The sequence below is a fragment of the Apus apus genome, chromosome 10 (genome assembly GCF_020740795.1).
Source record: "Apus apus isolate bApuApu2 chromosome 10, bApuApu2.pri.cur, whole genome shotgun sequence".
Classification (NCBI taxonomy): domain Eukaryota; kingdom Metazoa; phylum Chordata; class Aves; order Apodiformes; family Apodidae; genus Apus; species Apus apus.
The window spans coordinates 11,146,710-11,278,081 of NC_067291.1; the positions used below are offsets into that span (position 1 = coordinate 11,146,710).

A 131,372-nucleotide genomic window follows, 5' to 3' on the forward strand; every position below is an offset into this window, starting at 1 on the left:
AAACAAGAAAAAAGGAAGTTTTTAATAATTGTATCAGAGGTTGAAATGTGCTCATGCTTTGCAGAAGGGTTACCAGAATATATCAACTTCTGTAGTGTACATGCTTGTGAGTAACAATGGAGAAAAGAGCATACACATGCCAATTTGTACCTTTTTCTTTAAGAAAGGAAACTGCAAGCCTCTGCAGGACCAAGTAAGACTTTTGTCAGGGTCACTGTCAAACAAAAATTGTAAATTGGAAAACGAAGACCAGTCCTGTATAGGCTCACCTATTTCACCTTTTGATTATGAGGTACCTATACCTGGATTTCAGAGCTCAGTAAGGATACCTGTGAACTTGTCTCTGATTTCTAAAATTCAGGAAGCAGTTGTTTTGACCTGCTGCCCTGTTCTTGCACAGCAATTCATTCAGACTCACACTGTACTGACTTTGCCTGCTGCTACTTCCCCCCCAGTGCAGTCATGTATGGAGATGATGCACCTCTGCTTCTTGCACGTGGAGCTTTACACAAGACCACCTCACTGGCTCTCCACCATACACCAGCTCAGCAGCTCTTCAGCTAAAACTCAAGAATTTGTGAGTCCAGAGGTTGCAGCAGGAATAATTCTTCCAGGGAAGCTTTAAAAATCCTGTAAGTTATGGAGGGAGACAGTTCAAAAGGAACAAAACTGACATAAAGGCACTTTAGTTATTTTTCAAAGGCAGGCACTGATAAAATCTTGGAAAGGGTCACCATTATGGTGTAAATATCTCCATACAGTTCCTGGCAGCTACTGATTTTACACATGTAAAGAGAGGCATGCAGAGGCACACCCTTGGAAGTTCTGTGCAAGACTTTGGCCTGTGTTGGTTAAGCTGTCAGACCCAGTTTTCTAAGCAGTAAATGATGTATCACGTTCCCAAATCCAGGATATGCTTATGCTATACGTTACATGATGGGTTGGGTCATGTATCTTTTTTTGTACATTAACAGAGTGTTGTTGAAGGAAAAATGTTGTTGAAGGAAAAGTGGTGCGTTCAGAACTACTGTGAGCGCTCAACTTAATTAGCTCATTAACTTGAATATCCTTTCCTATTATTATAGAATATCTTTAATGCAGATTTTTAAAACTGGAAACCCCACACTCTCTTTTTCCTAATTTGGATGTGACAAGCCATACCACAAAGCTGAACTTGAGCTACTGGTTTTGCACTCTGAGCTTGATGTGTTAGGTCATCAGGCCCTTTGCACTGCCATCAGAAAACCACTCTATAATCCTTTCCTTGTGTTGCTGGTAATTTGCCAGTCCAGAAAAACAGGGAAGCACTGAAAAACTGGGGAGCCTCACATAGCTTCCCCTGTGTCTGCATTGCAAAGTAAATGGCTGACTTTGTAAAATGCTTAGTCCTAAGTTAACACCTCAATGCAGTGAGAACACCCTCGTGCTTTTGTGATGGGTCTCAGGGTTAGAAGGGAGCTCAACTGCATTGCTGGCCTTTGGGGGATACCAAATCAGCTCTTATCTCTACAGGCATGCAACCTGCATGTTCCCTTTATAATTACTTCATACAGTAAGATGTCAATGCTATTTTGCCAATTTGAGTACATGAGCAGTTCTCTTAAATACATATATTGCTTGTGAGACTGAAGTTTAAATAAGTTACAGGGAATAATTAATTTTATTACTATTAAATATGCAGAATCAACTTTTTTTGTATATTTTCTCCAGATATATCTTGAATTTGCCCTAGATTGTGACCTATTTTTTGAAATGTTCAGCTAAGACACTTGTTTCCTTTGAGGCAATACATACCTTTTCAGCTGATAAAGCAAATGCATTGCTTAGACTACTTGCTGGTTTTGAAGAACTTGGTATAGTGCAAAAAGATGGCTATGCTTTTGGGGCCTCTTCAGACAATTATATGTGCCACATACCAACAAAGTAACCAGAACTTCTAAACAGTTTAAAAAATGCTTAACTTCATAATTTTTAGAGTTTTATTTTCCCTGGCTTCAATGGAAACAAACCATCTCCTTTTAGGATGTATTTTCTAAGAGTTGTGATTAACAGCAATGAGCTGTTTCTACTTCATCCCATTTTGAAACCGCATATTTTGAATTGTTGAAAAGTCACAGAATCATAGAATGATAGAATGCTAGATTGGAAGGAACCTCAAGGATCATCCAGTCCAACCTTTTTAGGCAATACTATAGTTTATCTGAGATGAAGTCACGTGTTTGTTATATTATTTGGTGTATTATCCAAGGGGTACTGGGCAAAATATTGTCACAGAAACTCTGCAACTCTAACACTAGAAAAGCCCTTCACAAATAACAGAGGGGATTTACAGCTCCCATTAACCTAAGCCATCCTACACCTTTTTTTTTTTTTTTTTGCATTACTTGACAAATTTTAAACTTTATTGTTGAAAAAATAAGTATCTTCAGTGTTCAGAGGTAGCAGTCAGAACATAAACTGATGAGATGCCACTTGAGCTACAGCTAGACAGCTGCTTTGCCTAGATACATCAGAAATGCACAGTCCTGAGGCAAAAATATAAAGGGTTTGGGAGAATTCACCCTTGGTAAAAGAATAAGAAAAGTTAATCAGTAGTATTTCTTTTCTCCCAAAGGTGACTTTCTAAGGTACAAAAATGGTTTCTATACAGAATCTGTTTGACCTTGAGTAGGAAATTAACTAGATCTCCTTATCAGTTGGCATTTGCATCTGATTTAACTATATGAACTCCACCTATTTTGAATGACTTTTGAAGAACAGCTATAGAATAACAGAGTGTATCTCTGGAAAAAATTATTTCAAACAAACCAAGTTAAAACCAGATTACTTGTATTTAATGGTAACTCTTTATCATAAAGAGGAATGCTGTATTTTATTTTTTTCTTCCTGTGCATGAGTCAGTATTTCATCTACGTGAAGGTAAGTGAGCAATCAAACAGCCTTGTCCTGGCTACTGGATATTGCAATATTGAGACAAGGACTTCCTTAAAGAGGTTTCTTAAAACCCTTTTGCACTTAGTGCAGTGAGATCAAGTTTCAGCTGGTTTAACGCAATGTAAAACCTATTAAGGTTGACATCAGAAATGCTACTAGTTCTGCTGATGATTACATAACAAATAATTACTGAGCATAAAGTGCCAGTGACAGACTGATGGTTTCCTTTGAGATATAAAAACGAGATACAGGAACCACATAGCAAAAGGAGTTTTGTTTATACCAGTTAGCCTCTGTTACCTCAATTGGAATATTGCTTCAGGTTAAAGGTCCTTGGATGCAATAAGGTATAAAACAATGCTTCATTATTTCCTTCTAATTCACAGCTGACAGGTATTGATTTGGAAAAAGATACCAGAGGAACTGTGAGTTGAGTATTGGTGTGGTTGGAAGGTAACACTTAAGGTGTCAAGTAGCAAATACTTTTCCTACTGCTTAGCCCCCTGACGTTGAGGTACAGTGATGAAAACAAGATGTCACATCTAAATGTGCAAGAATTCACTCTTTTTGGATGACTAGTGCCGCTAGCTTAGGGTCAAGTCACGTCATGTTCTGTATGGCTGATCAACGTAATAAAAGGATATAAGGTGACTTCCTTATGCCATGTGCCATCAGTCCCAGGTCACAGGGATGTATTTCACTGCGGTGCTATGTCCTGCTCTCCCATTCACAATGCTCTGAAGGCTGAGGCAGAGAGGATGTTGATGACTCATTTTCCCTTCATTTTCTTCACAAGCTGTTCCAGTGGAACAATGTGCTGTCTCTCCATCTGAGCTTATCACAGTTTAACTCTCTAATAGTTTGATGTCAGTCTCTTTACAGTTTCGCAGGATCAACAGGAAAAAAGGCATGGAAAATTCCTCACCTCAAGCATGTTCTCCTAAAACAATAGTTTGTACCAGAGAAGCCTCATGCCCAGGCTGGCCTCCAGCTACTTCTTTCCAATTCCCTTCCTCTTTCTACCTCTTGGCTTTACAAATGTTAAAGTCAGAAGCCAACATAGGATAACCATGAAAATCGAGTCATTATAGCCCAGCTACTGCTGTGAGATGAGATGGAGGATCTTGTAATGAAAGAACTTGATCATTAACTTCATGTGGGATGCGAGGAGGTTTAGATTAATTATGGAAAAAGAAAGGGAGGAAGCTGGAATGTGATAGTTTGTCAGAAACACTTGATGGTGTTACATGAAGAATTCAGAAATTCCCCCATTTTCTCTGCTTTCCTTTGGAAAGTTTTTGAACCATCTCCAGAAAATTTTACTGGGCTTCCACTGCTCCTTCTGTTCCTGCTCTCTAAGCCAAGAACTAGCACTGACACATGGTAATCCGGGTGGGAGCAAGTAGCTGTGGATCAGCAGTCTTGGAATTTCTCCTGCAGTAAGAGAATTAATTTAGCCTGTTAGTTGAGAGATCCTGCACTTAGGATTAATTTAAGTTATCCCTGGAAATGCCTAATTTTCCTATTCTATGGAAATCAGAGTTCTTGGAGCCTAATTTTCATACCTATGTAAGATAGCACAAATTCTTCTGAAGGTAACTAAAAACAAGCATTAGGAGCTCCCCTGCAGCTGAGAAACTCCCTGCAGCAACACCCTACTGTGGAGCTACGTGTCTGCAGTTGTGTGGGTCTTCTCAAATTTGCACCTATTGTTTGCAGCAAATGGGTTCTGCTACCAGTATTTACTACTGGATTTGCCCTTCTAAATGGCTGTTAATGTGAGAACATTTTGGTTCTTGGTATCTGAAGTTCAGTTGAAACTAGCAGCTGCCAATTCTGCTGCTTTTTTAAAAGATGTTTGATTTTTTTATCATCCCTTTCTAGTAATTGGAGTAGGTCTAGTAAGTTTAGGAGTGCATTGAGTGCAGGCAAATGATAAAGCCTGAGAATGAATATAAAAAGTTTTAAAATGAACATGTTTGGATTGAGTTTATACAAAATTACAGCTCTTGTATGGCTATGGTACCAGAAATGGTACCAGGACCAGATTTACTCAAAAAACAGATATAACTAATTTTTGAACCATCTTTTCCCTGCAAAGGAAACACTAAGCTCTCTTAACTCCCTAAGTCTTAAATAAAATAAATGGCATAACAGTAATGGGCATGTATTTAGAGATTTTTCAAGGAAATATTTTCTTATTTAGGGAACTCCCAATAATTTGAGACAAACTTAATCACTTTTTCTTCCCTTTGAAACGCAGCTCCTTCTAGCATAGCTTGTTGCCAAAGAAAAATACTGAAACATGTACCAGCAATTATTGTATGAGGCTTTTTATTAATGATACCGATTCTCAAGTTTCGCTGACAAACTAAGCCCAGGTTCCCGCCCTGGGCAGTTCCTGATGTGAACTGGGAGCAGAGCTGATTGAAGTGGAAGAACTGCATCCTCCCTTTTCCCTCCAAAACCAACTCCCCTCCAGTTTTGCTCAGCCCGACTTGCGGGATGTGTTTGCCGCGGCGCTAATGGCGGCACCTCACGCAGGAACAGCTCAAAGGCAGGAAGGCCGATCGGTGTTCCGCAGTTCAAGCGCTGCCAGGCCGGGCTGCTCCCTCGGGGCTCCCGGCGGGACTCGCGGGACGCGGCCGGAGGCGGCATCCGCTGGGCGGGAAGCGCAGCCCCAGGCCCGGGCACCCGCTGCCCCCGGCTCCGGGAAGGTGAAAGTCCCCGTGCCGCGGCCGATGTCCTGAGAGAGGGGCAAGGCTGCCGGGAGCACAGCCTCCCTCTTTGAACCACGCGTTTCCAGCCAGGCGGGGTTCGGTCCCGGGAAGCTGTTTTTAACGTCTCTTCGGCTTCCCCCTCACCAACAGCAGACAGGGGGCACGGCCGCCCGCCCTCTGGCACCCACTTACACCTTTCCGAGGGACTTCGGGACGCTGCTGGGGACACCCCCTGCCCCCCTCCCGTTAGAGAGGCCGAACCCGCCGCCTCCCCCGGCCCGGCCCTCCCGCCCCGGCCGTGCGGGGGCCCCGCCGCGCTGGGCGGGCCGCGCCGAGCCCCCCGGCCCTCCCCCCCGCTCCTCCCGGGGGCGGTGCGCGCTGACGCGGCAGCGCCGCGGCTCTTCGCCGGCTGAGTCGCACAATTATGAGAAAGAGCCGCCGGGCCGAGGCCGCCGCCAGCGCTGGGTCCCGGTGCGGAGCTGAGCCAGCGCCGTCCTCCTCGCCCCGCTCTCTCCTTCGCCCCCGGAGCGTTGTCCTCGCCCGGCTTCTCCCCACCCAGCCCTCCGCTGCTGCCGAGCTCAGCCCCGATAGATGGAGACAGGCCCCGCCACCACCGACGCCGAACCACGAGCAGGAGCTGCCCGGCGCGAGGAGAGCCAGAGTCGGCGCCGAGACCCAGCCCGGCCCTGAGGAGAATGGTGAGGGCGGCGGCGGGGGAGCCGGGGAGCTGGGAACCTGGGGAGCGGGGGAGCCGGGGAGCTGGGAACCCGGGAGGCGGGGGAGCGGGGAAGCTGGAACCCGGGAAGCGGGGGAGCCGGGGAGCTGCGCTGGCGGGGAGGGGGTAGGGACGGGGGCGCCGGCCGCCGGATCAGACCTGTCCCAGCCGGCTGCTCCGGGTCCCGGCTGCCGCGGCCGCCTTGATCCGCCCCGGCCCCACGGGCGCCCGAACTCGCCTCTCGCCGCCGAGGTCGTTCCCCCGTCCGGGGTGCCCCGGTGGCGGGGAGGAGGGACCCGGCCGGGCTGTCACCTCCGGGGCGGAAGGGGAGACGCGGGCTGGGGCGCCTCAGGCCCGTCCAGGCACGGTGCCCCGTCCCCGGGAGGCCGGCGGGGCGCCCCGGCCTTCCCCCCTCAGCGTCCGCCAGCCCCGGAGCCTGCTGGCCCGGCGGGCCCTGCCCTCCCGGGCTCCCCGCCGGGCTGACCGAGCCGCCGCCCGGCCTTTCCGGAGCCCGGTGCGCGGTGCCCGCGGGGCCGCCACCGCCGCCCTGTGCCCTGCGCGCCTCCGAGCAGCGCCCTGGGTCCTGGGGCTGGGGCTGCTCCGCCTGGGGACCTCGCCTTTGGGTTAGTGCTCTCCGAGTCTGCCGTCATCCTTCAGGAGGGTTTTGCCTCGTACCACAATTCACACGGGAGACTGTTGTTCTCTGGGATGCAGCTGGTTTTCTCTTATGATCTATCTGTTCCATGTCTACAGTTTCTACACCGTGTCATGTACAAAGGAGTTTATAATCTTCTACAAAGGAAACACAGTTTTAATTCCCTGGCCTTCTTCTGACCGCTAATTGGTTCTTCACGTCTATAAGTTAATTCTTTAATTAATGTTTACAGCATTTAGAGTGAGCTGTCGTATCAAGTGCTTTCAAATAATTTTGAAAATAAAATTAAATGTGAAGTGTAAAGGTAAATATCAACAGTCTGCTTGAACTGGTCAGATGCTTTATTTAATTTTGAGTGTGTCCTATTTCACAGTCTATTGCTCAAAACCACAGGCACTCATACCCATGAATCTTCCATGTCTGACTGTATCTGTGAACTGTGTAGGGATGTGGGCTTTTTCCAGACTCTGCAAATCCAGGACTCTTCTAGAAAGAAGCTGAAAGTAAAACCTTCCGTTCTGACTCGAACGAGTACTTGGCATCTCCCACTTGTGTGGCACTTGCTCTTCTCAACTGAAGTGGGGTTTTTTTTTAGTTTTGTGGTTTGGGGCTTTTTTGGCCGGTTGGATTTTTTTGTATTTCTTTTTTTCTGTTTTCTTTTTTTTTTTCCAAGTTTATTTATGGTATTTATTGGTCCTGACATAACCTAGAAATTTACATATTGTTTCTAACCACTATAGATTTTTAAACTGATCATTGCTCTGCAGGTTTTCTGTCAATGTAACATTTTTGCAATGTTTTATACTTACTATGTGTATATCGAATATTTTTAAACCCCTGTTTAACAGGTGTTTGGCTTGAGTTGAATAAAGGACACTATGCAAGTTCATTTTGCTAAAAACTTCCTCTCTGCTCCATGACTACTTAGCAATTTTGAAGAATTGCTGGGTAGTGTCCAACATTAAATCAGGAATTATTCTAAAGAGTAGTTAAGTGTGGCAATTTGGGGAGTTCAGTCTTTTTTTAAATGTGTCTGTGTGGGTGAGATAAGTGTCTGCTAGATACTCCTTCATACCTTCTGGTATGAGGCTGTTCTTGACTTTGCTATTTAAAGTGGGGGGAAAAAGCCTTTGTGCATGTGGAAATGTTTAGGCTGGCTTTGGACTATTTGTACCTTAGTTTCCTGATGTTTTACTTTGATTATTTTTTTTGTTTGCTTGAGCTCTGCTTGAGCAGAAGGGTAATTTTCACTTGTCATACAAAGGCACCTTGAAACATCACCTTACATTTAACAGTTATCTCCCACTAAAGATACTCTTATCAGATCATCTACCTTCCCCCCCCAACCCCCCCGGATTATCTTGGATAGAGGTACTCTACTGTGTTTTAAACTTTCACTTCTTTTCTTGTCCTGTGAGGCTCTGTGTTACTCTAGTCTTGCCGCTTTACCTTTTTGTCTTATCACGTCAGCCCTGCTTTCTCTGCTCTGCTGGTAGTAGATGGCAGCATCCAAACCCCTCTCTTTTTCTCATAGTTATCTTTGCCACTTGCTGTGCTTCCCTTTCCTGGAAGCTTTGCACCAACACCCAAACTTTTCCTGATTCTCTTTCATGTCCCTTCGTGAGGTGCGATTCTATTAACTGTTCCCTCCTTGTGGACAGTCATGACAGATTAATATTTTCTAAATAAGCCAATTTTGTTTTGCACTTAAATAATTGATGCAAACACAATAGGGTTTGGCCATATTGATTTGTCAATTTCATGTTAGTAATTCTGTAAATAAATCTCAAAGATTGTAAAAAAGTGTTTTTGAGATCAGGCAGGTGCTTTTATAGTCTGCAATTTGTGTGCTTGGCAGGAGTTTGCATAGCAAGTTTCATTTTCTTTCCCAGAAAGACCCTGATTAGCCTAATTAGGAGTATAATACATAGCTATACTAGCAGTGACACTTCTACTTAACTTCTGGTACTGTCAGCATATTGTCTGAAACAAGCTCAAATTTGAAGTTGCAGTCTTTAAAGGTTTGGGGTTGGATTTTAAAATTGTAGCTTATGCTTTGAAGAATCAAGACAATGAAAGATACTTCTCATGCCAGTATATTTAACCTGAAAAAATGTCTTTGTCTTTTTTTTTTTTTTTAACAGATTTTTATTTCTTTTGGAATCCTTCGTTTCCTTTAACCATGTCTACTTTGGCCACAATATCTGCGTGCCACGTTAATTTGCTGAAACAAGTAACATTAGTTCTGGGTTTTCATCCCACTTTGTTAAAGACAAACTGACAGTAAAATCAATGTTTTCCAGAACTGATGTTTGTCTTTGAGGTCGTGTTTCTTGTTTCTAATGTGAATAATCCTGTCTTGGTGCACTTTAGTTTCACTGGTTGAAACCCTGGCAGCTGGCTTTTCAGCAGAGAAAATAATGAATAATTTCACTCTGTGTGTGTATTTGAATAAGATACTTATATGATTATTAAAGGTAATGTCACTTCCTACCTCTGATACTGGCGAGTAGTGGTGGCCTCTGACAAGTAAGTCTAAATGCTTTATAATTTCTACAAAAAATAGTCAGTGATGCTGACTTGACCTGTTGTAAAAATTGAAGAAAGTTTGTTGTGCACTTTCTTAATTTCCTCTGGCCTGAAACCTTATTTTTCCTTTATTGTATTCTTTGAAGTCTTGTTGCTGTCCTTTATTTGATTTAATCCCATATTTTTTGATCACTACTAATTATTGATTTCTGTTATTTTTATTACTTTAAGCTTAGCTTTTATTTATTTTGTTGTTGTGTATGTTCTTGTTTGGTTTAATTTCAAGTAGTAGAAAGCTAATCTATTAGAAGAATAGGAAAAGTAACCTCCAAAACTTTAGGACTGGCAATCTTTGCTTCCTGATCTGGCTCAGGAAAGGATTAGCAGGGCACCAGGAGTGCTGTGCAGGAGGGAAGGAGTGTGACTGGTCTTTTTGGTGGCAGCCAGTCACAAATCCAGTGTTGCACGGCACCCCAAATAATTTCATCTAACTGGATGGGACCACAGCCCCAAGCAGCAGTGTTTGGGAGACCAGTCTCCACCACAGCCATTGCGCTGATGGAAAGAATGCTATTTTTTTGAGGAATGGTGAGTTTTTTTTCAGCCTTCTTTACCCCTAGGTTTTGGTTAGCATGTCAAGTGGATGTGAGCCGCCTTAAAGCAGGGGTGTAAGCCACTCTCTTAATCTACCAAGGTTGCTGGAACCACAGTGCAGCTCAAGTTTGTTTTTTTCCCCAGCCACTGTAGTTCTTGTACAGAAGGACAGTGCAGGTTGTCTAAATGCTGTTAGGTGAGCAGAGAAAATTTCTTATTCCTCTTATTTCCAAGAAGGAAAGGGCAGTAAACTTCTGATGGGATAGTGAAATTTAGAGAAACTGTCATAAATAGCGTTTTTATCCTCAGCTGTGTTGGTTTAATTCCTTCCCAAGAATTGGGCGAAAAGTGTTCTAGGTGTATGGGAAGTATAGGCAGAAAAATAACTGTGTTGCTGATTGTGGAGCTGAGTGTTCTGAAAAGCTGCTTTCTGAAAGGAACAATATCTAAATGTGGAAAATGGTTTGAGAACATATGGTATGAGGCTGTTGTAGGAATCACAGAATCATCGTGGTTGGAAAGAACGTTTAAGATCACAGAGTCCAACAAACCAACAACAAAACCCAACAAACAATAACAGTGCCACATCTAGATTTTCCTTGAAAACCACCTGAGATGGTGACTCGACCACCTCCCTGGGCAGGCTGTTGCAGTGCCTGGCCACTCTCAGTACAAAAATTCTTCCTGATAGTCTGTAAGTCTGAAGAGTCTGTAAGATAAATAGAAATGTGTTTGATTGCCAAGGAGGGTTTAAATTGTGGTAACAAACTGACAGTACATTAGGCTGGATTGAACTTTATTTATAATGAATGTATTTTTTCCCCTTAGTTAAAACAAAATTTGGATGTTACTGAGGTGTTAGGCTGGGATTTAACCTTAATACTGGGAATTTGTGTCTTTAAAAAAGTAATGTAAAAGTAACATTAAGGTTGTGGATTATTTAGTAATTATGTTATGAAGAGCAATATATTTTTTCTTAAAAGCTCTTAAAAACTCATTTTAACTCAGGCTATTTAATGCATTTTCTTTCATAGGATTTTCTGAAGTGGTTGAACTGTCTGTGTGCATGGCAAATCTGCAGTTGCTTTGTTAAGTGTATCCCAACTCATCTTTGTTTCATTTCTTATCAGCTGAAAGAGGATAGCATTTGATGTGTGTGCTAGCATAGCTATTTCTACAGCTGCAAAACTGGAATTTTACAGGCCAATTCAGTAATAAAGTTAGTACTTTAATGTGTGTAGTTTGACAACTGATATTTCTGTAAGATGATCCAGCTTCAGAAACAGCTATTGTAAACCCCCTGCAAAGCTTTATTGCTATTTAATCTTCAGCCTGTCCATGGAAATCACTAGTTGACATTCAGATACAGTCCAGTATAAAGTGCTTGTTTTGTTTAAATGCACATCATGACTTTTGCAAAGAGTGTGCAACTGGCTAATACACAGTTTCAAAGAGTATAGGTAGATGTGTGCATATAATGTCTGTCTGAAAATTATGCATGTGTGAATCTTATCAATGTCTAGACTTGCTGCTAGTAATTGTAATAGCACCCATTTGAGGAGGCCTCTTTGAGTGGAAGAGTGGCAGCTTTCAGGCTTCTTGCTTCCTAATCATGATTCCCAAAGCCTGGTCTGGATGACTCCCAGTGCTATTGGATTTTGCCTTTATTTGTTTACTACTAATCAAATGAGATTTATAAAAAAAATTCAGAGTTTCTGAGATTTATGTGTTAAGTTCTGGTTTGCTGATATTTTTTTATTATTTTAAATTTTTTACTGACAGCCTTTTGGGTTCTTACTGCAGTGTATTTTTGCTGTTGTAACTAGCAGGTTCCTGCTTGAGAATATTTTCTGTTGCAGCTCTAAATTAAGGTAGTCGAGGTGTTCAGTCTTTCACCACAATATAACTCCAATTTTCAAAGCCTGCGAAAGTGTCTGTTACAGCTCAGTCAGTCTAAACACAATGGTTATTGCAATTCAATACCAGCCTTTGTTCTGTGCATTGTTCCCACTTACTGTACCCAAAGAGATACTTATTTTCTTAATCTTATCTACTTGATTCCTGTCACCTTTGCTAAGAGAGTGAGAGAAGCGATGTTTTTACATTGTAGTCCCCTGACTTGTGCTGGGTGCAATTTTGCAAGATGTCCCTGGCTGACGATTCTTATCTTAATACCTGCTAAGGTTTTCTTCTAACACTGCAAAGTGATAATCAGTTTCTTGTGAATGGCAGACTTGACAAACTTGACTGCTAAAATTTAAAATTTAAATTTAATACATAAATACATTTATATTTATGCCTTCTGCAAATGAATTTCTAGTTGCTCTGTTAGGAATACTGTATTTCACAAGCATTTATTACCTAAACATTTCTAGACTTGGGGCACTTTTAGAACTAGTATTACTTAGCAATCCAGGTCTTCTCACTGTTACTCTCTATACTGACAATATAATTGGCAAGACTGACCTGGAGTGCTTGAGGGTTGATGTTCAAGTCCATAGCATCTTCACTGGCTGCTCCCAAATCTTCTCAAAGGTGTGATTGTGATGCAGTCTATACTCATCTAAGCCCTGACTGTCACCCTTCCACCCATCCCTTTATGCTTCCCTCTGTCCTCAGTTACTCTTTTGGGGATCTAAATTAAAATCTAATAACTTTTTATAGATATATAATTATTATTATTTATATATTTTTTAGGATTAATTAGTTTGTTGGTCATTTCCCTGAATTAGCTCTCCATGTGACTGCAGAAATGCTGGTGCTGGTGTGAGACAGGGTGGGATAATACACAGAGGCTTAGGAAAATGGGATTGTGGCACCCCAAACTTGACATCAGCTGGGAAGCTGATTTGGAAGCCTGCTCTGAGGTGCTTGAGAGTTGACTTGTGCCATCATATTAGTAAGTGTTTGGTTACAGTGTGTATCACCCACTCTACCCGAGTGTTTTCTAGGTCTTACAGCCCTGTGTAAGCCCTGCAGGCTTGGATGGAGCTGCACCATCACAAGCCAGGTTCTTGTAGCCTCTTCAGAATATAAACCAAATTGCATAGCAGGCCTTGTCTAATTGTACTGCAGGCATGTAGTAGCTATGCTTGGACACTCTTGTATCTAAATTCTTGTTTACCTTTTCTGAATGTGTGCTACCAGGTGTAACTTTTTTACCAAATATGTGGTACTGCAGTCTGTGAGCTGAGCTGCATCAAGATGAGTGTGGCCTCTCCCATCAAGTTATTTCTGTTGGCAAATGATCCACTGCTGGTAAATTGTCTGGCGTATCAAAATATTTCCAGATAATTTTTTCTTATATTCTTAACATTATGCTTCTTTGCTCTTCAGTGCTATTCCCATTTCTGTTAACTTTCTCAAGAAGCTGATCCTGTTTCTTTGGGGTAGGAAAGAGCAAAGCTGCATTTTGCTAATGTATGTGATAGAGCTCAGCACAGCAGCCATGTGGCCAGATTCAAAGATGGCCATGCTAATGTACAGCATAGTTAGAATAGAATGTGTATTGGCTTTGTGTTGTAGCTCGATGTGGTATGCTGGTTTGTGGTAGACCCGGTCTGAAAAAGCTCAGCTTCCTTTCAAAGCCTGTTCCTGTGGCTGCTGTGATCATGCAGGTATTTAGTCCATGCAGGTATTTAGTGGGGTATAACTTCAGTCACCTGAACAGATTAAATTATGCATGTGCTTAAGTGACACATGATTGGAGCCTAAGAATACCAGTTGTGTAATTATACAACTGTTAATTAACTTTCTCTTCAGTTATAAAAATCAGTTAATCTACAAGAGTAGGTGCAGTTAACGATGTTTTAAATGTCAGTCTTAACCATTTTTCTCCTGTGTTCCCTGGCTGCAGTATTGTCTAAACTGTAGTTTGCAGAATCCTGTTGAACAGCAAATTTAATAAAACTTCATCTGAAGGCGTTAGAATAGTACATGGCTGAGGGTGATCTTCTGGCCAAAAAGTCTGAGTGATTGATCTTGAAGGAATTCCTGCTGATGGTAATAATCTTGCACTAGGGACAGAGAATGAACGTAGCTGACAAATACTCTAGACAACTTTCTAGGAACTCAGCATCATCTGGTGTTGCAATGCCTCTGGATGCAGATCTAGTTGGAAGAGGTTCCTTCCTCATGGTTTCACAAGCTGTAGTTAACTGACCCCTTAATTGTGCTGCTGAAAATGTTAATGGGGTTATACTGCAGACTGCCCCACCTGGCAGCCCTGCAAGCACTTACCTTGGCCTGTGTGAGGGGCACTAAGCAAAGATGTGGAGGTTGGGATGGACATAACCTCTTAAACTGGCATTAACTGGCTTTGCAGCCAGAGGCATTGAAAAACAGAAATATCGCCTTAACTAACCTTTGTCCTTTTAATTTGTGCCAACTTCAGAAATGTTCTTGATGAGGATTTATGCCTCTGCCTCATTAAGCAATTGGTCTGCCTTATTATTGATTTCTTTGACAAAAATCTTGGGCAGAAAAATTCTTTATAAGGTTTCAGCTGTAGGAAAAACAGTATTTGGGTGCATGCAGTTTTCTGTATAAACCTGCCCTCCTTATGTAGAATTCAAGAGCTCATCACTGTTAAATTCTCTGTAATTGTTTCAAATGCATTATTGAAACAATGTGGTATTTTTATGTTGCTTAAATTGGGAAAGAGGGCTGAAAACACTCATCCTTGTCCTGGTTTGGGCTGCCAGCAAGCAGGTGAACGTTCTGCGGTGATGAAGACTGGTCATTGTTTGAGTGCAGCAGTCTGTTTGTGCTTGGTGTTCTGTAGCCCACCAGAGAAATACTTGGTACTAGTATAATCGTAGTACGATACAGTAGACTTTGGGCTGTGCTTTCTAGTATAGAAAACGTGCAACACTGAAGCATTTCTGTTTTCAGAAAAAGCCTGTTTTCAGGTTGTAGAAGAATGTTTTCAGGTCACGTGCATGTAGACAATCTGCAGAACACAGGTAGACTTTGCAGAGGGGGAGGATTATTCACAAAAGCTAATTAGGCAGTGAGTCCCTAGGCTTGCTTAGTGGAGACTGATGGGGACTCAAAGCAGCTCTTTTCTCTCTGTAGAGAGGATGTAGAAAAATTAGCAGTGCTAAGATAAGATTAGTCTTCTTGACTATCCTCTTGGGTGTCATTACTGGATTTTTCAGAGTTTTTCTGACAAGTGTAAAGATCTTGCATGTAGGACAAGAAAAATCTTTTGTAATTAATGCATTAGGAGTTAGTTGAGTTTTAATTAAACTATGTATTAGGAAAAAAACATCCTCAGTGGCAGATGAGAATGGATGCTATTCTCAAACCCACGGTATCTGCTCACCTAAAATACGACCTTAGGCAATATGTTCTTGCTTTATTGGCAGCTCTCTGAGGAGTACCACTGTCTTAGCTTCCTTCCTGAACATCAGGCTACAGGTTCTTAAAAAGAATACCTTTTTGTGTGACAGATCTTTAGTGTTTTCCTGGATGCCTACAGTTAAGTGAGTTTGGGGGGATTATTTTGATGTACGTTGACAGTATGGTTAGATCAGATGAGCTGTTTTGCTATCCCAGCATCCTACTGCTACCCAAGGGGATGTCCTGCTTCCCTTGTTCCCACCCTGATCATAGCCATGTGCTCCTTTACTGTGCCTTCGTTTTCTGCTCAGTTTGCATCTGAATCAGTTCCTTCTGACATCAGAGCCACCTCGTCTTTTTTTCTTGGAAATAATGTTGTCCTGGTTTAGGGAGCTCAGTCAGTTCACCAAAGGGCTAGTGCACAACTGCCGGTAGGAGGAGGGAAGTGACAGGAGAACAGGTAGAAGGGCAGAGCAGTAACTTACTTGTCTTTTCTGACTGCACCCTCACTGTATAATTTGAAGAATTGCGTCTGTTAAAGCAAATATTTCCCCTGTGTATCTGGGCTTTGCTGTTGCCAGGACCTCCACCTCCTCACTGTTGTCTTTTGTTTCTTCAGAATGATAGTCTGTCTTCACTCCTTTTCCCCAGTGGGCCAGAGAGGAGCCTGATGAATAAGTCCAGTACAGCTTAGGCAGGGCTTTGTGCCACATACCACTCAGCATTGGTGAGTTTTACTGGAAGTGAGTACACTGGAAGAAATGATAATAAACAGAAAAGATTTATGAAGTGCAAGTGGTGTTGTGATCTCTCAATATAATTTAATTAATTGTTCCCCATCCTGCAACAACAAAATTTACTTTATTTGTAAAAATAATGTATTTAATTTCTGAGTGATTGTTTAGGCAAGCTTGTGGTATTTAACATGGACGCGTTGCAGGTAGTTAAGTTTTTTGGGTAACCTGAAATTCTTTGTCAACATTTGGTGGGACAGCTGAAAAACTGTAGGTTCTTTGATTTGCTGAAGTAGAGGATACCTGTATCATTGTGCAAGAAACAAAATATTAAGAGATAAGATTGAGACAGTAAATTGTACATCCCAGGGAACTACCTGTGTTGCTTCCTTATGTTTTCAGTTAGTGAACAGTCATTTGGTATGAATCTCTTCTTTACATTTCAGATATTTTTCTTTGACTTGATCTTCCTTTTATTATCAAATATGTTTAATTTTCACTGTTGGAGCAAAAAGGGATTTTTTGTCCCTGCAGATTATTCTGCTTTTTCGTCGTTATTGTCCAACTTGATGAATCAGTATTTCAAGTCTATGCAAGTGTTTCCTAAGAGCTTTCTGCTTATGGTTTGAGATCTGTATACTCAGCTAGGGGACTCGAGCTTGCTGAGGCAACCCTGTAAAAGAAATGGCAGAAGACATTCTTCAGTTTCCCTCTGCATTATAGCTAGCCAGACCTAGGTTTAAATCAGTAGTTAGGAATTAGGATGTCTGTGCTTGTATCCTAATTAGAAATGCTGTGTGCATGTGAAGGACGGTGTGATAGAAAATTTTGTGGTGCTTTTGGTAAATGGTGCAGAAAAATGATACATTTTAGCAGGCTCTGTATTGACTTGGAGATAAAATGTATGGCTTTAGGCTCTCACAATACATCGTGTTCTGTAGGTGGTACAGCTCTGGCTATAATGTTTAAAAGAGACATTAATGATGAGAGATGTAGGAGCATAGTTGAGACTTTAAAAACTTGCTAATAATAAAATGGTTGAGTGCTAATGGGAAAATCAGTTTAAAAGAATATTTCAGCAGTACCAGATTGTGATGGATAGATCAATTTTTGTGCAAAACTAGCCTCATGAGAAATGAACAAAATAAGGCACAGTAACTCAAGCAACTTTTTGTTCCCCTCAAAAACAGAAGGTGGAAATTTTAAAAAGTTCCTGAATAAGCATTATATATTATTTCAGACAGTAATTAGCTGCTTTCCCATTTGCCTAAGTAAACTCAGTCAAGTTTCTTCTTTGCACTTTTCTAGAGTAAACAGAAACTACTTAAATAGTTTTAGTGGGGAACTTTTATCTTCTGATAACAGGAGTTTAGGTACATGGATGTCTCTAGAATGCTGTCAGGGTACTTATGCCCGGAGGTGAGGGCTGCAGTCAGCATGCACTCTTGAGCAACTGCAGACCTAGGTAGCTCTGTTAGGAAAGCTACTTCTCTGTCTTGACAGGCAGTGCAAGTGTAACTGAATCCAGTAGCTCTTTGTTAGTGGGCTGAATTAAAAAATGCTTAAGTCTTTGTAATTTTACAGTGGGTGAACTATACTACAGAAAATTTTTGGTTTGGCTCATTTGTTTTTCTCCCAGCTCATCCTCCTGTTTTACATCATATTCTAACCCCCCAGGAACTCTGGTCCCTGTAGACAGTTGGCCAAAATGTTAGGTTCCCCCACTGTAGCTAGCAAATACTGTCACACTGGTGTGCACATGTGTACAGGTGGGGAGCATATAGGGAACAGGATTTAAAGCAATGTACCCCATCACACCTCTGCAGTTCTGTCCATGAGTGATGCATGTATTTCCCTTATCAAAGAAGTGAAGGCAGTTCAAGGGTTGTATGACTAACTTCTGTCTCCCTTAGACATCAGTTCGAATGCTGATATTTTAATATTTGGAAACAGCCTAATATTAATTTGCTGATCTAAGATGACATACATAGCTTATACAAAGTGATTTTTTTGTGGTATTCACTGTTTAAGTGAAGAAAACTCCAAATTTGTTTCAGGTGGTCCTTTTTTGCATGTTGACAGGCCCCTTTCCTATTATTAGTAGTTTTGGTTATAAAAGTGAATTGGTATTCCTTGATACTTTGTATAAAGAGAAGTTAGGTGAAATTTTGTCATCCTTAGCAGTAGTCTGGTGCTGTCACCTATTTCATATGCCCCCTAGTATGCTCTCTTGCTTTTCTGTCTCACACATTCTATTCAGTGAAATGTTATTGATCTATAGTAATTTAAATGCAGGCATAAGGCTTCTTGTTTTTTTCACTGTATTTTTTGTGTTTGTTTTTTTTTTTTCTTAGATATTCAGAGGGTTGTCTGAGGCTAGCTATGTAAAAAATCCCTTAGTGATAACAAGTTTCCATTGCTCTAGCATGTTAATAATAGCTTACTTCAGTTAGCAGGTACCAAAATCTTTGCTGTGATGATACAGAAGTACCTTTCTACATATGACATGAAAAATTTTTAAGTCAGATCTGTAAATGAAATAGCCTAAGGAAGTGGTAGAGCAAGACAAACAACATCCAGCCTTCCAGCTTGCTTTGGTAGTTGTAAAGTACTTCAGCATGTAATACATTAATCATATGTTCATGCACCTTATGAACCAAAAAGGAAGGACCTTCTTTAAATCTGCAGCTCAAGTAAAGCCAAAATATATCCTTGGTCATAGGTGACCTCACAGCCCGTATGCTGTGTATGAGTAGCAACTGCCAGAGCTGAGCTTTTTTTCATGTGGGAACAAATCGGAAGCAAATCTAGGGTAGGATTAATTATTTGGCTGATGGCAGAGCCCTTTCCTACTGCTGTATTTCCAGAGGTGAGCATCACTAACTCCTTTCTCACATGTGTGGTTTGTATTCCCTATGTGATGGGGAAGGGACTCTTAAGTGTCTTGAGGAAGACAGTCGATGGATCCAGGCTGTGTGAATTGTTTAACCCCTGATAGTGTGCCCCAAGCCTTGTTACTTCCAAAAATAAACCTGGAGTTCATAGGATTGTCTGTTCATACACGCTGTGTGGCATGTGTGAGGTAAGCCCAGCTGTCGCCAGAAGTGTGGGATATGAACCAAACTAATTCTTTCCTGTGGAGTAAATCTGGTGAGCTGCGAAGGGCAGAGGTTTTAGCAGCCATGCAGTGCGCCCCTTCGGTCCCTGCGGAAAGGACCAAGCTGAGAGGCCATCCTTGATAGCTGCAGAAATTATTTGACCTGCTGAAAAAGGTGTTGCATGTTGGTGAGTAGCCATGCTGGCTCTGCCTTCCTGCTGGGCTTTTTTCAGAGGGTGTGTAGACTTGCAATAGGCATCCAGGGTAAAATTAGAATGACTACAGACTGCAGTGAAATCCTTGGTGTTGAGAGGCTGGAGAGGATGCAGACTAGACATCTGTGTTGCTGTAGGTAAGGAGGAGAAGTAGGATGTGTGCTTGAAGATGTAAGAGATTTGGCATTGGTTTGTATTGGTGACTCAATATAATTAAAAATGGGTTTTGAACGAGGGACCCTGGCAGAAAAAATATTCACACATTTGCCATGTATTTATTTTGAATCTCTCATTTGAACAAAGTGGGTATTAGAAATGTTGGCTGAAGAGCTATATCTGTATTTTCCTTGCGGTTACTGCTACATGCTTCCTTTCTATCTTTTTTTTTTATTATTATTCATCAACGGTTGTAAGTGTTAGAGGGTAAAGAATTATTTTCATCTCCTTTGAAAACTCAGTGGTCTAATTCCTGGTTTGTTTCTTCTAGATCACAGCTTTGGTATATGTTTTGAAATACTTCATGAAATGCATCAGAATTTGATTGGTCTGGGAACTTAGAGTAATTATAGACTCTTTAGAAGGGCTAAAAAATTTAAATTTGTATTTTACTAGTCAGAATGTAAACTAGGTTGAAATCAATTTACTTCAGTTTATATCAGTGGAAATGGTTTATTTTCTTCTGTTTCTTTTTCATACCAAAATTCCAAACTCTGTTCATGAAAGTTGGGAAATAAAAAAAATATTTTTTTTCCCCAGCATAGGATACTCAGCTTTTCTGAAGGCATGTTCAGGAACAGTGTGCCATCTGCTGTCTCTGGTTTTGGCAAGTCTATTTACTTAATCTGTTAACTGAACGTTTAACTCTGAAGGTGCTTCTTGTTACATCGGCTGAGAGAAAGTGATTTTGGAATTACACCAGGGTGCATGTCTTCTGAAGTCACCTGGTGGTCTGAGAAACTTCATACTGTAGAATCAGTTGCAAAGTATTTTCTAGGTATATTTTCATGTATTTTTAATGCCTTGTGAATGGTGTATGCATTTTAAGATTTAATGCTTTCTGAAAAGGAGGAGTAATTTTATGACTGGTCTAACTGCAGAAAAGCATGCAACTTCACATGAGTGTTAACCAGCAATTCTTTAAAATTTATTTTAAATATGTTTGGTTTGCTTTGAATTCTCCACTAAAAGACCTATTTTACAGTTAGAAGATAACTTTACCAATAATGTGGGCCAAGAGTCTTGAATTTGAATGTAATAAAAATGTCCCTAGACCATAAACCTGTGGGTTTTATTCTGGTGCATCAAGATTAAAAATAACTACTTTGGACTGTTAAATTCTGTATATGAATTAAATAAATGTAAAAGACATACCTCGGTGAGAATGTAATCTTATGCTTTGTGACTGTTTGATGAAAAAATTCCTACAGAAGCAGTGCATTCTCCAAATAGCACATTGAAATAATTTTTGTCAAGTTTGAGAGAGAGGAAAAAATCCCTTTTTGACAAATCCCAAGTATTCTCTGCATCCAAAACTGCACTGGATTTGGTTGAGTTCGGTGGTGACTGTGTTACGTCAGAAAAGAACTTAATGAAACAATAGCTACTCTGTTAAGAGACCTGGATTGCTGTGAAAACTGTTCAGAGCAAATCTCCTGAACTGTTTAATAAAGAATAGGGTTGTTAAAGGTTTGTTTTCGGCACTAAGGGAGCCATTGATACCAAGATTTTTATCTTTGCTCACTGGCTTGTTTGAGGTTTGCTTCTCAATACAGTGTGCAGGAGAATTGACAGAAGACTCTCTGACTGCCCTTTTTCCTTCCCTTCTTCCTCAACAGGTTTTATTTAAATAAAACAAATTTTTTATATATATATATTTTTATTTTTTTTTTGCTATTAAGCAGTATCTTTTCAGGACTCCAGCAATATTTTTCACTAGAGAAATCTCTCAACCCAGAAAAATAGAGCCAGGTGAACCGTTCTGCTCAGAACAGGATCTTCAACATAGCAGAGAGTCCTTTTCCTGCATGATGGGTCTGTCTGTCTGAGCTGGTCAGGTTTTGTGACAAGAGGTGCTCCAATGGGTTGAGAAAAAAGTATATGAAACAACTTTTGCTTGTAAATGAGACTGGCAGTTGTTTCAGAATAATAATGAAATAATCCTGATATGGACAGCAGGTGAAGTATCCTTGCAAAGGTTTTATTTTAAAGTGGATTGAAACAACAATTTAATGTAGATTCCTTCTCATTTAGAGCAACATACTTCACAGAGATATATTAAAGCACTCTATAAATATTATTTGGTATTGTGATAATATTTGGGCCTTTTTGTCTTTCTGGCATTGCACATATCCATACTTTCTGTGAAAGTTACATTAAAAGATGGTAAGGTTGACTGGTATTCCGGTTACTGATTCAGGAAGAAATTTTATTGGCTTTTTGTGTGTTGTATGTTCTCTGGACAAAAAGCACTTATATTCTTCAGCAGAGAGTCTCTTAAATATAGTTCATAATACTAGCTGGTCAATGCTTTATTTCCCCCCACTCCTTTAAAAAGCAAAAGAAAAAATCCCAAACAGTAATTACAGAGGTATGTAATTTTAAATTGCAAGGAGAGCAAGTAAATTAAATGTCTGGGGTTTGCTGGAGCCAAGAGTTTAAAACAAACTTTAGCAAATATATGGCATCAAACTGTCTACCTCTTTCTTTTTTCCTCCGGTCTGCTTATTTACTTCAGCTGAAATTCTGAAGACTTTCCTCAAATGAAATGTTTCCTTGAGAAACTGGGTTGTTCTCTTGCTAGCACTTCTAATACAAAAGTTTAGGTATTTTCTTTGGGAAATGTAGGCATAATTGTCTCAGATAACTCTCCACGCCTTATGCAGCAGCTTAGTTACTTAGCTTATCCTGTGATGCACATTTTCGATGTAATTGGGCTAATTTGTACTAAGAAGTCCAGGTACTTTGCCTGAAGCACTGTTCTTACTGCCCTAAAGTTTTGAAGTCCCTACTGGAAATCTTTGCAGTGAGAACTAGCATGATTTTATTTATGACATCTCTTCCTACAAGAAATTTTATCAATTCTAAAGTACTTGATATGCATTAAATTAATAGGATATCATATTAATCCCAGTTGTTTGTCTTTATTTTCTTTTATTTGGTGTACTAAGTATAAAAGCAATAAGATAAAGGTTTGTTTGGAATTTCTGCCTTTCAGCTATAGCTGCAGGAGTCTGGTGCTCAGTTAGGGGTTAGGTGGCTGGGCAGGGATCACAGTTCAGTCCCATGATACAGCACGTGTTTGGCTGTTAGAGTAGGTTTCTTAGATAAGAGATCCTCTTGTAAATCATGAAAAGAGTGTCTGCAGTATGTATAGTTATATAAGGAGCAGTAAATGGTCAGTGGACGACGTTTCCTTGAATAGACAAGCTAAAGGACCTTCTTAGTACAGAATGTCTCTTCAAATGTCTTGAAATCTGTCTTGTTGGCTGTGACCTAGACAGATAGGACTGCTCCACAGCAGTGCTAGCTTGAGTATTCCTGCTGCAGACACTTTCCACTGTATCTGCTTGTTTTCAGGCTTGCAGAAACTTTCCATGTGTATGTTGTTTTTTCTCCCCCCCAAATGGAAGCTTCAGCTTTTTGGAAAATTGGAGGTGGTGAGGAAAGCCTTTAGTCTATTTATTTAAAAAAAAAGGACAATATTTTCCTGTAAAAACCATTGCATCTATTGAACAGCTGTATGGTGTAAGCAAAGATTTGAAAGCTGGAATGTGAGATGTCATAGAAAGTGATATGACTTCTAAATTTGCAGCTGAGGTCTATGCAGTCGGTAATTGAAATCTCTATTATCAATCTTCCACAAAAGTCAGAGGTTGAAATATTATTTTTTTAAATCCAGATCAGTTTCCTAATTCAGCTGGTCAGCTTTGTAGAAAAATTGTCAGCAGAACTTCCAGGTTGGTATGCAGTGTTGCAGGTTTGAGGGAGGTACATTTAGGATAAGTTAAAAGTTTGGTTTTGAAATAAATATTCTGTAACTTAGAAGCCTCCAACAGTATATACAGTATCACAAATGAGGAGAAGGAATAAACTGGGATCCTTTTGTAACTGAACAAGTTCACGATTGTCAGCTGTTCATTATATTTATACCTGCCATATTTGTGTCATGCAGGTTATTTGGAGATCTTGCCAAATAGTAAAGCTTACTTTCTATACAGAAAATAATTAAGATCAAATTTGTTGGGTAAACTCAGAGAATTTCACAATTGTTTGATAAGTTGCTGCTCAACTGTTGTCCATCAATTACTGCCCTGCTAGAACTTGGCCATCTTACTATATTAGTATGTTGACATAAACACTTAGGTGAGTTGAAGAGAGAAAGTGGTAGGTGTTTGGGGTGTTTATCTGAGGCCTGATTTGTGCTATACTTTGGTGACTTCTTATTTATTTATTTATCTTGTAACTTGCTATATACAAAACATAAATTATAGTTAACCTTCTGTTAACAAGTTTTCATTCTACAAGGAGACTTGCTAGAAATATCAATTATAAATTTCAGTAAAGATAACATAAGGAATTGCTTGCATCTTGAGCAGGTATACTTAAATAATTTCTGTTATTAGTCCTTTGGAGTGCTAATGCTATTGCTGAATAAAAAAGCTAATATGAAAAAGGCTATGGTAAAACTTCCACCTGTTGTAAAGGACTGTGGGATTATTTTGGCATTTAGATACTTTCAGAAGTCAGAAATATTGTGATTGAGCATCTTCTCTTGAGTTTGGAGTTCAGCAAATACTTAAGTTTTGTTTCAAATTGCAATTATTTCAGCATTTGGTGGAACTGTTATGAAAGCACTTATTTATTTGAAATAGTTTAAAGTATTTCCTTTAATCATGATTCCAGGGTGAGTATATTTCTTCTAGCTTATTGAATCAAATCTGTGTGTTTTTTGTTTCTTGAAGTTCTTTCGGAAGTCTTGAAAGACACAGTGAACTTTGTCTGCTCAGAAATCAATACAACCAGAATGAAGTATTTTGCATAATGCTCTACAGCTTAAAGACTGAGCAAAAGCCCTGTTGGCCAATTTGGGACTAGGAGTTAGCAGTTACTGTAGTATACCTTCCAAAAAGTAAAACTTGAGGGTTTTATGTGTACAGACAAGATCCTTCCAATGTTAACTGATAGAGGTCTTAATATGGTGAAATTTTCACAGATAACTCACCTGTAGGAAAAAAATAGTGAAGGTAATTCTGCAGTAATATTGATTATATTAACATTTTTGCTGCAAGTCTTAAATTTTATGTAACTTGAGAGATTTGTAATGCACAGGAGAGAATCTGAAAAGCTGTTGTTTGTTTTTTCCTCAAGAATCAAATTTGAAATGAAGTAAATAGTTCGAAATTAGCTTATTACATGTTGATGCTACTTGTGCTGGTTACTAAAATCTGACTGTATAGTTTTTGGGGAGGTTCATAGTTCCTCTCCCCTCTTTTGTTTCCCTTTTCTCTAATAGCAGCACTGTAGAGCTCACTGTATTTAGAGCTCCTGACCCGTGTTGTCCGTAACCCTGGTGTAAGGTACGCCTGCTAAAAATACACCAGCAAAACAGATTGCTCCAATCAGCAGAAATTGCCCAGCTATTGGAAGCAGAGTTTAAGAGGTGTGGTTCTTTATGCTGTAGAGATGATTAAAAAGCTTTACTAAAAGGTAGTTTTTAAAAAAAGTCTGATAACTTGCATAATGATTTTTGACTGCTTACTTGATCACCTGTTTTAACTTAATCTTTAGCTGATAAGGAAGTATTTCTTAGAGGTAATTGCTGCCGCTAATGTATCTTTAACAGTGTCCTCACCTCATCTTCCTTTCTCTAGTTATCACAGGAATGTTATGTAATAGTAGTTAGTTCTTACAGGGAAGGCAACACTGTGTGTCAGTTCTTCATTTTTGATGTGATCTTTACCCATTTATGGGAAACATCTCTCACATAGTCTGTTCTCTTTTCGGTTTGCTTCCCACTCCACCCCCTTTTCACCTCTCCTCAACTGAAAACAAGATTCTCTAATTAGCAAGTTCCGTATAAAATCTCTTGCAATAAAGACTGATGCACATACAGGAGTGCTTCTGGAGAAGCACTAATTTTACCAAATAAAAATTTCCAAAAATGTTTTAATAACAGTGTAGAGCCTCCTCCACTTAAATAGCATAGGTGTACATATGCTCTGCTGAAAATACTTCAGCTACTGAAGAGTCGAAAGAAGTCCTTGATGAGTGGTTAAAACTGTACATTCTTTAAGGTAAAAATTGCCTTTTTTTTAATTTTTGGAACTGTTTATTGTGAAATGTGGTGTTGCACATTGTGAGCCAGTGTTCCTCGTCCCCAGCTTTGATCACCACTGAATAAAACAATATTGCATGGAGCAATTGACGCAATTACTTGTGGTTTAAATACTTCAGATTTCAATATCTAGCATGTTGTGCCTGTGATAGCTTGCTTCAAGGTGTGGTTTTAGCCATCTGACTAAAACATTAATTATTAAATTACTCTTATTTATCCTCTTATATTCTGGAGGCTCTGCAGAGTTTACATGGATGCTTAAAACTACTGCAATGTTGAAGTAATGATCTATGCAAGACCTCAGTTATAAGAAATGAAATACAAAAACACAAACCCCTTTGAACAGTGAGGACACTCAGCTAAACAGAAAGCAGCTTCCAGATCTGGGATTCATATCACAAAAACTAAGGGTTGATAGTGTAAAAAAATACTATGAGGGAGGATGGCCTACTATATGAGTAGTTTTGCATGTAATATTAATATACAGATATAAATGTACATGCTTTTGTTATCCAAGAACTGAGGAGAAAGCTACTGAAAGGTTAGAGATTAATTTTAAGGACAGCAGAGGAAGAGCTCTTTTGTAAGCCTGTTAGGAGTCAGTCACTTTGATGTTCTGCTCCAAAGGAGGGAGGGAGAGTATAAGCACCATACATACAATAGAATTTTTAATAACACCATGTTTGCATATTTTCCGTTGTTGAACCTTCTTTCTTTCTCTTCTGCAACAGCACTCTTCCCTAAGTATAGGGAAGGGAGATAGGGCGGTAGCAAATAATGGCTTTGTTTATTTATTACAGTGTTCAAAATTGTAACGTAAAGTATATTGTGTGAGTGCTCAGTCTGTTGTTTACAGCTCCTCTTCCCCCACCATGACCCTGTGGATTATGCACCTATCTTTCTCCTTCCTTCCCTTCTCTCTTGGGAAGTGCCAAGTGCTGCAACTTTCCATCCTCCTCCTCAGAGAAGGATGGCCCTCTTAATGCAGAGACAAACTGGAGCAGCAGTTTGTTGCCATCTTGACAGATTCACAGTCGAAGTTCCCTGAAACAAAATATTGGGAGGAGATCATGATGAATAATGTGGGAAAGATCTGCTGAGTCTGGGAAATGTTTTGAAAGAGAGTGGGCAGTTGAGCAGTTTTCCAGGGGACCTATTTGACACTAGCTGATAAATTCTTGTAGTTTATCTGCGTTATCTTAAACTGATCTTGAAATTGCAGTGAGTGAAAAACTGTCCAACTGTATTGAATCTTCTGTTCTACTGGATCTGAAAAAAAACCCCTTAATGTCTTCATAGTTTCCACAGACCTCTACTTAAATACCTGTGAATAGTACACATCAGTCTTTTTTCAATTTCATTGTAAAATAGAATAGGTATGAAATTTATTAATTTTTTCTAAAGATAAAATGTAAATGTAAAATACGCTGTTAGCAATGAAGAAATTTAACGTAATCTTAATAAGAATTTAAAATTGCATAAGGTACAAATTTGCATCCCAAGATACCTTTTCTTGTTTTTAATTACCAAAAATCATGTCTGAGTTCCTTTCCCAATATATTGCTGAAACATGATACAGACATTGGACGTTATGCGTATTGTTTATCGTGTAATCCTGAGATTATCCCATAAGATAATGTTACATGGTTGTTTAAAGCAACTGACATGAAGGCATGTCCAGCTATTAAAATACGTAAGCATTTGAAGTAGTAAACATTCTTAATATTTCGGAACATGTTTCAAGTTTGAGCTTAAAAAACAGTTTAGAGATTAATTAAATTCATTGAAATGAAAAGTGTCTTGATGAAGAGCAAAGGTTATGACCTAGTTAATTGCTGCGACAAAAGATTGCTGGTGTTGTTAGAAAACTTCCTTACAATTTCAAGATGAAAATTTTACTTTTTATTAATAAAGAAGTAAATAGATGAAATTACTGCTATCTCTCTCAGTGTAATGAAGTTAATTTTAAAAAAGAACTATTTTTTCCCTTACCAAGGCAAGTAAACAGTGTATTTTGAAAATGTTTGGGATTTTTTGGTACATATTCACATACTGCAAAATTTTGCTATTTAAATGTTGGCTTTGAAAAAAATATTACTTTGGATTTTAAGGGATCTGTGTATAACATAAGTTACATTCTGGTTATCTCAACTTCTGGGCAGCATGAGATTCTTTTATAGGGTCATATATGGTTTTGTTGTGTGGGTTTTTTTGTGTGATTTTTTCGGAGACAGAAAAGCATTAAATGATAGTTTAACTTCTGTATGTTTGACACTACTTGCTGTCATCTTTAAATTAAAAAGCCCCTCATGTTCTAATTCTTGTTTCCTTAAAAAGCATTTTTCATTGCCAAGTTGCATGATTTGTATTTCATAATACTACTTTTATTTTTTTTTTCTCTCAGTCCCAGAAATCCTGGATAGAAAATACTTTCACCAAGAGGGAGTGTGTGTATATTATACCAAGTTCAAAAGACCCCCACAGGTAAATGAATTATGAATTATGCAAGAACTCATTGCTGCTTATTGAAATTTTACAAAGTCAGTATTGTAAAGACAGTCTATAACAGAATTTTGGATGAAATATGTGTATAAAATAGTGCAGCTGCTTAACTTTTTCATGACTGGGCATTGTCACTCTGTCTAGCTTGGATTGTTGGGTTGTTTGTTTTTCCTTACTCTGAAGGAACTTTGATATTGTAGAAATCTCTTAATAAATGTTGCCCTTTTCTCTTTCCTGCTTCTTACCAGTCCTAGTGATGTCTATGGTGTGTCTACAGTGTGGGAGTTTCTGAGATTGGGATGTTTTTTTTTTGGTGACATAGTCCTGAAGTCAGGAAATCTCAGAGGTGTATACTCTTGGAATTTAAAGGGACAGCAGTGTGAGTGTAGGGTGATGTGTAAAAAAAAACCCAACAAAACAACAAACCTGACAGTGCCAGAAAAAGGAATGAATTCATAGGAGAATAAAGAAAAACAAGAATTACAGTGGGAGAAAATAATTCACAAAATAAAGGCTGAAGAAATGTTTGGTTCTGGGGAAGACTGATAAAATAAGAGCAGTTTGGTTATCAAAAGAGTTCATGTAATATCTAGTAATTGTTCATCCTTATGTTCTGTAAGGAAAAAATCAGGCTGAAAAGTGGGGAAATACTTTTCTACGGGGGAGGCTGAGGCTAATGAAAACAGTTTTTCATATTTCATGTGCTGTTTTTACCTTATGCTAAATTAGAGATGTGAAATCTAGCAAGTTAGTGATATCTCTAACATCTAATTTGTGGAGTTTACTTTCACTAAATGTTATAGGTATAACTGAAGGGTTCCTACAATGATTCAAGTTGATGTGCGTATTCATGACATCTGTGTCACAGCTTAAAGACAGTAAAATTGAAAATAGATTTAAAATTGGTATTTTAAGGTAAGCTTTGTCTCCCCGAAAAGTTTACTTGTTGCTGTGGATTTTAGATCAGCATTTTTCAAGTGTCGTATATTTTAAAGCAGCTGAGAAACTTTTTCTTCTGAACTTCAGAAAACTTCTATTTCATTATTTTCAGTGAAAAAAACCAAATACCTTTTTTGTTCGGCCAGGGTATTATTTTTCTTCTAAGAGCTTTGTTTTTAGGCAGAAAAAGAAAAAAGTAAAGGCTGTAGAATTCTTACTGCAATTCACCACATTCCTTGAAACCATGTGACACAAGAAGCTTTTAGAATTTATAGCCATGATTTTAGCACATGGAAAATTTGCAAATGCAAACAAAGTCATTAGGAAGCTGTTAAAGTTTCCAGGGCATTTCACAAAGAACAAAATGATCTTCAACACTTGCCCTTTTAGTTTAACCCATTTGTAATGTACAATGGACTTTACAACTTTCCCATGGGATTTTGTCCTTCAGTTTCTAAGAATCTCTTACTGTTGTTCCTGGATTATGTGTAAGCTAATCAAATGTAGACAGGATTGTTTGGTATTTTTTGTTGATCTATACCTCTATTACACTTTAACTGTTAGAGAAGATTTAAAGCTATATTTCAGTATTAAAAACTTAGATGAATTATAGTAGAATGTAACTTCTATAGAGGAAAAAAATTGAAGATTTTTTTATGTTCGAAGTCTGAGAACAGTTTCAGATTACTGTATAAAATTGTATTTGTATGTGTTTGTATACTAGCTCTTAACCATAATTAACAGCTTCTCATGAAAATTATGGAAAACAGTTGTATGAATTGATCTATTATGCTGATTTTAAATGTTTAGAAAGCTACTAGCAGGAAAACACAAATGGGTTAAGATGGAAGAGGCGGAAATGAGGAATTATTTTATATAATGTACCTTGTGTAAAGATGCTACTAAGTTTTGTTCAAATACATCTTTTTCTGTACATGCAACTCAAAAATGATCAAATTACCTTCTCACACAGGCAGTTCAACTTGCATATATATTAGGACAATGAATTTGCAGAATAGATGCAACAATGTATAGTTAGAATGAGTTCAAGAAAATGCTGGTCTGTAAGTAACCTCTCAGCATTTAGGAAAATGTTTCAGTTTGAGTATTGCAGATAATCCACTCTGAAATATTCTGGGCTTCAGGTTGGTGGTTCAGTGCCTGAAAACCTGCATGAAGTCTCAGGACTGAAGCTATTGCATGTTTATATGTTTTTACTTGTCAAGTGTGCTACAGATATGTAAAATAAAGACAGATAAGTTAACATGTTAAAAATGAGTCAACTTGGGCAGCAGTTTTGCCGTTTACTGGAGAACTCTTGTTTTTTCTGTAAGCACATGAAGTGGTGTGAGTAGGGTGTGTTGTTCCCCCTTCACACCCTTAGAATTGAAGCTGAGGTTTACTCACATATTTAAATATTTCTTACAGATGCCTTCCAGGATGTCAGATTTGTCAGCAACTTGTCAGGTGAGAGTTCTTTGTGATTACAATATTTATGAGTCTTTTTTTCCATTAAATAAGCACTTTCATAAACAGGGTTTTAAAAAGTTTTGATCAATATTGTAAATGACAAGTTGGTGAAAAGTTAGATATAAAACAAATAAAATTAATGAATAAAGAACTGTCTGCAATACATAGATCACAAATGTATCAATGCTATAGAAATCATTTGGCTTCAAAGAATCAGTTTTCTTCTGGCCTCCAGACTGCTATCTCAATGAGTTTCAATATTTTGCATAATAATTCTGTATTGTAATTAATTATTGCTATAAATATTTATAGGAACAAGACCTGCTCTGGAAAAGAGATTTATATAATATTTAGAATCTCTGCTTTCTAAATCCTGATGTATCTCTGTTACAGATAAAAAGTTATTCTCTCTTGTCTTCTAATAATAGTATATTCAAGTTTTCTAAATGATATGGTTGGGTGCAGGTGCTGCTGCGGCCGCTTAGTCAGACAACATGCTTGTTTTACTGCAAGTCTTGCTATGAAATACTCCGATGTGAAGCTGGGTGAAAACTATAATCAGGAAATAGAAGAATGGTCAGTGGAAAAACACACAGAACAGACCTCTACTGATGCTTATGGTGTCATCAACTTTCAAGGTGGCTCTCATTCTTACAGGGCTAAGGCATGTATATGAAGTTTTATTTTATTCATAATCCAAGTGTGTTCATTGAGACAGAGGATGTTTCATTTAACATTGGGAACTGACGGCTGGAAACGATTTCACCTGTATTGTGGCAAACCAGTTAGTTACTATATCAAGTTTTTAATTGTGGTTTGAATTCTTTATAATTTCCTTTTCTTAGTTTATTTTTCACAACAAAAATTGCTCAAATCTATCAGAATTAGCTGTATTCAGGTACAGGTTTACCTTTAAATTGCAAATGATCCTAAGAATTCATAATCACTTCAGCAGAAGATTACATTAAGAATTCAGTGTCACTGTTCCAAGCTTCATGAAAGTACAGCTTACTCATCTATGCTGCTTGCTTACTCACTACTGTTACATTTCTATAGGATCTGTAAAGTAACATCTGATATCTTAACCCTCTACTCATGATTTTAAAACTCTTAAAAATAAAAATTATGGAGAGTAGTGAAGCATGCTTTTTTGGTAGCGTTTTTGAAAATTACTGAAGCATAATTGTACTGATCAGAATAACTAAGTTTTTTGGGAGAGGAAACTAGTTAAAAACAAGCATACAGGATCTCTTAATTAACAAGTTTACATGCACTAGAGAGGCTAGAAAACTGGAAATTCTGACACATTGTCCACAACCATTTTCTAAAGGATTTCTAGTTGTGGTATGAATGATGTAATGCTTATACAGTTAGAAGAAGCAATAATTTCTGATAGTGTGGCTCCTGTGGCCAAACTGAAGTGCTTGAAGGAGGGAGCCGTGTTTATGGCAGGAGAGCTCTGTGCTTCAGGTCAGATCATCTCTGTGGAGAGAAGGGCTCTTATAGCTTAAAAGTGCTGCAAATCGTTTTCTAGGAGTACAGAAATAACAAACTGCCTAAACTTGTTTCTGTGCTTGTTTCCGCAGAGGGCCAGTGGGGTTACTAAAACCATTTTATTGTAATAGTTAAGTTTTTAGTTAGAGTACTCTAGTAGGGCTTAATTTCTGCATAATGTTTCTCTCTCTGTTGAATAGCTTGTATTAAAAATGCAGCAGTATTTTTAACTGATCATTTGTCTACTTAATCTTATGCTGTTAAACATAGCAAGTTAAAAAGCTGCTAGTTTTAAAGTTTTCTATTAAGGAACCGTGGCTTTCCTTCCCATCAGGAATAAGGAAAGAAAAGCAGGCAGCTGGCTCTCTGTAAAATATTTTGCAAGAGGAATGCAGTCCTCTCCCCAGTAGATGGCAGAACTTTTATAAATATTTCTGAGTTTTTTTAAATTTAGAGATCATACAGTAATTTCCTAAAGACTCATTTTACTTGGTCACTATGCCAGTATGAAGGAATAACATGATCTTTCTACAGTCATTCCCTTTTCTAAACTTGCTTTCAAAACTGGTAACTGTCCCTAAGGACATAAAGTAAGCTTGTTCATTTATTGCATCTGCCGTGTTTTGGGAAAGTGAATTACATTTTCCATAGCCAGGAATAGGGTGGTGTATCCTGAAATACTTAATGCTGCTTTTTCCTCAGTGATTCTGTGATGATTTCCCATAAGAACCCTTTAACTCTCTTCTTGTGCCTGCAGTATGTGCGATTGTCATATGACACTAAGCCTGAGGCTATTCTGCAACTTATGCTTAAAGAATGGCAGATGGAGTTGCCAAAGCTTGTTATATCTGTACATGGGGGCATGCAGAAATTTGAACTTCACCCACGCATCAAACAGTTGCTTGGCAAAGGTCTTATTAAAGCTGCAGTAACAACAGGAGCCTGGATTATAACTGGAGGAGTGAACACAGGTAAAGTACCACCAATGAATGTTCCCAGTTAACTGGTTTATGTTTTCCGTGACCCAAAAGATTTAATGGACATATAGCTTCATCTTAAAGCAAAGTAAATCTCAGTGATTTTGGTCAAGTGAAAGTCAAAGAATACATTTGGAACATGTATTGTTGGAAGTGGGTTGCTGTTGTGTCTTGCAAAGAGAAGCAACACAAATGTGGGGGTTCTCCATTTTTTTTGGGCTTTTTTAGTTTGCCTTGGTTTTTTTTTGTGTTTTTTTGTTTGTTTGTTTTTGAAACTGCAGGAGGAAAAACTTAATGTGATTAAAACAAGTACAGTAATGTCTTGGAAACTACTTAGTTCTTGCTAGGCTAATATTTCTTTTGTTGAATTACTGAAACATAGCACTTTGTTTCCTTCTAGTAGATGTAGTACGGTGCTTTTTCTTTGTTGTGAGTTCCCAGATCCTTAAAGGCCCAGATAACTAATAAAACAGTTGTATTTCTTAATCAGATGCAGCATTCGATAAATTGAAATATTTTTGTGTGCAAACAGGTGTTGCAAAACATGTTGGTGATGCTCTAAGAGAACATGCTTCCAGATCATCTCGAAAGATTTGCACTATTGGGATTGCTCCGTGGGGAGTCATTGAAAACAGAAACGACCTTGTAGGAAGAGATGTAAGCATAATTACCTAATTTATATAATAATTTACCTGACTTATTTTTTGGCAAATCTGCTCAAGTGTTTTTTCACTTGCTTTGCATTGTTGGAATACTTTGCTTTACTGTTAAGACACGTTGATGTCTGTGACTTCTACAAGATCATTAGTGTAAGCAAATTGCAAAATGCAAATGAGAACAAGCTCCTTCTCTAGCACAAGTTCTTAATCTTTTTTCCCCTCATTGATATTACTGAATCAAATAACAAAAATGCTAAAGTATTACAGAGAATTAACCTTTACAGAGAAGGGTAAGTTCAAAAATTTTGGTGTGTAGTCTTCAATGGTACTATTTGCCAGAGCAGTCGTCAGTTTTCCCCAAAGACACGTTTTCAGAGGATCATTTATCTTATCCTTCAGAACACAATTCTTTTGCGATACAGTTACCTGCTTCCTTCACAAAGTGAAGAGCTACAGCTGTTGGTGTATGCTGAGCCAAGAGATGCTTGTGTCAGTGTTTCTTGATGAGCAATCAGTTCTTGTGTCCAGACAAAAATATAAGTTTCACATAAACAACCATACACATAAACAAAAATTTTAAACCTTTACAAGTAAAAGATTTTTTCTCTGCTTATACTTAGGTGGTTGCTCCATATCAAACCTTGTTAAACCCATTAAGTAAACTAAATGTCCTAAATAACCTCCATTCCCATTTCATTCTGGTGGATGATGGAACAGTTGGAAAGTATGGAGCCGAAGTTAAATTGCGGAGAGAACTGGAAAAAACTATTAATTTGCAACGAATCCATGCAAGTAAGTAATTTGTGGTGCCTGAGGGCTGAGTGTTACTGTACTTGAATGGAAAAGGTACTTGCACCAAACATCCAAATGAGAAAATACAGAAATCAGTTTTTTGTTTGTTTCTTGTTTGAATTATTATTTTGCATATTTCAGCTGTTGCTTTGGACCCTAGATACCGCTGTCATTTTTAGGATTTTCTGGGACCAGAGAGCTTTCTTTTGAATAAAGTTGTAAGTTTTCCTTTGATAAAGCAAATGTTGAGGTCACTTGAGTTATTAGTGTGTTGTCAGACTTTAACGGTCTGATTGATTCCTGTTTGTGACACCAAATGGTTCAATTTCGCAATAGGGCAGTTGAGTTGCTAAAACATCATCTGTGTTTGTGCAAAGAAACCATGACTTCTTTTGATGTTTTCCCGGTTATGGAGCAACACATGTATATTTTTCCTCTTCTAGGAATGCTCTTGCAATACTCCCTGTCAGTAGATGGTTTCTGTATAACTGTGTTCAAAATGTATATGTGTTGTCATCTTTGGAAAATACTTGGGGGGAAGTCAGAAAGGGAGTTCCCTAAAGAAACAATGATCAGTTTTTTGCACTAGTTCAGGAATATATCTGTGAAGAATCTCTTCTGTTTTGTAGAGTGTTTTCCTTTGTATTTGTTTGCTTCTTTGCGGTGCTTTCCCCCAGTCCAGAGTACAAACAGTGCTTGTAACTGTGCAATAGCAACAGTTAAAATGCATGGCAGGCAGAATTTTAATTTTTATTAAATAGAAAGAGCACACTTGACTGATTTTCAACTAGTTAATAAATCTTGACATTCTCTGAACACTTACAACATTATCTGTTTTTTATTATTTATTTGCAACTTCATAGGAATTGGCCAAGGTGTGCCTGTGGTGGCACTTGTGTTTGAAGGTGGCCCCAACGTCATACTGACAGTTTTAGACTTCCTTCAAGAAAGTCCTCCCGTGCCGGTGGTGGTATGTGAAGGAACGGGTAGAGCTGCAGACATACTGGCCTATGTTCACAAGCAAACAGAGGAGGGAGGGTGAGTCCCAGCGCTGCTCCCAAGCTCTCAGTCCTACAGATGGGTTTTGAGACCATTTCTTGATTTCATGCAAGAGCTTTTAAAGACACAGGCTGAAAGTGGAGAGGGAAATCGTGCCTGTCATGCAGTTTTCCAGGTTGGCTTCAGGAATAGCTCTGGCTGAAGACCAAGACCTTTTTGTAGTTCTAAGTTCCTCCCACGCACCTTGTACCAGTTGCACCAAATTCTCTAGTGTATGCTTCTGTTAGCAATACCTACTAAAAGGACAGGAAAAGTGTACACACCTGTGTCCTAAATTACAGGAAACATCTTGTAACTTACTAAGTGCAGTAATTTTGTTACACCATTGTAACTAGAGGAGCCAACTCTGCTTAAAGCCCTGTCTGCCTCAACTTTGAATTTTAACTGAGCCACATAGCGTAAGTGATACATGTGACTGTTCTGAAGTGTGCACAACATAGTTTTGATAATCAGAAGTCAGAGCTGACCAGACCTTTCAGAGATGTGAGAATACATAGAGAATGGTACATTAGCACCAAACTGCTTGAAAATATCACTTGATTGCATTGAATGGAAATATTTTCACACAGTTAGTTGTTGCATAGTGTTACCTTTTCTGAAAAGGGATCAGATACACTGTTTCTTCTGAGTAGTCTTAAAGCTGAACTTTTTACACTCTTCTGTTTAGTGTAGGAAAGACTAGTCTGTACAAGTGTAGTTTCAAATAATAAAAAAGAAGGTTCTTGGGCTCCACAATACCTAAGTGATTTCCAGTTAGTTGTCAGACTTGCATAAAACCTTAAACATATGGGGTTCTTGTTGCAGGGACTGCCTCAGAACCAGGAGGCAGGGATCTAAGGTAGCAGTAAACCAATCAGCTTTGTCCATAGTGAGATCAGAAGCAGGTCTTATTCAGAGGGGTGAGTACTTAGTATTTTGTGTCAAAATCTTTCAGTTGAGATTATCTCAGAACTGGGTATGAGAAGGAAAGGAAGAGGAGCCGAGATGCTTTCAGGAGGCAGTAGTAAAACATTATGGATTAAGCAACCTGTACTTCTTCCTAAAGCTTACCTAGGTTTTGCCACTGTAATAGTAATAGGCTTATAGATAGCAGGACTTAGAATGGACATGTTGAAGCCAATTAAATATATTGATGTTCTTGCTGTTCATGTGTAACGAAGTGTTTTCCTGTTTGTTTGGTTCAATCTCAGGAATGTTCCTGAGGGTGCTGAGCCTGAAATAATTTCAACCATCAAAAAGACATTTAACTTTGGTCAAAGTGAAGCAGTTCATTTGTTTCAGACGCTGCTGGAATGCATGAAAAAAAAAGAACTTGTAAGTAGATCTTGTAATAAAAAAATTGAATGCAAGGTGCATGCATTTTGTGGAGATACTAAATTGTGATTCAGTGGTTGTATAGGATCAAAAGTAATGCAGAAATCTTTTCTGGATGTAGTGGATCTTCTTGTTGTAAAACATAATAAAATACAGCTTTTGGGTGACGGGATTCTGGTTTGTCTACAGAATGTATGTATTTGTACTTGGGTTACTGCCTTGACAACCTGGGGACTTTTTTTTTCATCATTTAATTAAGACTGTGCTAACAAAGGTTGGTATCACTGCATGCTTAAAGCAAAAGCACCTTGTAGAGCTTTATATTTAGTCTGAGTTCAGGTACTGGTGTCTCATTTAGACATCATATTGTGCTGTTCAAAGATTTTAAATTGTCATATTCAGCTAAACCTGTTTGCTGGCAAGTTAAACTCAATTCAGAATGAACTGAAGGGGTAGTCAGAAAATTGTGGTGTTTAGAGGCAACAGAGAATTCTAAACCTACTGGGAACACAAGTTCAGAATAATTAAAAAATGTGAAGGGTTTCTGCTTTGCTTTTTCTCATAAAAGATTGTCTTGTGTGCATCTGGTTGGGAAAACAATACAGGGTGCACACTAAAAATAAGTTTCAATTGAGCATAGGCTTAAGTTGCATTGAAGATAAGGTGACTTTTTAATATATTTCAATTCCTGACATAGAAGACCTGGACCTAATCACCTTGCCTGAAAATATCTTTAAAATGTTTTCCATGTTTTACCATTTTGGACAGATTACGGTTTTTCATATTGGGTCAGATGAACATCAGGACATTGATGTTGCAATACTCACAGCATTGTTAAAAGGTGAGACTTTTGATTTTTAGATCATGTGGAATCCCCAGCTTTTGCTGTTGAGTATTGATGTGATGCATTATTTATACAATACTATAATCTATAGGAATCCTTAGTTTTTATACAAATATATATTTTATACAAATAATTATCTACTGTGTTTTCTCATTGCATAATACTACAACTTGTCATAAATGATGAAATACACTCTGTGTTGGATTGCTTGAATTGGCCTTTTTAGGAAGAAAGAATGTTCATTATCTTATATTTTAATGAATATTAATTTTTTGTCATTGTTTTTGCTTCTTAAGGCACAAATGCATCGGCATTTGACCAGCTTGTTCTTACACTTGCGTGGGATAGAGTTGACATAGCCAAAAATCATGTTTTTGTTTATGGACAACAATGGCTGGTACGTATGAAGCAGAATGTTTTCTAAGAGAGAAACTCAACTTGCTGTAAAGGATGAATCTTTTGACTTTTGTTAGAGAGATCCTGTACAATATGGGCAGATTTATTTTGAGGACAGTAATTTTTACATACTGCGCAGTCTTACAGCTATCCTGTTACTGTGTAGTTGAAAGTGGTCCAAGAATTTTAGATACATGTGAAGTGTTCTTAATAACTAGAGGAGAAAAGTCATTGCAAAAGATGGAAGCTGAATTCGTTTTAATCAGGTGCTTTTTCTTTCTTACCATTGCATGGTCATAGAAAGTTCTTAAGAAGCATCTAGTAATATTAATGTCTGTTGGCAGCACGGCAGTGTCCTTTGAGGAGGAGGGCAAAATATCTGTTTCTTGTAGTCTGCAAATTAGTTGAAAACCATGTTGTGCATCTTGCCTTTTCCCCAGATTATTGTAAAGATAAAACACAGTCTTATGTAGGTGTGCAGTCAAAAGGGCATGCTGTAAGGCTTATTGATTGCAGTGATGGGCCTGAGTATTTGTCTCTAAAGCAAATTGTGCTTTAAACGTTTTATGTTTGTGCTTCACCAATATCAATCTACGAGAACAGTTTAACTAGGTTAAACCAAATGTCTACTTAGTCCTGTGTACTGTGACAGTAGGAGATATCTATGGAGGAGTGTAAGACTTGCTGATTAAGTCTTCAGAATATTCCCTAGTCCTGTAACTGTGTGAACTTCAGGGGGCTTTCTGAACCAAGAGTGACTTCTTTGTATTTGTAGGTGTATAAGGTTTCCCTGTCGCTGTAAATGGATGAGGTTGATATGTAATCTAAGCACTCTTGCTTTTGTGGTGCCCCAGTTCACTGTTTCTCTCCAAGCTTTACCTTGTTCCTTATTTGTTGTAGGTTGGCTCTCTGGAGCAGGCCATGTTAGATGCCCTTGTGATGGATAGAGTTGCATTTGTGAAACTTCTGATTGAAAATGGAGTAAGCATGCACAAATTTCTTACAATTCCCAGGCTGGAAGAACTTTATAACACAGTAAGTGAATGATTGTTTGATAAGCTACTTTTAGAACAGTTTTTCAGTTGGTACTGGGTCATGTGCACCAGGGTGGAGGTGGAGTTCTGTATGGGAGTTAGGATAACCATAGGCATAGAAGTGTAACAGTTCATGCACTCGCACGAAATCAGAGAAGAAAGAAAAATTCACCTTGGTAAAAATTTAAAAATTAAGTGAGCGTTTGCTCTGAATCCTGCAGTACTGTGAACATGAATATGAGTCTGTGTGTGTTCCTGTAAATTAAAGTGTTTATTCGTTAAAACTTGTCTCTGTAATATTATGTTTTTAATAATATAAAAACCCTATAATCTTGCTGTTTGCATTCTGGGTGGTTTTTTCTCCCCTTTTTGGACCTACTGTGGGTGTATTAATTATGTCCCAAATTAAAAGGAAGTAAAGAGAAACAAAAAAGGAAATACTCTACAACTTCTATGGTAGGTTGAACTATTTGCATTTATTTGATGGCTACTGCTAGTTTAAAAAGTAGGGATTTTTTTTTGAGACATGCAAAAATATTTGGCTTCTACTGTAATATTCTTACACTGTCATTGCACTCTGAATTTCTCAATCCAAATTTTTCCCCTCTTTTTTTTTTAAAAAAAAAGAAACAGGGGCCAACTAACCCAACACTCTTTCATCTTGTTCGGGATGTCAAACAGGTATGCTGTAAACATAAAAATCTGTTAAACTACTAGCAATTTTAGGTTTTTTAATGATTTCTTATGTTTGTTTCTTATGTTTGTCAATTTAAGCTTAGATTTATTAATTAGGTTTTACTGTAAATAGTAAGCTATATCTGAACTCATTCTGTTGTTTCTAATACTTGCTGTTTTATGCTTAGTGCTGTGCTGCCAGAAAGATGTTAAACCTGATGAGTGTTGTCTTCTTCATCTTACTTAGGACTGTTGTTGCATTTTGGGGGGGGAATGAAAGCTGATACTTCTAACTAGGAGTAATTTTAATATGAGGCAGTTAAAACAATGGAAAAAAACCCCAACAGTCCACAACCCCCCCAACAGAATGAACATCTACCCTGTTAGGGGATTTCATACAGAAAAGGAGCTATAACCTTGTCTTTTTTGAAACTGATAAATACTGAGCCATGTACTTAGGATTTTTTTAAGCATGAAAGGTTTAATTTGTTTATTTAAAGCTGTGATGTGACATACAGAAACACTTCAAGCAAGTTTAAGATTTTTATTTTGAAAACTTAAAAATGCCTTTGTATTTCTAGGGAAATCTTCCTCCAGGATATAAAATCAACTTGATTGATGTGGGGCTGGTTATTGAATACCTGATGGGAGGAACCTATAGATGCACCTATACAAGAAAACGCTTTAGAGCTATATACAATAGTCTCAGTGGAAGCAACAGGGTATGTGGCAGTTGGATAACAAGGCATGCTTGTTCTTGGGTTCTCAATTAAAAACAAAAAAAGAAGTATTTTGGGGAAAAGTTTGGTCCATGTTTTATTCTTTTTGTCAATGGACTGATTCCTTTAAAGGCAATAGCAAGGCCTGTGGGGGCAGTTGGTAGCTGTTTCAGGATTGAGAACAAATAAAAGGTTGTGTTCTCCTGCTCCATATTCTAGCACATCTAAATTCCTTCTCTGTTATTCCCCCTTTTCCTACTCACAGGAGAAAAATGGGCACTAAATGTGCAGATTCACCACAACCTGGGATGCAGAAATCTTAGCTTTTTCTAAAGCAGCAAGTGTAACTTGCCTATTTTGTGACTTCTTAAAACCAAAACAAAGACTTCTAAAATATCCAGTGGAAATTCTGTTTGTTGCTGTTATTTAAATTCATCACTGTTTCAGCAGCAAAGTAGCTGTTTAGGTGCTCAACTAAGTACCTAGCTATGAATATAATTTTATAATGTATAGTAGGTAAGAGCAAAGAAACCAAACCAAACCCCTTCCTCTTCTTCTGGTTACAGCGATCTGGGCGAAATCCTTCAAGTACTACTCCTCAGATGTGTAAAAGCCATGAGTCTTTTGGTAACAGAGCAGACAAGAAAGAAAAAATGCGTCATAATCACTTCATCAAAACAGCGCAGCCGTACAAACCAAAGGTACGGATGTGTGAGGGGAACATCATGGGCTTTATTTTAAGTAGTTGAGAGTGGACAACCTGGTTGAAATCTAAGTGCCACTGAAGTGTGAGTAGCAGCAGGTTTACTGACTTTGGTAAAGCTGGAATTTCAGCCTCTCATACTTGGTTATAAACTGTCTTGCATGCTTACAGGGTTGTGTAAAGAGTGTTTATGCACAATAGTCTGATAAGCTGTGATGTGCCAGGGAGCAAAAAGCTTATCTTTGACACTGTTCTGGCAATGGGGGGAATTCACATGGCTTTGTAGACAGCAAGGTTTGGCCATGTGTTACTCTAAGCAGTCCACGAGTTTCCTCATTTGTGTGTTGGTATATTACTGCTTTTCTTTTGATATGTAAATCAAAGTAATTCAGCCTCCCAGTTATTAAAATGAATTGGACTCAAATTAAGCTTTTGAAAAAAGTTCCAGCAGCTTTTCAAGTCCTCAGAATTTTTTTCCTTTTATAATTATATATAATTTGATACCAGATCACTCAGCATTTTACTTCATGTTTATGTAAGGACTAAGTTGAGAGATTTAGAATTTAACTTTCTGATTTTGTTTTAAAGATTGACACTGGTGCAGAAGAGGGAAAAAAGAAAAGAACCAAAGATGAAATAGTAGACATAGATGATCCTGAAACAAGACGTTTTGCTTATCCTCTCAACGAGCTGTTACTTTGGGCGGTGTTAATGAAGAGGCAGAAGATGGCCCTCTTCTTCTGGCAGCACGGGGAGGAGTCCATGGCAAAAGCTTTAGTTGCTTGCAAAGTGTATCGTTCAATGGCATATGAAGCAAAACAAAGTGACCTTGTTGATGATACATCCGAAGAACTGAAACAGTATTCCAAGTGAGTTACATTTATGTGGTTGAAGATACTTCCTTGACATTTATAATAAAAGTAGTGGGCAGTATATTACCAAAACCCAAACTGTTTGATTGGCATAATTGAAGACAATTCCTTTTTGGAAAAAGGATTAAGTAGCACTCTAGTAGAAGTTTAATATTAGATACTTCTCTCTCTTTTTCTCTCTCTTTTTCTCTCTCTTTTTCTCTCTCTTTTTCTCTCTCTTTTTCTCTCTCTTTTTCTCTCTCTTTTTCTCTCTCTTTTTCTCTCTCTTTTTCTCTCTCTTTTTCTCTCTCTTTTTCTCTCTCTTTTTCTCTCTCTTTTTCTCTCTCTTTTTCTCTCTCTTTTTCTCTCTCTTTTTCTCTCTCTTTTTCTCTCTCTTTTTCTCTCTTTTTCTCTCTCTTTTTCTCTCTCTTTTTCTCTCTCTTTTTCTCTCTCTTTTTCTCTCTCTCTTTCTCTCTCTCTTTCTCTCTCTCTTTCTCTCTCTCTTTCTCTCTCTCTTTCTCTCTCTCTTTCTCTCTCTCTTTCTCTCTCTCTTTCTCTCTCTCTTTCTCTCTCTCTTTCTCTCTCTCTTTCTCTCTCTCTTTCTCTCTCTCTTTCTCTCTCTCTTTCTCTCTCTCTTTCTCTCTCTCTTTCTCTCTCTCTTTCTCTCTCTCTTTCTCTCTCTCTTTCTCTCTCTCTTTCTCTCTCGGGCTGTTACAAGTGGTGACTTACATTAAAATTACACTGAATGTGCCACTTCTTCCATGCAATTTCCTTTCATGTTTTAACAGCTGTTTGTAGCCTGCCTATGTTTTTAATAGAAGTCACAGATTCACAGTTGTAGTTACAAATTACTGTACAGTATATCCATACAGAAGGGATGGGTAATAAGTAGTCCATTCAAATTGTGCTACTGGGAATTTGATTGTACAAGAAAATTTGACCTAAACTCAAGTGTTATTTTTATTTTGTTCTAGCGAGTTTGGTCAACTGGCAGTTGAACTGTTAGAACAGTCCTTCCGACAAGATGAAACAATGGCAATGAAACTACTAACCTATGAGCTTAAAAATTGGAGCAATTCAACTTGTCTGAAGCTAGCAGTGTCATCAAGGCTTCGTCCATTTGTAGCACATACTTGTACACAGATGTTGTTATCAGATATGTGGATGGGAAGGCTGAACATGAGGAAGAATTCATGGTACAAAGTAAGCATTGTTGCAGTCTGTTGTTTTAAAGTGGGTTAACAGAAATTATTTTTAAATGGAAGGAAAGCATGTGTTTAATTGCTATTAGTATAAAGCTTTCACAACTATAGCTTATGTTATTAAATCCTGGAAGTATTTATTGTTAACTCTTCTTTTGATACTCTATTATCTTTTCAAATAAGGTACAGAAATATAGAAGGCAAAAATCAGGCAAGTAGCCTTTAATCAGAGGCTTAAAGAGATCATGTGAATACTAATCCACTACTAAAAACATAGTGGTAAAACACATTAACAGATAGAAAACTCTCTAAGAATATAGTTTCATGCATTTTTGCTTTTTACAGGCAGCAGCACATAAGACTTGATGTAGACTTTGTGTATATCCTATTTTGGAGGAAGAAACTGAGCAAAAGCAGGGTCCAGAATGAAACTAGGGTAGGCAAATTGGGGGTAGGTTTTCCAGCTGTGCCCTTTGTGATAAAGCTCAATTGAAGCAAAATGGGAATTGCATATTCTTTGAGATGGTGTACCAAAACATAACTGTTGTCGGGAATGTGATGAAATACAACTTTCCTACAAAATATCTACAAGCATAATTTGTGACCTACTAAAATCCTCTTTGATAACTGATTAACCACTCTCTTGCTTGCTTTGCAACAGGCTAATGACAATAAATGGCTTTCACTTATTCTCTTCATCCATACCTTAGCTCATTTTTCTGCCATTAAGTTGAAAAAACCAACCCCCCAAAACAAAGTGCACCACCACCCCCATCCAAAAACTTCCAAAACCACAACCTCCAGTCATTTGTGGTTTTTAAATACATGTTGACACAGTTCACAGTTCCAGAGTTTCTGGGAGAGGATTAAAGAACAGAGTGTAAAGAAAACACCTCTGGATCTTCAGGCTTGGAGTACATTCTTTCTAGTGGCTTTTGGTGCTGAAACTTGTTGATTCTTCCCCTTTCCTGTATCTTCAAGTCAAGTAACACTCTGTATGTGACCCTAGCCTCTTAAGTGTGTACTTAAATAGTAACATCTAATTATTTTCTATTTCCCCACCCCCCAATAACAAGCAAGTGAAATTTGCATAATAAATTTTCAGAGGATATTCTGTGTGGTGTTGTATTCTGATACTTGCATGTGGCTGTGAACTATTTGCACTTAGTCTTAATCTTTTCCAGGTGATACTGAGTATTTTACTCCCTCCTGCTATACTGCTGTTGGAATATAAGACCAAGGCTGAAATGTCACATATTCCTCAATCTCAAGATGCACATCAAATGGCAATGGATGACAGTGAAAACAACTTCCAGAATGCAGCAGATGAAATACCAATGGTAATGTGGGGCAGAGGGACATATTATAAACAGTATTTCTAACTTAAAACAAATAATTACATTTTTACTTCAAAGCAAGAGTTAAAATGAGTCTCCAAAAGCCTATATATCTATCTGTATGTGAAGTTAACTGGCTTTTCATTTTAGGAGGTGTTTAAAGAAGTAAGGATCTTGGACAGTACTTTTGAAAAGCATGATATGGAGACTCCAGCAAAACCTAAAAGACTTCCAATAACACAGAAATTTTATGCATTTTATCATGCACCAATTGTGAAGTTTTGGTTTAATACGGTGAGTTTTCATTTGTGAAATACGTGTTTTATTTGGAAATCTAACACAGATTTGGGGTTTCTTTTCTCAGCATATAGTTATGTGTCCTGCATCAAAGTTTAAGAGTTTTTTTTTTTTTTAAAAAAAAAAAAAAAAAAAAAAAAAAAAAACAACCAAACAAAAAAAGCCCATACCTTGCTAAGCTAGAAATAAGAAGTACTTCATTTTGAAAAACTGTGTATGCAAATGCAGTGCTCCATGATTTGGTGTTGGTTTCTATTAAAGTTCACTATGTTGGCTTTGAAAATTACTTTCTTTAATCTGAGGGAGTAATTAGGAGGACCATTTTTGTGCTGGCCTCAGTAATTAATTTCATCAGCTGCTAGGAGGAATTCTGTAGTAATTTCTTAGGCTGAAGTGTTCATGCACAGTTTTGTTTAAATTACTGTAATAGAAACTCTAAAATTTTTATTAATGGGAAAATAGCTGTAATAAGAACAAAGCTTTGCTAAGAAGAAATAGCTTATTACAGCTGTTTTTCCTCTTCTAAGAAGAGAATGTTTGTATCACCATATAAATAATAACTTGTCTGCTCAAAGGGGTAAATATAGTACTGTAATCCTACTTGAAGTTTTTATTGTATACCACATCAAAAGATTCCATGCACATCTCTAAAGAACACTTCAGTAATTATATGTATAATTTTCATTGCTTTTTTTAGTTGGCATACTTAGGATTCCTTATGCTCTACACATTTGTGGTTCTTGTAAAAATGGAAGAATTGCCATCCGTCCAGGAGTGGATTGTTATTGCTTACATTTTCACATCAGCAATTGAGAAAATTCGTGAGGTATGCCTGGAACAATCTGGGATTTTAGTTTTCTGTATCAAATAAATAGTGTGTTTTAAAATGTGTTGGTAATCAAGAGAACCTAAGAAACTTCAAGCATCAGAGTACATGATTTAACACTGTGGGGGTTTGACCCTGGTTGGACAGCAGGTCCCCACCTCAGTTGGACAAGGGAGAGAAAACGCAACCAAAGTCTCCTGGGTCATGTTAAGGACAGGGAGAGATCACTCACCCATTGCCATCATCAACAAAACCGACTTGACTTGGGAAAAATGAACTCAATTTATTACCAATCAACTCAGAGCAGATTAATGAGAAATTAGAACTAATCCTTTAAAACACCTCCCCTCCACCTTCCTCCCTTCTTCCCAGGTTTAACTTTACTCTGGATTTTCTCTGCCTGCTACACTCCCAGGGGAGCAGAGAATGGAGTTTTTTGATCAGTTTATCGCATGTTGTTTCTGCAGCTCCTTCCACCATGAGAGGAGGACTCCTCACACTCTTCCCCTGATCCCAGGCAAAAAAAAAAAAAAACAACCCAAAATTCCTTCAGATCTTGTTCAGACAGAGGGAAACATACATCCTCTGTGTCCTTATTTTGAAGCTGACACATTTAAACACTGGTTTTGATTCCTCAGTGTAAAGTAGTTACCCATTTCAAAAGATATTTTATTTTTGCAAGTATAACAATGTTACTGATTCATGTATTTCAGTCCATGTGCAATAAATATGAGCAGACCCAACTTCTTCCTTTTTTTTTTATTGCAGATTTTTATGTCAGAGGCTGGGAAGATTAATCAGAAGATTAAAGTGTGGTTCAGCGATTACTTCAATATCAGTGACACAGTTGCCATTGTCACTTTCTTCATTGGGTTTGCGTTAAGATTTGGAGCAAAGGGGAATTTTGGTGAAAACACTTACAGAGAAAATTATGTCTTTGTTGCTGGAAGAATAACATACTGTCTCAATATAATTTTTTGGTATGTGCGATTACTGGATTTTCTAGCTGTAAATCAACAGGCTGGCCCTTATGTTATGATGATTGGGAAAATGGTAAGTAATACTTTTGGTACTCTTTTCCACCACCCCACCCCCCCCCTCCCCCCTCCACTGAAATGCATTCTTCTTGCTGCATTAGTTTACAGAATTTTTCAAAGTTTTCTTTAGAAAAAAGGTTACTTATCCTGGTTTAACATGCCAGGAATTCAGTCTGCAAAATTAGCTAGCTGCAATATAACTTAATATGTTTTGAAACAAGCACTGATTAGAAGGCTTCCTTTATTACGGAGCTTTCCCTGTCACATATCAATAAAAAGCTGGCAAATCATCCTTCCCTTTTAGTGTTGCTTCCCTTTTGGGTCTGAGATGTATTTATAGTCTTAGTTTTCTTACCTTTGTGCTCTCTAGTGCGAGATTTTAACTTACTTTGTATCCTAAAGCACCTTCTTCTTTGTACTTTGGAAAACTGGGTAGATGATGGTCAGTTCTTAATCTTGTCTCACACATTATTAAACAGTATTAGAATTGTTTACATTTAAAAATAAATAGCTTTACTGTCAGTGAGCTATTTTAAATGTTAAAGAAGATTTTAAGGCTTGAGCACCACATATACAAAGGTGGAAGGGATGTTTGTTTTCCTTCCCCCTGTAAATCACTTCTTACAAAGTTGAACCCTATTGTTCCTTCATAATGAAGGCATCTCACTTGGATTTCTTGCAAGAGCCAGAGGTTCTGTGTTTCAGCCCTTGGAAAGCTACCTCTACATTTAGTCAGCTATTGAGTGCATTTAGGAAGGGATGTTTCTCTTTATCAGCTGCTACTCATCCACATAATAGGTATTTGAGTTACAAAGGGAATAAATACTCTGTTGCCTTTGGTGAGGGTACTAAATATACTGTAAGAAAGGACAGGAAGAAATGAACTTGGTTTTTTATAGATTTTGTTACATAACAATTTTCTGGCTGGGATGTAAGTGTTCCAGACATTTATCTAATATATAGAATTTGTCCAGCTTACACTGTCACTGTAAAAGTGTTTAAGGTTGTGAAATCATAATTATGATCTTGCCAGGTAACTGACTCTTTTGTGTTAACAGGTGGCCAACATGTTTTACATTGTGGTGATTATGGCACTGGTACTGCTTAGTTTTGGTGTTCCCAGGAAGGCAATATTGTATCCTGACGAGGCACCCTCTTGGACTCTTGCTAGAGATATTGTGTTTCATCCATACTGGATGATTTTTGGTGAAGTGTATGCCTATGAAATTGATGGTAAGGCACGGCAATTTTGAAGCAAGGAAGGAGAAGACATAACTTTGATAAGACCTTCACAATGTCTTAGAAAATTCTAATTTTATGAAATGAAATGCCCATTTGATAGTGATTCCATTAGTTGGATTATCTGCTTTTTGTGGGTTGCAGCTGTATAGTTTCTTGATTTTTATTTTTTTTATTTTATTTTATTTTTCTCCTATGATCTGATCTGAAACTTGAATGGGTTAGGAAGAAAACTCTGTTTAATCACAGTTTATCACAGCTGTTATACCAACGTTTTAGCTGTGGTGTTGTATTATGCTTTTTAAAAATCTAATATGATTATACTGTGGTATTAACCAGAAACTTTGTGTCTCCTTTATTTTTCTACTATACTTGTAAATGCATGGAGACATTTTGAATTGTAGAACCAGTACCTGATACTTGGTTGTTGCAATATTTATAAGTGATCTTTATTTTCTCTTACCTATACCTGCTGGAAGTTCTAAAAGTTGTACATATTTTCTCTGTGTAATTTTTTCCCCAACACAGTATGTGCAAATAATTCTGATGAAAAAGTTGCTCATCTCTGTGGCCCAGGAACATGGTTGACCCCGTTTCTTCAAGCTGTCTACCTCTTTGTACAATACATAATTATGGTTAATCTCCTTATTGCATTTTTCAAGTAAGTGTAATTGTTAACTTTTTCTCATCTTTTCATAAGTTTCTATTTCACTGCAATAAGATGACCAGATAGGAAGAATTGATACCAGATCAAAGGAATCCCATTTGCTGGAAGTATTATAAGGTTCTTAGACTGGTCTTTTTCTCCTCCCCACTGCAAGCTTCTGATGAAGTAGGGAAGTTTGTGATATGTCTGGTATGTGTCACATCCATGAGGCCAGGGGAATCAGAAGTTGAAAGAGAATTTGAAAGCATTTTGTAACTTCTCTTTGTCAGAAAACAAAAGTGTTTCTGAATCTATAGATTGTTCCTAAATTCGATTAATGTCGTCTAGTTGATTGAGTTGATCTGTAGTAAGTTGTCTTTTACAGTTCTCTCCCAGTGTTTGTTTTATGGGAATATACAGCTCACTAGCACTGAAGAATTGCAGACTATAGAACTAACGTGGGCTAATGTGAAAATCTGGGGTTGGTTACAAATAATATTTTTTTGAAATTTAATCTCAGTAATTTATTTCTGAAGAAAGATACTGAGATGTAACTAGGTGAGAGAATTATTTGAGCCTCTCCTTGCTTTGAATCACGGTGTTTTCTTCAATATTTCCAACTTTCAGTAAAATAATATCACAGTAAATGACAAGTATGTGCTTTTGTCTCTTACTAGCTTAAAAATTCAAGTCAGTTAACAGTGTTAAAAAAAGAAACAAAACCGCCCCCCAAATACCCACACCCTCTTAGCACCCCAAAAAAGTACCTTGATGTGTTAATGCTTTTCTGTTCTCTTTCAGCAACGTGTATTTACAAGTCAAGGCAATTTCAAACATTGTGTGGAAGTATCAACGCTATCATTTCATTATGGCCTACCATGAAAAACCTGTTCTGCCTCCACCACTTATTATTCTGAGCCACATGGCTTCCCTGTTCTGTTGTATATGTAAAAGAAGAAAGACAGACAAGACTTCAGATGGGCCAAGTATGAACAGTTATCTAAAAAGTTGCAGTAGCTTTTTGGATAGGACTTAAGCAATCTGTCAGAAAAGTGTTGTCTTCTTGGTTGTAATGTATAGTCTCAAGAAAGTCAAAATATGTTGTAATTTTCCATGTTTTTAGTACTGAATAAGATTCTTAATTTTGTTCCAAGGGCCATTGTTTGTATTAAGGGTGTAATGTACAGCCCATAGAATTCTCCAGTTAAACTAACTTACCACAAAAATCAAATAAAACCCCAAGATTAGATTTTCTGTTAAGTGTTAATGGGGGAAGAATTTTTTTTCCCTCTAAAAAACTTCTTATTGAAAACACTTTGAAAATTTAGCAAAGGGAAAAAAGAAAAAGTTCCATAGATGATAAAATCCAGCTAAGGAATCTAACTTCTGCCTCAAAGGAAAAATCATTGGTGGGTAAAAGAATAAGGAATGATAATATTTTGTGTGGATTCTCTTGGAATCACATTTTTCACTTTTATTTTAGTGGAAATATTTGATCTTGGACTTTTTTCTAGCAAGGAGAGAGGGAGGAAGGGTCTTAGTGGGCACTGTGGTTTTTTTGTTGCTTGTGTTTTGTTCTTTACTTTCAACACCCTTTGCAGAGCTGGAGATATTAGCTTCCAGCACCTTCACTACATCTGCACCTTCTTGACTGTTCCATCTCTCTTTAGAACTCTTCCTGACAGAAGAAGATCAAAAGAAACTTCATGATTTTGAAGAGCTCTGTGTTGAGATGTATTTTAATGAAAAGGATGACAAATTTCATTCTGGAAGTGAGGAGAGGATTCGAGTCACATTTGAACGGTAGGATATTTACAAATAAGTTTCTGAAGAGAGACATAGAATTTTTGCAGGTTTTTAAAATATGCTCTAGGGAGGGCAAAGTGTAGCTCAAGAACACAAGTATTTATGCAGATTTTTAGATTCTTTCCATCGCTATGCTGAAAGTAATACTGTGATTGATGCTTCCTGATCTGTATCAACTCTCAGTAAGCTGAGGCAATTGTGTTATTTAGTTTTGCACGATGATTTAATAAGCTGATAACCTTGAAAAAGTGCTGTTTATGCCCTCTATTGATGTATATGCTAATTCTGTGATTCAGAAGAATGTACAAGTACTGTATTGCAAAGCAGCCCAACACTGTAGTGTATACACCAACTTGAAATTTCAGAGGTTTTTTGCTTCTTAAATGGGCAGAAAGGGTTGCAAAGATGTTTCTTCTGTATTTTGAGAAAAATGCCATCCATAGATACTTCATAATTCGTTTTTTCTTAGGGTGGAACAAATGTGCATTCAGATAAAGGAAGTTGGTGATCGTGTCAACTACATAAAGCGGTCGTTGCAGTCTTTAGATTCACAGATTGGCCACCTACAGGATCTCTCTGCTTTAACTGTGGATACTCTGAAAACACTGACTGCACAGAAAGCTTCAGAAGCTAGCAAGGTTCATAATGAAATCACACGAGAATTGAGCATTTCAAAACACTTGGCACAAAACCTCATTGAGGATGGCTCCCTAAGATCTTCTGTGTGGAAAAAGCACAGCATTGGAAATGTCTTTGGTTCTTTTTCACAAGGAGGCCTTGAAAGTAATAATCCTTTACTATGTAACATTTCTATACGAGATGAAAAAGAAGCCCAGCGTAAGACCATTGGTCAGGAGTTAGCTCCAGTTCCCCGAAGAGAAGAAACAAACTTTCAAGAGGCAGGTTCCTCAGGCAGTGCCTTATTTTCAAGTGCTGTTTCCCCTCCAGAACTCCGCCAACGAGTACAGGCTGCAGAGATCTCAAAATCCATTAGTAAAAGTAAAAAATTAGGCAATTCATCCAACAGCATGCCACATGTAACATCCCCAACAGCTAAATTTTTTGTTAGCACTCCATCTCGGCCCAGTTGCAAAGGTCAGCTGGATTCTTCAGCAAAGCATGAAGAGACTGTTTTCTCTAAGGCTACAGAAGGAGATAATAATGTAGAATTTGGTGCATTTGTGGGTAAGTATAAAAAAGTAGATTCTGAATGTCCTGAAGTCATTATTAGCTGCTCTTATCCTCTTGCTTCTGGCTCTGCTTGCCTTGCTTTCACCCAACCTTGTGTTGAAAATGGAGGATACATTAATTGTGGTTTTATTCATGATGAGAGTGACACTAATGATAACTGCAGCTGCAGAGTTGACAAATGTGATCACCAGTCCTCTGTCAACTTATGGAAGAACAACCCCCAAACGAAGTTCTGTTTGTCAACTGGCGACTTGACATCAACAGTCAACTGTGGTGGCTCACATGGAAAATTGAATATTAAAGATGAACTTTCCAAAAGTCAGCATGTCCATGCAATGGAACTACAAACCCAAGATTTATGTTCTAACATCCTTATGGGACTACTTCATAAACTGTGGACCAAATCTAAGCCACAAGGTTTGACTTATCAAGAATTGTATGGTATTTTGGGTGTATTCCGGTTGCAGGTGACTTTATTCTACCATTTTGCTCTGCTTTTTTTTGCTTTTAACATCTCTAATTTCCCTATGTTGCTTGTATTTTTTTAACTTCAATTACCATTTCTTTATAATTCTGTCACATAGACAATATTTTTCTGAAAAACATTAGCCAGTTGTTGAGTATAGCAGTTTTGCACAATTAGCAGCTCTGCAACTTGGTACGGGCATCGTAGACAATCTTTTTGTGGCTCATTATAAAGCTCCTACCTTCTCATGGCATATATTAAAAATATTGTCTATTTCTTGACGTAATCACAGAAGACTTCCTAGGCTGATGGAATCCTGGACAAAGATCTCTGTGGTATCTGTGTCAAGCTCGAGGGATTCTCCTATACTATATTCCTAAACACTGTTATGACTGGAATCTTCCACTGTTGCCTAGGCTAACATATATTTTGGCAGTCTTTTGGAAGCTTCCAAAGTCCTTCTATAATATACAGCAATATGCCTCCCCTGAAGTTTTGTTTAACAGTAAAAAGGTGCACGTTTTTGGTTAGAGTTGCTGACGTATTTGAATGGTAAAACAGTGGCAGATTCATTGCAAAACACAGGTGTGGGTTTACTAACTGATTTCTGTGAAGTAGATAATGATTTAAGTACCCTTTAGTGTGTAGCAGAAGATCACAATCTGTAATTGTCAGGCTGTCTGCAGAGGTGTTGTCTTGCCCCAGTTGTTCAGATATGTCTCAGTGTTTTCCAAAGGTTTGTTGAGGATGTAAAAATTTAAATCTTTAGACAAGAGTTTATTCTACTGCTGTGCAACTTGGAGTTCTAAGAAGTTACCTACATGCACTAGTGCTTTTAGATTTGTGTGTGCTTTACACGTTTTTACACTCATTAGCTATTTGTTCATAATTTCCTCATAGTTTAAAAAAAAGAAAACAGTTTTTAAACTCAGAAAGCAAGACTAAACAGGAATAATGGACAGTGATTGCTTAATTTTACCTAATCTGTAAGTGTGCTTCACAACTAATAACTTCGAATACTAACTATACTTATTTTACTAGAACCAAATTTTTAGTGTATCGTCCTCTGGCATCTCTAGCATTTAGAACATACTCTTCATTCTGACTGTCCACATTTTACAAAACTTCAGATACAGTGCAACTTTCCATTGTTAATCCAAGCAGGTTTTCATTCATTATAAAGCCACATGTTTGGTAACGTTCTGAAAAGTGTTTTTTGCAACTGGTAGGATGAAGGGTATATTGTAAAGGCTACCTCAAGAAAACTGTCTGCTTTTCCTTCACTTGTCATAGCTTCATAGAAATACTGTAATTTGGACTGCTCTGTTCCTTTCATCCGAGGAGCATATGCTGGAGTAAAAATTTAAAATGTTAGTTTTACTTTTTGAATTGTGGTAACCCACATCTGAATGCAGGAAAAGCAGTAGTTTCATATTAATATTACACTGATTTTTTACTGGAGTGTGTTTGGAAAGGCTTCCCTAGTGCAAGCTGGCTCACAGAACTTAGATGGTTTGTAACCCTTTGCTACGGTGTTGCAAATTATTGGCATGGTCAGAGCATTGGAGGATGCCTTTGATTTTTGAATATTCTCTTTCAATTCACTGTGTCGAAGGTCACAGAGACAGCATGGAGTTACAGCGGTTTAAAGAGGCAACAAGCAAAATTAAGGAAAGAAGTGCTGATATTGAGGTAGGCTTGGAAGCTTTTGTGTAACGTGTTAAAGGGGGTTGTTGTTTTCTTTTAAGCTGTGACTTCACAATCTGTTTTGAAAAAGCTATAATCAAAGAACTTGCAAAATTCAGCCTGGAAGGAATGTGTATCTGTTTTATGATTACAAGAGAAAAAAAAAAAAAAAAATCTAGTGAAAACTCATGCAGCCTTAACTGCACATCAAGTGCTGTGGCTTCGTAATATGATACTAATTAAATACTATACAAGATCTCAGGTTATGAAAGCTGAGGTGACTGCAACTGTGGAATAAGATAAAATTATGTATCCTGTAATTAGTGTCTAATGAAGCGTTTGACACAAATTTCAAGATCAGCATTTGGGAAGATTTCAGTGATTTACGTGGTATTTTGTAGAGCAAGATGATAGTGTATGAGTTTTAAAAGTGACAAAAATTGTTTATTATGCTTCCAAGAATAAAAGGCCTTTCTAATAAACCTGTAATAAACTTGTGTATAATTTCAATTTCCTTAGAAAGTAATAAAAATAACTAAATGGAAAGTGATTTATCATAAGAAACCTGTTCTCTGAGTGCTATAGTATATATAAAAAAACCAGTTTCCTCACTGTAGCTTGTAAGATAAGTTAGTAAATACAGGTTACCATTGGCAGTAACCCCTTATGCAGAGGTGAATCTGACTTGAGAATTGCGTCATGACCATTTGCAATGTCAGCATTTTGCTGAGTTGCTCCTTCTGGACATTCTGATAAATAGAATGTGTGACTGGAAAACTTCTGGTTAATGTGTATTTTTGCCATGGATTTTTTGGTAGTAATGTTTACAGTTTGCTTTGTTGTTGATTTTTTTTTTTTTTTTTAAATAGGAACAACAGGAAGACTTCAAAAAAGCTATATTGGAGGGTATAGAGACAACCAGACTTCAAGTAAGTAAAGACATAATTTCAATTTATTAGAGACATTTCCACCAGCTAACAAATGTGTTATTTACAATGAAGACCAGGAGCTCTTTTTTCCTGTTTCGTTATCTGCAAGGAAACTCTGGTTGTGATTTAAAAAAAGAAAAATAAGAAAGTTGTGGAGTTGAGCCTTTGCACAAATACAGTTTATCTCTCCTTGAAGAAGATCTTAACTGCTGTGATTCTTACGTGTCATGTCATTGATGGTAAGATGCCACAGACGGACACTGAAATGCGTACAGACCTAGTACATAAGGCACTTTCAGCTTTTGCTGTTGCGTTCTAATTAAGTATTTATGTTTAAGGATGTAAAAAAAAGGTCTTTCTCCTATTTCTGTGTACACGCTTATGCACACACACATGCTTATGACACACACATATTTTGGACACACACAGGCCTGTTTGGGGGTAGGGGGAGGTGTATATTCCTTAAGAGGGAAGGGTGAAAAAGGTTGGTAACAATTTCCTAAATGTTATAAATCTTGGAATCAAAAGCAGTGCATAGTATTCCAAGTTATAGTTTTTTATTTTTCAAAATACTGAGTTTTACAATTTATTCAGGTATCCATTGGAATTAATAGGCTCATTGTGAGATATTCAGAAAGTATGTAGTTATTGCTAAGGAATAATAATAGATCCATGAGGAGATTGCATTCATAAACTGTAGGTTTTTTATGTGACAAGACTTCTCTAGATTTTTTTCCCGTTTCCAGTGGGTTCAAACTGAACTTCATTTTCTGCCAGAGCTATGTTCTTAAATGAGAATTGATAGCTACCAAAGGCATGTGACAGAATAGCTGAGTTTGGTACTTGTTAGAGATAAGGTACATTTCTGTAATTGTGTCCTGTTGTTACATTTGCTTTTAAAGAACTTTCAGTATGGGTCAGTAGTCTTAATGTGAACCTGAAAGTGTTAGAGCTGGTGGTTACTGTGAAGAGCATTTTAATTGCATTACACACTCAACTTGCACATTTTTGTGCAGCAAGGTATTTGAGGTACATCAGGAAGTTTGTTGGTGGTTTTTTGTTTTGTGTTTTAAAAAAGGCAGATTGTATGCCAAAAACAACGGTTATGCAGACTAATGATATCCTTGTGGGTTTTTATTTAGGGTCTTCAAACTGACAGTGGTCTAAGACAATCCAGCTCTTGTGGTGGGTTTGCTGACCCTCTGGCAGGCCATTCAGAACAATGTAAGTGTGCTATCTTTGCAGGTGACCTAATTTTATTTCTAAATTGTGTGAATAATGCATATGATCTTAGAAGATACAAAGGAAGCACAGAAAATTAAAGCATCTTGAAATATTTACATGATCAATGCTACTTGAATTTGCTGTTGTGTCTCTTAAGCCATGCCAGCTTCATTCTGTTGCCTCGTGTTTGCCACAGATGGCTGGAGTCACAAAAAGCTGAGTGATCTAGTCAGGGCTGTGCTGGCAGCTGGTAAAGATCAGATAGTCATCGATCAGGCTTTTTTATTGAGAGCCAGATTAAGCTGTCTGGTTGCTCATTCTGTTTGGTAATAGGTAAGTAACAGTGACACATGCTGTTCTTTGTCCAGTTATGAATTTCTCTGTTTGTAGTATATAGCAAGAGTAGAAGAGCATCAAGTGAAGACCCTCAGCAAGTAGACTCCAAAGCAGCGTTACTGACGGTTTGTATCCTCCTTTCTTTTTGTTAAGCAGGACTAGAACCTGAACAAATAAAAGAGAGGAAAGAGGTTGTGTAAAAAATAATACTGATTTGTGGACTCATTTATTCAAGGAGGCAACAGAAGACCTGTTTTGCCTGAGGGAAGAGATTTTGCATGTCCTTTACTACATATTGTGCATGTTCTCACTGAAAACACATGCTGCTTACTTTTGGGGAAAAAAACCCACAGCTTTTTGTTAAAGAAAATAATTATTTTTATAGTCAATAAATCAGTAGTGAGTGTATCCTTATCTAGTCTTTTAGCTGTAGTTATCATTCATCAGTTGTACTGGAGTCTTTCCATTCAACTGCAGTTCGGTTCAGTATAGCCTGGTGAAATATTTGATATACAGGCTGTACTGCAAGATCTTAAAACACATTACTACCCCCACCTCCTGTTAAATATGCTGTATTTTCCTTACAAAACCTAAACCTTTTTTTTCCTTTTTTTTTAAAGGATTGGTTACAAGGTAGACCTTCAAATGGCAGTCAAATGTAAGTAAGCTTTCTACTAATGAAACTGTTTTATTATTTTATACTTTGATTGTTTTTTCTTTTTGATTGCTGTCTTTGGCTATAGTGGTACTCAGTTGTGCTTAATGAAAAACAAAGTTTAAGGTTGTTTTTGGTTTTGTTGGGTTTTTTTTTCTATTAAATAACTTAATGTGTTCACTGGAATGCTTTGACAGGTTCTATTTAGATTAATGGGGTCACATGTCAGAGGGCCTAACATGCCCTTAAATGAAAATGACTGTGTTGACACTTGTTAAGGAGCCTGCTTCCTGGTAAAGGTCTTTACTCAACCTTTCAAACTGTAAACCTTGTCTGAAATTGTGTAGTCATTGCTCTTGTTAACAATTATCCCCTGAGTTAACTGTTAAAGCCATTACCTTATTAATCAGATAACGGAAGGGTAAGCTGTTGTGAACAAGTTTTAATTAAAGCACCTGTGTGGGAATGGGCTCTTGTGATTCAAACTTTACATAATGCTGTACGTGACTTGATGTTATTTAAAATACAGCTCTAAAGGCATGAGATTACTTAACAGCCTTCCATTACTGTTTTGTAATTAAGAAACCTGTACTGCCCTTGAAAAATAAGATAAAAGCAGTACTGAGAGGTTAGCAAGGTGACCTAGGAGGATGTGTCAAAATCAGTAAATACAAAGTAAGTTTTTAAGAAGCAATGACTGTTGGTTTTGTGGCATTTCACAGGCCATCTGAAGAAGATGCGTTGAATGGTAAGTTTGTTTCTGCTACAAACAAGCTGAGATCTTTTCATATAAGTGAGTGTTTGGGTCTTGTACAAGAATGTATTTAACTACTGCTAAATTGGAACATAACAGGCCCGTAACAGTGTGGTTATTTAGTTATTAAATTAATGGCTTACCATTGGACAACTTAAATATTTTTTTTTCCCTTGAGGGACTGATACTTAATTTTCTGCACAGGAAATCTTTTTCAAACTATAGTTACTTGACAAGTGTTCTTTGCATGTAGTAGTTTAAATACACAGTATAGATACTAGGCTGTATCTCCTTTTTTATTTTTTCATTTTTAAATAATTAAAAAAATCTTTTTCAGGTATTGCTTCTCCTTTCAAGCCAATCATGGATATCAATTACTATTACTCAGGTCAGGCCCTCTTAGGAACTAATGTTCATATTCTTAATGAGACTTACTGGATCCTTTAATGACTGCTGTAATTTTTCTCTAGCTGTAGAAAGAAATAACTTGATGAGGTTATCACAGAGCATTCCATTCACTCCTGTGCCTCCGAGAGGTAAGAATTGTACTTCTTATTGCTGCTTCACTATGGTATTTTGAGGAAGAAAACAGAAGTAAACCCTGTACAATTTTCTTTGAATATAGAATGATCAAGCAAGGTTTCAAACTTACAGCAACTGTGAAACTGAAGTTTTAGTGAACTAAAAGAAGTCCAGAGTCTATCTTCAAGCACTCAAAACTAGACATGAGTATGACACCTTTTCTAGGGCAGCTCACTTGATTATGAAATCTAGATGTAATTATAGTTGTCCTCACAAATTTGTGATAGAGTGATGACAGTATTGTACCAGCAGTTTGTATAACAAATTGTTCTGGAAGGATTCCTTTAAGTTGTCTTGACTTGCATAAAGTGTGAACAAATGTTTATTCAGTGTTCCTAATACTGTTTTAACAGTGTCATTAATAGTTCTAATCAGGAAGACAAAACTGCTGTACTAATTTCCTGCTGTATGAAAGAGGCTGGAGCAGGGTCTTCCCATTGGGTGCTTTAATTTTTTTGGTTAATTCAGTAACTTTAATTTGGTTAAGTTAGTAACTACTTAATATTGCAGCATGTTGAAATCTAAAGCTGTAGGTTTTACAGCACTTCTGAATTTATACTTGGAAAATGAAATGCAGTCATTGCTTTTTGTGTTGTAACGTAGGTGAACCAGTCACTGTCTATCGCCTTGAAGAAAGTTCTCCTAGCATCCTGAACAACAGCATGTCTTCCTGGTCACAGCTAGGACTCTGTGCTAAAATCGAGTTTTTAAGTAAAGAGGAGATGGGAGGAGGTTTGCGTCGAGCTCTAAAAGTAGTGTGCACGTGGTCAGAATATGATATCCTGAAATCAGGACACCTTTATATCATCAAGTCTTTTCTTCCTGAAGTTGTGAATACTTGGTCAAGCATTTATAAGGAGGACACAGTGTTACACTTGTGCTTGAGAGTAAGTTTTATCCTTGTCAATGAAACATAGGCATAGTATCTTAAACAGGACACCCCCCACGCCCCCTTCCACTAGTATATACTTAGTAAAAAAAGGTTAGTCTGGGGTTCTGTATGAGAACAGAGGTTCTGTGTTTTTGTCTGAACACAGGTTCTGTATTTTCTAGGTTAAAACCTGCTCCAGTATGGTTTGCTTAATCACAGAGCTCAGGCTCTTAAAATGTAGACATAATTTAAGATGAAAGTAATTTGTTACACTGTCTTGGGGGGAATATACACTCACTGTTCCCACTGTGCCTTTTTGACTCCTTAATGTTCCCTCTCACATAGTGCAGCTAATGAAACGTGGCTTTGAATTGTAGGAAATTCAACAGCAGAGGGCAGCACAGAAGCTCACCTTTGCTTTCAATCAAATGAAGCCTAAATCCATTCCATACTCTCCAAGGTGAGTGTTTTTAAACTTCTGTTATGTTGCATGCTTTTGGAACAGAAGAATGCCTACAAGGTTGTTAACAGATGGATCAGATATATGAGGGTACCAATATGTGAGGATCTAGCTCAGAACAGTGCTATGAATGTGTTAAGCAGAATTATCCTTGGCAATATTTTCTGTTGATACTTTTTGTGCAGACTCTAGCCTAGTGTGATAATATAAATGACTTGGTGCAATAGCTTCGGATTACTTCAGTTATTAGTAAATAAAATAAAAATATAGTAGTAATGACTTATTTGCCTTTTTTTTTTTTTTTTTTTTTTAAGATATTAATTAAGTATACTTTTTACCAGGTTCCTGGAAGTTTTCCTGTTGTATTGCCACTCTGCTGGCCAGTGGTTTGCAGTTGAGGAGTGCATGACTGGAGAGTTTAGAAAATACAACAACAATAATGGTGATGAAATAATCCCAACTAACATGCTGGAGGAGGTTATGTTGGCCTTCAGCCATTGGTCGTATGAATATACCAGAGGAGAACTGTTGGTACTAGATCTGCAAGGTAATGTCCTTATTTTGCAGTTGGGATTGGGGCCAAGATAGATGTTAGTTCTTCTTTTGTGACAGTGTTTTATTAATAATTCATATGCCTATAATAACTAACAAGGATAATTTAGTGCATCTTGGTGTAGTTGATCTGAATCTAAGGTGGTCTTACTTAATGTGGTGTTAAATCTTACAACACCACATTGGAATATATATATTTTCCTGATAATATGCACCATACAAAATCCAAATTTTTGGCATGTTTCTGTAGTGCCAGTATGGTAAACTGTATTTATCCTGTTTCTGTGTCAGATTTTCTGGCTGTGAGAACTATATAGGAAACTTCTTTCTCACAGGTGAAAATTAAAGTTGGGAATTGTAGGCAGACGTAAAAACAGGTGGAAGAAATCTTGAGAAGTACAAAGTACTTGTTCAGGAGCAATTTGTGTAAGGATATCACATGTATTTTTCTTTTTTCTGCTTTTATTCTTGGAGAGGCTGAGAAGTCATAGCTCAGGCTGCCAAGGCTTTTCAGTATCAATGCATTTATGTAATGTACCAGATTTAACGTTTTCTTCATATGCTGTCTGAAGGTGTTGGTGAAAATTTGACAGATCCCTCTGTGATAAAAGCTGGAGAAAAAAGGTAAGGCTAAAGAAGGGCTTAAAGAGAAGTAGAATTTTCATTGAAAAACACATGCAACTGATGTTCATATGCACTTTATTTCTAAGGTCACATGATATGGTGTTTGGTCCGGCCAATTTGGGAGAGGATGCAATAAAAAACTTCAGAGCCAAGCATCACTGTAATTCCTGCTGCAGGAAGCTTAAACTTCCTGGTAAGAGTTTCTGTAATTCTTCTGAGACACTTGTGTCATGAAACATTGTGTGATATGTTAATAAATTATTATGTCATGTTGTGCAACTGGAGTAAGAAATAACAGCAGTTTTGTAATTTTAAAATGATATGCCATTTTAATATTAAATCATAAATGAAGGAATTACAGAATTAGGTTGGAAGGGACCTCTGGAGATCACTCCTGCCAGAGCAGGGTCCTCTAGGGCAGGTCACACAGGAATGTGTCCAGAGGGGTCTTGAAAGACTCCAGAGAAGGAGACTCCACATCCTCTCTGGGCAGCCTGTTCCAATGCTCTGTCACTCCCCACAGTAAACTTCCTCATGTTGAGGTGGAACTTCTTGTGCTTGAGTTTGCATCCATTCCCCCGTGTCCTAACACATGGCATCACAGAAAAGAGACTGGCCCCTCCTTCTTGACACCCACCCTCAGTTATTTATAGACATTAGTAAGATTCCCCCCTCAAAAGGAATTAAGAATGTCTGTGTGTTCTATATCCATATGCACAGCATTTGAGGAAGGTAGATTGATCAAGGCTTCAGAAGGTACAGTAAAAAATGAAAAAGGGTCCCAGAAAAAGTAAGAAAAAAAGGTCAAGGTGATTGCAAACCTTTAGGCTTATCAAACAAAATGGGGCTTTTATTTGTTTTTAGGGTTTAGTTTGGGGTTGTTTTGTTGTTGTTTGGGATTTTTTATTTGTCATGTTTGGTTTTTTTGTTGTTTGTTTTTAAAAAATTGTCTAGGATTGCAGAAATTCATTCTGTTTAAAAACTTTCAATTCCAGATATTTTTACTGCATGGACTGAAGTACAAACCTTGAAATTGTTTCTCTGTATCAGGCTTTTAGACTCCAGAAGAACTACATAAGGAACTTGCATGATTTCTGCCTGTCTCACACTTCTCTTCCAGGTTGTTTCTCACATGAAGAGAGATCATTTTATTTTAAATTTGAGTTGTGAATCCTGATAATATCAAAACACATCATGGCAGGATCTGTTTTCTGTGGAAAGTTGTCTCACTACTTGCTATAAAATATATACATTAAATTTTCCATCTCTTTTAAAGCAGAGCTTTAGACTTACTACATGTATGAGAAAGACATCCTTTTTTGACACAGTGCATGCTGAGGAATTCTCCTTTGAGTACCTGTGCAAACTCAAGCCTTTGAAAGACTTCTATGCCCCGTCCATTCTACTGGCTTAATGATTAGTAATCAATATGACTTTATTTTGTTTGTACAGATCTGAAGAGGAATGATTACACACCTGACAAGATCATATTTCCTCAGGATGATTCCCCTGAATTGACAATTCAGCCTGGAAGCTGCACCAAAGAATCCGATTCAGCTCATTCTATTCGTCTGATGCTCTAATGATGTGACCAAATCAGTGGCTTCATCCAAACTTCATGAAGTGTCACAGTTGTAACTTATTTTTCCTTCACTACTTAAAAGAAAGATATGTCAAAACAAGCATTGCTGTCTTAAGTCAAATTTTGGCTGGTTCATAATCTAAGGACCTAACAACTTGTGATAACCATCTACAGAGAACAGCTTGGCGGCTCATCATTTTAAAGGTTGAATAATGACAAGTATTTAAGATGTTTTTAAAGGGGCTTTTTAGCAGAAGGTATTGTGTTTTTTGGTTGTGTGGGGTTTTTTGTTTGTTGTTTGGGTTTTTTTGTTTGTTTAGAGGAGGAGTTTCTCTCTGTAGTCCCTGTGGTGTGCAATATGCCTTCAACCAAAAAGGGTTTTGGTAGTTGATGTCTTAAGGTGAAGCATTTGTCTGTTTGGCAGGCATCTTACTGTCAATCAGCAAAAGACAAGAAAGCACCTACCTCTGTAGTGCCAGAGTATTCTTTGAGCATTTTTGGAAGTGTTCCACTAATGTTTTCTCACCAGGTGTCTTTTAATCTGGCCTTTTAAAGAGGACAGAGCCAAATAAGGTGTGTGTATGTCAGTAGGCCGAGGCTGAAGGTAGGAACTTGATCTGTTGCAGTGGAGAGAGAGTGTCCCCTGAATCAGGATTCAGCTTCATGGCTGGAAAGCTGTTTGTTTGTTTTTGTTTTGTGGTGGTTTGTTTTGGTTTTGTGGAATAGAGCCCTAATTGTGCATAATGAAATTTCTCGTTTTATACATTTCAATTTTATCAAGTCACCATCAACTAGTAACAAAGCCATGATAGACTGGTATAATCATATTTAATAGAAGAAATAGTGTGTACTGGTCCAAATAAGTTGCCTTGTAAGAACACAAGTTGGAAGTGCTTTCCCTCGTATGTAGTGACTGCTTCAGAAGTTATGCCTTCCAAAGATCCTGTAAAACCAGTATATCAAAACCCGAATGTACACATAACTTTTAAATGTATTTAAAATTGTGTAGAAAACATCTTTAATGTTATGTTATTTGTGGTACTTATTTAAGAGAGACTAGGGTTGGATTAGCATTATGTAAAGTACGGGAGATTGCAATGCACCTTCATGCCAATAAAATGTAATTTAACTGTCCCAAATATTGTTGAGCATTCAGCAAGAAAAACTCTTGTCCAACTGAAGTTTCATGCTGCGATTTTTTTTTTTTTTGTTACATAGGTACTAATTTGTAATTTTTAATTAAAAGGGCAGTATATAGCTCTATAAATTTTTTTATTCCGTAGTGTATCTTATAGATACAGACCTAAGGCACGAACACAATAGCTGTTTAAATGGTGTTTTATGTTTGACGGGGAAAGGTAAAATGTTATAAGGATATAATACTGTATACATTTTGTATATCATTAAATCTTTAAAGAATCTAAAATAAATTTATTCTTGTTTACAGACTCCTGCTGTCCTTCTTAGTCTGAAAGGTTATTTGAGTGAATTTAAGTAACTCTGTGCAGAAAAGTAGGATTTGCCTTGCTGGATCAAAGCAGTTGTCCACCTTTGAGGTATCTCAGCTTTGACTAACGCCAGAAACTGGGGGTGGTGGGGTGTGAAGGGAACTGAAAACTCATAGTAGACAAAAATCTATGGTGGGGTTAATTTGTAAATGAGAACAAAATACCTTAAAACTCTTTATGATGTTTGGTTTTAACTGGGAGCTGCTTCGTGAGTGCCCAATTGCATCCCCTTTATTCAAGATATACTCACAGCTTTTTAATGCTATATCCTTAGCCTAGTCACAACAGTTAATGTGTGAGGCTGGCTCTTCAAATTGGGAAGGATTTCTAGAAGAGCCTCTAGAGGAGTGTTGTGAAAATGGAAATAGGAACATTTTGGGAAAATTTTAAGTAAAAGTTAGGAGCCTTTTTGTTTCCTGACAAATGGAACACAGTTAATTTTTACAACCATGATACCTGTCTTCGGTAGTTTTGCCTGTGACTCATTTATTAAGAGCATCAACAGGTATGATGTTTGTGTGGTGGGTGTGTGACAGTGGGCACTGCTCCCTCTGCTCAGGGCTGCAACGACCAGGACCTGAAGCCTTTCCAGCATCAAAAGGCGCAAAGAGGGTTGGGGAATGTGTGTAAGACTGGGAGTGGTTGACACTACATCTTTCTGGCATGAGTGCTAAGCTTACCCTGTGAGGCTTGCAGCTGGAGTTACACAAGAAGCCTGTGTCTAAATTGAGTGGGGCTGAAATGACAACTTCCACAAATTATTTTCTCCACATTAGTGGAAGAAAAAACCCATAAATGTAAGTATCTCTCAGGGAAGGCACTGGAAAGGTGAGGTGGCAAGAAAAAAAAACAAGTTGGTTTGAAGAAGCAGCCTGATCTTGTCAGAATAATACCATGTCTTATTGATGTCAGGCTGTAGGAACATGAAGGTTGCCCCATGTAATTTAATTTGGTTGAGAACATTTAAGTGTCACTCCTCTGCTGAAACCTTGTCACTCTTAAAGTGCTCTATGAATAGAGGAACTCTGACCCTTGGCTTTTAAATTTCCTTCAGATTGCTGAAGAGGGGGAAGTAAAAACAGCACTGGAATTTCTGTTAACTCTCCAGAACCAAAAAAACAGTTTTTAACCTTCTCTAACCTTCTTTAATTATTTTTAGTAAAAATCTGAAGCATTTTAGATTCCCACTAATAAGGATACTTAAGAAATATCTCTCATAAAAGGAAATAGGTAAGCTACATTGTTTTCCTTGACAGGTAGTTTTGGTTCCCTAACATCATCCTCAGAATATTTCCATTAGAAGAAAAAACATTATGTATCAGATTGAGCTGAGCATTATGTATTTGTAGACTCATGTTGGTTGCTTATGTAAATTTGGTTTTAAAACACACTTTAATTTTCTCCAGCATCAATATTGATATGCAAAATCTTGAATACATGAGTGTGCTGATTTAATCTTTTAATTAATCCAGCAAATTCAGCATTGTTGATTGCAGTATTTAAGTGCTGAAACTTCAGAGAAAACCAATCCCAAGTACATGGTGGCAAAATATGCAAAGGTGAGTGTCCTGGGGAGCTGGTTTCCTAGCTGCTGCTCAGCAGCTGTGTGATTTGGAAAAGGAAGGATTTGGCTTTTAAGCCTCTGGCTGTGATTTCCTTCACTTTCTTTGTGGTTCCATCTCAATGCCACCACTGCCAGAATTTTGAAGGGTGAAGAGATGGCACCTGGAAACTTTGTATTAGTAGTTGTTGTTGAATGTTGCCAAAAGATCATTTGGAACGTTTTTTTATAAATATAACAATGCTTTTGAAAAGACTTGTGATGATTTACACGTTTCCTTGCAAGTAATGGATTTTGTGGTGAGAACAATGGTAAGTTAGTTCTCAGCCCTTCAGCTTGCAGCAGGTAGCACTGATGTGGATTTTTGTATCGTGTTATGGTAAAATAGTGAATCCAGGTCTGGGTTTGGATTCCACAAAAGGTAGGAATAAGCAAATGCTTTTTTGCCTTCTTGAATGATGAATGTAAGAGTTGCGGATTTTAATGCTAAGAGTAAAATTCAGCAGTATGGATTTCTAGTCTTCTAAAAACACTGACAATATGTGTAACAATTTCAGTTGATTTATGGTTCTCATACCAGTCTTGTTCTACCTACGTGACAGCTATTACAGATTTGATTTAATTTAACTGCTTCCCAATAATAGTTTCAAAAAGTGCTTTTTAATGCTGCCATCAGCCTGTCTATGAGGTTAATGGTTGCTGGGAAGACAGAAGTCTAAATTTATATTACTGGTTATCTTTCTTTGGAGGGATATTTACAGCTGCATGACAGGTGAGCTAGTGATGCCAAAGCCAGAAAGGCTTGTTAGCCCTTACCCTAATAAAACGTGAAGCTGTACATTGCATTGTGCTGAAAGTGCACCCTGTATTCCAAACTAGGAATTGATACTTTCTGTGACTGTTTTTGTCAAAAAGAAGATTAAATCAGGAAAATATGGAGTGTCATTCCATTGAATACAATTTATATAAGTTACTAAATTCCAATAAAGTAAAATTAATTCCTTACTGTTCTTGTCCTTTCTTGATATTTTCTCCAGTATTGCAACTATCCTAAAACCTACTTGAATTTTATTTCTGCATTAGTGTACCTTGTTGTAGGTTCATTCATACTTTCCACCAGCCCCACCCCCCCCCCCCCCAAGATGGCTGCAGGAGTAAGCAAGGGACCTAGGGATCATGGAAACATTGGAGGTGCTCTCATAGAAAGGAGAATGAAGGCTCCATCAGAACAGGCTTTAAGAGAACTTGCTGAAGTTTGGAAGACTGATGGCAGAGGCAGCAGATAAACTGTCCAAAGAGCACTGGGAGAGACCCTCTGCTAGAAGCTTAGAAAGTAAAATAATTATGGATTTTTTTAATGGCTTCCTGAGCCTCTTCTGTCGATACTTGTTACTTCCCAAATTGGATGTTAAATAGGGAAAACCAGCTGCTCTTCGGTGGTGTATAAAATTCAGAGATCAATGCACCGTTTCATTAGCTAATTACAAAGGCAATTCTCTGCCACTACCCTTTTTTTTTCCCAGGAAAATGTTCTAAACACCACTTCAGCCATTGCTGCCCAGCCAGCAGAGCATGGCGATAATAAACAGCAATAAAAGCTCAAGCAAACATGAATAAACATGGGCTAGGCTGAAACTCTGGAGGTTGCTGATGGTTCCCAAGGTTCCTGGTGGAACAGAATGGCATCACAAAGCACTGGGTTGAGGGGAGCCTGGGCCCAAGCAGTCATGCCATGAAACTGGGTAGAAGAGGTGATTCCATAGCCACCAGTTTCAACATGTTTTCTCCAAGTTGGTGTTTCTTGGAGATGGCTCTAAAACATGGAATTGACTATTTATTCAGGAGGCTGGTCTATAGGTAGAGCTGTTTGGAAGTGTTGGGTGTTCTGTCAGTGAAATTTGAAAGGAAGTGGGTTTGTAGTTGTTTTGTAGCTATCAGGTGATAGAAAATGGCTGTCAGCCTGGGAGACCTCCAGAAAAGGGAACTTGAGCACGTGGTGTTGTGCTGAAGGGAAAGAAATGGGTTTTCTTCTACAAAGATAGTTGAGGTTTGAGGATTTTCTCTCCTTCTACATGAGACTAAAATAGTGGCTTTTAAAAGTTCAAGAAAGGCAACGTCAGTGAGCACATCTGGGTTGTGTAGGGTCTGTGTTGGGCTGCTCTTCTGCCTCACTGGAGACGGGGATTGTTTGGTCCAGGACAGATGTCTGCAACCAGAAAACAAACCTACTCCGATTTTTTTAATGTGAAATAAGAAACAGTTTATGGAAAAGATCTAAAGAGCAACCTGTTTGTAATAGCATCTAAATGGCATCCTGTGGTTTTAGAGAATAAACTGCTGAGGAAATGAGATATAATACACCTTCTGTAGGAAGAAATGCTTAAGAGAGCTATTTACAGCTGGTTACAGTTTTTGAGAAACTGTAGAATTCTAGGAATAACTCTAAAAACACAGGTGTTTAAAAAAAATTACCTTTTAATGATGTGTCTCACCATATTGGGAAGAGCTTAGCATGAGAGTCTTTACCACTGTATTACCTTGATGAAAGGAAATGTGAAAGATGCTGAAACAGCAGGAAACTTCCCCCCAAGACAGTACCCCTTACTAAAAAGCCAAACCAAAACAACAAACCAACAACAAAAAACAAACCACATTACAAAAAGCATGGTAGCATTTTAGACTCCTGCTATTGTGGGGATTTTTCCTGGTAGGTGGAAGCACTGCTGCAAGGAACTGATGGAGGAGACAGACAGTCAATGCCCAGGGCTTGCTGGCCTGAGGAACCTGGGCAACACGTGCTACATGAACTCCATTTTGCAGTGCTTGTGCAATGTGCCACCACTCGTGGAGTATTTCATCTCAGGAAAGTACAAAACAGCCCTACACAAGTAAGTTGATTTTGCTGTTTCCCTTCCAAAAGATACATGTTGCCATGAGAGAGTCTGAGCAACCCCCTTGCCAGCTCCCCAGGCAGCTCTGGTCAAATGGGCCACAAGCTGGTTTCTTTCCCCTTCCTCTGAGTTGTTTCCTTGCTGGGTAACTTAAGTATTATACTTTTTTTTAGTTACTTTGATGGTAATACCAGTTACTGTCATTGCTGTCTTGATGACAATTCCTACTGCTTTCTAGTACTTGCAGAGTTCCTCAAACCAAATGGCAGCTTCTTAGAGCTGTGCTGCACCTGCCTGTGTTTTCTAATTTTATGTATTATGCTCCCATTTGAAGGCAGAGCCACCATCTTTTCATACTTTACCTGAAACTTTTATTTTTTCCAAGGGAGAATGGTGAGACTGCGATGGCCTTTGGCTCTTTGATGTCTGATATGTGGCTGGGAAAGTTTGACTATATTTCCCCAGAGGATTTTTTTTCAGTCCTGGGAAAGCGATACCGAACTTTCAGAAAGAGAACTCAGCAGGATGCACAGGAGTTTCTGATCTGTGTGCTGAATGAACTCCATGAGGCTCTCAAGAAGGTAAGAGCCCAGTTGTGGTTTTTTGGGGACCAAAATTGTTTTCACTTTGCAATTCATGACTTAGCATTCTGTGTAGTAACTGCCTATCCTCCTCTTCCAAACCACATGTTGTGGCTGCTAAGAATTGTCATTTTCTTCCTTTGTTTCATACCCACATACACAATAATTTGTTTGCTCCTTGTCTAATGCTACATGAAATTGCAGCCCTCATCTAAATGATAATGCTGTCCATAGCTCTGTTATCGCCACCCTCTCCCCTCCTTCCTCCCTTAGCATTCTTCCTCTTTTTCATCTGCCTGGAATCTTCACATCTGCTATGCCCCTAGTTCTGCCTTTTTCTTCTTTGGATCGGAGCTTGTCTAGCAATTAAATCCCTCCCATTTAACATCCAGAATATTATTATTATTTTTGTTTCATTTCTCTTGGAAAAGGAACTTAGCTTACTCTGGATGCATGAAACATGAGGTCAAGTAGTAACATTCTAGAGCCAAGTCCTGTGACAAGACTAACTACAAGCCTGCACAGGCAGTGGGCAGCAACCCCTGAATCCCAGTGAAGGCACTTCTGAAACAGTCAAACAGTTGATTACCTGCATTTTGTTAATTATGTTTTTCCTTCTGTCTAGTCAAGCACAAGATGCATAACAGGCGTAAAGGCAAGCAGAGGCAGTGTCAGTGAAACCTCTATTATCACTCAGTTATTTGAGGGACAACTCAGTTATGATATCACATGCCTGGAATGCAAGACCACCACCGACAGACCTGAGAGCTTCACAGTTCTGTCCCTGCCCATCCCTTCCAAGAGCTCGTGCTCTCTGCAGGTACAACTGCCAGTAATTCCTGCTGCTTTCTGGTTCACAGGAGAATAGGTGGCTTGAAGTAACATTTATGAAAAGATGCAGGTTTTCAGTTACTTTGGTTTCATGGGCACTAATGGATAGTGTTTGAACTGGTCCTGTGAGGAGCTGGGGTTTCGGTACAGGTCTCTGGATTGCAGAGGTTGGTAAAGTCATGGGAGCAATGCTCCTGCATTGCCATGGGATTGAGGGATATTAAGATTGTTCAGTAGCAACTGTGAGGGTTTCTTTCAATCATCAAAGTATTTCCTCATTTTTGGGGGGGAAAAAGGAAGCCAATGTTGGCTGCTGTTGGTTCCAAGTGTTCTTGTAATGTCAGCCTTGTTATGTCATGCTTCAGTTAGCAAGAGAGCTCCAAAATACAACAGACCCTTCTTTTATCTTGCTTAGGATCTGCAGGGCTGGAGAGCTGTTTGATCACGTGATTATTTTTATTTTCTTTGACAGGACTGTCTGAGATGCTTCTTTAAGCAAGACACACTGACTCACACCAACCAAATCCACTGTTCCTGCTGTGGAACTAAACAAGATGCTGCAGTAAAGGGCACCATAACCAAGGCACCGCAGATAATTATTTTTCACCTAAAGAGGTACAGTCTGGATGGGGTAGGACATTCCCATTTCCTGGGGTTTGTGAGACATGAACAACAGTCACTTGCATCTGCAGAAAAGGAAAAAAATGGTGTTTGTAGTACTTTTGGTACCTGAATGCTAAGTGGGCAGTTATAGAAATACGCCTGCTGAACATGCAACCACAACAATACAAGTTGAGTGTTGTTTAAAAGAATTAAACATTTTGTTTCAGGTTTGAATGGCAAGGCAAGTGCAGAAGGAAACTCTCCACTGCCATCAGCTACCCGCTCAGCAACCTGGATCTCTCTCCTTACAGTTCCCCACTTCCTGGCAAGGACACAGAGTACAGCCTGTCTGCTGTAGTGGTGAGCTTTGCCTTTCCTGCTGTTACTTGCAATGCCCTGCTCAAGGCAGCAGGTGAAGCCTGTGCTTATTTGCACTTAGAAAGTGTAGTTAGAGCATGTGAGAGAGAGCACTGTTTCTCTGTTCCAATAACAATGTACAAGGTTTTCATATGTATTTTATATATAGATATTTTTATAGAATCATAGAATCACTTAGGTTGGAAAAGACCTTTAAGATCATTGAGTCCAACCATTAACCCCACTCTACCAAGTCCACTACTGAGCCATGTCCCCAAGTGCCTCATCTAGATGACTTTTAAACACATCCAGGGATGGTGACTCAACCACCTCCCTGGGCAGCATGTTCCAATGTCTGACAACCCTTTCAGTGAAAAAGCTCTTCCTAAGGTCTAGTCTAAACCTCCCCTGGCACAACTTGAGGCCATTTCCTCTTGTTCTATCACTTGTGAGAAGAGACCAGCACCTACCTCTCTACAATTTCCTTTCAGGTAGTTGTAGAGGGCAATGAGGTCTCCCTTCAGCCTCCTTTTCTTCAGACTAAATAGCCCTGCCTCCATAAGCTGCTCCTTGTAAGACTTGTTCTAAGGCCCTTCACCAGCTTCTTTGCCCTTCTTTGGATACACTCCTGCACCTTGATGTCCCTCCTGTATTGAGGTGCCCAAAACTGGACACGGTATTCGAGGTGTGGCCTCACCAATGCCAAGTACAGAGGGATGATCCCCTCCCTGGTCCTGCTTGCCACACTGTTTCTAATACAGGCCAGGATGCCATCGGCCTTCTTGGCCACCTGGGCACACCAGGTTGCAAATAGAGAAACACAAAGATTGCCAGCTCCTTGCTTTGCCTGTAAGGAGAAGGAGCAAGCCTTCTGTTTTAACAGCCTGTGTTGTTACAGAACCACTCTGGTTTTCTGGATGATGGCCACTACACGGCGTTCTGCAAGCACTCAGTCACCCAAAACTGGTACAGCTTTGATGATGCACAGATCACCGAGATTCCGAATTGCCCACTGCAGACTAACACAGCTTATCTCCTGTTCTACACCTGTCAAGGCCTTCTCTGCAGCTATTAAATATCTGCTAGACATGGAAAATGAACAGTGAGTAGGCCAGCAATTAGGATTCATTGGCAGCATTAGCCACACTGTGTTTCATCAATAAACTACAGCATTTCAATGCCTGATCATCTCTCGTGGTCTATCAGGAGGTAATTTCTAGGGAGAAGAGTTACGGCTTCTGTGCCTGCTAAGAAATGTGTCTCTGCCCCATTTCTGTAAGGTCTAGTGGTTGTTTTCTGTGACAATCCTCATCCATCCCTCAAAAGAAAATTAGTGCTGAGCACCTAAGATGCACTCCCCTGAAAATTCCCCTTTCTCTGTTCATTAATTACATGATGTTGAGATGCCTTTCAGAAACTCAGTAAGATACAAAGGTGACAGCATCTGACCAAACCACTGAGGATGTATGTTTCAGAAGAGAGGAGGGGATGAAGTGACCATTAAGAGAGAGGGAAAAAGGCATTATTCTGGTAATTTTTGTCCCTCTAGCAGTGTGCATTCATTTGCAGCTTAGCCTGTGGAAAAACAGTCAGGGTCTTAATTCCATCATGAAGACACATACATGTAGACAGATAAAAGCTCAGAAAGTAGGATTTAAGATTTCTAAATGCCAGCCTAATCAGAGAGGGAAAGTTAATCCAACTCCAGAGCAAAGGAATATACAAGATGCAACTAAAATAATTTCTAAACTAATCAGTTTTATACAAAGTAGTATTTTTTCATGTGAACAGTCTTTAAACTGTATGAATGATTCAGACTGTCATTATATAGCATCCTGACAATTACACAACTACTTCAGAATAAAAACACCAAACCCAAGCATACATTTAACAGGATATATTTTAAATCATTTCTTCATTAAGGTTTTTAATGCATGTGTACAGGAAAATTTATATTAAAAAATTAAAAAGGAAAATCTTGTTTGTTTAGAGTAACTCTGAAGTGCACAAATATTGACAAAAGCTAACAAAAAAAAAATCACAGCTCTGCTTTTTTAGTAAGTAGTGTTGCAATTACTTAAGAGCTGGCAAATAAACGCAATCCTCTGAGTTTTAGAGATTCTCACAAAAAGGACAACATTTTATTATATACATAGTTCTGATGTGCAAGTATGCAATCAATATGTACACTTACATTCCTAACTGTTTACATCATTCTAGAGTATTCACAGTAGAATCAAGCTTAAGGTTAGAAATGTGAAAAGGCCATAACAGTGAAAGAAAAAAAATAGAAGTCAAGATATGCCTTGGGATTTTAAGACATTTTTAACTACTTGTCAATAGGCTTCAGATGACTAAGCTAGAATTTAATTTTGGAGCAGACTAAAAATATAGTTGTTTTTTTAAATAAATGGTAATGCAAGTATGCTTTTTAAATGGTTTCACAGATGGCAGTATTACCACAAGCATTATTCATCAGTCTTCTGATTCTTGAGCACTAGTACTGACCAAAAAGAGCCTGCCTGCAGAAAAGCTGCTGTAACCATCCCTCCACCTGCAAGTGACTCTTTGTCATAGTTTTGCATATTTATATGCCTTCCCATATCTGCTTTGCTCTTATAAAAGGAAAACCAGTTGTCTTAACCCACACTACTTTATGTGGCCATGTCCACTGCTCGCTGTTCATAAGAAGTGTAAAAGAGAATATATGCAGCTGAGGATTTCACAGATGATGCTGAGATCTCAGATACTTCATGGTCATCAAACTTGAACCAGCGTTGTTTTGAGGCATTTTTGCAATAGGCTGTATAGTGCCCTCCATCCAACCCACCATAATGATTCTGTAAACAGAAGAAGAAAAGAATGAAAAGCATGGAAAGCTGCCATTTCTTCCCTGGTTAGGGAAATAAAACTAGAATGTGAGGATTTTTACTAAATACCAATTATTCTATTTTAGAATACAACTTACTCTGCAACCTGGTAGGCAGCCTGGAAACCTAGTTGAATCACACAACATAACACTAAGTCTTAGCATAAAGACCAGCTTAATTTCAAAATGTGATGTGGTTACTTACTGATACTGAAAACAGATTGTATCTCTTCAAGTTATTCTTTGGACCAATAACATACTGTGAAAGGTCAAGAGTTTCCAATGGGAAATCTACAGAAGTTTGAAGCTTTTGCTTCCATCTTCCATCATAGGAAAATCTAGAGAATTAAAAGGCATAATTAAAGGTTGTTAAGCTATTTAAGAATGTTGAGCATGTTTGTTTTAACAAGGACATGATCCCGACTAAAACATTTGGTCCCCAATTCTGTTAATGCTTGCACATGTGTTTCTCAGCACAAATGAAAAGATTATTTGTAAAAGTGCTTCATCAACTACAGTCTAATAAAACAGGCATCAGATGAAAATAAAATTCTTGCAACATTACAACTGGAAATACATCCAAAACTTTCTCTAATTAAAACTGGTTAGCTGTTGCAGTGGAACCATCAGTCTCCAGCAAAGCCTGGTCACTTCATCCTAATTAATTTTCACTGTTTCTCTTACCGTTTCAAGTGCACAAGAAGAACAGGTGGTAATTTCCAAATTTCTATTTTTTTCAAAGAGTCCCTTCGAGTTTTGCAATGGCTACAGTAAAATCTATTGTTATCAGTGAGCTTTTCCTCTTTGGAGAACAATCTAAGGCATTCCTAAAACAAAATGCAGACAGAGATTGTGAAGGACAGGTGTTTAATTATTAAAATATAGTAAAAATGTTTGGTTCCTATTTTGGTTGCTAACCTGCAGCAGTTTCCTCATCTTTGATGAGGAAAGCTAAATCTGTATGTGGAAGTCAAGTCCTAAAACTTTACCTGCAATTTTTTGTTTAAAAACAACAAACTATTTATACTATGATCTAAAAAAGATATACTATACATCTTTTCTGCTACTGTGGCTTCAGTATTTCCATCCTGATTGTATTTGAAAAGTTTTAAGGAATTAACTTTTGTTTTTTTTAAATCTTACAAAATTAAAAATAATGACGACTCAGATCTGTTCACGTTTCAGGTTAGTATAAATTAAGCTGAAATATTGACTCTCCACTAATATTGAGCTTGACAAGAGGCTGAGCAGAAGCAACATCACACTGAGGTCACAGAGAAGTGTTTTTTCTGGAAGGACTGTTTCTCCCAGCCTACCTGCAGTGTGCATTTACTGGTGGATGCGAGTGGTAACGACAGGTACATGAAAGCCTCAAAGGTCCGGGACTTCTTGTGACATGTGAGACACTGCACTGTGGATTTGAACTGGCCTTGGAAGAGTGCCACAATGATGGATTCATTCAGCTGTTTGTGTTTGTGCCAGGCCAGTTCTGCTGCTCGGAAGTCATCAAGATGATCATTGTTTTCCTCTTTGTATCTTTTCCTGTTGTCAGCCTGGATAAGGTAAGTTTAAATACACAGCCATAGTTAACATATAAAAACCCAGAAAGTCTCATCCCTAGGCAAATATACTATTCAAGATTTGCAAGAATATTTAAACTTCTCAGTGTAGCTTTCCATTTCTTATCTAGTTAGGCTTCTTCTGCTACTTCCTTCCATACCTTATACTGTTCCAAAATAAATTCGTACTTCAATTCTGAGTACTAGGTTTTTTCTTCTATACAAGGTTCCAGTAACATAATTGTCTAATGAAGTAAGAGGGTCTTCTAAAAATTAATTTCTCTTGATCTTATGACGGATGTATATTTTGTTACAAGAGTTTTGCTTACTTTATTTAGGTCTTCATGCAAGCCATCCATTAGAAAGAGAAGTAGTTCTTGGGAATCCTGCTGACTATATCCTGCAAATTGGTCATTAATCTTCCCAATTGTAATTTTAAAGTCTTTTGGACTAATATATTTATACTGTCCTGTCCATAGAGCTTTCATTATTACACCAAACTCTTCAGCCACTTCACCTTTATGCCCCAGGAAATTTGACCTAAACCATAAAGAGACATAAAAAAAAAAGCCATTCAGTTAATTACTTGATAACATTTTAAAATACAAATATTATTGTTTTTAATTCCAGACATCATCCCAATTTCAAAGTAATTTTTTTAGACCAAGAAAAAAATGGCTGTGGGGACAGTTAAAATTTTAGTCTACTTTGGCACTGTAATTTGGTTTCACATTGAAGACTGGGCTGACAGAAGGTTCAGGTGTTGCCAGCTTGTTTGTAAACTATTATTTACATATTCTGTTTGGTTTTAGGACACTCTAGGACACTTATATTTAAGCATTAAGCAAAATTAAGTTAAGACTGTCCAGTAAAATCTGCTTTGTCACCCACACAAATTTTGACAAGGAACCAACCCTCCCCTTAACGCCAGTAAGTGATTTTTTTGCATCAACAATTGTAAAGGCAGATTTTTACATTTCAGTTCTAAATTAAAGGATAAGAGGAAATTGTTACCTGTTAATATCATCTTGATACAAGTTTCTGTTAAAATAATCAGCTAGGTGAGGTGCATTGCACAGACACTGTAATATGGAATTCATATAGCAAGTGTTCCCTAGATTCCGAAGTCCTGTAAGAGCTGGTCCCGATCCCCCAAACACAGGATTAAGATTCCGAATTTGTGATGCAGAGAGTCTTGAAATTTCTGCTTTAGTGTAACAAACTGGTCTGTAAGGAAGAAATTATTTTTTAGGAGTCTCAGACGTGACAAGGCTGTGCACATAAGCCAACAGAACCAAAATACCCTGGGCACAAGATGTCACCCAATACCATCATTTAAGGTACTCGGGTCAATGCAACAGTGAGAAAGCCACGTTCACTGGCCTATAAGGAGACTGAATATAGGCTCCATCAGTGGTTGTGGATTTTAATTTTTTTTTTTTTAATTCAAATGTGAAGAATTAGCTATTGATTTAACCAAATTTACAAACTGAGAACTCTGCATTTCACAGGCTGTCAGGAGACTGGCATTTAATAGGCTAACAAAAACAGCACCACTTGAAAAGCAACTATCGTCCGGTTACTGCGTGACCTCTGAAATTCATGTTAATAGATAACAATTGCAGTAATTCTCAAAGGATAACTGAACACTGAACTTTTGGCAATGAAAACTGTCTATCAGTCTTGCATCCGTTCAAACCTGCTTAAAAAATATTAATTTCAGTAGGTTAAACACAAAGATTAAGTTCTATATGCTATGAGATTGCATGTGTTGTGGTGTAACTGAACATACTTATTGTCACGATTGATGGCAGGAGTTACAGGAATTCTCTTCTTCTCTTCCTCCTGAATGGCTTGGGTTATATCTGGGGAAGAGTAGGAGCGCTTCAGTTTGGAGTGTTCTCTTTCTCGTTCAACAGTCACCTGTGGCTTGGGTTTATGAGTTGGAGGAGTTGATGGAGGAGTGGATGAAGGAGCCATTTCTGGTGGATACATATGAACAGTGTTTGTTGGCGAGTGATAGTAACGAAAGGTTCCAGTGATTGGATCCAGAAACTTAGGGGGGAAAAAAAAGAAATTGTTTAAAAAACAAGTAAAAATCCATTATTAACTTACTTACCTATTTTTAAACTACTGCAAGGACAGTGCACGTGCTTTTCAAACATTGAGATGTTAACAGTCATGACTGGCCTCAATACTTAATGGATTAAACTTACTGGAAAGCACCACTTTCACAAAAATGCATATTAAGCAGCAACTGCTTAGTACCAGAAACAGGTGAGTTCTCCTGGTTTCATACAAATTACGTTAAAATTCAGAAAATAACTGTCTGGAAGTTGAAGTGAGGGAAATGAAATTACTAATATTATGGTAAATAAAATTATCTAACTTAGGAATAAGACACAACTGAAGTGCATTACAAAACTGCACAAGGGAACTTAATTTTCACATCAGAATAGAAAATTACCTTTGCCCAACCTGCAGGCAGTCCTGGTATTATCCTTCCCATTTCTTCACTTCGGGCTCTTATTAGTGGCTCCCGCTGAGACTAATAAATACATGGAAATGTCAGGTATGTACAGTTCCTTATGCAGAGCAGCAAGCTGCCTGTGACTTTACCTATGCATTTACATGATTTAATGCAAAATAGTTCAATAAGAAATCCTTAACTATAGCTGGAACTACAATTTGTGTAAGGGTAATATAGTGCTACTGTTTTCTATCACTCAATCTAAACAAAACACATTTGTTGACATGCTCCAGGAAAAAGAAAAAAAAAAAGACAATTCAGTCTTACAAAAGTCTGAACACCCGATTTCTTCCCTAAAGAAGCAATTTTATTAAGAATATCTGCTTCTGTTAAACACACACAATGACCTTTTCTCCCTTGCAAAGCAGTATGCAAAGGAGTATGCATGAGATGAACAAGTGTGGGAGGCTTGTTAATGCCATCAGAAACAGATGAAGATTTCTAGTGAAAGACTCAAGTATTTTTTCAGATGACTATGACAACAAATGAAAAAAAAAAGCAAACAGCTGTAAGCATGGCATAGTCTTTTCTAAGATGATGACTTTAAAAATTGAAATGAGGTGGAATTTAACGCAATATAATAATCATAAAGCATCTGTGCTTGATTGGTTTTGGCTACATACAACACATTGTATTTACTTTAAGTCTTTCAGAATCTTGTTCAGAATCCTCTCTAAGGGGTCCTGGCTTTTGAGCTCCACTGTCTGGTTGTCCTTTAACCCCAGTGTACTGTAAAAGATTTTGAGAGAAGGCTTTCAATTTTCATCTGCAATGGCAGTAAAGAATGCTGATAAAGCAAAAGAGGAAAAGAGCAGAGTTACATTTTCTTTTTTTGGATGTTAATGCACATGCCACAAAGAAGTGGTTAGAACAGGTATCTACACATCATGTTTACTCATCCCAGTCTATTGTACAGGCAATTACAGCCTTTGTAGCTGAATGCTGTATTACATAAGACAGTCTGTTATGTAGTTTTAAGATCTTAGAAATGAAGTGCAAAAATTCCACCTACACTACTCTCCCCCACTAAAGCTGTGGGTTTTACAATTTGTTCTTAATGAAAGACTTTTTCCCCTTTCACTTCTCACTGTGACAAAGCAAAGAAGGAACTGTGATCTGTTCTATCATCGTTTGTGCAGCTGGGGGCACCAAAGAGTTTGTTACAAGAATATAATTCTGTCCCTGGCGTGCGTGACAACGGTGCAACACACCTAGAACACTACGTCCAACTCTGGTGCCCCCAGCACAAGAAAAATGTGGACCTGTTGGAACATGTCCAGAGAAGGGCCATGGAAATGATCTGAGAGCTGGAGCACCTCTCTTATGAGGACAGCCTGAGGGAGTTGGGGTTGTTCAGTCTGAAGAAGAGAAGGCTCCAGGGGGACCTCATAGTGGCCTTCCAGTACCTGAAGGGGGCCTACAGGAAAGCTGGGGAGGGTCTTTTTACAGGGGCTTGCAGTGAGAGGACAAGGGGTAATGGTTTTAAGCTGAAAGAAGAGAGATTTAGGTTAGAGATCAGACATAAATTCTTCAGTGTAAAGGTGGTGAGACACTGGAACAGGCTGCCCAGAGATGTTGTGGGGACTCCATCCCTGGAGGTGTTCAAGGCCAGGCTGGATGGGGCTCTGAGCAGCCTGTTCTAGTGGGAGGTGTCCCTGCCTGTGCAGGGGAGTTGGAACTCGACAATCTTTAAGGTTCCTTCCAACTCAAAAAATTCTGTGACTTCAGCCAACTTCTTTAAGAAATATTACTTCTTTAAGAATTGAGGCTGTCTTGCAAAAATAAATAAATAAATATGTGCCTTGGTTTTAACTTTCTCCTCTACATTTATGTAAAAATGGCCTAAATAAAAATCCAATTATGTATTTAAAATTTCTAGATTGGTACTAGAGTACAGACCGATAAATAATCCTGAATAATGACTCTATATTTGGTGCTGATTTTCTCTTTTTAACTAACCTTGCCTGGAACAGTCACAAAGGTCTGAGATGTATCACCCAGTGCACGTCTCTGTGTTTCTGGTGTTCGGGTTCCTTTCTCTCTTTCTTCCACAGACATTTTGTCCATCTCAATCCTTTTTGCACCAATGCTTTCTACTTCATTTTTATTTTGCTTTTTTGCTTCCATTGCTTCTTTACGTGCTCTTTCTTGTTCTTTTTCCTCCTGTTCTCTTTTAATTTGCTCATTCCTCTCCTTCTGTTCTCTGTCCTCTTTGGATTGCTGTAGCTTTTCTTTTTGTTCCTTTTCTTTCTGTTCTTCTTTTGCTTTTTGTTCTTGTTCCTCTTTTTCTCGCTTTAGTCTCTCTCTCTGTTCCTCTTGTTGCTTCTCCCGAAGTTCTTTTTCCCGTCTGTTTTTCTCTAACAGAGCAGCAGTTTCTGCATGTACCTGACTTTTTTCTTCCTCTGTTAGAAAGCTCTTTGCATCACGCAGTGGCTTTGTGGACCGATCTGGAATTATTTGCCCATTCTCAAGAGACTGGCTCTCACTGACTGTACTTTCAGGTTTTGGTCTTTTATCATCAGGGATTTTTAGTGAAGGTTTTTTAGTACGATCAACCTGCAACACAAAGTGTAGAACAATTCACTGCAGCTACCAGTGCTCTGTTAGCTAAGCTGCTTCCAAGTGAGAGTTACAAGAGAATAAAGAGGACGTAAAATTGACTTCTGGTAGAGAGACAGTGAACTTTCAAATTCATTAAATCTGGCAATTCAAATTGCTTGTTAGTAAAATTAGGTATCCACTTAACTTCCATATGTGAGATAAGAATCAACAAGCCCTACAGAACCATAAGGACAGCATTAAGCACTGATTACAACTCCTTATTTTCAAGCTTTCAAAGGTGAACGTTTCAGGGCAACCAGGCAGCCTAATTCAGGCTTGGCTCTTTCAATCATGTGACAGAGCATGTGATTAAGGCAGATCTGCTTGATGGGGAGAGGTATTTAAGAAAGGCTTGTGTTCAAACCTAGGAGAGCAAGTAGTTTTTTATGCTGAAGTAGAAGTTTGGAAGAAATAAGATTTAAGGCCCTTCAGCTGCAATCTGTACTAAAGGCAGTATCTAGAAGGGAGAAAATGAAGAATTTGACTTTAGCCTTATCTCCTATAGAAAATGTTTATTTTGATGCAATTAGTCTATAAAGGTGTTCTTAAAATTTTATCCCCCTCAAAGGAAGAAATGAATCCCTATATTTTCACTACTGGGCCAACAGTGACAAAAACCCGACATGTTATTTGAAGGAAAAGACAGTCCCTGGAAAGCAGACTTCTGGAATTGCCAAGGTAAGCTATAGCCTAAGTATCCTCCCTGTGCTACATCATAGGTATGTTTTGAGTAGAAAAGTTGGCTTACAGACTTACTGAATTAATTATCAACTGCTGACCTTCAGTTTCTCAGGTGCTCATTTCAAGATATCTCTGCAATTATATTAAGTATTTTCAGTTTTATAAAGTTCTGTAGATTAGTTCCTATGGCATTACAGACCACCAGTAGTCTCTGTATTTACATACAAGGCTTAAATACTGAGTATGTTTCTTTGTGGATTTAGGCTTCTGTGTGTGATGGGTCTCTAGCAGATTAACTATATACTAGCTCTAAAATGAAGAGAAGCACGGCTTACCTCGGGAATACTTCTTGTAATTGATACTGGATTAACTACAAGTGAACTGTCAGATTTTGGAATAGCAGTGTCCTGTATGTTTGGTCTGTTAAGTGATTTTAGTCTCTCTTCCAGGTTATCTCCCATTTTTTCATTTTCAATCACTTCCATTGTAGATGGCTTTATAGCAACAGCAGGTGGAACAGGAGTTGGCTCTTCCAGGGACGGATACGTAAAATCCACTTTAGAAGGGGGGAGAGGAGGAAGCATTAGAGAGCTCATAAAAACACACAAAAGCAAATTAACTCCCATGTTCCACCCCAAAACTTGGATTTAGGCAGAACAAGGCTATCCCAAACAAATTTGCATGAATTAAAGATTTATCCAATAACATTAAACACTTTGGGGGGGGGAAAGGGAGGTCATCCTTTATACTTACAAGAAACAGTCACTGCTTCACTTCTGCTGTGCTGGGGTGGAATTACTTTAGCATTTGTTGTGTACTGGGGAAAACAAAGGAGCCAGTTTTCATAACCTCCTTCTAGAACTAAAGGTTCATTCTTCAGTATAGTTTTGCTTTCCCACTATAAGAAGAAAATGTTTTAAATTATTTAAAAGTAGAAAATAAAACTTTTTACATTGTAAAAGTGTTGTCGAAATTTGTGTGTCTAGTAATTACATTAAGAGACAGGTTACTTTTGAGATTTTAAAATAAGAATTAAACAGGATGCAAAAACCCTTTGGGGAGCTGGGGTCCTCTTTGTGTTTGGAGAATGCCCAACAACACAGGTTCCTACAACAGAGTCTGACTATGTCCAGTACAGAAGGAACCACTTACTACTGCTTCAGGTAACAATCCTCCATGAAGAAAATTATTTTTATTACAGCATTTGCTTCAGTTTCTTATCTGATGAGTTTGCTGAGTAATTAGGGGCACTGACTTTAGAAAGCATAATGTTAACTTTCTGAAAAACCCCTGAGAGTTCAGGCTCCAGACTGGCCTCCTCCTGAGGTTCTTGGTATTGGAACACAAGGCACAGAGCTTCAGAGAATATTCTGTAACAGAATATTCTGTGCAGTCCTTCACAAAAGCCACCTATATAGAGTAGTGACAACACAGCTGTAGCCAGAGTTCTGACCTAAAGTTGTTGAGCATCTGCTTAATATTGAGTCTATACACTCCTTGAGCTGATGATGCTCAAATTTAAATTCATGTTTCTCTAAAAGTTATTTTCAGTAATGCACAAAAATTAACCCTGCTCAAAATATTTCTGAGATCTCCTTCACCAAAACTCCTCTGTTCTAAAAAGTGCCTGGCTGATAGGACTGCAAAGAAGCCAGCCTTCTTCAGCCTGCATATGCAGGTGGCCAGCCAGTTCCCATGAATGAGGAATTAAGTTGCTAATACAGGAAAGAGGGTGACAACGTTTCTGCCAAACAGTACTAAGTACTTTGCCAAATAGCGCTGTCAGCCAAGAACTCTAAATTTATGAGCTAGTTGTTGAGGAGGGGACTTGAATAATTCTATTTACCTATTTAATAAATTACACTGTCCTCAACTAGACCACAACTGTGGGAATGTGAAACTTTAGACTATGCTTCTGTTATCAAAATGAGGAGTCTCTGAATCAAGATGTTTGCCAAAGTGTCATCAAGTCTTCTGTATACTATGTAGTTATAGGTGCTTTAAGAATTTTTATTTATTGTGATGAATTAATAGAAAATGCAAAACTTGCCAACCTTAAAAAGTGCATCCTTCAGGCTCTGAAGAGTTGTTCCTAGCCTCAAGTCTTCAGCAGAACTAAACCAGTCTAGCAGTATAACATAATCAAAGTGTCCTCTCCTCTTCCATGGATCTTTAGAATCTTCTGGGAGTCTAGCTTCAATCCAATTAGCAGTAACTCTAAAATATATTAACATGCATTTAAAAACAAATATACAAGTAACATTTTGTCCATCAATATATAAACCATATATGCTTATGTGCTTAGAAAAAGAAAATGCTCTAGCTTGAAGTCAGTACATGCAAGAACGTAGTTGTCCAGGTACATCTAACCCCTGGTATGTACCCGTGACTCCAAAACAAAGTGTACAAGATTTAAAAGCATATAATAATTTTTAGTCAATTTATAGGTGTATAAAATTAAATATTTCACTATCATTTCACATTATTTCATACCCAGGACTGATAGCTTCCTCTGGGACACTGACAGATCTTGGAATACAGGATTCCTGGTAATCCTTCAGTCTTCGAGCATCCATTATGATCAATTCGATATTTTTGTCTGACATCATTGCAAACAGTTTTTCAGGTGTGACTGCTCCTTGAAATACAGAAGCTATTTTATGCAAAAAGCTACATCATAAATGCAGATAGCTATGACCACATCTGACTGGACAATCAAGACTCTGAACAGATGAAACACAACAAAAAAGTCCCACAGAGTCATGGAGGTGAGAAACTAGAGAATAAACACATTGGCCCTTTTGTTCCCACCACTGTGCTAATTCGCACCTGATCTGCTCCATTAGACAATACTGAACACTGCTGTGATAAACTAGTTTTATCTTTTTGTGGTCTCATCTAAATCAAGCTATGCAGGAAAGCATTTGTAAATTACATGCTGCAGATATTCCTCTTCAGTTAAGAACTGTAGAGAACACTTTCATATATTTATTACAGGAACAAAACCAAGAAGGTTGGGAGGGGGTAAGAAAAAATTCTTATTTAAATGACACATTTCAGTCTTGTCTAGATTTTTTTCTTATCAGTCAAGGAGACATTTTTCTTTATACTTTGACCACTCTAGGGCTAGTTCAGCAATGAAGGCTGCCAAACAGAACTTAAACAATTACTAAGTCACTGTTACTGAAATGCAGGATACTAGAATTCCATCAAAATGCTCTGAATGTGAAATAACTCCTTACAAACTGCAACTGCTTAAGTGACAGGTGTGTAGGTATATGGAGACCTTTTTCACATCTATGTGAACATTGCATGTCTTACCACTCAGACTGTCAGACTGATCCTTTCTTTCCAGTGAATGCTTCCTCTCGCCATTAATCTGTGTTGGAAGGGGGGGAAAAAAAGTTGAAGATCTAATACTTGGAAACAAGGTGGCCAACAGACACTGACTCTCACAGAGCTTGAAGGAAACAGGTCAGACTAGAAGCCACAGGAAGAAACCTACAATAAGGAAACTTCTTTTAAAGATGTGTTGATGAATGTACTAAAAAGATACCAAGGTTGCTGCCCTACCTACAGTTAAGAAGGCAATACAGCCTAGGACAGAACCTCTGGTAGAAGAAATTCATAAAGCATTTGCTGAGAAATTAGTTTCTTTCCACTGTTGCTGAAAAGTCAGCTCTTTCCTAAGGAGGAGATGTTATCTGTAACATCAGCTTATTACCTTGAGGCTCTTGCACTAGCTAGTTCTAATGTAAAATAGAATTTGACTTTACAAAAAACCCAGTCTATCTTATGCAAGACTTGGAGGTTGGTAGGACTCAACATCTTTCAAAGAAGAGTTATGGGCGTGTAAGCTTATTTTAAAAAAACATGATTCTGAACTGGAAATAGCTACTAGTAGAGACCAAACACTAGATTCATTTAGAATGAATTATAGAGTCTTTAAACACCTTGAGTTACCTTTTGGCTTTCTCCTATGGAATCCACAGCACCTTCTGAGGAGTTTTTGGCTGAACTTTTTCCATCATCTTTTGGTTCTTGCTTTTTCTGCAGCTCTTGTCTGTCCCTCTCTTCAAGTTTTTTCCGTACTTCAGCTTCCTCATATCTATTGGGAAGAAAAAAAAAAAGCACCTTTTTCAACCTTCTGTTACTGGCTAGCTTTCAATAGTTAACATCAGAATCATCAAGTCTTGGTGGGGGAGTATTTAAAGTTTAAAAAGAAAGTTAAAAGTATTGTCAATTTTTGTATTTCTAACAAACCACATTCTCCTCCATGACTGCACGATATTGTTTATTCCACACGTGGGGTGGTTTTCTTATTCTTAAATCCTGGTTTGGGTCCTACTTCATAGCTACTGCTCTTAAGATTAACTAATTTTGTTCTCTAAATCTGAGGTCATGCTTAGCTATAGTGTCACTAAATGTAATAGGTATTTAATTTTGTAGATAAATAAGTATTGGTGACTTAACATGTAAACTTACAGGTAAATGTAACATTAATTTTCCCAGGTATTGTATCTGGTTTTGCAACACAGCTACCAAGACCAGTCAGGAGTAAGTTCATTCAGTTGTCTATATTTTCTTGAACTGAGAAACTGGATCAGAACAACTTATATGGTAGCAGTCACCTGCAGGGTGTAATCTGACTTGATACTGCTGTTATGTCCTCACATGTGTCCCTGCTGTTTGTTTCAAACCCTGCAGCTACAGGGAAGTTGATGCAAGAATTGTGTGTACTGGAGTGCTTTGGTGGACCTAGTTCTTGGGTACAGCTGTCCTTTCCATAAAGCCTTAGACTTTAAAATTAAGGACAATCATAATATTGTAAATCAGCAACCTTCAAACTACAGCTTTTAGATTACCAACTGCAGGTTTGTATAGTCACATCACTGTTAAACAGCATTCTGCTACATTAAACGTAACAAGGTTAAGGGTTGCTGGTGATCTACGGATCACCAAGAAAAAATGTTTTTGAACTAACAACTTTGATGACTGAAGCAAGCAGTAAAATGTGAACACTGAACTGCACTAGTAATTGTTAATTTTAATCAGATGTTGCCTAATCAGGATTAAATGACAAAAACAAGGCAGCTGTATTTAATATTGAGTACTGCACTAATCAACTTGATCATTAAATCAAATTATTCCTCAAAGTCTACTCTATTAATTGGCCACTAATAGGAAGGAGGCTTCAAGTCTGTAAGTTTTTTCATACAGGCTTCTTGATTTGGCAATGACACTGTAAGTTAGAACAGAGAGTTTTGCTCTCATTTGGAGTTAATGACACTGAAGCATGCTTCAGATTTCAATTTAATTCCATCAATATGGAATATTAGCCCATCAATTTCCCATCTACCCACTGGTACTGCTTCGAAGCACACAGCAGGTCATTCATGTAGGTATTCCCACTCCTATACAAATCATGTTTCAGCAGCTCCACTTTTAGTTAACAATTAACATTTAAACTATTTGCTGGCCTATTGCCTGGAGAAGAAAGTATACAAATAATTTTCCTGAAACCACTTTTGTAGTTACACAGGAGTCATGTTTCATTTGTATTGACTTTAAATATATATACAATTTGCACAGAATACTTGGAAGTTACTAATTTTGTCAACTTTCAAAACTCAGTTCCTTTCATAAAAAGCCACAAGTTACTAAACAATATCTAAATAATTTTGATTCTCTATAACTCTATCAGTATTTACTCCTACAGTGAATTTCTAGCTCTGTTGAATTTTAAGACTCTTAAATAAAATAAGATTATTTCATGGATAGTACCATGAAAGTCTCTTTTCATATATGTATAAGTACACTCCTATTTCTTTGTTGACCTAAACTAACTTTCTGGATTTAGCACTTTGAAGGGCACAGAGTAAGATTTCACAATAACACTTGAAGGGAGGTGCGTGGGAAGGGAAATATGCCTCGCTGAAGGGAGGCAGTTAAAAGATAAAAAGGAGGGAAATATAATTGCTAAGGATATGGGGAGCAGGTAAGGCTGGACACAAGACATACTGCCCTAAGCATCACCTACAGACACGTTCTACCTTAGAACAACTTAACAACACAACTTTGTGGCTTAGGGCACAAAGACACAACTGGACAGCTGTGCGTGAGGTACCCAAAAGCCCATTAGCATTAGCTCAGTTACATTCTGGCAAAACTGTATTTCCATATACGTGCCTGCGTGTGGCCAAAGTACAGAAAAGGTGTAGCAGCTAGCTAAAGAATCAAGTGTGTTTTGTTAGTGTAAACTAAATCCACACTAGGAGGACTTTTTAACATATATAAATATTAGGAACATTTATTTGGATATTTGGTTTCAGAAGGCTTTATGATAAAAAAGGAGGAAATAGCTCTTAATATAGTTTATATCTTGTGGTTTTTTAGTCATTAAACAAGAACAAGAGACAATATCAACAAATCATAGTTATCAAGAATTAAGACACACTGTATACAGTGGCAGGTTACTGGTGTATGTGATTACGAAAATGATCTCTAAGTACAGGCTTCTGTGGATAAATAATTAAGTCTCTTGAGTTTTGAGTATCTAAGGTCTACTCCAGTGTAATTCTTTACTACTAAATAGCAAGAAAACCTGAAATTGCACATGTATAGGCTTCAGGTATAACAAACTATGTTATCTATTAACTGTATTCACGTACCTGAGTTTAAGGCTGTCTGAGAGTCTTTCAGCTTCTTCAACAGCTTTTTTAAAATTTGTAGGTCCAAGAATGGAATGAAAATAATCCTAAAATTACAAGCATCACCCCACATATTAATAGTACAGCTTAATAATGCCTATATTAATGCATCTAAAAAGGTGCTAATGTAGAGACAGTTGGTATTATGTGCCAACAAAAGGAACTATTTTGAATCAAACTATTTTCCTCTCAAACATGAGTTTGTAAGTAAAATTATTCTATAGCCCTAATAAATGAGGGCTAGGCAAGTTTTTAAAAAGTTTGAATGGGAAAAGGTGACAGCAATACCTTTCCCTGAAAAAGCATTCACAGATCTGATACTTTTTATACCTTATGTATATGAAGAGCAAACTGTAAAAGCAATTAACAACAAAATTGTCAAAAATAGGAGGAAAAAATATCATCACAAGTGAGTTTATTTAATACCAGTGTAAAACTCTGAATGTGCATTAGTGTAATTCTCTGCACTTCTAATATTCCTACAAGCGCAGAAGCCAGTCAGAAAGCTTTTATACCTGTTGCTGCTTAAAATCAGGTCTCTTCATTAAAAATTTATAAACAGTCACATATTTCATATAGAGGATGTAAGCTTTTTCTTCATCTCGGTCCAATCTGCTTTCCTCTGCTGCCTTGAAAATCTTAAGGGCACTCTGCACATAACTGAAATTAAAGAAGAGTAAAGCACATGACTGTTGACTTTCCCCCAAACACTTTTTTGTTACAAGATGCTATTTTAGGTGTTCACTGCCTCTGCCTCTATATTAAGTGTTTAATTTTACCATCTTAATATAAGGCTTTAATGAAATAATAATTACAAAAATGCCCCTCCAAATATTGTTTCTCTTTCCTTGTTTGTCTACTAGTCTTATTTAAAATCTTCCAAAATTAAATAGCATACTAAGATACGGAAAAAAAGTACTTGGCAAGAAACTTCTCCCTTCTAAAAGTAACATTTTTTGAGGAAAAACTAATTCATAGTTAGACAAAATTAAATGGATGACTTTCTAAAAATTGCAGAGGCAAAATATTTTCTATTCACACATTCGCTAGAACTTTTAGAATTTTTAAGAATTTGTATGTATGTAGCCTTTTCTCAAACTACACATTTTCATGGGCATCATGCTCTAAGTCAGGTTTTGGCAGTATGTGAGATCAACTTCTGTAGGCAGTAGATGTATCTGATATAATAGTTGAAAGATCTATACGTAACACTCTCAAAGATTTTATATCTAACAAATATTTGAGGAAATTTAGATCCACAATGTAGTTGTTCTGGAACCTGCTCAAGAGAGTTAACACTAATACTTCTAATATTACATCAATTAAAACACATTTACCTCTTTGCACTTGTCTTATCAGGTTTTATGTCTACCTTCTGGTTGAGATCTTTCAATGAAGTAGAGAGATAGAGCTCCTTAGGTACAGATGCCACAGCAGGCATGTTAATGTTGTTACTTTTGTCCCTTTTAGGATGGTACAGCTTCTTGGAAGTCTCTATCAATATTTTTCTGGGGGGAAAGGTAGGGAGAACCCAGTTACATTCCAGTGACTTTTAATACAGCTGTAGTTGTTAATCTAACTTTATCTGAATTAGCACCAGTATAAAACAAACTGGAACTTCTGCAGCTGAAGATTAGGCTATGATGAAAGATTATAAATGTAATGGTAGGTAATGAATTAGAGCTCTAGTACTTGATCTGGTTGGCTACAATCTGGCAAAATGCTGTTATAATGCTACAGCATCAGTACTCACCAATACACCTATGTATTTTATGTTAATCTATATTACTACTATTAAAACAGAATTACTTACTTAGAAAGATACATCTATTTAAGGCAAAACAAAAAAAAAATCTGTTATTTATTCTGGGCAATTACTTGTAATAGAAGCAGAAAAGGAAAAACTTCCAGAAGCCAGAGAAGACTTCTTTGCCAGAAGTTAAGAGTAATGATGTAGCTGCTTAAACTGAAGCCACTTAAGTGTTAGTCATCCACAGGGCTCCTCTTTTATCAGTTCTAAGTACTACTGAAGCAAACAGAGTGGCTGAACAGTTAACAGTATAAATTAATTGTCCCAAAGTTACAGAATTATTTGAAACCACTCTAGGTAATTTATCAAGAATGTTAGTAATATGTTGCTAATAGAAGAATAAGAAAATAGTAAGAGAAGAAATGCTGACTTAGGAATGTTCAAATAATCACATCCAGAAAATGTGTTCAACTATAACTATTATGAAAAATTAGCTGACTTCTCTGTATTCTGAAATTCGTAATGGATAATTATTTTATTACTACCTTTGCACAAACCCCTGCAAATACAAAACACACCCATGGAAATAAGACTTCTAATATCTTGCTAAGAAACAAGCAGAGAAGAGGAAGGTTGCTACTGTTAAAGTTGACTTGAAACTTCTCGGACATACTCTTGGTCTTAAACTCTTAGGTATCGTTGTCATTCTGCTTTCATTTGGAAGTGCTCTCCAGGTAGTCATGATATAGTGAAGCAGAGTTTGGCCAGAAGGGACTATTACATCACCTTTAAATTCACTTGTGCCCTGTGACAGGACGAGGAGCAATGGATTCAAACTCAAGCACAGGAAGTTCCACCTAAACATGAGGAAGAACTTCCTTACTGTGAGGGTTACAGAGCACTGGAACAGACTGCCCAGAGAGGATGTGGAGTCTCCTCTGGAGATTTTCAAGACCTGTCTGGATGCCTGAGTGATCTGCCCTAGTTGTGTTTGTTGGGTTTTTTTGGCCCTGCTCTGGCAGGGGGGTTGGACTCAATGATCTCAGAGGTCCCTTCCAACCAACATTCTGTGATTCTGTGATCTCATCTAACATTCTGCACAGAGCAGTCCATTAAGTGTGATATAGTCTATCTAAAAATCTTTGAATCTAATACACAGTAAGCTATTTTGACCCTTAGGGATGGAGGGGGAGGAACTGAGCTCCTTCTCAAGTGGTGAGATGTTAAGATGCTAGCAATACTGAAGGAAGAAATTAAGGGAATTGGTTAGAAGAAAGATGCTTACACGATCCCAACAAATAAATTTCCTAGTAGTGAAAATCCAAGTGGCCTTTGACAAGATGAAGGCAGGACATTTCACTTCCACCCTCAATGTGATGATCAGCACAACAAGAGTGACCAAAAAACGGTCAGCTAGTGACCTAAGAGTGAAGATTCACCCAAACGAATCAATCTGCAGGTAACTGCTACCAAAGGAGGTGGTCTTGATTTCCCTCCCTCTTATGCTGCTCTGGTACTTGTCCAACTTCTTATTGAGCCAATTCAGCATGCTGAAGAGGCAGAAAGGCTATGCAGCTTGTGCAGCCAAGAAGGAGAAGCTGAGACGGGAATGTGATCCCTTCCCAAGGCACATAGCTGTTATTATTTGAAGTATCACTGCATGCAGTATCACTAGGTTGACTGGTTTTGGTCTAGGAACTGGTTATCAGCTAAAAATACTGAGTTAACCCAAACCTTTGATAAGTTAATGTTGGAAATAAATGCAAAAATAAGGGAAGATGTGTTTAATGATGATTCTTTGGTTTAAGGTTTGGCATGCCAAGGTCAGACTAGACAATATCCACACAGATATCTTACTGCTTAAACACAGATGCTGTACTTGTTAATTTTCCAATTACATAGCAACTTTCTGAAGTTGATAAACATCAAAGATTCTTCCTTAGGACACTGATGTACAGATAATTCTAGGGGGTAAATAGTAAAGTTCTCAAATACTACTCTTAATACATAAAATTAATAATATATCCTAGGGTGTTCTCTTATAACATTGTCTTACCTATATAAGATCTCTTAAATCTTCAGGGAGGTATTTAGGTGTTGAAAACACGGCAGAAAATGAATTTGAAGAACTGCCACACAGACACACCCCCTGCCCCAAAGTAAAGAACCTTTCAAATGTAAAAGGTTTTTTTGCCTAAAACAAAGACCTACTTTTTACAACCTCACAGAATTACTAAGAAAGGCTTCACTCTAAGATCTTAGCATTGCTTGTCTAATCCTACTTTCAGAGCATGTCTTTACGTGGCTTTTCTTCTTCCCCTTGGAACTGTAAATAGACTTTTTCTTTGAAGCTAAGTCCTTTCCAAATATATCTTCAATGTTTGCTCTGTTATGTAACCAGCATTTTCTTAATCTTAAGCGGCAGCATTTGATTGTGTTCTGACAGAATAATGTTACCAAATATGTTGTCTCAAAAATATATCAATATAGTGTTACTGTGTCTGTGAGCACAGGAGGAAAAAAAATTAAGTGGAAGATGAACCATGTAACGGCAGGCAAGATGCTAGTGAATTCTCAAGTACTGCTGACACACCTTGATACAAGCAGTTCTTCCAGAATGCCACCTATGCAAACGTAGAACTAGTGGATAGAAGCCAAATCTGAGTTTTGGCCCAGAACAAAAATTGGCTTTTCATGTTTTTCTGCTGTGGTCAGTAAGTTTTAACTGCAGGTCTTTAAATTGCCAGACAAGTTCAATACTGAACTGTTACTCCCTGATCTGAAGAAATTTCTATACTTTTTTTCAAAACATGAGCTACTAACCACGGTATCTGATTAATAGGGTATTACTCTCTGACCTCTCACACCATCATAACTCATACAATATTCTGCAGTAAAATGAGTAAGGATGAATTAGGAGTAACATTAAAAAAGTCATTAAATATCAAATTCTCAAAAGCCTATTCAACAGAATTACAGCATATATCATAAGGTAGTATGATATTTCAATTGCAGTTTCTGATTTTTCTATACAGAACTTTATGGAACTATAGTGTTTTCAGTTTTATGGAGCAAAAATTCATTAACTGTAACCTACAGGCTGAACACTAGTTGACTGGTCAAGAATCCTTAAAAGTGCTTAAGCTTCTACTAAATTTGAAGATGTGCTTGTGACTAGATTTTCCTATATACTCGAATGTGGGGTTTTTGCCTTCTCTGAGTAGGCTTTGGGAAGACACTGATTTCAGAATCCAAATCAGGTCCTTCATATATTAATATAGCCAGTTAGATTCCTAACTGACCTGGTCTCTGGTTCCTCTAGCAAAATAAGTTGCATAAATTAAGATACTCACGAGTCCTTAACGTACGGTGGTGAAATGCCTGGAGATAGAGCAGCTACTGTGGATTCCTTATGAGGCCTGTATTTGTTTCCACTAGAGGAGCTGCAAAGAACTGTTCTTTCTTATCAGAATAGCATCCATTTTATCAGGATAAACTCTTGCTGCTCCATGCTGTATTGACTAGATCACACTCACTTTTGCCAAGCATTCCTTATATATATATATATATGGAACTTTCACGACTCTCTAAGGAACAGAGAGATCTTTCCCAGCAAGAAAAGAGAACTGGATCATAAAACCACAAATACAGGAGACCAAAGAAGCCATAATAGTGAAATCTATTAGTCAACCCTGTGAGGAAATTACCTATTTCAGGTTTGCCAACTTTTTTCTTAAAAATTAAGATCAGACTCAAAATCATGGATCTGTTCTGCCCCCAGTGGATTATCTAAGGCTCCTTTATTATCTCACAGGTATTATCTCTGGCTCCTTTTTCCTACTTAGTGCTGAAAACCAGGTCAATATTCAAAAAATATAAGGGAAGTTATGCTTGGATGTTTATGGGCATTTAAAATATTTAGAATGGATAGTTTCACACTGACAGGGAAACATACCTATTGGTAACAGGTTTTTCAACATCTAATTATCATGCCTGTTTCACTAAGGATGTGAGTAAGCTTTAAATGGAATGACCATAGCAAAGACAATGCATAGAAGCAGTTACATTGCAAGAAGTATAAACTACCACAGTCTGAAATAAATTGACATGCTAAGTACTGTGCATCACCAATTCAGGTATGTAATAAAGCATTATTCACCTACTTTTTTTGTCTTTCAAGACTTGAGCAAATGAGAAATAGGTTTCTCGTGAGCATTAAGTTCCTCAGTTCTGCTGGAGTTAAGTTTTACTATCTGTACTCTGTGAACGAGAGTTGGTTTTGTTAAGATTATCAGTATTCATCTAAAGATAAAGTACTTTAATTTGACTGAACTATACAATCAAACAGTGTATTTGTCTCTGTGAGCCCTCTAACTTTCTTTCAGGTTCTGGTACTGTTAATACTACAGGCCATGGTCCTTTAACTTACTGTGCATAGGCTGATTTTAACCACTGGGGCTTATAGCAAGGCCATTATGTTCACTCCAAGTACTCAAACTGTTGTTGTTCTGCAGGTTACCAGAGCAGTATTGCCCTGGGGTCTGTCTGTGTGCTACCTGCTGAAACCACCTGCACCACTGAGCTTGGGAACCACTTGCACAGTGAGAAAATCCCGAGAGTTTGCTCAACCAGCAGTTTAACTGATACCGACGGGGAGGGAAGACATTGCAAAGTTGTGTAAGAAATAAGTTGGATTTTATGTGGGAAGCTGGAAAGTTATTCAGCCTAAGTAATAACACAAATAGCTTCACTTCTTACTTAGATAAATTACAATCTGCAATGTGTATGCCAACAGTAGAGGTGACAAGAAGCCGGGGAGGTGACAAAGAGGCTGAAAACTCCCGCAAGTTTCTAGCTGGGTGGTTACAAGCCCCGCGGCGCCTGGGTGCGGGCCCCGGGCCCCGCCGCGCCGGGCAGGCCGCTGGCGTGGGAGTCTCCATGACACCGCAGCCCCGGCCGGAGGGAGCGCTCCGGGAAGCGCTGCTCCCCTCCCTGCGTTCCCCGCCCGCTCCGGGGCTCCGGGCCGGCTTCCCCCGACCCCGAGGATTCCCGCGTCACCCCGGCCGGGCTGCGGCTGGGGGCACTGCGGGCTGCCCAAGGTCACACCGCCGGCCACAGCGCTGCCCGGCGGGCCAGGCCCAGCCTCCCGGCGCGCAGCCCGGCTCGGCCCGGCTCCCCGGCCCGGCTCCGCAGCCCCTGGAAGGCCGCCGCCCTCCTGCACGCCGAGGCCGAGCCCGGGGCTTCTCCCCAAGGGCGCCCACCCCCTCTACCCACGGCTGGGGGAGGGCGAGAGGCGAGCCCGCCTGCCCCGCAGGCCTGGGCTCCCCGGCGCCGCCCCGAGCAGCGCGGCGGGCCCGGCGCCGTACTCACCGGCACGGGGGCTCGCTGCCTCAGCCTGCCGGCCCCGGGCAGGCCCATGTCCGAGCGCTGCTGCCGAGAAGACGCTACGCGGCCATGGCTGCTGAGGCGGAAACTGGGCAGTCCCTCCCTCCCTCCCGGGCCTCCGCTCCCCGCGGGGCGGGGACTCTCCGCGGCCCTATCCGGGGCGCGGGGCCGGGCTGGGGACGCGGCGGGAGCCTGGCGCCCAGCCCCTGTCTTGCGGGCCCTGCCAGGCGCGGCCGGGCGGGGAATCCCGCCCCCCGTGGAGCCTGCCCGGAGCCGGGGGTAGCTCGAGGAGTGGTTTGAGGAGGAGAAGGGAGAGGCCGGTCGGCTCAGATCGACACCAGCCCTGGAGGAGGCTCCCCGGGAGCGCGGGGCTGCGGGCCGGGCGCTTGGCAGGGCCTGGCTCCTCCTGGGGGCTCCGGGCGCTTGGTGTTCCCGCGGCCAGGCCGCTGGAGCGGGCGCTGAGGTACGTCACTGTCTGAGGGACATCCAGCGTTTGCACTGGGCGTTAAAATGGCCCTTTCTGCTGCATTGTGAAATCTCGTGTGGGAGGCCGAGACACCTTCCCTTACGAAAATACCCTTTTATTTATTTATTTTTTCCCCCTAAACTGCGTTGACAGGGGACGTTTTAAGTTCTGATCTCATTTTTCGTTGATGGCTGTTTTCTGTGCAGCTTGTGGTGTCACTGCAAGTGGCAGGTATGTGTTGACATGCCAGTATGGTCATGCTGGGATTTAAAACACTGGGAGAAGGGAGGAGAGAGGGTGGTGCTGAGCCTGTTTCCAGTCAGTCGATCAGGCAGGTGACATCATTGTGATCTTGCACACACAAACCAGTGTTCAGTCCTTCCACAGTCCCAGTCTGTTGCCTAAATGTGTCCAGGTGGGGGATTCAATTAAGATGCTTTAACCTTCTCCTCCATTTTGCCAGTAGAAAAGTCTTGTGAACTGGAGCAGTTTCCCTCAGCCACTTTGGGAAACAGGGAGGTAATGAAGCCAAAATGAGAAAGATGCCTGTTCTTCACGGGGCCTTCCAGAACACTACGATTCATTGCCCAGGAGGTGTAATTCTATCACAGTACTTAGTGACAGAGTAACATTGGTTGGGATTGGATACGTGAAAGGCTCAAACAATATCCTCCATCTCTAATTTGCAGTGCGTGTAAGGGATTAGACATGTAAAAGATTCTGGGAGAAATCAGTACAGCTTTGTCTTCTATATTGTGCAATCAAAAAGGTTAATAGCAAAGTGAGTTAATATACTGTACTGAATAATATTAATAACATAATGCTCTTGTAAGTTCTTTCCCAAACTACTCCACTTTTTTTTAGCCAAGATGGGTCATGCCCGAAAGTTATCACAAGATGAATGGAGTAAGTGCTGTCAAGACTTGGGACCTAAGTGTGCAAATTAATGTTGAGTATCATCATAGCTGCTCTCCAAACTGGCCTCAGAGTGTTCCTTTTATTGTTTCTCTTATATGAAGAAATTGTGTCATAAAATCTTTTGGTCTTGTATGGCCAAACCCCAACCATGCATAGAAAGATGTTGGGGAGGACCTGCCTGTACAATTAGCTTTACCATAATAAAGAAGTTGTTCAAACATGCTCACATACTGGTTGAGTTATAACATGCTGTGGTGTTGCTGTAGGTTAAAACACATTTTCCTATCAGCATGTACGTTGCTGTGTAGCAGTACTGCATAAATAAATAAATAATAATTTTAAAAAGTAGATATCAGTGTTCTTTTTAATAGTGTATTACATTATTTAATAAAAGCTATAAATTACTATCACAGAGCAGGGTAAAAAAAAAAAAAAAAAAAAGGGAAAAGAAACCAGATTCTTTACAGATGGGAAATGTGTTTTGACTTGCCTACATTAGACATCAAATATCTTAAATGCACTTTTGGTGAATCCTGTAAAAAAACCCCAACATTAGACATGTTTGTTTTCAAGACAGAAATTGTGATCGTAATAATGAAAACTCGTATACATATGCTACTGGACGAATGCAGACTGCATTCTTCACTTTTATATAAGAATTTCAGTAATACAGAACGTTTGGCTTTTGGGTAGCCTGTGAGGACATTGTAACATTTTCTGCATCTGCTGCTACTGTGTAAATGAAAACCCGAGCTAAATGCTTGTTCAGAGACACGACAGTGGAAAAGAGATGTGATGAAGGCTGGATCTAGGGTTTCTGAAACGCCGTGACAAGGGACAGCCCTGAGAGGAGGTGTCTGGACTTGTTCTGTTGTGCCGCCTTCTGGCTGATTACTCACAGAAAAATAAGCCAACAGGTCCCCCATCCAGGAGATAACATATCAGACAAGATTAAGTGGCTTTCCAAAAAGTGGATAATTCCTCCCTGCAGCCTAACTGAAAAAAAAACACAACACTGTAAGAACTGGAGAGAGTCCTGTCAGATGGGGAGACCTGAGCCCCGTGTCCCGCTGGCCAGGGCTGTGCTGCCCCTGCACGTGGGAAACGCAGTTTTCCTCCTGGACTGAACGGGTCTATTTCAGCAACCACCCGAGGACTCAGTCCTGTGATATTTGTGAGGTGATGTTCACGATTTGGAGTCTGGTTATTTGTATTTTCTCCAAAGCCATGTTAGGTAAGTCAAGGGCAAAAACCCTAATGGATCTGTAAATAATGCTGCTAAAAGTATTCCTCTGGTTAAGGATACCTGATTGGAATTATGATCCCATAAGTAACAGTGCAATTTTGTGATTGCTACTTTTTTAGATTATGGGATCTGTGGTTTACAGAGGAATCGGCAGATCTGTGACTTGGAATAGCTTTGGGGCAAATGTGTGATCATTCTGCATTGTTGAAACCAAACCGGGAAAAACATTTGAGAGGCTGGGATATAAAGTCCAACACCAACACGGGACTAAAGGCCGCAGCTCTCCATCTGAGCAGCAAGGTCTCAGGGCCATTTTGGAGTTGCCACCCCTATAAAATCCCCTATCTATGATCCCAAAGTTGTAGCTAAAGCCCCGCCTAGGGGAGGCAGCGCAGCAGGTCCTTGCTCAGCCTGGGAGCACAACCGGGAGCCCCACCAGCCACCCTGCGGCAAAACGCGCCCCAGGAAGCCCAGTGTGCGGGATCGCCACGCGCTTTCTTATCTCTTCAGCTGCTTGTGGGGCGGCTCCCCGGCAGCAGCAGCAGCACAGCCCGGGGCCGGGCGGGCGGGCAGCGCCCTCCCCCGCCGGGCGGGCAGCGGGACGGAACATGGCGGGCCCCTCCAGTCCCCGCTTCCCCCGCCTCTCCCCGCGCCGCCGCGCATGCGCGACAGGCGGCACACAGGCCGTATCCCTCCGCCGAGCCCCTTTGTCGGGGGATATTTGTGTAATAAGATAATACCCGCACCCCATGGTAAGTGGCGGGCGCCCCTCCATGCGCTGCCCGCGGGCTGCCCGCGCCGCTTCCCGCCCGGGCTGGGGCTGCCGGCGGGGCAGCGCGGCGTGGCGCGGCGCCCCTCCCCGCCCTTCGCCGTGTCCCTCCGCCAGGCGCAGCGGGGACTTTTGTGTGGGGCTTTTGGGCGCCGATGAGCGGCGGCCTCCCGCGCCCCTGGGCGTTGTTGCGGCGGCGGCGGCCGGGCCGGCAGCACGGTAAGGCCCCACTCCCGCGCCCCGTCTCTCCCTCACCCCCCCCGGGCCGGCCAAGCTTTTCCAGGTCAGTCTGCGCCTTTGTATAGGGCCCTGTTACCGGATGTGGAAGTTGATCTCTTCGCTGGTAAAAAATAATTCCACTTCCCCCGGAACCCGGCGCCGCGGCTCCCTCCGCAGCGCCCAGCCCAGCCAGGATTTCCTGTTGGGGAGAGCGGGCGCGCTGGCCGGCCTTCCGGGGACCCCGCCGCGCGGGGGGCGCGGGCCGCGCGGGGAAGGCCTGGGCCGTGCGGGGAAGGCCTGGGCGGCCCGCGGGGCGGCGGGCGCGGCCTGTGGGGCAGGGGCTGCGCCGGGGCCGGGGGCTGCGGGGGCCGCCGCGCGGCCGGCGGGGCGAGGGGACGAGTCGCCTCGGGGCCCCGCTGCCCGCGCCCGCCCGGGGCGGCCCCTTTCCCGCGCCTGCCGCGCAAGCCCGGGCGAGCGCGGCGCGGGCGACGAGGGGCCCAAGCGCTGAGGGGCAGAGCGGGCCCGGCCGGTCCCGGGCCCTTCCCCGGCGGGCAGCCCGCTCCGCTCCCATGGGGGTGGTCTCGGGCCGGGCGGGGCGGCCGGTCCGTGCGGCGGCCCGTGCCCCGGGGCGGCAGAGCTGCGTGCTGGAGCTTGGCGCCAAAGCTGCCCTGAGGAGGGAGAGGCAGCCTCGGTGGGAGGAGAGCGCTTCCCTTCTCCGCAGTGTCCCTCACGCGGAGCCTGAAACTCTTCATTTGGACTCTAATAAAGCGTATGATTAGGAGCACGAAAACGTGGGATAAGATGTGTTAGTACCGCCTGTTTTTCTTTTCTATCCTAGCAGTCAAAAGTAGTTTCTGCGGGTAAGGCGCTGTCTGATAGCGTGCGGTAAAATCCCCTGGGGGGAGTCTTACGTGCTTGGAGTTTTTAGCTGAAAGCAGTTGTATATTGTCCTTCAACCTGCTTACTAAGGTAGCTGTTACTTAATGACCAATGCTGCATATTAGAGTTACATCTGTGTGAATGCCCACCTTGGGGTACTTTGGCTTAATTTTGTAAAAAAATACTCATGGCTTCCAAGGCTTTAGTGAGGCTGAGCAGTTTGATTGAAGCATGTATGCACACAGAAGTACTTGTAAGGGTACATAAATCTGCTGCATAAGGGTAAGAGTATACATGACAGATCAGCATACACTAGAGGCAGGCTTTTTGTTCATGTCCCAGAGTCTTTGCTGAAAACAGTTTGTTTTCTAGGACTTTCTGGGGGGGCTATTTGCTATTTGGATTTGTCAAGAAAGATTCCTCATAATAGATGCTTAAGTAAAAAAGGCTGGTGAATTTTGTTTGAAAATATTTCCAAGTTCCAGTCAATCTGAGGTGTACTTTTCAGGTTGCAGTACAGTTCAAAGGCTACACCACAAGCCCTTAGATTCTTCATGTCAGCCGTAGCTGCCATAGTGTAATCTTTTTGTTATCTACTGCCAAACTTATCTGTGAAAACTTTGTTGGCAGTGGCAACCTACATCTAGGTTCGTGCCAATCGTTCACCCTTCTTGCATAATATTTTTTAGATGTTGCATTTTGTTGTAGATAATGGCCAAACTGTGCTCTCTGCTTTTGAGGGACAAGACTTTTCTGCCATCTGGCATTATTTAATGGAGTTACGTTGATGATTGATGCTATTTAATGCATGAAACTAGTTGGCAGACAGATCTGCATAAATACAGACTTGACTATCTTAACCAACAAAATGTTTGCTTGTCTGATCCCTTCTCAGATCAGATATTTTTCATCTGGTGCATACACAGTCCAACATGAGGGTCATGTTGCTGTTTAAACAAACTAGAGAGACACAACACAGAGAAAACTGAAAGCACTGGAATTAAAGCCAACTGCTGTTAATGTATTAGTGTAATTTTAATTGTCATCATAGGAGTGTGGATACTCTGGTATTTATAGTAAGATTTTAACTACGACACGTGAAATCATTGTCAAAATACATTTTGAAGAGATTTCCCCTTAGGAAACAATACAGAAACTTTTTGAGTTTATCTCACGTAAGTCACTATAATTACTGCTAAGTGATATCAAAAATAACTGAAATAATAAACTTTTTTGAAGAATTGTACTGATTTCAAGCATTGCACTGTTCTATCAGGATGTACAAAAATAAATCAAGTTGATCCTATCATTTCAATTCTAAAAATGATCAAAACTGAGTGCTTGATGAACGATCTAAATAGTTTTATCACTGTTTATTACTCTGTACTTAATATTTTTGACCTTGCTAGGATCGGCATGTAAAATTAGTTAGAAGTTGCTCTTCTGGATCTCTAGCAGTACTGTGGAATGTTTGGTAGGATGATGGCATTTCCAAAGATCTGATCTGGGGAAGCAGGTTGATTTTATTTTATTTTGAAAATGTTCTTTTTCCAGACATAATGTGGGGTGAGAGATGATGGGTCTTGATGTCTTTCAGGTGTGGTTCTGCCGCCCTGACACTTCACTAGAGAGACCTGTTGAAGTAGCATTTTATGAATTTTTTTCTGGGGTTTTTAGGAGTGATTGCAGGTCATTGTGTTATGGTGTATGTTGATTAAGTCTACCTTCCCATCAATTGCAGTGGTGCCGTCCATGCTTTTCTCATTCAAGTCTGCCTTTTAGGAGCATGCCTTGGTAGAAGTATGCTAGCAGTTGCATCTTAGTGTGCTGGCAGATCTTCATCTTAGTAGGTGTTCTACAACAACTGTTCTGTACCTGTTGATTTTGTCTGGGTGATGTTCACTACTGCAGTGGTAAAAGGGGAATAAAGGCTGAGTCCAGGATCCTTGGGACAGGACTCCAGTATGACAGGTGCTGCAGTTTTTTTAAGCCAAATTTAATAATTTTCCTTTGCTCTGCAGACTCTGCTGCTCTGTTGTCTGGTGTGGTATTCCAGCCTTCCCAAACTGCATATTTTTCAGGTCCTCTTCCCCGTGTACAGATCCCATTTTGCACACAGTTCTACATAAGCTCTGGTCAAGTGCTGTTGCACAACCCGCTGGTAACAGCATGATGTTCAGAGTTTTACAGAATGCATAAAAACAAATATAAGATAGATATCAAAAAGGAGTATGAATTCCTATTGAACAGAAGTAAAATAGCAATAATAATTTGATCTAAATTTTAGTTAACAGTTCATTGTGGCATCTGGCTAATGATACTGTACAGAATGCATTGCAATAATGAAATGTGGAAGTTCAGGAGGTGTTCAATGCAAAATAGTCCAAACCTAGCAGAAGCTTTCCCCTGTTTACTCAGTTGTAGACAAAATCCTCTGTTCCCACAGTTGTGTAGGAGCTGCTAGAAGTCTGAAAACATACTCAAATTGTCATAAGAATAACAGTATCAAGACTGTTTTGGAGCCTGTGGTGTTTTTATTGTCTGAAGGAATCCTCTTATAAAGCATCACCCAGCTGTTGTGCTAGCCAAGCTTGATGGAAATTATACTGAAGAAAATCCTCTAACACAGTTCAGCAGGGTTGATTTGTAATGCTACATGGAGTAGCAGCAGCACTGAGAACTAAGAGTGCTGCTTGGAAATGGAAATATTTAAATTTTAAATAAATATTATTGTACTATATATAGAACTTTGCTTCTGGTAATGTCACTGTGCTATTGTACTGTGACTGACTGATCTCAAGAAAGGAGCTGAAGATTTTTTCTGGCAAGGGAAGTTCTGACACTGCAGACCCGGCTCGATATGTCCTAGTACTAGCAGTGGAAGAGTATAGGGGGAAGTGTGGGACACGTGGTCTGCCCTCACGGGACTGGTACTTGGGATGGTCTGACAAGTAGAAGTCAGCTTTGGGTTAACTATTCTTGAGACATTTTGTGAATGCTAGTATTCGTTGGTTAAAAGTAATTAAACGTGCATGAGTCCTTTGTTGGAAATGCCTCTCCAGTTGCTGTTGTTAGTGTGTTATTGACACAACCTGATTTTGAGTTCGGTAATTTTGCTAGATTTTTACCTTTCTTCCACTAGATGGCCCCAGCAGGCTTTCAAGTGCCGATGAGAACTGAAACTTCTACTTAATTTCTAAAAAAATTGCGTTGTTTTAGCTGAAGTTAAACTTCTACATAATGCTTTGTTCTTGTTTCAAATACAAACACTTCAAAACACAAAGCACAGCCAAGAGGATGTTGTTAATGTAAGTAATACATGGTAATGAATATTATGTCATGGATTAGAAAGTTTCTTACTGAGTGTAGTACAATGTTTAGTTTTGCATTGAGATGAGAACTGAGGTACTGTCACTCTGACAGTATATTCAGCAGTAGTGGTTCAGAGCGACTCTGAAAAGGTGTCAGTCTCAGGCTGAAGTTTGTCTCTAACATCTCCTGGGAGTGAGATTTGTGTTTTGCAGACTACCAGAATTGAATTTTTTTTGCTGCATAGTGTTTTAGTAACAACTTTGCAGTTTATTTTGCCCAGTATAGATGTGGTCAGTGAATAGGTGTAGGTGTTAAATATACACACTGTAATTTAATTCACCTGTTTTTGTTGTCTAACACACATCAAGTATATGCTTGTTCTCAAGGCTGTCTTTTTAGTTAGTGGAGAAAGAGAGGTATAGAGAGAAGGCAGCTCTTACCATGAGGGTGGTCAAGCACTGGAATGAGGCTGAAGAAGCAGTGGATATTTATTCACAGAGACATTCAAAACTCAACAGGTCTGAGTGCTGCACAGCCTGAGGCTATTGGGCCTCCTCTGACTGGGGGATTGAACTAGGTGACCTTGAGAGGTCCCTTCCAGCCTCAATTATTCTGTACATTCCAAAAGGAGACACTATTAGTTCCTTTTTCTCTACTCATGTTTACACAAAAAGAAATACAAGGAAAATGAGCTGATGTCTTTCTGAATTAGTCCCTAACTTCAGTATTTTGCATGAAGTTCCAGCTTTCCTTTTGTTTCTGAGGACCTTGATGTGGTGGTATTAGACCAGAGAAAAAGTGTGTGTCTGTATGTGCTTTTTCCCTTCTTAAATTGCAACCCCTGTCTCCCTGCCAAAAAAAAAAAAAAAAAGGTGCCATATAAAGGGAGTGCTGTATTTCACTACTGCACTTGGCAAATGCCCTCCTTGTCCTATTATTGGCTTATATGTTTTTCTCCTAGTGTCTCCTTTTAACAGGGATAGTAGATTTTATCTTATTCCTGTTTCTCTTTATGGAAGAGAGTCAGCTGTTATCCCTTCCTCTGCATCTGACTCTGCTCCTTTTTTCCTTCCTTTTCCCATTGTCAGTATTTGTCCTTTCCTGCCACCTTCCTGCTCCTCTTCCCTTTTCTGGCTGGAGACAAATCAACATGTCCATGTCTACTAGAAGGATGGACATAAATGGAGTATTATTTTGGTGAAGGGGATATTGCTGCCTGCAGTCAGTTCTGTAGACAAAGAGGTAATCTGTTCCAGTTCATGGCTCTATTGATACATGTTGGAGTTCTGCATTTGCAGTATTTCTGTCTTCTTTCTAATTTCTTCCAGAGTCAGTAGCTTTCAGATTAGTTAGCAATATGCCTCATGGACTTTGCCAGTTGAGTCAGGTGCAGAGAACTTTCTGAATGTTTGGTTTGTGATAGAAGTGTAAATTTAAGAAAAGAGATTAAAAGATAACCTATTGGGATTTCTTTTTGAACTTATATACTCTACCTTTGTGTAGGAAATTGGCTGTCCGGCCTTGCAGCTGCTGTTTTTAGTAATACAGGCTTAACTTTGCTTGTGACTGGAATTAGCATCCTGGTAGTGGAAAACATAGGTATAGGACTAAAATGTTAATGATACATTTTGGTTAGTAGTGTGAGTTGCGGTATAGTTCTAAATTTTCTTTTTCCTGAACAAATTTACTAGCAACTATGAAATACAGTGGGTTTGGAAAGATGTTATACTAAGTAGTCTTTGATGCCACAGAAAATGAGGTCATTTGTCTACATATAGTTTTGCATAGTCTGTATGATATGGAATTTCTGTTTACATATTATCTAAAGATGTTGTGAAAGTTTTTCATCTAGTATCTTGGTCATGTCCCAATCAAAATTTTGCTGTTAACATGTTCTTATTAGCTGTAGACAGTTGAAGCAGGTGGTAACATTTGTTCTGAGTAAAATAGTTCATATGTCTGATCTAAATAGCATAGTACATGCATATTGCATTGTTTTGCAGCTAGGAATACAGAAATTATATTTTAGGTTGAACAAAATGATGTGATAGTGATGGACAAGATGTCAGAGAGGTGTTGTGCTTCACATCTATCTAAATACGTTCACGTAGTGGTATTTCTGAAATACACGCAGGCATTTTGGAGAAGTGAATGCAGTGCCTTTGGGCCTGTGACATAGCAGCCAAGGTGTAGTACCATCTGAAAGCTGCACAAAGCTGCAGAATGTTGCAGGATCAGGTGAGAGCTTCTAAACCACTTTCTGCTCTAAGAAACTGCATCCAGTTCAGTTTAAGTTTAGTTTGATGTGAGTAGCTGCTGAGGCTACAGCATTGTAATACTGCAATCTCCACCTCAATGTCAGTTCTGTTTGGCTGACAAAAATAATTCTCAAATTAAGCTGCATATTGCAATCAATAAAGATTGTTCTCGTGTCTAAAATATCTACTCCATGTTTTGAACTTTTCAGTATAGTTCAGAAATAACAACTAAATAAATGACTGTGTAATTTGTGTACTTACAATAGTATTAATGTTGTTATTTTTCTTTATATCCCTGTACGTCCTTCACTAGATGTCACTAGTAGATTTGGGAAAGAAACTTTTAGAAGCTGCACGAGCAGGTCAAGATGACGAAGTTCGCATTTTGATGGCAAATGGAGCACCTTTTACCACAGATTGGGTAATTAAAATTTTTGCAGTGTTTGTTAAATCCTCTTAACTCTTCTCACCTGAAGAACAATTACACATACTCTTTATACTCTGTAAAAGCCCTGACAGCTTCTTTCATTGAGTCTGCAAGGGAAATTTATTTTCAAGTGGTGGCTTGACACTTTATCAAACTCGGTTTGATAGCTTCAGGGTATGAAGAAACACTTCATACTGACAAACGCCGCTTTACTGTTACATTACAGCTGGGAACATCTCCACTTCATCTAGCAGCACAGTATGGGCACTACTCAACAACAGAAGTGCTGCTGCGAGCAGGTGTAAGTCGTGATGCCAGAACCAAAGTGGACAGGACTCCATTACATATGGCAGCATCAGAAGGCCATGCCAGCATAGTAGAAGTCTTACTTAAGGTAAAGACTCCTGAAACAAGATCAGAGGTGGGGATATTGTAGTGGTTTATGACCAAATATTTGCAATTTCTTTTTAGTAATGAAAGCAACATTGAAATGATAGGAATATTTATGCTGTGTGCATTGAGTGCTTTGTTTTCCTAGTAACCTGTAATTTATTTTAGCATTAAAATAATAATGATTTTAGATTAATTGGTTATTGCTGTTTCCAAATAAGACTCGGTGGTAGAGAATGGCAATTTTTGGCTTCATTCTGCTACCAGCATTATTTAATTGAGATACTTCTAATGACATAACTTATGCAATGATCTTGTTTGTAGCATGGTGCTGATGTCAATGCAAAGGACATGCTCAAAATGACTGCGCTTCACTGGGCTACTGAACATAACCACCAAGAAGTTGTAGAACTGTTAATAAAGTACGGAGCAGATGTCCATGCTCAGAGTAAATTTTGCAAAACAGCATTAGATATTGCTGTAGACAATGGAAATGAAGACCTTGCAGAAATATTACAGGTAACTTTTGGTTCATTATGTTAAGGGAACTTCCTGCAAAGTGCGTGTTTATGCATGGGATAAACTAAGTTTTTAATCTAGCATCTGTGAGACCATATATTGGCTAATAATGCTGAACTCCAGTCTAGATCATGACATGGAAATGAGATTAATATTAGTAAACGTTAGTTGGCCAAAGAGTGTTTCACTGCCCACAATGTCAAGGATGAATATCCTTGATTTTCTTGAATTTGGGTGTTGTTGTACACAGAACTAGGTGAAGTCTTCACAAGAAAGGTGTAGAAAAACTCCCTGCTCTTGCCAGTGCATTTTGACTGTACTGTAGTTGTCAATTAGCTTAGTATATGGATATTGATGATTTCCTTACAGTTGGAGATCAGGAGACAGAAGAGATGGCAATTTTTCTTGAATTAGGAAAACTAGAATTGAATTGTTGAAGAAGTGATTTGAATTATAATAGATATTTCTGTGGAAGTGCATGCTCACTGTTCAGTAGTGTTCTTAAAGGCAAATGAAGTGCTAAGCATTATTGAGAAAAGAATAGAAAGCAAACAAAACCCCATTAAGCCACTGTATAATTCTGTTGTTCCCCAACATCTTGAACTGTATGAACTTCTGGTCTGTTCCTTTAGCCTTGTCTTCACTGCAGAAAGAATATAGTAAATGAAAGTCAAAATAATTCAAAGACAGGCAAAAATAAGGATCTACAATTCATGGCAATTCCTAAGCTGTCAGAGACAATTTTCATGGCATGCAGCTGCCACAGCAGTCTTGGTTCTTCAGACCTCCATTTTAGATACGTGAGCTTGCACATCTACAAAAGGGCCTTGTCTTTATACGGTCCTCTTTGTTTACAATAAAGGGTATGGAGAAGTAGCAGTGTGTCATTATTCTCTTTCACTTCAACAGACTTTTTGTCTGCAGGATTTTAGCAAAAAAACATCAGTTTCTCGTGTACTTACACCAAGCACGAGATGTGAGATGATGTGCATACGTTTCACAAGTATAATGAGGGAGATCCTGTATGAGCAGAATATGCAAGGTAAATAACTTATTTATACCTACAATTGGAATAATACTATCTGTGTCTCCTAGATTGCAATGCAGAACCAAATCAATACGAATCCAGAGAGTCCGGACACTGTGACGATACATGCAGCAACACCGCAGTTCATCATCGGACCTGGAGGGGTGGTGAACCTAACAGGTCTGGTATCTTCTGCAAATACATCAAATGGAACAGGTATTTAGATGCCTAAAGGAAAGCTGCTGGGATTTTATACTTTAATTGATTTTTGACCACTTACTGAAAAAGCTTGAGGAAAAATACTGGTAAGAATTGAGTAGCTGCCAGTTCCTCTTCAGTGTGTTTTTTGTGTTCTAAATACCTAGCTACATAAAACAGCAGTGCAGGAATAATGACAAAAGAGACTTCAGTGGTTTTCAATTTGTCAGCTAACTTTTTTTTTTTTCATCCTACTAGATGAAACAGGAGTGTCTGCTGTACAGTTTGGGAATTCATCAACATCAGTATTAGCCACGTTGGCAGCTTTAGCAGAAGCATCAGCTCCACTGTCTAATTCTTCAGAAACACCAGGTTAGAAAGCCAAGTCATTTAACCTAATTTAATATACTAAAAGTACATAACTGGTGATTTTGGAGATAACAGTTCATACAGAAATGAGATTACAATCTTTGTTTTTTAGAAAAGAAATCCAGTTTTCTTTCAAGGTCTGCACAAGTCCTAATCATGTTTCTTTCCAGAAGCTCAACATTGAGTTTGAAACTGAAAGATCAGAGCTACTTGCCTCAGCATCTAGTATTGGCACTTTCAACCTGGATTTTTTTGTGACAGTGCTGTTTCTTACAGCTGAGTCTGTAATTGGACTCAGCACCACTTACTCATGTAGGACTTGCTGTTTTGGTTTACTGAATAAACACACTGAATATTTAAGCAGTGCTGTAGGACAGTGATCTCTGAACATAAAGATCTTCAGAAAGCAATGACTGCAGTCAGTATTTGTGTGTGTGTTATACTGTAATTAACTTAAAAGATGAAAGCTTCAGGGTTTTATCTACCTTCTCTCATCTCGAGCATCACAACACAGGTCTATGGGGATTTAATTTCATCTCTGTAGATAGAAAGCACTCTACTATCTGTTATTTAAATCAAAGGCTTTGCTTTTACCCTGAAAAAATGGAAAATAAAATGCAGAGTTAGTCTGTTTGAAATTCTTTGATTATGCTACTATTGATCTTGCTCTTTGTCTCAGTACCTAGTTGTTTTAAAGAAGAGTGGTAGTGTGAGACCCTAGTAACAGTGTACACTGCAAGCTGTGGTATGTGTTGTATTGTCAACGCAGTCACTGTAGGAGTCACCTGCTGTATACTCATCATCAAATAATGAATCAGAAATATTTAGTTGAGCTGGGATTTTTTATTTTTACTTTTACCTGTCAAATTTATACATACAATGTTTATTTTACTTTTTTAGCTTTATCTTTCTCCTTTGAAGGTGTAAAAATGTCAGTCCTGCAGAACTTTTCCTTTAGTCCTGTTTCATACTTCGTATAATAAATGAAGTTGTGGTTGAGTTTGAAGTACCCATGTAGCACAGACAAAACTTTAAGGTTCTCTAGAGGTTTAATCTGTTACTGTCTTGAAGACCTCTGTGGTAAGCAGAGAAATCAGGGCTGTGTCCTGAAGTACACCTGGCAAGGTACTGGTTGAGGAGTAGTCTTAAGCTAGTTTTAAGCTAGTACTTTTTATTTGTTATTTTTAAAAATTATTTATTTTATTATATTGTTAGTGTAACTTAGTCCAGCATGTGTACAGTGCAAAAGTTGTATGTGTTCTTAAAAGCAGCTCTTGTTCTTGCTGCCATGTTAACACTGACCCCAAAGCCTCAGTTTTGAGTGGGTTGTATTTATTAGGAAACATGCTAAAAAATTATTATTATATTGAGCAAGGTAAATCAGGACAAAGTTGCATGTATGTTTCAAAATGTTAGTGCTTTGTGTTGGCCTGGTGAAAGGTTTGTATTGACAATATAGCAGTAACTAGTCTACTGCGTTAGCTGGGGGGTGGAGGGGATTGAATTTTGAAAGGCACAGGAGAAATTTTTTCTCAGCTGTACCAAAATGCATTTGAATAATGAAACCTGATTTATAAATTAACTTAATTCCTTTGCTAATCTGTTAATAGTTGTGGCCACAGAAGAGGTCGTGACTGCAGAATCTGTGGATGGTGCTATTCAGCAAGTAGTCAGTTCTGGAGGTCAGCAAGTTATTACTATAGTTACAGATGGCATTCAGCTTGGTAATCTGCATTCGATTCCAACCAGTGGAATAGGGCAACCAATCATTGTGACCATGCCAGATGGACAGCAAGGTGAGTGGAAACTTGTATGGTTCAAGCTTGTGTAATTATTTTGTGTAATTATCGATTTAAATACATCTTCAAATTCTTATACAGCAAAAGGCTCAGGTACATAAGCTACTGCAGTGAAGTGAGTTAGCATGTCAGCTGAGTCTGCATTAGGAGAAAGAGTGGAAGAGTTACTAAAGTACATGGAAGAGAAATGGGACACATAAGGGGAAAGTGATAACTACTTTATTTGCCTTCAATAAGCTTAAGTCTTGCAATCTTCATAAGAAAACTAGAAGGTGGTGTAAAACAAAAGCCTTTTTCCAATACTTAAGCTGTTGCCCTACCTGGAAATATTGTGGGGAACTGAAGTTTGGATTTAGAAATCTGATCCATGAAGCAAGCTGTGCAAGTCCCATGGAGTGTGTTCTCAACAGAGCAAAAGCCAAGTCTTCTGTGCTTGAGGTTTTAGAGGAGCAGTGGCAGAACCAGAGGGGCCAGGGTGACACAGATTGTCCTGTTGGGCCATATGCACTTTGTGGAAACCTCTAGTGTAATAAGTGCTGTTTTGTGACACGTGTTTTGAGTGATTACTTTTAAAGATGCTCTGCCACTATTAATTAGACAAAAATGATGCCTTCTCTGGTCTCTTCATGAAGACTCCCATTGTGGAGCTTGAAGAGTTGTGTGCTGGAGAAATGACTTGATTTACAGTCTGTCTGAACAAGTACAGAGAGTTATTGGAAAGCATGAACGTGCGTAGGTAGTGATTGAAGTGACAGAGCATTTATTTGCCAGATGGTTGCATAAGTAAATTGGAGTATGAATTTCCTTAGATCCCTAATATTTTTTTTCCTCCAAGGCTGATAATTTCAGGATTTTTAAATTATCTAAGGTGTTTTAATTAATCAAAATACAGTTTTGTATTTAGTATTTGCTTAAGAAATGTTATAAAGAAGGTGGTCTGCTACATAAGTTACTAAGTTGATGGACTGGTATCTCTCTGCAATTCACTTTTGTATCTGTTTACTCTGAAAAATGGCAATGATACTCCAGAGTCACAGCTAACTGTTGTAGGCCTTGTCAACAAAGAATTTTAAGATTCTTTGGTAACATGCAAGCAGCTAAGGTTTTCAGTAAACTTTCCCTGTACTTACTTTATAGTGCACTTTTATTAAATTGTGTTTTCATAAGGGAAGAGCTTTGCGTTTTATTGCTGTTAATGAAATAATAATTGATGTAATATAGTGCAAATATTTTTTAAGTAATTATATTTGTATGTAAAAATATGTTTTCAGTATTAACAGTTCCAGCAACGGACATTGCTGAAGAAACTGTGATAAGTGAAGAACCACCAGTGAAGAGACAGTGCATAGAGATTGTGGAAAATCGTGTGGAGTCTGCAGAAATAGAAGTAAGGAGTATATTACATGATATGTGCTAACCAGAGTGTTCAGCACTGAGTATCTGGTTGTGTTTTTTTGTGGTGTTCTAAAGTTTAATATCTGTGTTACCATAGGATGAAGTGTGTTAAAGAATAACTTGTTCAGTCTGCCCTTTTACTGGAATATATCTTTTACAAATTTCTTGTAAAAAGAATATAGGAGGGCTTTTTCCTTCATCCTTTGGTTGTGCATGTAAAAGTGACACTTTTACATATGACATACGTGACACACATATGGTAACTTGTTTTGTTTTTTTTTGTTTTTCCTTTAAGATCACTAGCTAGATTTTAAAACTAGGTACTGATACATTATCGAGTAACTCGACTCTTTCCGCTAACAGTGAATGGGAGCAATGTACCCTCATCTTTCTGTTATGACCATATGCTTGTCCTGATTGTAAGATCATATTTTTAGCACTATTTCCTTTCCATTCATGATATCTAGATAACTGTGAATGGAAATGTGAAACAGTAAGATTCTGCGTTTGTCAGTTTTTATCTGCCCCGCCCCTGCTTTTTTTTTTTTTAAAGTTCTGCAGCAGTTCATTGTTACACATCTTTGCATCATCCTGTTTTCTTTTTAAGTTATAGTTTGAAAGACCTAACAACGTTGAGAGAGTGTTTCTTTTTATATGTGGCAAGTAGATGTAGCTGTTCAGTTTAAAATGGTAGCTTTCTATATTAACCACAATAGGTCAACCACCTCATTCCTCCTTCTGTGCTGACCTGGTTTGGTCACAAGTTTATGAAAATTGCTGTCTGCCTTGACTAGGCTGTACATGCTGGTTTTGTCAAATCCATGATATTTTATTTATCAAAAGCTGTACTCTCCAACTTCTGTTCATATTATTTAATTGTGCCTAGTTGAGTACTTTTTATTGTACAGTATGTGCTACATGTTATCCATGTCTAATAACAATAATCATTACCTTTCATCATTCCTTTCCCTATCCCTAAGTTGTCACATCAAATATTTTGACCTTTGCAGCTTTATGGTCATTAACAGATTATCACGACAGTTGAAATTTTCTTGCTGCATTTTTAAAAAAAATGTATGACTGTTACAATAAAAGCATTTATTTTGCTAACACTTCTAAACATCTGCCTGAATTATTCCTGAAGGAAATTACATTTCTGTAGGTATTTTAATAATTCTTTTAAGTGAAGAAAATAAAATCTAGATTAGTACAATTAGTCACTTTATCAGGTTTAGATGACTGACTTTGTCCCTGCCTGTACAACTGGAAATGCAGATGGAGAGCTCTGCCTCTGTGTGGAGGCCAGTTGACTTCAGGAGCCTTATGGTGGTTCACAGGGGTGTGCTGGTACCTCAGTTTGGTAACAGGGACATTGAAGAAGTACATGTAAAGTCGATTCACTTCAAACGTTGTCATCATAGAAGGCAGTAGATATTTGAATTTGGAGGTAGTGGGACCCCTCCTCTCATGAAAATATTTTTTAGTGTAGGAAACTTTAATTGCTTGGTTTATTTGCCTCACTGGCATTTGAATCTTCAGTTTCATTATAAAGAGTTGATTCAAGGCTAAGTGCTTTCTTCAGATGTTTTACATTTATTGTGTATGAACAGTTAACTGCAGTTTGAAAGTCTAAGTTCAACATCTTCACATTCATGTGAAGTAACAAACTTTCCTGTGAAAGTATTGTGACTGCAGTGATGTTTTTTTTATTTTTATTTTTCTCTCTTGGGTCTGATTTTGAAGACTGGTAGCAGTTTTCCTAAACAGATAATTTAAACATAGAATGGCAGCAAAAAAAGCCAACCTGTCATGCACATACTATTTTTCATTTTCATGCATAATTCACTAACGTACCCTGATTTTTGTTTTCATTCTTGAATTTTACTGTCTTTCTCATATTGCATGTTTGAAAGGTGACGTTCATTAGGGAAATAATTTCATTAAATTGAAAAGACCACATTATAAAATTGTAAATTAATTTTTATTAACTTGACATGCTTTCTCTGTTGTTGGAAAGAATGCTTGGGTGTTCCTGTTGTCAATATATAGACTATTAAGAAAAGTTACATGTAATGAAGAAAATTTCCTGGTAAAATGGGAGAATTTTTGTGAGCATTCAGAATCCTCTAAATTGATTTTTACCTGGGTAGGTTTTTCTGTACTGATACAAAAGGACTTCATATAATTTGAACAATTTCAGTTGTGTTCTAAAAAATGCTGGAAGAACACTTTCTGAATTGGATGAAGTTAATAGACCTCCCTATTCTAGATGTCAAAGTTAAGGAACCAATTTTCACTGTCCGTTCCACTGTAGATCTGTGTTGCTCCTCCAGAAGCACAGGTTTCTTTCCACTGCCTAGTTAGACCTCATATTCTGCCTCATTCCTTAACTCATTCTGTTTATGTTAAGACTGTGACTGTCCAAAACCTGCACCTGTTAATTGCTGGACTGATGTACATGCTTTGAATTGCTAGTCTGTCTGGTAGATACTGGTTTTATCTTCATGTTTCTGCTACTGAGACTTATATTTCCCCCCTTTTTTTTTTTTTCTATCTTGCCTAGTGTGTTGTACTGCTTATTTCTCTCTTCTCTATTTCTCTCTTCTGTGGGAAATATAAGATGTGGTCTGAAAACTTCTCTCCCCCAGGAGTGTTTGCAGTCTGCACACATTTCATAGTAGTGTTAGCACCTTGCTTTTTGTAATGCACTGCAGAAGCATTGAGCTGCTGATGCTTCTTAATCTTCTGCACCCCTGTAGATAGTGCAGCTTTGCTTTGTGGCAGTAGTAGATTTCTGAAGTTTTTTTATGTGACAAATTCTTGAGATAATGTCCAGCTCAGTATATGCCAGAGCTGAGTGCCTTCAAGAGGGAAGGGTTTCTTTCCACATGTAGCAGGATCAAGGGCTTTGACTGCTTCCTTGAGAACTGTCTCATTCCCAAGGCTGCTTTTACATAAGTTGATGGCTTCACTTAAACTACTTAGAAAACACAGAGAAATAGGAGTATGTTTTGGTTGGACTGGTGCTGGAACATGACTGGTGTAATTCCAGGTCATTTGAGATGTAGGCTCCAGTGTTCATTTGGCATTCATCAGTCCAGTTGCTACAGGGGTTGGTTGGCCATTGTTTGTTTAAAAAGCAGAATCCAGATTTTCAGACATGGAAGCTGAACTTCTTTTCAAATAAGCAAGATCAGACGAGCTGTCATTTTATTAGCATGTGCTCCAAAAGAAGCAAACCCTAGCTAGCTTCCTTCACCTCATGAAGACTTACGTAAAATCAGGTCACACTTAATGGAGTTTGTTCTTTTCTGTATCATAGCTAGTCTTTATAACCTGTTAATAACATCTCTTGTTCACCTGTTGTTTTTGCTATACAGATGCTGCTGTTAGCAATGATCTGATCACCTGTGTCATTGTATTCCAGCACATTCAGCACAGCATGTGACTGCTAATGTGACTGAGACAAGTACTGAAAGCAGTAGCAAGTAGAAGGGAGGCAGAGTATTTTGTATTTTCAGGCTCTGACCATGAAAATATGTGAGTGCATCAAAGAGGTGAAGAATAGGGATGCTGCTATGGCGGTATGGGATGAGAAACTTGTAACAACTGTTCAAGGTTTTAAATGGGAATGTGATACTGAACTGGGATGGTCATAAGGTGAAAAGGCAACTTATTTTCACTGGGCCGTGGTTTTTGAGTTTTGTTTTTCTGCAAGATGGGTTGCTTCTCTGGCAGCCTCCCTCCTGTGGCTACTTAAGAATTACGGTAGAAGGAATTATTTTAAATCAAATACTGTCTTACTTATAGAAATATGATGCACTCAAATGAAATGGTATTTGGTTGAAGATCAAAGCAAAACTATTTTCCAAGCAAATTGCTTTTTCAATTGGGCTCAGTGCAGCATCAAACAGAATACCCACGTCACTGGAGAAAAAAATGCATTCTGTTCCTAAGGCAGCTTCATAGCAAGTGGCATTTCCCATATTGTTTTGCTTGAAAACCATTTTAATGAACTTGTATACAGGATGAAGCCTTAAGTTAATCTTTTTGAACTGAAAAAGCTTACCTAGCTAAATGCCTGTTAATTGATAAAAATGTGGTGTCCTTGGGGATGTAATTACACCCCTGGATTGCAAAGTATCAATAACTTCGGGTGACTTCATTTAGAAATGAGTTATGTGTATTTTTCAGTTCAGTGGCAGCTGTCACTCTCTAGTGCAAACTGCTCTTAGGTAACAGGTCTGGATTATACTGTCTGATTAAAAATACAAAAGAAAGGGACAATCCTGTTAGATTGGATTCCAGTCCTATTAGAAGTTGATTTAAAACAAACAAAAACAAGTAACAAAAGGAATTGGGTAATTGGATAAATGTTAATATCTTATTTAGTATTTTATTACTGTGTTTCTGCCTTTTTATTTCACTCTTTCTCCATGAATATTTGCTTGGTATCTTTGCATCTAAAGAAACTTGAGTTTGCTGTATTTACACCTCAAGCCTGATTGTGGGGAGTTGGCTGCTGTGCTAGTTGATGTTTACTTTGCACAGCAGCATTCATGTGGGTTTGCCTCAGTAAGAACTGAACGGTTTCTACATGATACCACAATGCTCTACCTCCATGTAAAGAAAATGTGCATTTTAACTTGTATTTGATACATACTTGACAAAATGTTGCTGGTTCTGTTTCTAATAGGAAAGAGAAACTCTTCAGAAGCAGCTGGATGAGGCAAACAGAGAAGCACAAAAATATCGCCAGCAGCTTCTAAAGAAAGAGCAAGAAGCAGAGGCCTATCGGCAGAAGTTAGAGGCAATGAACCGCCTCCAGACTAATAAAGAAGCTGTGTAATAAAATATGAACATACTGCAAAGCCTGTTACTTTTAAAAACCTGCAGTACAATCTTGAACTGTACCCTATATAGGTACAGACACAGGATTCCATGATACAGAAGATGCTACAAGTTGATAACTGGACTTATGCCGTGAGCTCTGGTGGATTTCTTGTAACATAAAAAACTCTGAATTTAGAAATTGTGAAAAGTATTTAAAATGAAATACTGTAAATAGTTGTTTTTTTTACAGTTTCAAAATGAGTTGATAAATCTTTTTGAAGGGATCCAGAAACACGAGAAGCCAATGTTTTTGTGAAATTTTTGATTTTAGTATTAATCTAACTTCTGAAAAACAGAACAGTTTTAAGGGTGATGATGTTGATTTAAGCTGACAACTTGAAAATTAATTATGTGACAAAATGAGTTAACAGTTATTTCTACATGGTAACAACTTAAAATTCTCTGAATAAGACATTTCCAGGTGGAAATCTTTGTACAGCTTTAAGTAGTTGTCTCAGATTCTCTGAAAACCATTTTGGTTTTTTTTTTTTTTTATTTTAGGCAGTGAAATTTTTATATTTAATTTCAGATATATCCAAGTAGATTTACATGTATATGAAGCTAATATTTTTTAAACTTTTCAGTTTGTACATACGCTGCATGTTTTTATAATTTCTACACATACATCTTGCATAGCTATTTTTCAGCAAAGATGAGAATAATTATGAGAAAAATGTTTAGCTTATAGGTAATTTGAAGTAAGCTAGCAGCCAGTTTTATTGTGGATGGTATATTTCTTGGAAGAATGTAATTTGTAATTAAAAAGAACAAAAAAACCCATCTCAATTTACATATTAGAGGCAATTCAAAATTTGGTAGTGGAGGCATTGAAACTTCACTTTATGTGTCTTACACTTTTCCTGTACAAACATTTTAAAGTTCAGAAAAGAAAAGAATGTCTCCACTGGAACACAAATAGTAGTTCTCTTAGAATATTCCTATTGATCTTTTTTTCCCAATAGCCTTGAAATAATTTAAATGATATGTTTTTTTTCTAAACAGACCTTTGCATTTTAATTATGCAATTGGACAAGTAATTTTTTATGTTGTAGTGATGCTCTTCTTACCTAGCATCATTGTTCTTCACTGTGATACTGTGTTTGTGTGTGTCTGTGCAGTGATCTATTATGCTTAGAATTTATATAGCACGTTACATCTTCAGAGCTTTGTAAAATCTTTTTAAAGAGCCCTTACTGTACTGCCTGAGGCAGGTGAGTGTTATTGTCTCAATTTTATAGCTGATATAAGTGCAACACAAGGAGTGTTAAATGACTAGCCCAAGACCACGTGAAGCTGTGGTAAACCTGGGAGTAGATCTCAGGAGAGCTGGCTTCTAGTCCTGTGCTTAGACTGAGCTGCCTTAAGATTGTTCAGTGCTGTGTTACATTAAGTTTTGAACTACTGTGCAGGTTCCTTTTTCCTAAGATAAAACTCTTTGTGCTTTGCTTTGTTGTTCCATGTTTCACTGCTTTTATGGAATTGTTTATATAAACTTAAGCAAAAAGTCTAGTTTACCTATTACTGTACACCGAAGAATTACCCTTAAAACTGTACTCTGGCCTACTTTTTCTATTTTACAATTAAATATCTTTTCCACATATATATATATAGTGTAGAATCAATTCCATTCCAGTTGTTTTGTTTGTGCATTGGAAGGTCAAAGCTGTGCTGTGTCAGGCATTCAGAAAAGTATGAAAAAGCAGTTTTAGGCTTAGAATGGCCTTCAAAGGCAGGAGGGTGGTGTGGGTGAAGAATGGCACTCTGCAATGTGGAGTAAAATCTTCCTTCTTCTGATTTTGACTTGAATTTATAGAATTGGCAGTTAGGAAGAAAATCCAACTATCCTGGTATAGGTATAAATTTGGCAAACTTGATCCCAGTTGGCAAGTTTGACCCACCAAAAATAAAAATACAATACAAAATGGAAGATCTATGGTAATGGTTTTTAGAATAATTATTTTCAAGGATATAATCATGCTCAGCTGGTACTAGGACTTGAAGCAAGCCTTTTGCAATGATTAACTGGAAATAGCTTTTTTTTTTCCTTTTTCTTTTTTCTTTTTTTTTTTTTTTTTCCAGAAACTATCCATGATGTCAGTAGGAAATGCCAGGAACCAGCTAGTCATGTTAAATGTGCTGGTTAGTCATTGCTCCAATTGAATTATTCTGTGATGAAAATAACGTTTGTGTCCTCACATCCCACAAACTTAACTACAGTTTAATCTCTGTGAACTCTTAATAACGATAAGAATTTCAGTGTTAGCCTGAGTAGTGATAATGGGTAATGTTCATGTCCAAATGGGGAATTTCCCACGGTTTTGATGGAACAGGCCTTTGCAGCAAACAATGAAAAGAGCATTTTCTATTCATTCTGCTTCCTGTGAGCAAATATTGTATTCCTCTTTGTCTGACAAAATCCTTCCAAGTGCAGAGTAGCTATAACAAAAATTTATCACCAGCAATATTTACCCTGCCTGTAATTCATTATAACCCGTCTTATTCTAGGACCTGCTGTTTGCTCTTTTCTGTGCAGAACAAGAAATTAACCTGATCAAACTAACAGCTTTGAGCAAAAGGCCTAGGGTGTATGTCCTGTGGAGTATTTATTGTGTAGTATTAGCTCTGAAAATATGCTTAGAAGTATTGCTCCTTATTTGCTGTTCCAAATTGAAATTATAGATGTAATTAGCTACCAGCTTTCTTTGAACAGGCAACTGTATATTAATATGTTAGTTACTTGTAATGAGCTATGATCACTGCTTTTTGGGAACCCTGGACTGTTGTTGAGTTGGTCCTGGTCTTGGTGCTGGCCTGTTTTCACCTTCTTTGTTCCCCTTTATGGTAGCATTTACCATTAAGCCAAAAGAGGTTCATAGATTGATACTAAGTGTTTGGTCAGCTTGTTACTTCTTTTCCTAATGTTTCTGGAGAAATGTGAGATAAAGCCCCATGAACGCCTCGATGGTGTGGGCGGTTCTTTTGGGCACTTCTTGCACTTCTTTTAATGCCTTTTTTATCAATTTTTTTCATTTCAGTATAATAATCTGGTGTGCTTATATCGGAGCATCTTTGTCATATCTGTGAAACAGTTTTTTTTCTCAAATATCTAATCGCAGCAGAAACTAGGAAAGATTTTCACACTGCTCTGTGGAAAGCACTGTGGAGACCCATGTAACAGCTGCTTGTGTTCAGGCTATGAGGGAGAAAATTAGAGCTGCCCTGAGAGTCAATTCTGTGTGATGTGAACAGAGAAACTGCTGTCATGTGTCAGGTGTAGGGTCTGTCCAACCTGCCATTCTGTATCCAACGGGGCCAGCCCTAAGCAGGAGCCTATGGTATAGCAAAAAAAGGGCAAGCATATATTGAATGATGTAATAATTTCTCCTTCTGGCGCTTAATCCTTAAGTTCTAACTCTCTCTTTTCCTAGGGCTGCCTGGTATCACTGTAGAGCAGGTGAGTTCCTTCTGGTGAAGATAAGTGCTCCACACTGAGTACAGTGTCAAAGGTTGTGCTACCAGACAGGTTAGGATGTGTTTTCTGATCCTGAAACTGGAGCAAGGGGGCATCTACATGGATGTTCTTCTAAACTGAGAACAATCCAAGTGGAGGAATTCTGGAGATACAAGGCCAAATCCCAGTGTTTATGCATATCATATGTGAGAAAAGCAAGCACAGTGTGGGGAAAAATATGCATTTTCGCAGATCAGCAGTCTAGGGTGATACCAGTGGAGGAACATCACCCTTCAGTGTAACTTGGTCTGATCTGGAAGAGCACGAAATCCACAAAGAGGATCGTTGCTGCTTTGTATTGCAATTCTGGAACTGGCAATAATTTTAATGCCTTTCCTTCTAGCAGTGAGGAACTGTCAGCATAGGGACTGAAGACTTGTGGGATGCAGGTATACTGTTTTTTTGGGAAACCTCAGTCCTACAGTTCATTAAAAAAATATTTTAAAAAAGTCCTTGCCCGCAGTGTCAGATTTATGTGCTGGTGCCTTGTTTTAATGACTGCTGCTAGTGCAGTAGTTTGGTGTGCTAGAGTTAACATGGATGCTTTTATTTGGTTATGGAAGCTCTTGAGCTTCTCTCCCACAAGTGGGATGTGAATGTGTCTTGTATTAATGTCATGGATTAATGTGAGACTTCTGAAAGGTTGTTTGAAAATGGGAAAGGGTTAGTGCAGAGGCAGCTCCTCTTGGAGATACGCAATCTTACAGATCAAAAGAGCACAGACGAGAACATACAAGAGATGGTAAAAACCCTCAGTTGGGAGGAGTTAAACACTCCCCAATAACCTGCCTACGTTAAACCTTTTCCAGAATGCGTGAGTCTGAGAGATAAAGGGAGCTATAAAGGGTGCAGCAGCTTGCAGGGCACCAGACCAAAGTGCCCACAGCTCCTGAAAGGTTGTGGCCCAGGTTTGAAGAGGTGGTGTTAGAAGGAATCAGTATGGAGCCTGAGGAGTACAGACAGAGAGGTGAGTGATCCTCTGCTTTTGGGAATAGGTAGCATTTGCTCATGGAGATCAACTGTTGTAGGGCTGGGAATGGTACCCAGAAATGAGGATGGGCTGAACACTCTATTTGCACATGTGTCCTTGAGACTTAGATCTGCTGGGGCTCAGAGAAAAATGTGTGTCAGGGTTGAGTTTAAATTAATGAACTTAGAGTCAGTGGACAACCTAGGCTTTTTGGTCTTATATTTAAAATACTGTGGCAAAGCTGCCAAACTGTCATTCTGAATAAACTTGTGCTAAGGGGTTGTGCACAGTGGCTCTTTTCCAGCTGACACCATGAAACTTAAGTGATACTGGCACAGTTCTGGAGATGGTAAAAAAGCTTCAGTTCCAGGGCTGGAAGAGATTGCCTAAAGTGTGGAGAAAGTGTGTGGAGTTGTGCAGCTGTTTTCAGAGGATACAAAAAGGGGTGTGCCGTAAGGACAGGGAAGCATAGGGCATTATGAAAAGTTAATTTCTATTAAATGTGGTTTGAGTTAATTTGTAGGCAAGAAATTATGTATTTTAAAGGTACATTTGAACTATTCAATGACAACACTGAAATAACCCTGTGAATTTGTTCTGTCTCTATGAAGCCTGTTCTAGAAGCTCTGTCTCTACGTAATTAGATGGGACAAGTGTAGGATCAAGGTTAGTTCCTGTGGCTATCCTGGGAGCAGTATTCCAAGCCCTGTCCAATGCTAATGACAGCTCGTGTGAAGTGTGAGCCCTACTAGTGAGCTTTCCCTCAACAAACTCAAAGCACTGGTTTGCCTTTTCCAGGGAAACAGATGGTGGATTACATCTGCCAGTACCTGAGCAATGTGAGGGAGAGACGGGTGACTCCGGACGTGCAGCCTGGTTACATGAGAGCCCAGCTGCCAGATTCTGCCCCAGTGGACCCAGACAGCTGGGACAGCATCTTTGGAGATATAGAGAAGATTATTATGCCTGGGGTAAGAAATAAAGTATAACAATAACAGGAAAAAGTTATTTCTACCTGTGGTGAGCACCAAATCCTGGGAACACATGGGTGTTGCAGAACATTTTTCTAAGAAAAGCAACCAAAACGTAGAGTAAGTCTTGTAGATGTTATGTCCACAGAAGGATTCTGGAGATTACTGTTGTGTTCCTAACTACTGTTTTAGGCAATAGACGGAATGTATTTTTGAAGTATTTGATACACTAAGAATAACTCCCGTTTCCTTAGAGGGAAACAATGGATTTCTGACACTGTTCAGTTACCTACAGAAGGCCTCTACCTGTTGAACTGCAGCATCTCAATTTCAGAGATGTGGAAACCTCTGTTGCCCAAGGTCATGTACCTGTAAAATTTGTCTCAAGCTCTTTGAATATAAAGATCTATTTATACATAAATATATCAGATTCTTCTGAGGGAGTTCGTACTACCTAATTTAATGTTTTATTTAAGAAGCTGTTTCAAAGTCTATTTTAAAATTTTCTTTATTAGATTTTTACAGAAACTTGGTCTGATGTAGAAGTATTCACAAGTAACATGCTTAGACTCACGTCCCATATACAAGCTCCATCAGGTGTATAGACAGAGGTTAGATAATTCTAAGTTGCTGTGTATAGCTAAAGGAAAGCTGCTGTTTGACACTGAACAAGAACAACTTTGCAGGGATTCCCCTTATAAAGATAAAACATTTTGATTTTTTTGTTGTGCTATGTTCAAAAGACCATTCTTTCCTGTTCAGAATCTTTGAAAGCCTGTTCAATACAGATAAATGCTCTTGCTATAAGTTGGAATTTATCTAATAACAACACATGTTACCACTTGCTAGTGCTGCACTCCTGTTGATGTTATCTCCCTAGCTTTCTGTTAGCAGATTGCACGTTGCTGTGATCCTTTTCCATCACTTCAAACAGATGCTAATCACTATGTCCCGTGCAGAATTTGGTGACATTTTCAGACTTAACTTCTGGATAATTTTGTTCTAGGTAGTCCATTGGCAAAGCCCCCACATGCATGCCTACTTTCCAGCTCTTACTTCCTGGCCTTCACTCCTGGGAGATATGTTGGCTGATGCAATTAACTGCTTGGGATTCACATGGGTAATTTCTTTTTCTTGCTGTTATTTTAGATATTCTCCCCTGTGTATTACACAGGAGCAGGTCATAGTCATTCTTTTTTGTTCTGTGAGTCAGTAGAATTGTTTACTTTTACCAACTGTATGTTGTTTGCATAAATGAAAAATGTCACTTGAAAAAAAAAACAGAATATGTAAGCACCAACATTAGGTAGTTGTAAGAGGTGAATGAAGAAGAGGTACCACTAGAAATGTGTTTTCTAATTCTTTGCATATCCCACTGTGAGCATTGTTCTCTGCCATCTAGTATGATTGCCAAGGTGGTTACACAAGCACTGCAAGCAATAGAGCAGCCACCAGCCATGACTGCAGGCTAGGTTGGGCTCCATTCCAGTTTTCCTCCTCCTTTAAAAGCACACATTTCCTATTTTTCCTCTTTTGAAAATAATTGGTTGGTGGCCTGTCCCAGAATACCTGAGTATTTTGTATCCTCCTGCAGCATCTGCACAGTGCTGCTTGGTTATCACTCTACATAGCTCAGCAGTGTTCTGAAGCCAATGTTCTCCTGAGTGGGGAAGTAGCCCAGGTTTGTAGAAGTATGTCTCCATGTAAGAAAGCAGTATAATCTCATAAACCTTTAAGAAACTAATGGCTATGGTCTCCATGTAGTTGTATTAGATTAGCTCACTGCATACACAGAAACATCCATTTCCATGTCATCAATCTAGTTTTGATGGATTTCTGTTGAGTATGCAGTGTAAACTGATTCTTTCATAAGTGGAAAACTGGACCCCTCAGAACAGCTTTCTTCCTTTGCTGCTCTTCAGAAGAACCTTCCTTTAACTCTCCTCTGCTGGAAGATGGATCAGTGCCCTTTCTGTATAGGGACCAAGAGAATGTATTTGGTGAATTGCAGTTCCACAGTTTTGCCCCATTGTGATTTCTCTTTTAATGACTCTAAAATAATTGGTAGTTTAGAAGCTCAACATGGAGGTGATGCAGGGAATCGAGAGAAAACATTTTAGGGAGTCTGGTGAGAACCTCTGTATTTGATATTCCAAGAGAGCAGTTGGTAATGAGCAAGGTTACCTGGAGCTCAGCCTCAACTGCAACCTTAATGCAGGAGTCTGTATTACACAACTTGCCAAACATTAGTTTTTATTACATTAGCATTGTGTGTTGCTAGGCATGGGCTATAGTATTACAGTTACCTGCTTTTGTATCCAGTGCTGCAAAGCTTGTCTTCTGCCTTTGTTGCACCTAGGTGAGATTTCTCCCAAAGCAATTAAGAAGTGTTAATAGCTATTAATTAAAATGTGGTTTATTCTAAGGGTTATACTGCTTCTGTGTTTGCAGGGTGAATGATCTTTTTGTGATTATATATTTTTAAATTTTTCCAGGCCTCTAGTCCAGCCTGTACAGAACTGGAAATGAATGTGATGGATTGGTTGGCTAAAATGCTGGGCCTTCCAGATAAATTCCTGCACCACCATCCTGACAGTGTGGGCGGAGGAGTATTACAGGTAGAGGAGATCAAAGGTGACCTCGTCAACATTTTGTTTTCACTCACATCAATTTCACTCTGGGTGATAATTTTCCTGGAGGCAAAACCAACAAGATTTGCTCTATGGGTTTGAATACAGACCAATTCCAATTAGGCATAACTTTCTCAAATTTTAATATTAAACATAGCAGATTATAGAACAGGAATTGATAGTGCTTTTAGTCCTGATTGGGTTTTGGAAGAGGAGCAGGTAGTCTCGTGGCCTTACTAAGGATCAATGAGAGTCAGATTTGGTTTCTTCAGTCTGTTTCACATGACCAAATTATTTACTAAAGTGACTCTTACACAATTAGAGAAGGAATCCTTGTTGCTGTCTTTCTTCCGACATGAGACAGAATTTTTCCTTCTTATGTGTATTTTCTGTCTCTGAGAGTTGCAAGATCGAGGCCTGGACCTTTACCTCTTTCCATAAGGCCTAGGCAAGTACACCCTGGGATCTGTGCTGAGGCTCTGTGTTGTTGTAGGAAACTTTGCTCAGGTTTGTAATTTTTATGGAAGATACTGCATTGTAGCTGTAGAAGAACAAAAAGAAAATGTGTTTTATTTACTCCCCCAATACAGCAATTAAAAGGCTTTGCTTTGTGTTGCTGGCCCATCAGCTGGTGATTTCTTGCTGCATCCCAGAAAAGCAAGAATAGAAATGAAAGAGGGTGGGCAGCTGAACACTTTAATAACTTTAGTAAATCCCTAACAAAATAGCAATAAAGTAGTAATTTTTTGCCTTAACTGAACAATGTCTTTGCAGAGCACTGTGAGTGAATCAACCTTGGTTGCACTGCTAGCAGCAAGGAAAAACAAAATTCTAGAGATGAAGCTTTCTGAACCAGACACTGATGAGTCCTCACTCAATTCTCGCCTCATTGCTTATGCATCTGATCAAGTAGGTTCTTGTGGTTAAAAAGAAAACAAATTCACTTCTGCTGTCTCACCCAGACCATACAATGTGAACTTGTGCTTCTGTACCAAGGGAAAAACGCAAACATGAATGCCTCACAAGCATGCACAAATCTCTCTGATGTGGCCTTCTGCAGATGAGAAAATTAAATCGGTGCTAGATGAGGTTTTGTAGTGTCCTGGCAGTCCTCAAGAGACTGTTTCACATGACCCATTTCAGTACTTCCTCTGTTTTTCACAAAGTCTTACTCCAGTAACTAGGTGTTGATCTTACGCTGCTTCAGCTCTTGTTTTTTCCACAGCCTCTCTCCACTCAGACAGGCACACTTGGGGCACTACTGCTGCACTGCTCCTTTGGTGCTGCTCCTGCTTGTGGTCTCCACTCCAGACCTCTGTGCTTGTTCTTGGAGGAAACACACACACAGTACTGTGACTCGACCTGCAAACCCATTCTGTCCTTTGGCTCATGAACTGAGTAACTGGATTTCCTTGTGGAAACTGCAACAGAAGAGAAACTCATGCTTGTTCTCCCCTAGTACAACTAAAAAGGGCTTTGTCTTGTGGGGGGTTTTGTTCTACCCCAGCCCAGAAGCAGGCACACTTCTTATGGCAGGGAGGAAGGAATAAACTGAGGCTGATCCATTTCTAGAGGGTCCTTTAAGATCTGATTTTGGATAAATGGCCCTCCAAACACAAGGTGAGGGTGCCCATTATTACATTTTAGAGTCCAGTACCCAAATAAATGGTGCATAAGGGTTCCTGGGAATTACAGTGTATTAGTTCTTTTAGTTATTCATGAAGAAGAGACTTTCAGGCTTGTATTAACATGGATTATCATAAGAACTTTATCTCTGCTTTTCTTGCAACTGCTGTCTTTTATAGGGCCATAACTTGTCACAGCTGTGCAGCCTCACAGCTTGCTTTCTCACTGTTTCTTTTTTTTTTTTTTTTAAAGGCACATTCTTCTGTAGAAAAGGCTGGCTTGATCTCTCTTGTGAAGATGAAATTTCTGCCTGTGGATGAGAACTTTTCCCTCAGAGGTGAAACTTTGAAGAAAGCCATTGCAGAAGACAGAAAGAAAGGCCTAGTGCCAGTCTTTGTATGTTCAGTTTTCTGGCTGGGGGTACTAACACAGTGTTGTATTCTTAACGTCAACATAAAATTACATCTGAAACATTTCTTACTGTCTTTAAAATACATTAGCCGAAGATTAAGATGCATACAAGAATTTTTATTTTATTGAACAAGATTTTTTAGTATAATTTCAAATTTTGGAGTGTTGCATCTATTTATTTTAAACATGCCATCTTAACAGGTTTGTTTTCTTTTAGGTTTGTGCAACTTTGGGAACAACTGGCGTCTGCTCTTTCGACAATCTCTCAGAACTGGGTCCAATTTGTAAGTGTCCATTCTTCCTGATTTCAAACCATGGCACCACAGAAAAGACAATGTGAGGATTTTTCATGTCAAAATCAAGGAGAGTAGAATTACTAACCAGCTGAGTTTTTCAGACATGTCCCAAAGATCAGTAGAGTCAGGCAAGTCTTTCCAGAGATTTTTGTGAGATTTAGATTAGGATGCGAAAATACATTCTGTTCAAGATGGATTCAATCTGTCAACTGATAAATCTTTCATGTGGTTATTCAGGGAGTCAAGACTGTACAGGACGGACTGGAGAACTCTTGTAGGATAGATACATAAATATTTAACCTAGCAAAGGAGTTTGGTAGGACGCCCTTGGTAGCCACCGGTTCAATAGGTGAATTTGACATGGTTGCAGATTTTACTCCAGCATAAATTCTGACAAGTAGCTGCTGAAGATCTGCAGCACTTTCTCCTGTGGCTCAAAGTGTGGCTTCTATCTCTGGGTCCTTTTTACTTGCCATGGTGTCTTTATTCTGGCATTGTGCAACTGTCAGAATTCACTTTGTCAGATTTCACTTGGTGAAATCAATCAAACGTTAAAAAGCCTCACACAGACAAAATATGGAATAGTGAATTTCATTATAGAGTCCACCTGATTTCAGCATTGTCCTGTATTTTGGGGTTCTGGATCCACAGCTGTAGAGTAAAACTAGGTTGTCAATCTAGCTATTTTGTGTCAGCCTGTCCACGTCCTTCAAAAGCATGCACCCAATTTTCAGAGAGGAGAGTTTAAGCATGTACTTAGATTCCTTATGTCCCTGACATAAGTTTCAATTCCAACAGGTGATGCTGAGGGACTCTGGCTTCATATTGATGCTGCATATGCAGGAACAGCATTTGTATGTCCTGAATTTCGATTGTTCTTGGATGGAATTGAATATGCAGATTCCTTTACTTTTAACCCTTCTAAATGGATGATGGTTCATTTTGACTGCACTGGATTTTGGTGAGTAAAGGCAAAACACAACACCAAAAGACATGCAAATTGCGAAGTCTTTCTCTGCAAAATTCTTTGCTAAATACAGTTCATTCTGCAATTGATAGGGTTAAAGATAAATACAAGTTACATCAAACCTTCAGTGTTAATCCTGTCTACCTCAGACATCCCAATTCAGGAGCTGCTGTTGATTTCATGGTAAGTTGTTATTTGAGTTGATATTTTAAATTGCCTGTGAAATATGTAAATCCCTCACACTGGTGTGTGCTTATCTTCTGGCTGGTCTTATTATGTAAAAGCATAAAACAATTTATACAGAGATCTTAATGCAGATTAAATAGTAAAACTTTGAAGGGAGCCCTGGTTGTGAAAATTAATTATAAAATTGCATTCAGATCCAGAGATTGAAGTGCTGAAGATTTTTTACACAGATGAGGATCCAGTTTTGCCTTTTTAATTAGAAGGGTAATTTCAGCATTGTGCTGCTAAAGTAATTCCTACTGTTGGCATTTTGGCTGTTTTTCTTGTATTTCTAATATATAATAAAAAAGAGAAAGGAGTAAGCAGTGGAAACACCATGCTCTGAAACAGCTGTAGAATGAATTGCATTTTTCTTCAGATTAAGGTAGTCATAGGAGAGCTTGAGAGGCATTTTCACTTTAGATCCATCTCACAGCAGATTCAGTCCAGTAAAACAAAAGAATATTCACTGCCAATTGTTTCTGCTATGATCTCACCCTAGTCCTGAAAAGACAGTTGTTTTCTTGAAATCAATAGTTCTTTTCATTAGAGAATGTTGAGTGTGGAGGGGAGGGAAAAATACATCAATGAGTCCCTCTTGTGGTTAACAGGACCCTGCATGGAATTATGCAGCTCCCTAGAAGTATTTTACGTGTTTTGTCACTCTTGTTCATGCAGTAGGTGTTACTTCCTCTCTACCTCTCTTTCAACTCTCACTGTTTATAGTTGATCTGGTAAAATGTTCAGGATGGCACTTTATGCAAATTATGGGAACTGAAGTGAGCACTCAGTCCTGAAGCATAAGTGGACATACCTTAAATTGATAATGCTCTTTAAATGCAAAAAAGTATTGTTACTGGCTGGCTATAGATTAAGGGAAAGAGCTAAAAGCTTATTTTTGCAAATAATTAAAAAATATGTAGACAGAGTGTTTCTTTTATGGCTATTTCCTAGGCTTAGCAGATTTCCAGTAACATGGAATTACTTGTCAATGGAGGTTTCAGAGCCGAGTCTGAAGCCACAGACACAGCAGTGTAAGGGGCTGCTCCTCTCTGTTGTTTCTGCACTCACTGATACACTGTTGTGTTTCCACAGCACTGGCAAATTCCTCTGAGCCGTCGCTTTCGTTCCCTGAAGCTGTGGTTTGTGATTCGTTCATTTGGGGTGAAAAAGCTACAAGCTCATGTCCGACATGTATGTGCATTAACAGTGCAGTCATAAATGTATTATGGTCATTTCTTGGTAGCTGAGTTCAGTGAGTTCAGTGATGCAAAGATGAAAGCGAAGTCCTCTCGCATGCAAAGCTTGCATGTGAACACTAAATGTGTGCTGATTTTGCTCTTAAGTAATCTGTGAAGATTGGCTGTGAGACAAAACACTTCCTGTGCCCTTCTTGGAAGCAACAGGCAATGGAAAGGGCCTTGATAAGTTAATGCCCTCTGCATATTACTGAGCATTAATCTGTAGAAGCTTTCTTGGAGGAGAAGTGGCAGCTTTTTTGAGAGGATGGCTGAACCCATTGCTATGAAAATTTAGAGGCTAAGTCTTTGATGGAGTGTAAATACAAGGGATCATATTGTGGATTGGTGGTTGCTGCAAAAGGACATCGAGAAGGCACGTTCTGTTTTCCAGAAAATTTCTATGTGTAGTCCAGTTACTCTTGTTCATTGTCAAGGGTTTGGGCAAATAGAGACAGACTTTAAAAGTCTTAGCTTTGTTGTCATTCTTCTGTTTGCTACCACTGATGTGTTTTAGTAAGGAAAATTAATCTTTTTAACTACTTAATGCAGTGTCTTACAGTGGGTTTGTGACAAAGCAATACCTATTTTTTTTTTTCTTTAGGGTACTGAAACAGCCAAATACTTTGAATCATTGGTTAAAAGTGATCCACTCTTTGAAATTCCTGCCAAGAGACATCTTGGACTGGTTGTATTTCGTTTAAAGGTAAAGATTGGGCCTTTTCTCTGTCCCTTTGGAATGAATTTACAACAGTTGATCTCTCCCTAGATGTGAATAAACTTTTGCATAAGAATTTGTAATGCTGGAATTCTTACAGAGATGTTTGGATGTCACTGGAAATTCTAACTATAGTTTTTTTTTCCTTATTCATATTTAAAACAGGGTCCCAACTGGCTGACAGAAAAACTCCTGGAAGAACTCAGCAGTTCTGGCAGGCTCTTCCTTATTCCAGCAACTATTCATGACAAGTTCATCATTCGCTTTACTGTAACATCTCAGTTCACAACCAGAGAAGATATTCTGCAAGACTGGAACATCATTCAACACACTGCTGCCCAAGTCGTTAGCCAGAATTATGGGTTGCACTGCTTCAGTTCTGGTGATGGTGCAAGAATCCCTAACAGGATAGATAAGCCTAGTTCTGATGCCATTAGTAATGCTTCTCAGCTTTATCTAGATGGAGGAAAATACAAAACACCTTCTGGAAAAATAGTAGTTCAGCCTAAGAAGTTAGCAGGGAGTCTTAGCACATGTGTGAGTAGTCAAGAAGTGAAAGGTCAAGGGGATCCTCTAGATGACTGTTTCCCAGAAGATGTCCAAGTTGTTACCAAACATAAGTTAACCTCTTTTTTATTCAGTTATTTATCTGTTCAAGGCAAGAAAAAGACAGCACGTTCCCTTAGCTGCAACAGTGTGCCTGTGAATGGCAGTCTGGAGCAATGTAACCCCAAAGCAGCAGCGACTGACAAGAAGGAGACTCATGCAAATGCCAGAATTCTTTCCAGGCTGCCTGAAGAGGTGATGATGCTCAAAAAGAGTGCCTTTAAAAAACTAATTAAGTTCTACAGTGTCCCAAACTTTCCAGAATGTAGCATTCAGTGTGGCCTTCAGCTGCCTTGTTGTCCTCTGCAAGCCATTGTTTAACAAGTAAGAGATTAGTCCTTAAGACCTCTCCAGGTAGAAAGAGAACCAAAGTTTGCTTATTCATATGCAATACTACATGTTTTGTTCAATATGTAAGCAGTGAGAATGGCCACTGAGAAAATTCCTGTGCTTTTACTGGTGGAAACCTTGTGTATTTGCAGATTAAAATCTCAAATAAATCTTACAGGCATATAACATGAAACTCTCTGGTTTTTAGACTGTGGTAAAGAAAATTAAAATTTCTTCCTTACTAGTCCTGGTAGTGGAGGGGTTATAGCAGGTAGTCTAGAGCCATTTTGATAAAATACACTGGCCTTAGTGTGTAAACAAGTTTTCTCTCCGTTCTCACCACTGTTGTTTTTTTTTATACCTTGACTTAAACACTCTGGACTGCTGAGAGGATCTGTGTGTGCAGACAAGGCCTACATCAGTGCTCAAGTGTGCAAAAGGAAGGATATAACCTATGAGATTTTGCAGTTTTAGGGCCAATGAAGCCAAGGATTTACATTTTTTTCAAGAATATTTAAAAATATTGGCAGGAGAAAAATCTATGGAGGGCAGTTTTAAATTCAAAGCTACAACTCGAGTCAGGAAGCATGATGATTGCTAGGAGATTATTCTGGGAAAGCACTGCAAGATGCTTGCTGCCTTCTTCATAGTTGTTTCTAGACACCTATAATGATCCCATCTGGAAGGCCGAGTACTTGGCCAGATGGATCTTCAGTCTGACCCAGCACAATTGTTCTGAAGTTGTATGAACAGTGACTCTGGTTAATCTGGA

The 131,372-nt window shown here is 38.7% G+C and overlaps 4 protein-coding genes across 18 annotated transcripts; 3 read left to right on the forward strand and 1 right to left on the reverse strand.

Annotated features, from left to right (window-relative positions):
* The first annotated feature begins 6,102 nt into the window (after positions 1–6,102).
* TRPM7 (transient receptor potential cation channel subfamily M member 7) lies at positions 6,103–64,048 on the forward strand. Of its 2 annotated transcripts, none has more exons than XM_051628186.1 (40): positions 6,103–6,352; positions 28,275–28,354; positions 30,740–30,778; positions 31,247–31,445; positions 33,033–33,246; positions 33,785–33,909; positions 34,532–34,703; positions 35,567–35,741; positions 36,953–37,076; positions 37,845–37,917; positions 38,217–38,317; positions 39,217–39,351; positions 39,978–40,031; positions 40,607–40,747; positions 41,311–41,445; positions 42,036–42,316; positions 43,273–43,501; positions 44,685–44,840; positions 44,988–45,131; positions 45,832–45,960; positions 46,729–47,013; positions 48,056–48,230; positions 48,765–48,897; positions 49,684–49,868; positions 50,553–50,685; positions 51,158–52,296; positions 53,961–54,037; positions 54,901–54,960; positions 56,103–56,184; positions 56,575–56,645; positions 57,141–57,178; positions 57,898–57,923; positions 58,267–58,317; positions 58,400–58,465; positions 59,115–59,398; positions 59,760–59,842; positions 60,184–60,389; positions 60,967–61,018; positions 61,105–61,211; positions 62,471–64,048. In XM_051628186.1, exons 1-40 carry the CDS (start codon positions 6,350–6,352, stop codon positions 62,599–62,601), a joined length of 6,093 nt encoding a protein of 2,030 aa, XP_051484146.1. In that variant the 5' UTR covers positions 6,103–6,349; the 3' UTR covers positions 62,602–64,048. The 2 variants fall into 2 exon arrangements, with proteins under 2 accessions (XP_051484146.1, XP_051484147.1); XM_051628187.1 differs by having other exon boundaries at positions 6,115–6,352; positions 51,158–51,873.
* An 8,766-nt stretch (positions 64,049–72,814) lies between these two features.
* Positions 72,815–95,104, reverse strand: USP8 (ubiquitin specific peptidase 8). Of its 5 annotated transcripts, none has more exons than XM_051628227.1 (21): positions 95,003–95,104; positions 93,796–93,892; positions 89,220–89,390; positions 88,398–88,542; positions 87,844–87,929; positions 85,136–85,280; positions 84,494–84,551; positions 83,666–83,807; positions 83,227–83,389; positions 81,926–82,070; positions 81,508–81,728; positions 79,850–80,446; positions 78,530–78,619; positions 77,828–77,908; positions 77,153–77,415; positions 76,375–76,587; positions 75,690–75,900; positions 75,118–75,354; positions 74,486–74,628; positions 74,007–74,139; positions 72,815–73,772 (listed from the first exon to the last, which is right to left on the reverse strand). In XM_051628227.1, the coding sequence occupies exons 2-21, from the start codon at positions 93,846–93,848 to the stop codon at positions 73,587–73,589; spliced, it is 3,483 nt and encodes a 1,160-aa protein (XP_051484187.1). In that variant the 5' UTR covers positions 93,849–93,892; positions 95,003–95,104; the 3' UTR covers positions 72,815–73,586. The 5 variants fall into 5 exon arrangements, with proteins under 5 accessions (XP_051484187.1, XP_051484185.1, XP_051484184.1 ...); XM_051628225.1 differs by having other exon boundaries at positions 83,666–83,810; XM_051628224.1 differs by having other exon boundaries at positions 83,666–83,825.
* A 3,110-nt stretch (positions 95,105–98,214) lies between these two features.
* GABPB1 (GA binding protein transcription factor subunit beta 1) lies at positions 98,215–117,703 on the forward strand. 10 transcript variants are annotated; one of them, XM_051628366.1, is made up of 11 exons: positions 98,874–99,440; positions 102,657–102,822; positions 103,915–104,068; positions 105,398–105,505; positions 105,738–105,905; positions 106,226–106,420; positions 107,516–107,627; positions 107,904–108,017; positions 109,625–109,810; positions 111,085–111,200; positions 115,905–117,703. In XM_051628366.1, the coding sequence occupies exons 4-11, from the start codon at positions 105,398–105,400 to the stop codon at positions 116,055–116,057; spliced, it is 1,152 nt and encodes a 383-aa protein (XP_051484326.1). In that variant the 5' UTR covers positions 98,874–99,440; positions 102,657–102,822; positions 103,915–104,068; the 3' UTR covers positions 116,058–117,703. The 10 variants fall into 10 exon arrangements, with proteins under 10 accessions (XP_051484323.1, XP_051484324.1, XP_051484329.1 ...); XM_051628367.1 differs by lacking the exon at positions 98,874–99,440 and adding an exon at positions 99,589–99,604; XM_051628369.1 differs by lacking the exons at positions 98,874–99,440; positions 102,657–102,822 and adding an exon at positions 98,515–98,635.
* Positions 117,704–120,307: 2,604 nt separating this feature from the next.
* HDC (histidine decarboxylase) lies at positions 120,308–130,793 on the forward strand. Its single transcript, XM_051628614.1, has 12 exons — positions 120,308–120,579; positions 121,381–121,553; positions 122,560–122,673; positions 124,049–124,171; positions 124,958–125,092; positions 126,062–126,205; positions 126,438–126,504; positions 127,315–127,477; positions 127,576–127,666; positions 128,804–128,902; positions 129,551–129,652; positions 129,830–130,793. The coding sequence occupies exons 1-12, from the start codon at positions 120,552–120,554 to the stop codon at positions 130,589–130,591; spliced, it is 2,001 nt and encodes a 666-aa protein (XP_051484574.1). The 5' UTR covers positions 120,308–120,551; the 3' UTR covers positions 130,592–130,793.
* Positions 130,794–131,372: the final 579 nt, after the last annotated feature.

Bases quoted from the DNA above. Each gene is read 5' to 3' on its own strand.
- TRPM7 (XM_051628186.1), top strand. The intron at 43,502-44,684 runs GTAAGCATTGTT...AATCTTTTCCAG, and splicing joins GGAAGAATTCATGGTACAAA to GTGATACTGAGTATTTTACT. The intron at 54,038-54,900 runs GTAGGCTTGGAA...TTTTTTAAATAG, and splicing joins AAAGAAGTGCTGATATTGAG to GAACAACAGGAAGACTTCAA.
- USP8 (XM_051628224.1), bottom strand. From the start codon at position 93,848: ATGCTCACGAGAAACCTATTTCTCATTTGCTCAAGTCTTGAAAGACAA. The intron at 85,281-87,843 runs GTACGTGAATAC...TCTTCCCAATAG, and splicing joins TCAGACAGCCTTAAACTCAG to ATATGAGGAAGCTGAAGTAC. The intron at 83,826-84,493 runs GTAAGACATGCA...TGCATAAAATAG, and splicing joins TCAGTCTGACAGTCTGAGTG to CTTCTGTATTTCAAGGAGCA.
- GABPB1 (XM_051628361.1), top strand. The intron at 106,421-107,515 runs GTAACTTTTGGT...TGTGTCTCCTAG, and splicing joins ACCTTGCAGAAATATTACAG to ATTGCAATGCAGAACCAAAT. The intron at 108,018-109,624 runs GTTAGAAAGCCA...ATCTGTTAATAG, and splicing joins TAATTCTTCAGAAACACCAG to TTGTGGCCACAGAAGAGGTC.
- HDC (XM_051628614.1), top strand. From the start codon at position 120,552: ATGGAGCCTGAGGAGTACAGACAGAGAG. The intron at 120,580-121,380 runs GTGAGTGATCCT...TGCCTTTTCCAG, and splicing joins TGAGGAGTACAGACAGAGAG to GGAAACAGATGGTGGATTAC. The intron at 122,674-124,048 runs GTAATTTCTTTT...AAATTTTTCCAG, and splicing joins ACTGCTTGGGATTCACATGG to GCCTCTAGTCCAGCCTGTAC.